A 116,489-nucleotide genomic window follows, 5' to 3' on the forward strand; every position below is an offset into this window, starting at 1 on the left:
TAGTTTGTTTATCCATTCACCTACTGAAAAACATCTTGGTTGATTTCAAGTTTTGGCAATTATGCAAGAAACTGTTATAAACATCCATGTGCAGGTTTTTATGCGGACATAACTTTTCAGTTCCTATGGGTAAATACCAAAGAGCATGATTACTAGATCACTGTATGGTAAAAGTACGTTTAGTTTTGTAAGAAAGTGCCAAGTATCCCGCTAGCTACAAATGAGAATTCCAATTGTTCTGCATCATCACCAACTTCGATATTTCAGTTTTTGGATTTTAGCCATTTGAATAGGTGTGTAGTGGTATCTCATTATTGTTCTAATTTAAAATTCACTGATGACATGGAATGTGTAGCATCTTTTCATACGCTTATTTGCCATGTGTATATTTTCTTTGTTTAATCATAGTTGTTTTGTTGGTTTTTTTTGTTTTTTGTTTTTTTGCGATACTCGGGCCTCTCACTTGTGGCCTCTCCCATTGCGGAGCACAGGCTCCAGACGCGCAGGCTCAGCGGCCATGGCTCACGGGCCTAGCCGCTCCGCGGCATGTGGGATATCTTCCTGGATCGGGGCACGAACTCGTGTCCCCTGCATCGGCAGGCAGACTCTCAACCACTGTGCCACCAGGGAAGCCCTTGTTGTTTTTTTAACCAAGGCCTGCTAACTCTTGTCCTCCTGTGTCTATTTATATTGTCTTTTTTCTTTCTTTTTTTTTTTTTTTGAGCTTTTGATCATTTCGTCTTTTTTCTGGTATGTCAAATTATTTTTTATATTAAAATTGGGTTCAACTTATTTTAGGAAACTATAAAGATACCTCCACATTCTGGATGTTGTTATCTTTCTCTTTAAAAGATTTACTTTTGCCCATGGCAGACAGTTACTATAGGGACTGGTAACCTTAGTCCATTCTCAGTTTGAGCTCTTTCAAAGCTGTTTTTCAGTCTGTGTGAAGGTTGGTCTATTTCTGTCTTGTCCTTCCTCTACGGGTGTTGCCCTTTGGGATTATCATGTGAACGTTTGGATTCTCCCTATTCCCAGCTACCCTTGTATTTGTTAGGCTTTAAATGTAATGGTTCCTGCAGCCCTTTGAGACTAAAGATACACTTAGCTTGTCATTTCATTAGTTGTTGCCTTTAGCTTGAGCTCTTGCCGTTTGGCTTCTGTGGTTAGTCTTTTGATCTCCTTGGCTTTTCAGCTCCTAGGCTGTAAGATTTGAATCAGCAAATGCCCGAAGGAGAAAAGCTGCACCAAATGTCTAGCTTGCGTTTGTGTTTCCCTTCTGTCCAGAACTTGGCCCACATGTCTTGGTGTCTCTCTAACATTCTGATGCCAGTGAACAGGTGTTTTCTTACTTTATCCAGGTTTTCTAAAATTTCTTTAGACTTCAACTGATCTTATGTTATTACTGAACTATCATCTCAATTACCCCTAGGAAGAAAATTTACAATTTTATGTTTTATTCTTTTATTTTCTATATTACCTCAGTTTCTGTAGAGACCTTTTACCTGATTGTTCAGTCTAGTTCTTGTGTTACCAGTAAGATGGAGATAAGGTGGAGGCTAAGAATATTGGCAACAAATCACTGATAAATGGTATGTCTCATCCTTTTTGTTTTTCCTCTCCTTATTTACTTTGGCAGCCTACATTTGCCTTTCTTCATTTGACCCAGTTGCCCAAATAAGGAACCCACTCTGGCAAAGACCTGACTTTACTCTCATAAATGTCTGCATATGAGGATTAGCTAGATGATGAACACCATGCCAAAGTTCTTTGTGTGAGACTTTTGCAAACTTTTGTTAGCCCTTTAGTTTGCCTCTTGCCAACACTGCTCAGATTATTAAGGTTTTCTAAGTTTCTGTAGGTCAAACCTCTCTACCTGCATACCAGATGAGCCCTTCTCTTTTCCTGAGCTCATTTGTGGAAGGTTAGCCCTCGGTTTTTCTTTTTCCCCATCCAATCATAATTGTTCATGAATTCCAAAAAGCCCTCAAAGTACCTGTCGTCCCTTTCTCTCTTCTCTTTTTTATCAACACTGTTAAGTATTAACCATATATTTGCATACCTCTTTCTTACTTACAATGGAATATTGGAAGGCTCGATCATTAAGTGTGAGCCCCACCAAACTAGGACTCATACAACACTCTCCTCCAGGCCTAAACTTATGATATCCACTGTTTTTTTTAATAATATCTTATATGTATCTAAATTTATAATGATTTAGTTAATTCCTGAGTTATGTGACAATAAGGAATCAGTCAAATTAGCATGACAGAAGTGCAGCTTAGCTCTAGGGACCAGAATCAAGGACCACAAAAACCTGTTAACCAATAAGTTTCACTTATACTTTATGTTTAACAAGTGCTGAGGGTGAATGGGAAGTGAGGGAAAAGGAGTTTAACTCCATATCACAGAAACTTGCACTAAAATGAAGAGGAAAATGACTGAGTTCCTGGTTAAAGTCACTATAACGAGCTTAAATAAACAATAACAGCACATAAGAAAAACAAACACTATATGATAGGAACAATGGATAATTAATTACCAGATCAGGGAGGACAGATTACACTTGCTATGGGATTTCATTAAAGAAGGATTCCAAAAAGCACTGGCTTCTTCTGAGAAGACTTCTTAGAACATGTAGCATTTAAATTGAGTCTTGAACAAGTATATAGGAAGGAGAGCAGAGGGTAGGGAACAGGCCTTCCGGGCAGGGAACAGGCACAGTGTCAGGAATGGTGCAGAGGGCTTATGGAATAGGGAACAAAACTGGCTGAACACAAGAGTGCTACGTGTTGGGGAATATGGGGGAAAGGCTGGCTGAGGTGGGTTAAATGAAACATAATTTGACAGAAGAGAAAGTAGGTGGAAAGACACATGGAAGAATGTGGAAAGCCCCTGAAGATGGAGGTCAGCATAATAATATTAAGAAATCAGTGGTTCTTTGACACTATATGAATGTCTAGGTTTAAAAAATCAGGATAAACTACTGATATAATGATAGAATAAAAGAATAAACTACTGATATAATGATATGTGCCCAAATGCCAGATACCAAAGAATACACACTGTGTGTTTCCATGCATGTCATATATGGTGATAGAGGTCAGTTTCGGTGTTGCCCTGGGGGAGTATGGAACAGAAAGAAGTAACAGAGAACATTGTAGGGTGTTAGAAATATTTTATAATATCTTGACCTGGTGTTGGATACATGGGTGCATAGAGATGTAAAAATTCAGTTATTAGCAATGCAATTGGTGTTTATTGTTTGTATGCATACATTAAAAAAACCCTCCAGTACTTTAATTAGGCTGTCAGTTTTATGAAGTAAATTTTGGTCAAGGAATAGCCAAGGTAGTAATGCAGTAATAAGTTATAAATGTGCTCACTGTGCTCTAGAATGTCACGATTGGAATACAAGAAATATGTGTAGGAAAAAAGACAAATATTCAATATTGTTGGTTGAATGAGCTGAATAAATTAGATGACTCGCCTTTCAGTTTAAGAAGTTTGCCAGTGTTTGGATACCTTTGAACAAAGAAAAACTGGAAATAAAAATTTTATTAAGCATATGCTATGTATCAATTCCTGACTTATATTTTGACACATATAAACATGGGAAATATTGCACCTTGTAACTGAGACAATGAAGATGAGCGAGGTACCTGGTTTTGACAATAGAGGCTGAGAAAACAATCAGCTCATAATCGTAAGAAGTTTGAAGTCAGAGGAAAAGAATCAAGAGGAAATAGTGGTAAGTGCCAGGAGCTCCTGGAAACTACATAAGAGATGAAGACCCCAGAATTGTTGAGCTTTCTAAGAGGCCCAATGACTCAAGTAAAAACAGAAGGCTTAAAACTGAAACCTGGGGATATATGTATACATATAGCTGATTCACTTTGTTATACAGCAGAAACTAACACAACACTATAAAGCAATTATACTCCAGTAAAGATGTAAAAAAGAAAAACAAAAACTGAATCCTGCGAAGTAACAATTGTTAGGACAAATGGTAAAGAATTATAAGAAAAATAATCACATGCCTGTCCCAACACAGAAATATCCTAAGCTCCATCTCAGCATTTCTCCGATTGGCCTTTCACAAAATACAGTCCCATCAGCTGAATATAGGTTTGTCAAGTAAGTGTGACTAAGACTGAATTAAAAAAATTAAATCAATTCCTTCCTCCAAAACTTTTCAGAGTATATAATGTAACAAAGTGAAACTTCAATTTCATGTCGGGATATAGAGTACAGCTCTTCCCAAATGCTTTTGTCTTGTAACTACATTAACATCATCTAAAACCAGTGTTCCTCAGGACAGAGATTGTGAAACACTGCTCTCATCATGTGAGATAACAAGTCTTTCTCAAAATCCATTCTTCCTTCTGCCCTTTCTCATGTTGTCCCTGCTACCTGGAAGGTCCTCCTAAGCTCCACCTGCCAAAACCCTACCCATCTTTTAGGATCCAAGAGATAATAAAAGGCTTACATTACTAAAAGGCAGAGAAAGAAATCCCTTCCTAGCGATCTACATTTCCTTCCTAGGGAAAAGAAAAATTGTAAAGTATACCACAGTGACCTTAAATCTATGAATGTAACTGTGCTGTGTTACTTTGAGTTCTGTAAAAGTCAATGTGCTACAATATATATGTATATGAATGTTTGATCTCTTACAAGTAGAACTTGCTGATTACTTTAATCATGAGGGAGGTTAATGATTAAGGGAGCCATCATGTGTGGCTCAGCCCTTATACACAGGGAATATTAAAATTGGAAAGGTCCCTAGATATTAGCAAATCTATCCATCTCATATTCTAAGTAAGGAAACTGAGACCTTCATAGATTGGATATTTATATTAACAAAGAATAAGGAAATAAGATATTGGCAGATCTATCTTTTAGATTAAGAATTTTGAGATTTTTGTAGAATACTAGGACATTATGTCCACTGATATTGAGACAATGTGTTTCTTAGTCATCATTTTCTATTGCAGTGACCAAGCGAGGTGGTAGTAAGTAGTTGTACAAGGGCAAAAAGAAAACTTTAGAAACTCCCAATTTATATACACAAGGAAACCCATCATTCATGTTATTTAAGCTAACTGGATGCAGTTTATCAGCTACATTGAGGAATGGTGAAGTGAAGTGTCTATACAATTAACATGTTAGTTTGTGTCATGAGCTCCCTGTTGTTCAAGTGAGTTAATGGTTAGCACTCAACTAGGCACTTAGAGTCCATTATAAAACTGGACTAAATGTTTATCTGTGGCATCTTTATTCTTCTTTGGTGCCCTTAGGCAGAATTAGCTCTCTTATGTTTTGATAAATTCAAGTATTAAACAGGGCTAAGGTTTCACAAGTTCTTTTGCCTAGACATGGGGGTAAGGAGGACCAATGAGCTGGAGTACTTCTAGATTTAAGAATGGTCAAATTGAGGAAGAAGAGTCTTATGCCAGAGGTGAAAGAAGACTAATTATAATTACCTATTTTTAAAAATTCCAACCCTTTTCAATGTTCTAAAATGATCATGAAGTACATGGGTATGCTAGGAAGTAAGGGAGTCAACCAAGAATATTCTGTAAGAGTTTGTGGATGGCAATAAAGTGGCAAGGAAGATAGAGAACATACTAGAAAAGGTTTCGGTTGGCCATAATAATGAAGTCAGAAGAAGAAGAATGACAGATGCAATGGGAAAGAGAAAGCAAGAATAGAGAAGCAAAAGAGAAAGTAGAAAAATGAGACAAATTTGGAGAAGGAAATGAGGGAGAAAACTGGGTGAAAGAAAGAGGGAAGCACTGATGGTAGACCAGATGACACTCAAAAATTAACATGATGCACATTTAAGATGTGCCAACAATGGCCACGGTCATTACCCTCAAATAATTGACAGTATGTGTTTCAAAGACATTTATAAATAGAAAATGCCATCAAACTAAGTGCCAGTGTAAAAGTATTCATGGAATTGTATGGGAGAATAAAACATCCCCCGTCAAAGAACCAAGGGCAAATCTTGAAGCACCCAGTAAAAGCCAATTCAAACAAAAAAGCTTTTCCACTTAAACTTGAAAAAGTTAAGTTCCCAAGAGACCCCCTACATCAAACACCGAAGCTTATTTGGCAGTAAAAACAATAACATTCACCGAACAACAAGAAATCTAGGGCTTCCCTGGTGGCGCAGTGGTTGAGAGTCCACCTGCCGATGCAGGGGACATGGGTTCGTGCCCCGGTCTGGGAAGATCCCACATGCTGCGGAGCAGCTAGGCCCATGAGCCATGACCACTGAGCCTGCGCGTCCGGAGCCTGTGCTGCACAACGGGAGAGGCCACAACAGTGAGAGGCCTGTGTACCACCAAAAAAAAAAAAAAAAAAAGAAATCTAAAACAACAGTTGTTTTACCAAAAAAAAAAAAAAAAAAGCAGCTAATTAGTGTCTTTTCTGTTTGAAAGAAGGGAGTGGGAAGTGGGCAGAAGACGTGATAGGACAGATAAAACGAAAAGGAAAAGGAAAATAAAAGTTTCCAGTTTGACAATCAAGCTGTCTTCTGCATCCATTTCATCTCAAGACCACCAAGCCAATGTGGAGGCTTTTTCCTCCTTTCCTTTTCTTTTCATGAGACTGATCACAACCAGCATTGCAGTGTCCATAGAATTAAGGAATGCTGTTGCCTACATGTGTGAATGAGCTGTGAGTAAAGTACTGAAGTAGAGGAGACCTAAATGGAAACGTCCTCATGAATGTCCATGTGGCTGAGCAGGAAGGTAACCTGTCATAGATGTGCTAAAGAATAGTTGGGTTTTATTTTATTTACTTTTCTCTGGACTGTGTTGAATGACTATCATCTACAAGTTCAGGCTACTTTCTGCTGAGGATTAATGCACTGGGAGAGCTGTGAGAAAAATGAGTAATAGAGCTGTCTTTTTCTTGCCTAGTTCACCTTACTTTCCCAAACTCAAAGTTTTTCCCTAACTCTTTCTCCTTTTTATTGTAGTAAAATGAACATAACACAAAATTCACAATTTTGATCATTTTACAACTCACTGTACCATTCAGTAAATTTAGTACTGTCACAATGTTGTGCAACTATCACCACTGCCTGGTTGCAAAACATTTTCATCACCCCAAAAGGAAACCTACACCCATTTTAAGCAGTCATTCCCTATTTCCCTCTCTTCCAAACCCCTGGCAACCACTAATATATAATATTTTCTGTTTCTATGGATTTGCCACTGCTGGAGATTTCATACAAATGGAACCATACAATATGAGGCCTTTCGTGTCTGACTTCTTTCACTTACTTGCATCCACGATGTAGCATGTATCAGTAATCCATTCACTTTTATGGCTGAATTCCCTGATCCTGTTTTCTTCATACTGTTTGAATACAAACTTAAAAATATGTTGAGAATGAAGCTCTGTTTTAACGGCACATCTATTAGGCCAATTCTTTAAAGAAGGTGAAAATGGAGATATTGTTGTGAAATGATAGTCGTTGAGAAGCCTCAGCCAATTTGATAATGGAAAGTTTGGGAAATGTTGCAAAAAATTATCTGCTTTATATTAAAAGCCTTTTAAACCAGGATTCAGGAGGTCGTCTTTTTCTTGCAGGTAATGTAAATGAGTCAGAAGAAAATAACTGCCCTTTAAAACAGATTTTGAAAGGATTCTATTTATTCTTAATAGACAAATGGGAGTACAGGTTGTTCATATCCAATATGGACTCCCTGTCCAAACACTGCTTATCATTCTAGCCACCACTATCGAATTATATTTCTTGAGAGTAATGCAGCTTAATTCCTGCATATTACTTTTTAAAATTCATCTATTAAATCCATTAATACAGTATAAACAAGAGAAGTTCATGTTTCAGTGCAGTTCAAATATCAGGTATCAGGAACCCCCCAGTAAGAAAAAGAATCCTATATTTCTTGCCAGAATGTGGTCAGCTCTGGGGTGCTTTGCTAGCTGAAAAACACTTTTATTGTTAAAAGGATAGAGCTTGTTTAAGAGGGATGAGAGCCAAAACATTTTAAGTACTTGTATGTGTGTAGAACAGTGCTAGGCTATCTCACACACTGTATCAGTCAAGGCTCACTATTTTACATATCTGAAAAGCAAAGTTAAAAGTGTTGTAGTAACTTACTAAAAGGCACAGAACCAGTAAATTCGAGCAAGAATTCAATCCCCAAACTGTCACACTGAACTTTGAGCTAATACTTGAGATTAATAAAAATAGCACTAAATTAAAAGTTCAGAGATATTTTTTATTTCATACTCTTTCACTAACGCTCTTTGGAGATCAATCATTTCACAATGATTGATTTCACAATCATTTCACAATTAGTTTTCACAACTATAATAGTTGGAAGCTTGACTAGATGATCTCTACGTAGTCTTCCAGTTCTAAAATGTTCCACTAACTTGGATTCCTAAAATAATTGCCCTTGCAATATATGCATGCTGCCACCAAGTAACGGAAGAGAGTACTAGTTGCCTTTTTATCCCTAATGGGGAGTGCATTTTGACATCAGACATCCGTCAGTCGTACAGCCTGTTATTATAACTATAAAATAACAAAATAATCTGGTATTATTTCCTGTAAAGCAGAAGCTTTACATTGTGTCTGTGAATCGTATCAGAATCACCTGTAGGTTTTTAAACATAGAGGAAATGCAGAACCCATTGAAAGAGAATCTTCAGAGATGGGACTTGGGCATCTGGATTTTTGGGCTCTCATCATTTGTGTATTTTATTTTTTGCCTATGTACAATATTTGTCACATCCTCTTGAATCTTTAACAATTTCTTTTTGTCTTAAAATTTTAGAATATTCCATAATCTTCATGGACGTTTCATAAGGCATTATCTGTTATGTTTATTCAGTCTTGTGCTTCTCCTGGTTAAGACTTCTTATTTTCTTTCTTTCTTTCTTTCTTTCTTTTTGGGTCCTGCCTCATGGCTTGCAGCTTCTTAGTTCCTGACCGGGGATTGAACCCCAGGCCCCAAGCAGTGAAAGCGCCGAGTCCTAACCACTGAACCACCAGGGAATTCCCAAGACTTCTTTTTTAAATGACTTTTTTTCCCATTCTAATTCATTCCTGGGATCACTTTCATGTTTGAGCATTAAGCCAACCTTGCATTACTAGAATACAGCCACTTTGATTGTGATATATTACTCTTTTGCATACCATGGATACAGTTTGTGCTTTTGTTTACACATTTTGCATGCATGTTCAAAGGAGAAACTGGCCTGTGATTCTATTCTTGTAATATTCTTTTTAGTTTTCATCTGAAGCTTATGTTGGGCTTATAAAAATTTGGAGCAATATATCCTTTTCTGTTTCCCGGAAGATTTTTATGTAAGATTACCGCTATTTCTTCCCTAAATATTTGGAAGAACTTAATTGGAGAGCCATTTATCCCTGGAAATCATTTTATGTAAAAGTACTTAAGTATACAAACAATTTTCTGAGTAGATATAGATTTTTTAGATATTTTTTCTTCTTGGGTTAGTCTTGTTAGGTTGCATGTTTTAAGAATGTGTAATTTTGGATAAATTTTCAAATTTATAAATATAAAATTATCATAATTTTAACAGCTTTATTGGGATGTAATTTACATACCATAATTTCAACACTTTAATGTATACAATTCAGTGGTTCTTAGTGTAACCACTAAAAGACGTGTGTAACCATCACAACAATCCAATTGTAGATTTTTGTCCCCCCACAAAAAAATCCACTAAACATTAACAAGGTTTTTTCATTCTCCTCAACCCTCTCAGCCCTAGGCAACCACTCATCTCCTTTCTGTCTCTACAGATTTGCTATTCTGGGCATTTCATATAAATGGGACCATATAATATGTGATCTTTTGTGAGTGGCTGCTTTTACTTTACATAATGCTTTCATGGTTCATCCATGTTGTAACATGGATCAATATTTCATTCCTTTTTATAGCTGAATGCTATTCTATTGTACGGTATTCCACATTTCGTTTATTCATTTGTCAGATTGACATTTGAATTTTTTCCACCTTTTGTTTTTAGAAATATGCTTCTGTGAGCATTCACGTACAAGCCTTTGTGCAGACAGAAGTTTTTATTTCTCTTAGGTATATATTTAGTAGTGAAACTGCTGGGTCATAGGGTAACTATGTGTAACACTTGGAGGGACTGTCAAGCTGTTTTGTAAAATGGCCACACCATTTGATATTCCCACCAGCAATGTATGTGGGTTTCAATCTCTTGTCTTATAGCCTAGCATGTCATCTATGCTGGAAAACGTTTCACATGTAGTTGAGAAGGATGAGTATTTTACTGTTCGGTTGAGTGCTCTGTAGACATTTATTAGGTCTTGATAATTCATAGTGTTGTCCAATTCTTCTAAATCCTTATTGATCTTCTGCCTAATTGTTCTATCCATAATTGACCGTGGAGCACTGAAGCCTCTACCTAATGTGGAATTATCTATTTCTTCCTTCAATTCTTCATGTATTTGGTATTTTCTTCTTCATGTATTTTGGTTTTATCTTATTCAGGGCACATATAATTTTTGTGTCTTCCCTTTTTTATCATAAAATGTCCCTTTTCGTATCTAGTAATTTTTTGTTTGTTTTAAAGTCTATTTTTTCTGGTATTTGTAGAGCCACTTCAGCATTCTTATGGTTGCTATTTGCATGATGTATGTTTTTTCATCCTTTTACTTTGTTCACATTAGACCTTTGAATCCAAGGAGTGTCTCCTGTAGAAAACATTTTTTTAAACCCAGTTTGACAATATATGCCTTTTGATTGTATTGTTTATTACATTTAGTTTTTATTATTGATATGGTAGAATTTATTTATGTCTAACATTTTACCTTTGGTTTTCTACATGTCTCATTTTTTTTTGTTACTCTTGTTGTTCCTCCATTTTCCTTTTATATTAAGTGGATATTTTCTACTGTAACATTTAATTCCTTTAATGATTTTTAACCACATTTTCTGAGTAATGGCTGCTCTAGGGATTATGTAATACATCTTCTCACAATCTCTTCAGCTTTATACTAGCTTTATTCCAGTGAGAAACAGAAACTGTACTTTTATAGAGCTGTATTACTTTCCCTCTTTTTTGTTTTTATTACATTTATATATGTTACATACTTAACAAAATATTATTATAATTATTACTTCACACAAGCTTATCTTTTAAAGGAGCTTAGAGAAGAAAGTAGAGCAAATAACTATTCATAGAGTTTGTTGGGTTAATCTATTTATTTACCATTTATGGCTCTCTTTCTGTCTTTCTGCGGATTCAGGTTATCATGCAGTGTCATTTTTATTCTAATACAGCTTTGTTCTCACTGCCTTCTTTGTGCCATATCATCAAATATATGATATTTCTTTATGTTATATACAGGGCAATCCAAATATAGTCATATTGTTTATGCACTTACTTTTTAAATTAGTTAAGAGGAGAAAGGAGAAGAAATTTGAAATTACATTATCTTTTATAATTCCCTACACAACTGCTCTAGTCAGCATTGTTTTGTTTTTATGGCTTGAGTTACTGCTTGCTATCGTTTGAAGAACTTCCACTAGTATTTCTTGTGATGCCCATCTGCTAACAATGAATTCATTCAGTTTCTGTTTCTGTTTCTGTGTTATGGTACAGTATTGATAATAAGTTGTGGACTGGTAGGAAAAACTAAAATGTGATGTACTGTATGATGTATGTTTTACTGAGGTGGCTTTGTCAAATTCTAATGATTTATCATAGAAATCACCTAAAGCTAGCATCACAATTCTCCAGGAATGTTCTGTAGAATGCTGATGCTAATGATGAATATGTGAATCCTAAATCTTTCATTTGTATTGACCTTATCATCATTAACTCTTCTCCCAACAATGCCATAACTAGAGTTGACTTCTAAAGTGTACCTTCCTCTTTTCCCATAGAAATTGTCCCACAATTTCAAAAAGTGCTCAAAGGTGAAAAAGTGCACACAACGTTTATCACGTTTGCAAATGCCAATGAAAATGCTAAGGTAACACTGTCCAAAATGCAATATTCTTCTGTGAGAGCACCCAACTTTAAACAAATACACATATTCTAAATACAACTTAGATCTGTGACATGTTTTGACCAATGAAGTCTGAGCAGACATGATGGCCTTAAATGAGCAGCAAAGGGCTTAAATGGGCTTGTGCGGTTGGGCTCACCTCTTATGTTTCACTGAATTTTGTGAGAAGACAGGGCCTGGGAGTTGTGGCCTCACAGTTGGGCTCCAGAGGAAGATGTGTGGGACAGACCTCAAACTGACCCAAAACACAGAGCAAAAGCAGCCATCTAGAGGTCTAAAAGAGAGCCACTGCAGCTAACCCATAGGTCTAAGAAAAACAAATTCTTGTTTATGTAACTGAGTTTTGGGGCAATTTGTTCCAAAGCATTATCACAGCAAGAGCTGACTAATACAACATCCTCCAAAGCTTTGTTATGTACATGGCTGCCACCATGCCTACATGTAAGGCAACTGTGTACTCAAATTTTGAGAATTATTGAACTGTTGGTGCCTCTCCAACACAATGTACATGGCTAAAGTTTCCCCAAATAACGTCACTAATATACCACAAAGATCTCTCGAAACTTTTATTAAATGTAATGCAAAGTTCTTTCTATTCATTTTCTGCTTCTACGTAGTTAAAATGCTTTTTATGAATCTAAAGGGTGGAAAATTCGAACGAAACATCTTTGTGGATAGCTGTTATTCACAAAGGAAAATTAAAAACAAAATAGGCATTTCACTGAGTATAGAGCACTGATGCCCCTAGTGCCTCTAAATGTCAAGTGGACAAAGGCACTTAATAAATATTGAATCCTGCTCTCTCCACTTGAGAGGGAGAGCAAGCTATTCTAAAGTGGTGGAAGGATGCTCTTAGCAGCTATTTGCAACACTCTTTGAGCTTGGACACTGTGTAGCTACGAAGAAACCTTTTGTCTAAGGAAACTAACTAAAGAAACTTGAAAGTGGAAAGAGAAAGAATGAGAGAATAAATACCCTTCTCATGGTGACTCATTCACTTATTCATTCATTTACCAAACATTTACTATGTGTATAACACTGTGCTAAGAACTGCACAGAACACAGAGATGTACCCCTGTTCTCAGGGAGGTTAGATACCACAGAGGGAGATAAGATGTAGATGCCTTATGGCAGTTCCACATACATCTTGTTAAACTGTTTACAAGTTAAGGGGAGAGAAGGGATCCATATCTTGCTTGGATTCTCAGTGAAGTTTTCCCAGAGAAAACTGGGAAGATAGATTGACTAGGGAAAAAAAACTAACGTCATAGGTAGATATGAAAGGGAGCAAAGATGCAGAGACAATTAGACCCAGTTATTTCCTAAAAAGTCTAGAAAGTGAAAATAAAGCCAAATTATGGAGGGACTTGAAGGTCAATCTTAAGAGTCTGGCTGTATTGTGATGACAATGGGTGTCATGGACGGTTTGGAAGAGGGCAATGGCATAATCCAAGAACCTTGGGAGGTGTAATAGAGGTTGTAGGGAGGAACATAGGAAGACATGCTATTCTCCGAAGCAATCATCGTAACCCAGGTGTAAAATAATAAATGGTAGAATCGGAGTAATGGCAACACAGATTGAAGGGAGGAGTAAAGAGACACTATAAAGAAAAACTGTCAGGACTTGGTCATTGACTGGATACATTCATTTCTCCATTTAACAAAGGTTATCAGTAACTTTGCTAGCCGCTGGGGATGCAAGAGTAAGCAAAACAGACATGATCTCTTTCTTACGGACCATATGGTAAACACCTATCTAAAACTGAATGTGAAATGTAATGAAGGCTACAAGCGAGAGGTACCTGGTGTTATGTGAGCTATGGTAGGGGGATGTGATGAGTTGAGTAGGTAAGGGGATACTTTTTTGACAAAGTGACACAGGAGAAGAGATGAGAAGGATGAGGAGGCATTAATCAGTTGCAAACTAAACAGAAGGACATTTCACGCAGAGGGCCAGCAGGGGCAATGTGCCGTTGTAAGTATGCAGGCCTGAAAGGAGGCCACTGTGGGCTGGATGATTGAGGAAGGACGTGTAAGACAAGGCTGCAGAGATCATGCTCCATCATGCCGAGGGGATGCCCTGCCCTGCAGACTAGCGCACCCAGAGTGCCAGTGCACAACAAGATAAGAAGCTTGCTCTAGAATGCAAGTCAACACCCTGCTTCGTTCATCAAGAAAGTCTTGCCTGTTAAACCAAACAGTATATCTAGTGGACATATGATTTACATTGTGAAGCAACCACCTTATCTTACAGAATGGCAACAGTTCTCCACCGGCAGCCAGGCTGTGACTCCACATTTTAGACCACTGTAAAGAGGTGTGTCTTTATCCTAAGAGCAATGGACAGTCACAGAAGGATTTGAAGAGGAGGTGGTGGTGCCTGCGTCATGGAACATGGATTGGAAGGCAGCCAGAGTCAGCAGAAAGATGACGAGGAAGTGTGTGTCTGAACCCTTACTTTCCTGGTGAAAGAAGAGGTATCCTCTTCAGGTGAGAGAGCAAGGACACAGAACAGAGTCTAGTGGGACATGAAAAGAGTGGAGAAAGAGTCATTCTTAACAGCCATAAGTAAGGGAGTAGAAAAAAGAAATGGTCACCACATGTCAGTTAAAATAAGACAGGCTATGTTGTTGACATAGCTCTGTGACTGCATCTAACAAAACGCATTGCTCTGAAAGCAGGTCCAGAGAAGACGAATGTTAGAGATGAGCAAAAAACATCTCCACTGAGGTTCCATGGGAAGGTAAAATGGCTTGGCAGTCTAGGTATAATGTTGTCATGATGGACCAGCAGTCAAGTACAGGGAATCAGAGGTAAAATGATAAACTGTATTCTAGTCAAACTTACACTCACCAGAGCCTGGAAGGAGGAGAGCCCGTGTCTTGTACTGCCCAATAGCCATGTCCCTCCCAGGTCAGGTACCTGCAGCAAAGCCCAGGCATTTTTTCTTGGGCCGGGCATGCACCTGGCTTGTCAGAGGGTCCCAGAGGTGCTGTGGGGAGGCAGCTTTTGCTCACCATGTTCAGGGAAGCTAGAACACACCAGATAATGAAAGGAGAACCAAAGCCACTATTAAGACATAATTCAATGTAAGGAGGGAAGAGATAATCAGGCAAGCCTTGAGTGCCAGACAGAAAATAGGGAAGCTCGAGGAAAGCACATTTTAAGTTAATCTGTTACATGATTACTTAATATGATAAAGCTTCCCTGAGCTTCATCTGTGGGCAGTAGCCACAAGGTGCTAGTAATGACTTATATGGAGAATAGACGAGAAAGTTCCAGGAGTCATTAATCAGCACTTCCTCTGTACCAACACTGTGCTAGGCATAGGGAATATAAGGATGAATGAGACACGGTGCCTGCCTTCAAAAGGCTTAGAGTCTATGGAAGGAAAACTATCTAAAAGGATGCTTATCATTGGGGACACTAAGTATTATGATACAGGGATGTCAGGGAGCAGAGTAGTGAGGCACTAAAGAAGCAGCAGAGGGGCTTCCCTGGTGGCGCAGTGGTTGAGAGTCCGCCTGCCAATGCAGGGGACACGGGTTCGTGCCCCGGTCCGGGAAGATCCCACATGCCGCGGAGCGGCTGGGCCCGTGAGCCATGGCCGCTGAGCCTGCGCATCCGGAGCCTGTGCTCCGCAACAGGAGAGGCCACAACAGTGAGAGGCCCGCGTACCGCAGAAAAAAAAAAAAGAAGCAGGGGAGGAGAGATGAGGGTTAGGGAAAGAAGGGCTCCTAGGGAAGCTGGCCCCCAACCTGAGACTGGGAAAGAAGCAGATGTCAGCTTACTGAAGAGCAAGCAGAAGAGGAGGGTCTTAAGTAAAGAAGCAGCATCTGTAAAGGCCCAGGCAGGAATGATGGAACATCAAAAACTACAAGCTGGTCCACATGTCTAGAGAAGACATTCAGGAAGGAATGCAGCCAGAAGGCAGACAAAAGAGGTAGTCCAATCGTGAAGGAGCTCATATGCCAAGCTGAGGAACACAGATCTGACGCTGAGGACAATGAGAAATATGCAGCTTTCCAGGAGGCAGTTTGATGTATGGAGACAGCTATCTTTTTTAGAAGACATCACCCTGGAGGCGGGAAGTTAAGCCTGAACAGGAAATAAGATCACCCAGAGAAACTGTGAAATGTCCGAAGGGGTGGACGCTGAGGATGGGAAACTAAAGAACACCTACATTGAAACTGGGTAAGCAAGAGACACCCAAGAGTGAGACTGAGAAGAAGGAAGTAGAGAGGGATAAAAACAATAACTTACTTGATGGAAAACACAGAAGAGGGAGCTTTAAGAAGACAGGAGACAACTACATTAAGTGATGCTGGAGACTAAAACAAATGGATATAGCAACACAGAAATCATACTCAGAAGGATTACCACTCTCACCACTTACATTCAACATAGTTTTGGAGGTCCTAGCTGCAGCAATCAGAGAAGAAAAAGAAATAAAAGGAATCCAAATTGGAAAGGAAGAAGTAAAACTGTCCCTATTTGCAGATGACATGATACTACACAAAGAAAATCCCAAAGAGCCACCAGAAAACTACTAGAGCTCATCAATGAATTTGGTAAAGTTGCAGAATACAAAATTAATACTTAGAAATCTGTTGAATTTCTATACACTAACAATGAACTATCAGAAAGAGAAATTAAGGAAACAATCCCACTTACCATTGCATCAAAAACAATAAAACACCTAGGAATAAACCTACCTAAGGAGGCAAAAGACCTGAACTCCAAAAACTATAAGACACTAATAAAAGAAATTGAAGGTAACACAAACAGATGGAAAGATATTCCATGTTCTTGGATTGGAAGAATCAATATTGTTAACATGACCGTACTTCCCAAGGCAATCTATAGATTCAATGCAATCCTTATCAAAATGCCAATGGTGGGGCTTCCCTCGTGGCGCAGTGGTTGAGAGTCTGCCTGCCGATTCAGGGGACACGGGTTCGTGTCCTGGTCCGGGAAAATCCCACATGCCGTGGAGCGGCTGGGCCCGTGAGCCATGGCTGCTGGGCCTGCGCGTCCGGAGCCTGTGCTCTGCAATGGGAGAGGCCACAGCGGTGAGAGGCCCGCGTACCGCAAAAAAAAAAAAATGCCAATGGCATTTTTCACAGAACTAGAACAAAAAATTTTTTGAATTTGTATGGAAGCACCAAAGACCCCGAATAGCCAAAACAATCTTGAGAAAGAAGAACAGAGCTGGAGGAACCATGCTCTGATTTCAGACTATACTACAAAGTTACAGTTATCAAAACAGTATGGTCCTGGCACAAAAACAGACATATAGATCAATGGAACAGGATAGAAAACCCAGAAATAACCCACACACTTATGCCAATATACGACAAAGAGGGCAAAATTATGCAATGAAGAAAAGACAGTTTCTTCAATAAGTGGTGCTGGGAAAACTGGACAGCTACACGTACAAGAATGAAATTAGAACATTCTCTAACACCATATACAAAAATAAACTCAAAATGGATTAAAGAGCTAAACGTAGGACTGGGTACGATAAAACTCCTAGAAGATAACATAGGCAGAACACTCTTTGATATAAATCACAGCAATATTTTTTTGGATCCATCTCCTCAAGTAAAGGAAATGAAAGCAAAAATAAACAAATGGGACCTAATTAAAGTTAAAAGCTTTTGCAAGCAAAGGAAATTATAAACAAAATGAAAAGACAACCTACTGAATGGGAGAAAATATTTGCAATGGATAGGATCAATAAGGGATTAATATCCAACATATATAAACAGCTCATAAAACTCAACATCAAAAAAACTAACAACCCGATTAAAAAATGGGCAGAAGAACTGAATCGACATTTTTCCAAAGAGGAAATGCAGATGGCCAATGGGCACATGAAAAGATGCTCAACACTGCTAATCATCAGGGAAATGTAAATCAAAACTACACTGAGGTATCACCTCACTCCTGTCAGAATGGCTATCATCAAGAAGAGCACAAACAACAAATGTGGGCAAGGATGTAGAGAAAAGGGAACCCTGGTACAGTGTTGGTAGGAATGTAAGTTGGTGTAGCCACTGTGGAAAACAGTATGGAGGGTTCTCAAAAAACTAAAAATAGAACTACCACATGACCCCGCAAGTCCACTCCTGGGTATATATCCGAAAAAAACAAAAACACTCATTTGAAAAGATACATGCACCCCAATGTTCGCAGCAGCAGTATTTACAATTGTCAAGATATGGAAGCAACCTAAGTTTCATCAAGAGATGAACAGATAAAGAAAATGTGGTACATATAACCAATGGCATACTACGCAGCCATAAAAAAGAATGAAATTTTGCCACTTGCAGCGACATAGACGGACTTGGAAGGCATTATGCTAAGTGAAATAAGTCAAAGAAAAACAAATACTGTAGGATATCACCTATATATGGAATCTAAAAAATACAACAAACTACTGAATATAATAAAAAAGGAGACTCACAGATATAGACAACAAACTAATGGTTGCCAGTGTGGAGGGGGAGGAGGGGGCAATACAGGGGTGGGGAAGTGAGAGATGTAAACTACTGGGTATATGATAGGCTCAAGGATGTATTGTAGAACACAGGGAATATAGCCAAAATTTTGCAATAAATGTAAAGTAACCTTTAAAAATTATATAAAATTTTTTTCAAACAGAAATCATACTGATAATTGGAAACAATTTAAATGTCCATCAACAGGAAAATACACATATAAATTATTGTATTTCCCTACATGGGAATCCTACATAGCAAGGAAAGTACATGAACTACACAGATCTTTACGTGTCAGCATGGATGAACCGAGCAAAGATAACACTAAATAAAGCAAGTAACAAGAGAAAACGTAGTACAATACTATATGCTGTTTAAGAATACTTAAAAATGTTGCCTAAATATAAAGACATCCATGGCAGTGATGGAGACCAAGTTCAGAAGAGTGGTTACCCAGGGTCAGCTGGGGAGTAGCTGTGTTTGGGAAAGTTGTCACACCAGGCTCTTCAACAGGAATGGTAATGGTTCACTTCACACGCTGACTGGAGGACGGAGGAGTGTCTGCGATATTATAATGTGACCACGCTGCATGTAAAAGCCATTGCTGACCACATCTAGGGGATCTGATGCGGGGGGAGCTGGTAGTGGGTGGAGGCATCCAGAAGGTGGCGGTAGAAGAGGAACGTTGTACACGTAACGCCTAAGGCCTGACCAGAGGACGACCACTGTTCTAGAAACTGGATACAAGTCCAACTTCTACGGCCAATGTTAAAAGACAAACTGAGGCATATTTAAAATTTTAAGTGTTTATTTGAGCAAAAATAGATTCAATTCAGGCACCACCAAAGCGGAAGTGGTGAGGAGCACTCCAGCCACAGGAGCTGCAGAGATTTTTATTTTAAAAGGGCAGAAGCAAAGCAAGGAAATTACTGACTTGCTATAGCTTTAAAGCCTAGTTGGTGGTTTGTGACTGGTTGTCCTCAGCGGTGTTCCTCACCCTGAGGCGTTGACAGGCTTAGATTTTGGTTGGTTTACGTAGGTGGCTGCATCACTGGAGCTACCACAGGCTAACGGCCTCCTTGCAGGGTTAATTTACTAACACCAGTCGTCTGAGTCCTTCCTCTTACTCAGTCACTTCACTTCCTATGCCTCAGTTTCTCTTCTGTAAAGTGGATATTCAGTAGTAAATTCTCTGTGGAGGTGTCAGTACAAAACAAAGTGATTATTAGTAACCACGATCATGTCCTGAATGCATGGAACATGTCACCGTTTGCCAACCACCGTGTCAAGTCAGTAGAAACTACAGAAATTAAGAGCTCTCCGCAGAAATTCACACAGCCGTGCACCAGGTAACGGACCACAGGCAGACGTTCATTCAACTTTTCACGTGTCCCTCACAGAGTGCACGCTCTCTCCTGGGCGGGGCGAGCACAGACACTTATCGGGAGTTTAACTACTTTTAAAATGCGCTGATACAACCATGTCTCACTTTTGTTTGGATGAGTCAGCAAACGCTTTTTGGAAACCCCAAATTCTCCACACCTCCTACCTGTCGCACCGCCCTAGTCTCGGAGCTCCCGCCCCTGCTCCTCAGGCCGCGTCCCCTTGGGAGGCGGGGCTGCGTGGTGACGCACGGCGAGTTCGCTGACGTCCTCGAGCCCCGCCCCCACGGGGCCGCACGCCGGCTTCAATTTCAGCCCGGCGGCGGCGTGGAGGCAGTTGAGGTCGGCGTCAACTGCAGATGTTGCGGGCTGGAGGCGGAGCTGGAGCGCGGCATCAAGGGGCGGGCCTAGCTGGAGCCGGTGGAACTGCGTCTTCTGGCTGCGACGCCGTTCCTGCGCATGCTGCTGGGCTGCAGCCGCCGGGCGGTGGGCGCCCAAGGGGCTGGGAGGCGAGCCGTGACCCCCAGGCAGATGTGGGCATCGTATCCGCAGCCAGGCCGCGTTCGGGCCATGATCACTCGGTGAAGCTGCGCCGCGACAGAGCGGCCAACTTCTTCTGGCGTTGTGAGGACCTGTGCGCGTTGCAGGATTCGGTGCCTCTGCCCGCCGTGCGCGCCTCCCTGCGGGAGAGCCTGCTGCACTTTAACGCAGACAGCCTCCGCGGGGTTGACTGGGCGCCGCTCCTGAGCACCGTCTGCCCCTGATCTGTATCCAGAGCTTCTTCCAGCCACGGCTTGGCGAGACAGGTTTGTAGTTCCCGCTTCCGTGGTCTCTCGTGTGGGCGCTGTGAAGCGGGGTTTTAGATGGTGCAAGGTGGAGGGTGGGCACTAGAACCGGCAACCAGTGCCCGGGTTTGCGTGCACTAGACGGGGCGTGCGGCCTAGGACTCCTACCAGCTCCGTGACCCCGGCCGAGTGCCCTAAAGCTTCTAGGTCTCAGTGTTGTCATCTGTATCATGGGCTTAACAGGACCCGCTCTCTGTGGCGGTTGCATGGACTCACTGTTAATGCTTGTAGACTCTACAATGTAGAACACTTAGCACAGTTTGGAGCATCGTTAATTGTTCCACAGATGTTACCTGGTCTGTTGAATGACTTTGTCTGGTACAGACCAAAGCGATTAGGAAATTGATATATCCCAGCTTCATTTCCTTTCCGTTAAAACAGGGCTCGGGAAAAAAAAATCTTTTTTTCAATAGTCGTATCATATAGTGGAAAGAGCACCGGTGTGAAGGCAGCTTAGGGTTTAAGTTCCAGGGTTTATGCTCTCTGTGGCCTGGGCAGGTTACTTTTGCACTACAATCCCACTTGTAAAATGACATTAAAAACCACTCTTTCTGTGGGTTCTTAGAATTAATTAAGCAGGTTATGTGTGTAAAGTATCCTGGCACTTGAATGAGTTGTCAGAACCAAGGGCTGCTGGAGACGATGCTTCTGCCCTAGGTAATCTCCCCTTCTACTGGGCGGCAGGTAAACACAAGCACAGTAGTCAGTACTCTGGAAGAAGTGAGTTCTGGTGCTACAGAACACAGAATCTTTTTTTTTTTAATTTAATTTTTATTTTATTTTGGAGTATAGTTGATTTACAATATTGTGTTAGTTTCAGGTATACAGAAAAGTGATTCACTTATACATATATCCATTCTTTTTTTTTTTTTTTTTTTTTTGCTGTACACGGGCCTCTCACTGTTGTGGCCTCTCCCGTTGCGGAGCACAGGCTCCGGACGCACAGGCCCAGCGGCCATGGCTCACGGGCCCAGCTGCTCCGCAGCATGTGGGATCCTCCCGGACCGGGGCACGAACCCGCGTCCCTTGCATCAGCAGGCGGACTCTCAACCACTGCGCCACCAGGGAAGCCCCTATATCCATTCTTTTTCAGATTCTTTTCCCATACAGGTTGTTACAGGATACGCAGTAGAGTTCCCTGTGTTATGCAGTAGGTCCTTGTTGATTATCTATTTTATATATAGTCGTGTGTATATGTTAATCCCAAACTCCTAATTTATCCCTCCCCCCCCACCTTTCCCCTTTGCAGAGCACAGAATCTTGGAAGGGAAAGTTCAGGGTAGGCTTCCTGGAGGAGGTGCCATCCTTTCTAAGGATATGTAGAAGCTCCTGGGGTGGCAGGAGGGAGCAGTGTGTGTCAGAGTTTGAGAAATTGTAAGAAAATATGGCAAAACTGAGGTACAGAACTGGAACTCAGGTTTTTGGGAAAGAAATGAGAGTTGATACTGGAAACCTAGTGGGGACAAACAGAAAGGGGCCTTGTTTGTCATGTCAGAACTTTGGATGTTTATCCTGAAGGCTGTGGGAAACACCAAAGAACAGTGAAATGGGATTCTGGTTTAGAGGCTCACTCAGACCTCCATGTGCAAGGCAGTTGATTGGGTGCAGGGTGAATTGTAATCTAAGTGTCACACTTAAGTTATAAAAGGTGGGACTGGATTTTGCACATCTGAGAGAGAATGGGTGAGGCCTGGTGACCAGTTAGAAAAGGGAGGGCAGCAAGCGTGGGTGACAGTTTACAGCTGCATCTTTTTGTGAGATACAGAGCACAGTAGAAAGGGAATGGAGGTGGCGAGAGGATCTTACTTAATCTTCAGTGCTTTAGAGGGGCCTGATAGACAGGTCTGGACCCAAGGTACAGACCTGGGCTTTTGGTGGGGACAGGTGTTTGAAGGCATGGTAGAGACTTAGGTTATCCACAAGAAGGTCCAAAGAATCATAGGTCTGAGAGTTTTTTAAGTGGGTATATTTGAGGATGTTTATAAGGTGAGAGAAAGTAGCCAGCAGAGGAAGGTTGTGAAGATCTAGGAGAGGAAACGATTGTTCATTTGTTTTCAAAAAGCTGAATACTTATCGTGTGCCTGGCCCTTTTCTAGGATCTGGGGTTCACATCATCTGTTATCTCTTCTGCAAGGACAGTTCAACTCATCCCCTGGTGAAGAGAAGTCAGATTATTCTTTGCATCCCATTCAGGTGTAAGAACTGTTCTGTATCTCTGAAGGGACTTTACTTAACCAGAGTAATAAGTTAGAAATCAAAAGAAATTAGAGCTGGAAGGGACCTTAAAGGCCACTGTACTTAATTTTGCCTGATGTTTTACATTGAATGTAAGAAAAATTTATTGCAGAGCCCATTCTCTTCAGAGTTCCTTCACTGAACCTTCTTTATGTCTTGCATCCAGTGGGTCTAGCTTGTGATTTTGACCTCCTCCTAAATTTGCTTCTTCATCCATATTACATTTTGCCTGGCAGAAACTATGGCAGAAGCTCCTGGGTGGTTTCACAGCTCCTGGGCTCAGTTCCTCTAAGTTCATCTGCCTACTCGGGTTGAGTGATCTGCTAACATGAAAAGATACGCCTAAAATAATGCTGCTAATGGCTTGCCCACACAGAGTTAGTGTACACTAGCCGCCCAGCGTGTGCTCTGCACGGAGGCATGAGTCTGAACTGTGCTTGGCCCAGCCTCATGGGGCTCTTTGGCCCTGAGGAAGGGGAGCTTTTTGTGATCACTCCCTTTATCTAATTGGTCCTTCAGCAGCGGGGCGCCTTTTTCTAATCAGCGGAGGCACCCTTACTCAGCCAGTGGTAGCCCCAGGCCTCATCACCTGTGGGATACAAGCCATGCTCTCTCCCAGGTTTGCTTCGGCCAACATCTCTATTTTCATTTATGTCTCTTCTCACACTGGGACCCCTGGCCTTTAGTCATCCCCACCTGCAGTATTTACAGTGTGCAGCAGTTGTTAGGCTTGAGTGTCTTTGCACAGGTGCTCCCTCTGCAGTTAAGGCACTTCCTCCTCCAACTCTGCGTAGTCTCATCTTTCTAGATTGTACTTCAGGGTTATCATGAAGCCGTCACTTAATATAACTTTTTACCTCCATAGGAACCTCTGTGCATAAAGGTTATGGTTCTTTATCTCATGTGATTGAAATTTTTAGTTTATACATGTCCCTCCTTAATGAAGGCGTTAAGGGCAGGAGTCGTTTCTAATCCTTAGCAGAGCAGATGCTTTTTTTTTTTAGATGCTTTTTAATGATGATAAAATGTATGGTTTAAATCACTCATTTTACAATAATTTTGCTTTAGGTTCTGGCAGAAATAAAGTTTACAGAAGTCGTGTTCCTGCGATAAGAAATAAAGATGTGACCTTCCAGTTGTGTAAAGCTCTTAAATGTTGTGTAAGTGTGTCGGGTGCGCTAAGGAACCTGGAGCTAAGTGGGCTAGTTCTGAGAGAGAGAGAGACTTAACTATGTTAACAAAGGTAAGCCTTCACTGTGTCCTGCCAACATTTGATAGTTGCTTTTGGGGCAAACTAAACCAGTAAAATTTTAAACTCTTCCTCCACATTAAAGGGATTGAATAGATTGGCCACTTTGGTGCACCTGTGTCCTGCAAATTGTCCAATTGGAGTTGGAGGTTTAGAAAGTGAGGTTCAATCTTGTTTAAGTCTCTTCCCATCAGGCTGGTTTCATGATTTCCTACACACCATGTTACTTCCTGTCTACCTTTTCTTGGTGGTGTTCATGCCTGGATTGTCTCCTATACCTGCTCAAACCTTGGTCCATTCTCACTTGTACCATGAAAGTTTGTCATGCTGGATACTGTCACAACTAATTTTACTTAAGTTTGTGTTAAGCCACAAACCGCACATTTTGTATATTTTCTGTTTTTTTGTGTTCGTCTATATTTTTATGGTTTCTCTTCAAGAAGTATTATGGGAAGGGAAATAGCAAGATGTAAAGAGCAAAAAAGTCATCATTCTCTTTAAATTGTTAGAACATCTATCTGCAATCATAATTATGATGCACTGTGGTATGTGTTAAAATAGGAAATATATGTAACGTCCCATAGGAGCAGCATACTCAGTGGTGTTAGTAGGGGTGTGTCATGGAAGTAATCACAAAGCAGGTGACTGTTGGTTGGGGTCCTGAAACATTAGTGTGTGTTCCCTGTGTCCAGTAGCAGTCTGGAGGGGTCAGGAAGCCTGCCTTTCAATTTGAGGGAACAGAGGGTTTGAGGTCCTCTCTCTTATATTGCTCTAGTATACTGCATAGCACCTAATAAAATACTGGGTTTATAGTTGACGTTTAAATCGCTGATTGATAATCAAGATTGGGGTGTATCTTTAGAAATGAAAATAGGAAGAATCTTATGCTTTTTCTTTTTTTCTTTTTTTTCCTATATCTGAAAAGGTATGTAGTACTTTGCTGAATGGTTGGGAATAAAGTTTGCAGTATTCAGTGTATTCAGTTTTAGTATCTAAATAGAATTAATCTGTTGCTGTAAACTGGAATAACACTTTGTTACTGACAAGTTTTAGAATGCATCTGTTCGTCAATTACCTGTTTGGGAAGATTGTAATTAATGATTTTAAGAATGTGGCTATAAACCTCCAACTGAAGAAAAGCAAATAAGTTAAGATTGACAGATGTATAGGCTCTTCATCTTATTGTGTGTGTGGTTTTTTTTTTTCCCTTTAGTTATTTGTCAAGGTATAAAGAATTCTATCACACTTAAGTAAACTTCACGGGGTGTAATCTGACATGGCAAGGAGCAGATCACATGGCCTAGATCTTAAAGGTGATTTTATGTTTAAACTTTCATGAAAACATGTGATTGAAGCACATTAATATATTGATATAGATGGCAGTTAATTTTTGTCTTTTGATACATGTGAGTGCAGCTTTCATTTTGCTAAAAGAATATGACCAGTTTTCAGTTTTGGATTCTACCATTTAGTAAAGACAGTCCACTTAATTTTAGAAATAAGAGATTTAATATATAATACATAATAATACTTTTATGTATTTTTAGTTACTGAAAACATTTATTGTAATACTGTGAAGAAACTATGCCATTATAGTCTTCAAGACTTAAATAAATCAAGTGTTTATTAGCTGCTGTAGTTTTTAAACTAATAAAAATCAGTACATCAGCAACTTGTAAATATAGTTTTTAAAATAATACCTTAACAACTTTACAGTGGTTATAATTACTATATTTCAGCCTAACGTTATTTAATAATTTGACATGAAGCCTTTTTAACAGTTCGCAGGTGCAGATCAGAGATAGGTAAACTATGGCTGGTGGGCCAGATCTAGCCCGTCACCTGGTTTTGTAAAGAAAGTTTTTTTGGAACATAGTCACACCCATTGTTTACATGGTAGTTATGGCTACTTTCACCCTACGCCGGTGGGGTAGAGTAGTTGCAACAGAAACTGTAAAGCCCACAAATCTGGAAATGTTTAAATTTAGATTTTAAAAATTGAAAAATTCTTTGAACCTATACAGGGCAAGTCCATTGACCCCTGAGGTAGAAAACAGTCAAGAACTTGGGTGCCGAAGCCAAATGGCCTAGGTTCAAATTCCCTTTCTCCCATTTCATAGCTAGTGACCATGGGCAAATCACTTAACCTCTATGCCTCATTATGAGGTTTAAATGAACTCATTTGTATAAATAGTGCTTGGCACATACTAAGCACTGTGTAAGTGATTGCTGTTGATTCTGCTTGGAGCTTTTATAAGTTATTGTTAATAGAAAAATGACACTAATGATTTTCCTTTTAGAGTGTCAAAGGCACTTTGAGTCTTTTATTTTTTCAAGAATGTAATAAGACTTTTTTCATTTACAGTCAGTGTTCCCTGTTACCAAAATTTACTTTATGAATATAAAGAATTGAATGTCTTTAAGACAGTACTTGTGCTTAGATGTCAAACCATTATCTTCCCAAGGCACATCAAACTGGCTCTGCATAGTCCAGGCCTCTAAAGCTTGTGTGCATACCCTAGGTATCATGTGTATCCATTTTGTAAATATAGTTTTTAAAATAATGCTTGGGACTTCCCTGGCCGTCCAGCAGTTAAGACTATGCACTCCCAATGCAGGGGGCTTGGGTTCGATCCCTGCTCAAGGAACTAGATGCCACATGCATGCCATAACTAAGAGCCCACATGCCACAACTAAAAGGTCTGGCATGCAGCAACTAAAGACCCGGCACAGCCAAACAAACAAACAAACAAATAAATAAATAAATAATTTTTTAAAAAAATAAGTAAAATAAAATAATGCCTTAGGAGTTAGGAAAAGAAAATATTAGAACGTTTTTACCTTTGTATTATTTTTTAAAAATCTGTGTAGTTTATAATGTACATAAATTATATGTATGGAACTTTGTGTATATGATTTGTTAATAAATAAGATGCATATTAAAAAGTTTTCTTATGGTTTGCGCAGTCAGGTGTTTGGAGGCCATTGGAGGACAGAATGGTGAAATCAGCAAAGATAGAATTTAGAACCAATTCCCTGACTTAGAACATAATGAAAATAATTCATAGACTGTAATTGAGTTGTCCAACTTCACATAAGTGTTCAAAAACAGGACATCCAGTGGCTAGAATCTAATCACTGACCGACTAGAATCTGGGTCACTGGACTCGAAAAACCAGAACTGACTGTTTAATTTCTCAGGTTGATGCTCCTGGCATATATGCTTGATATGTGTGTGTGTAAATCTCTGACATAATAAGCCATACTCAGTAGGCACACCCTGTTTCCTTATTCAAGCATCTTAATTTCATCCCATTAAATCTTTGAAATATCAGACTATCAGAAGGCACGAAGAAACCTGGGCTGAGAGTCTTCTTTCCAGGAGACCTGATCTTGACTCTATGGCTGGTTTGAGGCGCATCACTCTGAACTGCAACACACTCATTGGTGACCTGGGTGCCAGTGCTTTGGCAGAATCTCTTAGTGAGGATTTATGGCTTAGAGGTAAATTCTAAAATTGAAAATATTGAATTTTTAATATGATATATGCTTAGCTTGGCATGATACTGTTGTGATAGGAATTTTTTTAAGCCTCATTTTTCTGATAGCTTTTATGTTGCTTTTAAACTTTCTCTAAGAGTTGCATATATTCTTTACAGAAAATACAGAGTAACAAGAGAACAATTACCTATAATCTTAATACCCAGACATAATCACTGTTCATTTTGGTGTATATACTTTCAGTCTTTTTTTTTCTATAAATATATTTGTACACTTAGGGATTACAAAAATAGAATTGTAGTATACTTGCTATTTCATATTCTTGCTTTTTTCACTTAATGATGTATCATGTAGTATTCCATCGTATTGATGTCCCATAGTTTAATCAATTCTTTGCAATTAGATTTAGACAGTTTATTTTTCCCTGTCAGAAACAATGTGAATACATTGTATATACATCTCTGTGTCCATCGGGATTACTTCTGTAGAATAAGGTACTAGAAGTGGAATGACTAAGTGTGACATATTTTTAAGACTTTTCATACACATTGCCAAATTACCACCCAGAAATGCTATGCCAATTTGTAGTCCACCCCAACAGTGGATGTGAAGCCTGCCTCTCACAAACACTGGCTTGTAGCACTTTTAAAAACTGTAAAACTACAAAAATGAGTACCTCTCCCTTTTTTATGCAAGTAGGATTACTCCAAATTTTGTAACTTTTTTCAGTTAATTTAGTATGAGCATCTTAGCAAGTCAGTAAATTTGCATCTACTGCATCATTTTTTGTGACTGTTCAGTGTTCCATTATATGAATATGCCACAGTACACATAGCTTATCCATTCTTGTATATAAGCTATGTCCAGTTTTTCAGTTACAAATAGTACTCTGATATATATCCTTACCTATATCTCTATTTCTTTTGGTTAAATTCTTAGAAAGAGAGTTGTTGGATCAAAAGGGTATAGACTTTTTTTTTTTTTTGGTATGTGGGCCTCTCACCGCTGTGGCCTCTCCCGTTGCGAAGCACAGGCTCCGGACGCGCAGGCTCAGCGGCCATGGCCCACGGGCCCAGCCGCTCCACGGTATGTGGGATCTTCCCGGACCGGGGCACGAACCCGCGTCCCCTGCATCGGCAGGCGGATTCTCAACCACTGCGCCACCAGGGAAGCCCGGGTATAGACTTTTTAAAGGCTTTTATTACAGAGTCTTGGCTTAATCTGATAGGAGAATAACCACATGTTGTTTTATTTTGTATTCCTTTGATTTACTGGTGAGGTTTACTGGCTGTTTGTATTAATTTGGCTAGTTGGTTAATTATACCCTGTGTCCATTCTTCTGTAGTGAGAGTTTGTAAGGGTTGTATCATATCCTGTCAGATCCATATGTCTGACTTTCTATTTCCGTGTGTCGTGGGGTGTTGAAAGACTCCAGTTATTTTAATGTGATGGTCCACACAACACTTAAAAAAAAAAACTCATGGTAGTTTCCTTTCATGTAATATTTTTTAACATTTTTTAACATTTGTGATGATCCCTTTTGTTTAAATGAGTGTTGCTCAGCCCCAGAACGACTAGAATTCATGATCATTTGTTCTGATTTTTGTCTGACCTTTTACGGAGAGAGTTCTTGACCATCATACTTTCATGATAGGTTTTTAGTATGTATTCTCTATTCATACATTCTTCGAATTTATTATTATTTGTATCCTCTTAGACTTGTCTTTTTTGTTCTAAAACTAACAGTTATTACATTTCTTCTATTTTTGTTTTCCCCTTTTAACTAGTTTCATGTGTGATTTGGAGCTCAAGATCACGATCAAAAGAATGCAGTGCATTTCTGAGCTCCACCAGTTTTTGCTTGTAAGGTTTACACTGCCACTGCCGCCGTTGCTAATTATGAACTGAGATTCATTTTGTGATGTTTTTTGCTCATAGGTTATATACAGTAATTCTTCAGTTCTGTAATTGTAAAATATGTTGGATGATTTATTGGTACTAAAGGCAGGGTTATCATTGCACATCCAAGAAGAGGTTTTTAAATTGGATTATGCATTATGTGTGTGCATATATGTTTCTGTTTTTTTCCATACCCAAAATTACAAACCTGCCATGACTTGTCTTGTGCAGGACTCTTCCACACGTGAGAAAATGAGAGTTGTCTCTATGTTAAATCTGTATAGAGTTAGCAAGTGACCTTTTGTCTTTTATCAACAGCACTTGATCTGCAGCAGTGTGGCCTCACCAATGAAGGAGCGAAGGCTTTACTAAAGACCCTTGAAACCAAATAGAGCTCTGCTCATTCTGGATATAAGAAAAAATCCACTTGTTGGTATGCGGTCACTTTTTTTAATTGATAAACACATAGCAGAACAAAAAGAATTTGTTCACATATTGACAATTTTTAAAACTTAATGTGTTTAACTTTCCTCATCGTATACAATTGTCCCAATTGTCCCTTGAACAACTTGGGGGTTAGGGGTGCAGACCCCTACGCAGTTGAAAATCTGGGTATAAGTTTATCGTCAGTGGTTCCACATCTGTGGATTCAACCAACCTTGGATCGTGTAGGACTATAGTACATATTTACTGAAAAATATCCATGTGTCAGTGGACCCGCGAGGGTCAAACCCATGTTGTCAAGCATCAACTGTACTTTTCTAATGTTGCACTCCCTTATGTTTTTAGCAGATAATGTACTAATTAAAGTGAGTTATACTTGTAAATTGTTCTTATCTCTACTCTGAATAGAGGTGAACCTAGATACTAAGCCTGCTTCCACCAAGAGCATTATTTCCTTCTTGTGCAACCTCTGAATTTTTGCAAGGAATACTTTATTCATTTGTCAGTTTCACAAGTAATTTTTTTAATACCTTCTGTGTGCCAGATACGGGTTTAGGCACTAGGGATAAAGCAGTGAACCAGACAGACAAAAGTCTTGCCCTCATGGAGCTTACATTCTAATGAAGTAGTTCAGATAGAAATGAGTAAAGAGATAAGTAATATAATTTTAGACACTAGGAAGTGGAAAAATACCTTAATGTAAGGAGAGTCGGGGGGGCAGGTAGGACTCCATTGGATAAGTTTGTTAGGGGACAGCTTCACTGGAGAAGTGGCATTTGAATGGAGACCTGAATGAAGAGAGGAGCAAGCCATGGAATAACTGGAGTAAGCACATTCCAGGACAAGGCGGCAATGCATATGCAGTCATGTAGGTGGGTGGAGTATTTAAGGGAAAGCAAGGAGGCCAACATGGCCAGAGTACTGAGCGAAGAAGAGTGTGGTATGACATGAGGTCAAGGAGCTAGCCAGGGGTCTGCTTTTGTAAAGTCTTGAAGGCTGGAGTAAAGATGTGGATTATTCTAAACGAGTAGAAGGTTTTGAAGTGGAAAAAGGCATGATCCAAATAGTACCTCAATAAGGTGACCTGGTATAGAGAATAGACTTGGGGGGATAAAGAAGAGAAACAGGGAGACCAGTTAGGAGACTCTCACAGTGGTCCAAATAAAGAGATGTTTATGGACTAGCTTAGGTTGGAAGTTTGGACCAAGTGAAAAGCAGTTTAATTCAGGTTGTGTTTTGAGGGTGTAGCTAACAAGACTTGCAGATAGATTAGATGTGGGGTATGAAGGAAATAGTAACAAGGAGACAAGTCGTTGATGATTATGTGTGCAACTGGGTGGTATCACTTAGAAGAAGGGGGCTGATGGGGAGCAGCTTTTGAGGGAATATCAGGACTTTGGTTTGTTATCTTGGATGCCCTTTAGGTATCTAAGTGTCTGGACAGTGCTCAGACTATACTTTCTATCCAAAGGTGTCCAAAGCCTCTTTAGATGCAAAATGTTTAAAGTTGACCTTTGCTGCTGCCAAAATAGTAGCCACTGGGGCAGTCTGCAAGGTGGCATCTTAGGTTTCTGAGGAAGAAATTAGAATACACAAAGGGGGAAATAAGTGTATAATTACATAATATAGATTTCATATTTAATTTTATGGGAAAAGCAGTAATTAGTTGGCTTTTGGTTTTAAATGGAAATAGCCACTCATTGGGAAATAATTACTCTAACTTCAATTTATTTTATCTAGATCATTCTGTGATAAAAGCAGTTATCAAAAAAGTCCTCCAGATGGAAGGAGTGCCAAGTCAGAGGTATATAACATGTTTTAGTTCTTTCGGAAGAATTTCTCTTTAATGGCTTGTTTTTTTTCTTTCTTAAAAGAATATTATCAAGGTACTTTCTGCCATCTTAAAACTAAGTTTTTAGTCACATGAAATGTGACTGTTTTTGAAAATGTTGTGTGATGCTTTAATTTAGGTTCCCAGAAATGCAGATTGAAAACCTTTATTAACTTAAAGTATCTTAATTTCCAATGAAGATCAAACCCTCATAGATTACCTGTGACTTAAATGGCATATTTATTATTTCTCTCTCAGTACCGGTGGATAACTTCTCCATCGGTGAAGGAACCATCTAAAGCTGCTAGACAGAAAAAGAGAACTATAATTTTGGGAAGTGGTCGAAAAAAAGCTACTATTAGAATTGGTAACTTTTTCTTTTTTTTAATGCTACTAGAACTTATACCCCTTACGTTTTCCGATGTGCTAAAATTAAAATAGCCTTAACAGTTAATTATTTCCTTAATGGTAGCTGTTAATATTATTTGTGGTTCTTATGGAACACATCTAGGATGTTCCTGACACATAGTGTTTAATATGTATTAGATATTAATGATATTAATTTTAATATGATAAAGCTGTTGAAGTGATCAAATCCATATCTGAGGTCACCTTTTCTCACTTTCATGGGGATCCAGGCCTTAGGAAAGAGAGGGAAGCATGTGATGTGTCTAGTGACAACCCCAAAATAAAATAAAATATGCAGAGCCCTTGGCGCTTTACAGATATTAATACATTTTATTATCTTCACAACCCTGTGAACAGACAGTGTTTTACAGCAGCGCAGACAGGTTAGGGTCATGTGCAGCAGGGAAGTGGGATCAGGCAGGATAAGAACATGGGGAGAGTCGGGGGACTGGTTCCAGAGCCTTTAGTAAGGAGACAATAAAAATCACAGATGATAATGACTGTTTTTTCAAAATGCAGGAATCAGTGGAAAAACTAGAAATGATCATGTTCAGAATTGTGATCGGTTATGTCTAAATATGTAAAAGTCAGTTACTTTCCCATTCTCCAGAAATAACAATAAAAAACAAGGAAAGATCCCATACGCAGTAGTCACAAAAATTAGTAAATATCTAGAAGTCAGTTCAGTGTTCGCCTGAAAAAGTTAGTGCAGAAGGATAGATGAAACATTTTAAACATATATGTTAACATTAATAAAATGTAATGTTAACATATGAACTATCAACATATAAAGCCACTGGCAGGGGGAAAGACAGATTGGTGGAAAAGTCCAGCAACTGGTCCATGTTTACTTGAGAATTGCATTTTAAATTAGACAATTTTAAAGTCTGACCTGACTTTTTGTCTAATTGACTGATTGAAGCATTGATAATTCATTTAAACAGAAATTAGATATTTGCATCACAGCATACACAGACCCTCCGCAGTCTGCAGTCCTGCCCCCAGCCAGGCACCCAGCACCCCAGATGCTGCAGAGAACTTGCTGGGGTCCCCCATGCCTTGGCAGAGACAGTTCTCTGCCAGATGCCCTTCCTTCGTCTCCCCTGTCCTGACCCCTCCCACCTCCCTTCCTCTGAAACCTTCAACCTTCTCTCCGTCAGAGTTACTTGCTCAGCTCTGTGCTTCCACAGCGCTTGTCCTGTGGAATTTGAATTCCCTCCACAGCCGTCTTGCTAGGTTGGGAGCAGCCAATTCCCCTTCATCTTTTTCTTCCTTCCCTCAGCCCCACACCAGGGACACTCTCGGGCACCGTGCAAATTTAATCTTCAGTTTCTACTTGTTACGACATTGTTGCTGTCATGGTACCACCTACGTTCACAGTAGTATGGATAAATGTGGGGGGGGACGATTGTAAATACAGATTCTTTGTAAATCCAGGTTTCTAATTCTTCCCCTTTTTAATATTTTTCCCCTTAAATCACGTGTCCGTTTTGCTGCTCCAGCTCTATAATTGGACTGCCGCCTGGGGAACCTGAGGCAGCAGAATATCAAAGAGGGTAGACACTAAATTTTTAATGTAAATGTCAACCAGGATACCTACTACCTGTGCAAAGGGGGTCCCAGAATTCAGGCTCAAAGCCTATTACCAGATACTTGGTTTCCCTGCTTGTGTCTCTTCTGTCTGTCAATGTGCACTTGACTCCTATCAACTTTAACAGGAATTATGTGTGTGCCCTGAGGGACGAGCATAGCTTTTAATGGGGACTTCCTCACACTGCTTTTCTTTGTTGTTTACTTTTAATGAATCCCACCCTGTAGAAGTGGAAGAATAAAACAAGATGTGCTTGAGAAAATGGAGAGAGTTATTACATATTTTCCTTGTAATCCAGAATAGCATGTCAGCTCTTCTTCTGTTTGTCTCCTTTGGTTGTCAGTGGAAGATAATTTTGGCTTACTTTCCAAATCAGAAACTGAAGTCCAATACTAACGTATCCTAGATGAAACTTGACCCATTCATTTTTGAGAGTCTGTATGAGCCCTGTGCAAGGTGCTGAGAATAAAAAGACAAATTTATTGACTTCAGTAGATATTTACATAGCATTGAATGTGTTCCAGATGCTGTTCTGAATTTTATCAGTTATCTACTTTTGCATCATAGAACACTTCAAGACAGTGACTTAAAACCACAGCCATTTCTTTTGCTCAGGATTCTTTTCAGTCAGCAGGTCAGGCTGGGCTCAGTGGGGTGGTTTTTTCTGCTGGTCTCATCTGAGATCACTTATTCAACCAAAGTCATCTGGTGATCCACCTAGAGTCTAAATGGCCCCCCTCATCTGTCTGGCAGCTGGTGCTGGCTGTGGGCTGGGCCTGTTATTTCCAGCAGGCTAGCTCGGGCTTGCTTACATGGCAGTGATGTTTTAAGAGGGCAGGTATAGAAGCTGCATACCCCTTGAGGCCTCAGCTTGGAAGTTGCACAGCGTCACTCTTGTTGCAGTCTCTTGGTCAAAGCAAGTCCACAAGGCCAGCCCAGATTCAAAAGGTGTGGAGCACTACAACCCACCTCTTGCTGGGAGGGCTGCAGAGAATTTGTGGCCATTTAGTCCTCATATCAGAGAGGCACAACAGAGAGATTTAGTAACCTGTTCAAGGTCACACAGCTTGGGACAGTACAGTGTTTTAAGTGCTTTGAAAGCTGCTGCTCATTATTTTTAAATCTTACAGCCACTATTTGGACCAACTTATTTTTTTTCTCTGCAGCCTTGTAGAGAAAAGGCCTCATTCACATTGCTGTGTGGCTGCCATGGGTTGGAAGTTTCATATATGTTGTACCACTGAACTGTCATGACTAGTATGAAATGGAGATATTATTATTATTCCCAATGTTCAGATGAGGAAACTGAGACTTTTGGAAATTAAGTATGAGTCATATAAGAGAATGTTAACTCACTGTTCCATATGCAAGAGTAGTCTCCCTAAGTAAATTATAAATGTCCTGGCACCGATCTTTTTTTTAATCTCTTGTTTGCATCTAGAAAATGGTTTTTAAAACTTTTCTGTTGCTTTGTTAATGGCAGTTGCACATTGCAGAAAAATAGCTGGAACAAAAGACATGTTTTTCAGATGTCCAGTGGAGCCCCCAATAGAAGCAGGATGAATATTCCATTCTGCATTGGCAACACCAAAGGAGATAATGCTTTAGAAAAAAGATTTCTCGACAAAGCTCTTGAACTCAATATCATCTCCCAGAAAGGGCATAGGTGGTGAGTACTTGTCCCATCCAGAAGCTTGTCAGAGAATTGGTTTAGTTTTCAGACACTGAAGGAAACACATCTAGGAGCCTGCCCATCCTGGAGTAGCAGTTATTGTAACTAGTTGGGAAAGACCATTTGTTACGGGAGTTCTCCTGCTGCTGCTTACAGACCCCTTAGTACGATTCCACGGCCGAGAGCATGGTGGGGCCACACCTTCTAGGAGCTTTGGTCAAAATTTCCTTTGAAAATCTGCTCTGACAGCACAAAGGGTGCCATCCCAGCTCTGGTGCAGCTGGCACAGCCTGTTCAGTGTAAGAACAGACACTGTTGCTCCCCCGAACGTCAGAGAGAGTAGTTAATTCTGTCAGCTCCATGAAAGATGTACGTTCTCACGCATGAGAATAGCTGCCTGCTCCCTGCCCCCTGCACAGCAGGCTCATCGAAGAGTTGAGCTAACCTAGGTTCCATGTGAGCGTGACGGTCCTTCACTGCGTTGGAAAGGAATTTTCTAATGACTGAGATGTGTGACGCTCCTGGCCACCTGCGGGGGCTTTCAGGTGGGAGGGTGGACACGATGGCCTCAGGTGCCGTGACTCTCGCAGGAACTGGTGACGGGAAGGAGGGTCGCCTTGATGCTCAACCAGATGCTTCTGTTCTTAACGGCTGCATTGGTGGTTCTTCTGGGTCCGTGGGAGTCATTTGGGCCTCTCTGTATAATGCTGTCACCATCGAAGATGTCCAGAAGCTGGCAGCCTTCATGAAGCATTTTTTGGAGATGCACCAGCTATTAGCACAGCCTAACCAATATACACTCTGCCCTTGAACAATGTACAAAATTGAAAGTCACTTGGGCATGGCTAAAAAAACTAAAGAAACACAGTATTTTTCTCGAATGAACATGCTTATGATAGATTTTCTTCTTTTTTCAGAGAACAGCAAAACATCCACAGCTATCCCAAGCTGTTGAAACTTAACCTTAATTCTGACTTGAACTGGAAGCTTTTAAAAAGTCTTCTCTTGCTTTTCTACCAAATTCCAGCTACTGTAGTCTTTGCTGCTACTTTTTCTGCCTAGATCTCATATTCAAAGCTGCCTATGGGTTTAATTATATGCAAATTGCAGGTTATTATTTCTAGAGACACACAGACACACAGCATGGAGGGTGGGTGGGGTCCTCTAGGTGCTGAATTTTGATCCTTTGCAAGATGACAGCAGTGGGGTCTTCTGAATTCTTTCTTTATACGGTTATTCTCATAAAGCGATAAAAGTGACATATGTTTATCTAGCAAGGTCTGTTTTTAACCCCAAATACTTTATATCTGTATGCATTTATATCTCTGTGCCTTTATATTTCTAATAATACGGTTCTTGTTGGTATATGTTGAGACTTTGAGAATTTGTTAGGATCCCTGACCTTGTGCATTAGAGTGTTACGTTCTCAACTATTGTGTGCCTCCCCTTCCCCCTCCCCTTTCCCTTTTTAAGCTGCTTCACAAGATTTGGAAGCTCCCTGATTCACCACTACTTTCCTTTCAGTGGGTAGAAGAACAGTTGATTGATTGGTTGGTTGGTTTTGTTTTTCAGTTATGCTGTTAAACTAAAAATCTGTGTTAACTTCCCTTACCGTTTGTTCACGTGACTGTTCTCTTTATGGTGTTTGACCAGTGATGCTGTGAGTTCGGGAAGATCTTTGCTGAAGAGTCTTTTCCCCTATTGCTCATCCACTGTCAGTGTTTTATGTTGACCGTGTGAAGGACATTAAAGTCCTAAAACATCTAAACCTTTGTCAGTGAATTTCTTTTCATGCTTTTTAGACAGATTGTTCTTTTAAAAACTTTATTTTGGGAAAACTTGAGTCTAAAAATAGCATCTGTGAAGGGTATTTTGTTCAAAAAGGTGTAAGACTTGAGTCCTGTACATCCATGTTTTTAATGATTCAGCATACTGGTAGCTTTCTGTTGGCTTTTGGAATGGCCGTTATCAACAAACCACCTTACAACACAGCTCACGATATAAAGTTGTATGAACTTTGTCCCACTTAGGCTGGAAACATGCCGCTAGGACAGTTTTGAGCTATCTTCGTGTTTCGTTGGATTGTGTAATGAGGACTATACTGATCTTTCGTCCCAGCTCTGCACCAATTAGTTGAGTTAGTTGGGTTTCCTGCTTAGGGCTAAGCCTTGCCAGTCTTGGTTCTCTCATCTGTAAAAAGGAGGATTGAAATAACTCCCCCACTTATCTCAGGGATGTTTGAAGAGCTTAAAACGAGGGCTCAATGCAGGATGTGACTGTTTAAACACAGTAAATTTTTTTTTGTTTTTTGGGTTTGTTTTTTTTTGCGGTACGCGGGCCTCTCACTGTTGTGGCCTCTCCCGTTGCGGAGCACAGGCTCCGGACGCGCAGGCTTAGCGGCCATGGCTCACGGGCCCAGCCGCTCTGCAGCATGTGGGATCTTCCCGGACCGGGGCACGAACCCGTGTCCCCTGCATCGGCAGGCGGACTCTCAACCACTGCGCCACCAGGGAAGCCCTCACGGTAAATGTTTAAACAGCAAAAGCCGGCCAGTCCATAGACGCCATCCAAGTGTTCACATATAATAGTGCTCAGAGTCTATTTTGCCTCCTTCCTCATCCATTCATAGGATGGTTACAAGTCCCTGTGGTTTGTACCGGCCCCAAATCTCTTGAATCTCCACTTATTTCCATTCCCATTGCCACAGCCAGCTCTGTCAGCCCTCAGTGGATCATTTCAGCAGCCTCATCTGCCCCCACCTTCCCCTACCAGCACAGCCAGCTGGACGATCACTTCCCCTTCATGCTCCTCCTTGGTTCATAAAAAAGCCCAGGCTTCTTAGCCCAATGGTCACAGCTTTGTGGTGTCTGGTCTGGCTTCTTCTTTCTTGTGTTTCTGGTTCTTGGAATGTGGCATGCATATATTCCCATGCTATGTCTGGTAAGCCTGGAGTTCCTGCCCCCGCTCAGCAAGACTGACGTTTCTTCAAGACACCTGCCAACCTCCTGACCTTGTTTGTGTCTCCTTCATTGGAAGGATGCGCTTTTCCTTTGTTCTTACAAGCGTGACCCTTTTATCCCATCACAGCACCTCCATTCTGTGTTTTCCTGTGCTGAGGGTGTCTGCTTACGTGCCTTCCCCATCAGAGCAAGGAACAAGCCCTGTTTCTCCACCTCCATCACCTTGCATCCTGCCTTGCCCTTAGGAGGAGCTCAACGACTATCTGTTTAATGAATGGAAAGGCAGGGCTTCCTGAATTTCGCAAACAGCCTGCAGTAAAGGCAGAGGTACAATCTCACATATGTGGATGTTTTAACTTTTCAAAAGCTTACTATGTAATTTCATTTTTTACTAAACTTTAAAATCTTGGAGGGCTCCCAGACTCTTCTTTGCTTATGTGTGAAAGTGTTTGGAAAACGGTGAGCAACTGTGTTCATACCAGGACAAAGGGTAGTCACTGTTGTCTGGAGCACAGATTGCTGGAAGATACTCATTGAGCGAAAACCTTGACCTTTGAACGTCTCAAGTGAGTGAACGGACGCCAGTCTGCTGACCACGTGGAGAGAGGGGAAGGGGAGATAAGGATGCAGGCCCCGGGTCAACAGGCTGCGGCAGCCACGACTGGCCAGTCTTTAAGGTTAAAAGCAAGGTGGACAGACAGTTGTCTTTCAGCCCTTGGGAAATCTGTGTAAAGCTTGGTGACCTCATGTTCCTTTATATCCTCCAGAGTGTCCTTCTCTCAAGCTGATTTTGACTATTTTTCTCTTTCAAAATTTGACAACACATAATCATGTTAATACCACCTAAGTGAGAAAAAACAGATTTGTTCCCACGTTGCTTATGTTTACCTCCACACACTGCTTCATCCCCAACACTGCAGCTCTGTTCTTTGCCTGCACAAGAAACAAAATTGTTCTGTTCCGCGGTAGTCTATGTTTATCTAAATATCTAATGCTGTCTTGTCACAACTTAGCAGATGCTGGAAGGTTTGGCAAGCCCTTAGGTGAACTATGTGATGTAACAAATAATTAGTCCCTTTTTTCCCTTTAGAGCTTAAGGAGCCACTAAGACCCCATAAAATGGACAAGACCCACTGATAGATGTCCAGCCCTGCCGAAGGCCCTTGCAGGTCTGGCCTTGTATCACTCTGGGATTAACGTTTGTTGTATCGTGTTCTTTGGAAGGAAAATAAAATGAGGAAGAATTTTCTCACATTTGATCAGACTGAACATAATTAAAAAGTGAAATGCTACTGAGTCTGCAAAGAAGTCAGTCACTTTAATTGCAAAGAAGATTCCCTGCCTCTGTTAGTAATTGGGCTCTTGGTAATTTAGAATCAGAATCCATGATAGGTTGTGATAAATTGGCTCCTTTTGGGCTAAAGAAGGTAAGTTCTAATTACCCCTGGATTATTCCAGAGTGGGTGGAAAAGCTTGATCAAGGAGATATTGGGAGAGAGCTGGGAAAGCTAGCAGTGAGCAAAGATTTCTTGAATTTCTTTTTAAGAAGCTTAAGAATAAAATAGTTCATTTGTTGTGACAAAAACAAGAAACTGTGGTATTTGAAATCCCAGAGCAAATTGGATTTTCTAAGAAAATAGGGAACTGGGCATATTAGAAAAAAGTCCTATAGTTACATTACAGAAATTGGCCTTGCTTACTTGTTAGCATATGAGAATATTGACCGCCTTGGGCCTCACTTGGGGAAAAATGGAATTCATACTTTGAGTGTTTAAATGTATAAGTAATTGGCACTAAGTTTAAGGCAGTCCAAAATGTTTATTCAAATGAAAGCATAATTTAAGTTAGTAGAAATGTACTCAGGGTCCTAATGAATGAATATACTGACCCAATCCCTGTTGGTATCCTAGCCTTTGTCTCTCTTCAGATTGCCTAACAATACCTGAAGAATAGGCTGGATTTTAGGCTAATGCACTTATTTTGAATGGTGTGTGTTGATTTTATATATCTATATAGATGTAGATATATAGTTATAGATATAATTTCAAACTTAAAAGCTGTAAGATTAGTACAAAGAACTCTTGTATATGCTTTACCTAGATTCACCAATTATTAATATTTAGCTTTATTTGCTTTGGCATTCACTGTCTCTCCATATACACATGTTTTTTTCTCCTGAACCCCTTAAGGGTAAGGAGACCTTGTGCCCTTTTCCCTGTAAATAGTGATTACTTCCTAAGTGAAACAACATTTTCTTACCAAACCACAGCACAGTGGTCTAAGACAAATTTAACAATGATACTGTTGACTGATCTACTGTCCATATTCAAATTTTGCCACTTATTCCAGTAACATCCTTAATGGCTAATTTTTTCAGCCCAGGAACCTGTCTACAATCATGCGTTGCACTTAGTTCTCGTGTCACTTTGGTCTAAATATGAAATAACTCTTCAGCCTCTTTGTTCTTCATATTATTGAGAGTTTGTGAAGAGTATAGGCTGGTTGTTGTGTAGAATGATCCTCGGTCTGGGTTTGTCCTCTGTTTCCTCATGGTTGTTTCATGTTATGTGCTTTTGATGGGGTTCCACAGAGGTGACGGTGTGTCTTTCTGTGCATCCTTACAGGAGCCACCTAATGGTCATCTGTCTCATTAGTATCTTGGTTAAGGTGGTGCCCACGAAGTTTCTACACTGTCAAGTTATTTGTCCCTTTGTAGTTAATAAGTAATTTATGGAGAGATATTTTGAGACTCAAAGTATTCTGTTCTTCATCAAACATTTGAATTACATATCTGGTTCATAGAACCGGTAATTCAGGTGGATTTATTTGATGCAGAAGGTGAAGTGATTCTTAATGCTTATTTTCCACTAGTATTTTTACAAGCCATTCTTCTCTCTCCCAAAGGAAAAAAAAAATCCTAAAATATAAGCAGCAGAGGTGTGCAGAACAGTTCATTAAGAAGTTAAAAGGCAACCGTTGGAGGATATATATTCCAGGAGCCCTGAGAGTAACAAACATATTTTGAGAATGTGAACAGTATGGGCAAGCATGCTTTATGGTGAACCAGGGAAGGAGGATGAGAATCCCCTGATCCGTATATAGCGACCAACTTGTAGACTTTTCCTTCCCTGTCTAGTCAACTTTGTTTATTTCTCAATAGTTTTAGAAGTACAGCCCTTTGGCCACACAGACCTTTAATCTAATAACCAGATCATGAACTACAGAGCCTGATTATGCTTTGAAAGATGTGATATATATATAACAACCTAAAGTTAAAGTTGCTTCTAATGATTCTAGCCTAGCAGAATAGCCCCCAAGAGAAAAGTAAAATCTTGGCTTCCATCTAGCCAGGTGAAAAGCCATAGGCATCCCGAGAAATGAAACTTGAAGTTGAAACGTAAGAAATGTAGGAAGTTACAGGTCATTCTGGGGGAAAAAAATAATGATCTTATCCAGCACAGTAAAAAGCAGCCAGAGGCTGAATCATTCTTTCCTGTTCCCTTCCCCCAGTTTAAAACCATAGTTTCTTTAGGTTGAAAGTCCAGGGGTTGAAGCAGAAATCTTTAGGAGTTCTTAGGAAATGACAGGTGAGCAGGTGTATAACCTCAGGTAGCACCTATTCTGCTGTAAAACACACCAGGGAAAATGCTCCTGAATTTCTGATGCATTTAAATCTAGGTCAGTCTAACATTTTTTAAAGAACTATATTCAAATTAAGGCTCCAGCTGATGTTACCCAGTCGCCTCCCCCATTAAGCCATCCCCAGTTCTCCCAATGGCATATTGTTCAAGATATGGTGTCTTCCATGAGCATGTTTCTTGTGGATACAGGGGCAAGACATATCAGTTAGGATCTTGTTGGTCACAATAGATAGAAAACTTGGTCCAAACTGGCTAAAGCAAATATATATATATATATATATATATATATATATATATAGGTTGATGTAACTGAAAAGTGCAAAGACAAGGGCCAGCCCAGGTCTGGTTTACTCCAGAGGCCCATGGTGTGTATTCTTTGGAGCCACCTTCCTAGGACTCTGTGCCTTTGTCCTCCTTCATGTCATGCTTCATGATAACCACATTGGTGACATTGCGTCTTCAGAACAGGTCCGTAGCTCTGCTTTCCCCACCAGAGTGTCCAGCCTCACTCTGCTTGGGCTGCCTTAGGTCAGGTTCTCATTCCTGTGCCAATGAGTAGTACCCAGAGGAAGGGACCTGCTACCTGGCTGGAATGCAGCTCAAACCTGCTACCTGCTACCTGTATTGCTGGAATACAATACATGCTTGGAGCTGGGTAGGTGGCCAATCCCACCTAAACCCTATGGAAGCCTGTGCAGTTTGCCAGATAAGTTCTGCTTTCTGTTGCCCTTATGGAGCTTACAGCTTAATCAGGGAGGCAGACAAACAAATAAGCAAATGGATACAAGATATGAAGTAAAGAACAGAGCTGTGAGACTGTCAAGGGGACACAGTCCAGACAGAGAAGTGGGAAGTGACATTTGAGTTGAGATCCGAATGGTCGAGCAGGAGTTAATCAAGAAAAGAGGTTAGGGAAAGACAAAAGGCAAGTGAGCATTTGGGGGGACATTTATCCCTTTACTTTCTCTTAGGAGAGTTGGTGTGTGATGCTCAAAATATTGAACAACTAGTATGGTACCCTAGAGAGGGCAAAATTACAAGTGGCCAAAGGAGGATGACTACAGGAAAGCACCAGCTCACCGTAGGTGGCCACAGATGAGTGGCCCACTGCTGGGGTCTGAGGCCCACAGGGCTAGGGCTGGGGCAAAGACTGTTAACCAACTAGGATGGAAGTAGTAGATAAGTATATAAATAACTGGTATGGCTTGTACCTGCTGGTGCTGGATTTCAAGCCTGAGTGTACCCCGTTCTTCTGGGCCTTCTTTCCACTATTTACTGACCACCAAACCTTCCCTATGCGATATTCAATAAACGTTGACTAAACATATAGATGACTATATTGATAGCATTGGAAAATTATCTACATTCATGCCTGATTGATAATTGATAGAAGATTTCGCCGCAGAGCAAATTAGCAAATACTTCCCTAGATTCCGCAGAGCATCTCAGACATTGATTTTCAACTAGAGGCTTCTGGGATTTGAATCAGCATCTGCCTAAGGTTTGCAAGTTGAGGGGAATCTCAGCCTGGAGACACATGTTGATTCCACAGTGGAGTGTTGGAAGCCCGCACAGAGTAATAAACTTACAGTTGTGTTTTGTTTGAACCACTTAATACTTATTAACTTAATGGGCACGTTAAAAAAAAATCATGAGATGAAGCACTAACATCTTGATTCCTGTCTTTCCTTGAAGGGGGAGAAAATTTGGGCCTGCATATCAGCATGGAGGTTTGTCTGCAGCCAGTAGAGGCTGCCTCTTTAGATGGTATGCTCTAATTTGCCTTTCTTCCACCTTTCTCACTTTTTTCATATTTGTTACATACTTGCCTTTGGGTACTGGGTCTGAAAATAGCAAGATTTAAGCTTTCTGTTAGGAAACCATCGCAAGGTAAAAAGAGTACGATGATCCTTGGCATCACCCTTCTGGCCTTTTCCACTGTTTTAACCCCAGCAGCAGGAGCATAAACTTTCCAGCTGTGTGAAGGACTCAGAACTGAGTCAGAGCAGTCCCCAAACCAACTGAAGTTAGTCTGTTAGCTTTGTGCAGGCTCAAAGCTTTAAATAATCATTTCCAGCTGTACCTTCTTGTCATTTCCCTTTAGTGTACAGTTCCCACTTCCAAATTCTTCTCTTACACCCTGAGAGCCTGGCCCAGACCTAACCTAGGAGGCTCCACTTGGGTGAGTAATTGTCATTAGCCTCCTTTTAGCTTCTTAAGCATCTCTCCTGTTTAGGGCTGAAGTCTAGTTCTATATGATTTCAAGTAAAAACTCCCATCCGCAAGTCACTGATCCATTCATCCAACCTTACCTATTTATTTAGCAAAATGGGGAATCATATTGACAAAATCATTATCCTTAAGCAATTTGGAGCCTAGTAGGGAAATTAAAATGTCAGCATGCAATTGTCATACTCTGGGACAAGGGCCTATCAGGTAGAGTTGCAGATAAAATACAGGACACCTGGTTAAACTTGGCATGGTTTATTTGTTAAATCTGATAACCCTACCACCGGGGAAAGTGTTGGGTGCAAGGGAACACACGTGAGGAGGACCAGGGAAGTCTTCCTAGAAGCACTGCCTTTGAGGCCAACACGAGAGGGGTTAAGTCAGAAGAGGTGGAGGATAGGGGAGGGCTCTGTGAAGACAGAGAATAGCATGTGTGAAGGCCTTGACTTGAGAGCCGCCCCAGGAAATTCAGAGGCCTGAGGTTCAGGATGTGGGAATGTGGAGGGTGGAGGAGTATGTCAGGGGAGCGGAGACTGGAGACGCGATGAAGTCCTGCCATGGAATGTGGACTGGATCCTAAGTACAACAGGCCAGCCATTGTAGGACTTGAAGCGGCAGAGTGACGTAAGATACGCATTTGAGAAAAATCCTTCTGGCTGGAGTGTAGTGACTGGTTAGAAGAGGAAGTCTGGAGACAGGAGAAGGCAGAGCGGTGCTTGCTGCAGTAACGATAGTGGGTGATGGCGGTGGCTGTGAGGAAGAGAGAGGAATGGATGAGCTACTTAGAGGATGGATGGGTAGATGTGGGAGATGAGGGAAGAGAAAGGTCGTGTATGAAGATGGTTCCACTCAGTGGGACAGGAGAGGTAGGGAGAAGTGGGTACTGCAGTGCCATTTGCCTGTTTGCCTCAGACTGGCTCCCTGCCTTTCCACTGCTCTGCTCCGTGTCACAGGGCTGATCCTGCAAACCCCATCGCCCAGACTTCCTCGCCAACTCTTTTCCAGGTAGGTTCAGCCAATGGAAAGCATTGGCCGGAGGTTGGAGGGCAGGGGGATGGGAGAAGCCAACGTATTTTTCCCTCGCCCTCTGCTCTCTGTTCGGGCAGCTGCAGCAGGACTGGTGGCCGCTTTGCTCTGAGTCTCTGCCCCACCAGGAAGCCACTCCCTCTGTGCTTCCAGCTCCTGCCTGGCAGCTGTGGCAACACCACTTCCTTCTTTGCCCCCCAGCCCAGCAGTGGGGTGGGTGTGGTTTCCTCTGCTGTGACTCTCTGGGATGTCTCACCATCCCATTTGGCCTTTTAGCTTTTTCATCACCATATGAAATTTGTCGTATTGAACTGCCTGTCACGGGCTGTTTTTCTGAGTGGACATTCAGTAATACGGACGTGTTGGATTTGAGGTGCCTTATGAGACATTTAAATAGAGACGTTTAACAGGAAGTCGTATATAGATTGAAAGGTGCAGAGAGTGGTCTTAGATGGAGACAGACTTAGCTGGTAATGGAAACTAGGGGAGAGGATGAGGTCCTTCAGGGAGATGGCATAGAGGATGAAGAGCAGAGAGCCTAATACAGAGCCCTGAGAAATACCCCAAGGAAGATCAGCTCAGCAAGAGACTGGGAGGGTGCTGAGAGACAGAAAACTGTCAGGAGGGTTGGGTGGCGCAGAAACCAAGGGAGGAGATTTTCAAGACAGAGACATTTGTTTATAAGATGTAACTTACAAGATATAAGATATAACATATCTTATATAAGTTATATCTTATAACAAGTTATAAGATATAACTCGGCTTGGCGGTCACATAGATAAGGATTGAGAAGTAGTCCCCTGGACTTGTCAATGGAGAAATCATCGGGGGCTTCAAGGAGATCAGTTTCATGAGAGTAGTGGGGCAGAAACCAGATCGCAGTGTAGATGGGAGGGGAGCAATGGGGGGGCAAGTCAAGAAATTGATGGCAAAGGGAAAGAAGGGAGGGGTGGATAGAAGGACAGGAGAATAGAATGGAGGAGGGCATTTCCTTGTGGCTCTTTAACTCTGGCTGGGAGGAGCCAACAGAGAAGGAGAGTGTGAAGATGTAGGAAGAGAGGATGGCATCCCGAGCCCAAGGAGGACTGGCCGCTGTCTTCAGCTCCCACCAGCTGGACATTCCCTTTCTCTAGCTTTACACGTAGGCTGTGGAAGTTGCCCCTTGCCTCCTTGGATCAGCTGCCCTTGATTCGTTCATCATTTTCTTATTTCTCAGCACATCTGGGTCATACATTATGTGAAGACAAACAAATCACTACTGATGGTTAAATTTCTTGAAAAATCCCCCAGGCAGGTACCATTTTGGAGAACTACATATTGTTTCTCAAAAAGCCGAAGTAGGGGCTTCCCTGGTGGCGCAGTGGTTGAGAGTCCGCCTGCCGATGCAGGGGACACGGGTTCGTGCCCCGGTCCGGGAAGATCCCACATGCCGCGGAGCGGCTGGGCCTGTGAGCCATGGCCGCTAAGCCTGCGCGTCCGGAGCCTGTGCCCCGTAGCAGGAGGGGCCACAACAGTGAGAGGCCCGCGTACCACAAAAAAAAAAAAAAGCCGAATTAGCCCATTTTTCCTCTCTCATTGGGAGAGATTGCTGTTTCTTGGAGAATCCGATGAAGAGGATGACTCGCACTTAGGAATAATGTTGCTTGAAAAGTGCAAAAGGTGAGGTGGTTTGGCTGTGAGGGGCCTCTGAGGCCTGAGAGATGACAGACTCACAGCTCCCATTTCCCTCTGACCCTGGGCTATGAGCTCATCAAATGAGATGGTAAATAAAGTCACTGACATGGTTTAAATGATAATTTTGTTCTCTTTTTCATTCAGAGCAAATTTAATGGAATTTGTATACAACATATGGATGAAATATCCATACGATGGGGCTTGACTATATCCTCATAATTCCCCTTTCCTTTTCTATATCTAGCCCCTTTAGCTCTGCAGACTTAACCCCACACCATCAATCCACCCAGTCGGTCCGCTGAGCATCTCTTCCTCCTTCGCATCTGGTCGTTGTCGTCACCTTGCTCTCCACTACCGCCTCCTGCAGTAGTTGTTAGGTCCAGGGAGGTTGGTTCACGGTGAGCAAGTAACTGTCAACTCCAGGGACAGGTGGAAGTGACTTGGCAGCCGGAATGAGCCCACCCTGAGTTAATTATACCAGTGAGGATCAAGGAGAATGGGGATGCAGCTGGTCTGCAGAGCCCCGGCAGTTCTGAGACACATGCTCCTGGATCCACACGTTGCTCCATATCCAGCCTTGCCTTTCTTTGTTCTCTCTTGATTCCATCCAGGTTTCTGCTCTCCTTGTCCCTTTGGGGAGGGAGGTCAGTACCAGCCCAGGTGTAGTCCCCAAATGCTTCCTGCTTCCAGTCCCTGCGTAGGCTTGTATATCCACTTGCTTGGGTTGCTCTGGCATTCATGATAACAAGTTGAGTGGTTTCTGCCCTAGGCTATCTTTTCTGGCATCCTTCCTTGCTGAAATGTCAGAGGAGGCCATTGAGAGGGCGTGACCACCAGTTGACCTGAGAGCTGGACCCGGGCAATCAGACTCCTCACCCCCTCCCCTGACCTTGGAATGTGCATTCTGCCCACCATTCCCACAGTGGAAACCATTTTCAAGAACGCAGCCTTGAGAGAGTAATGTGTTATTGAGACCATGTGGACAGTATATGTGACTGAACCCTGTTAAGGTCTCTGTGTAAACTCAAGATTCTGGGGGGTGGGTGCTGAGATCTATTCGTCTTTCAGCTGACCAAGGCAAACCTTGTAAGCAGGTTCCCTTGCTTGTTAAAACTGCCACTAACTAGTCTAGAGTGGGCTGCCTCTTTCTTCAGTCTCTCGTTGCCCTCTGTGTATAGGGGCCAGTTTTCACACCAGCAGATAATCTTAATCATTTGTTTTCTTCCAAGTATGTACAAATCAAATAATGCTTTTGTGATGAAAATTATACAACATTATACAGAAAACCAAACATATACTTTCTATTACATCTTTGATGTACTAGTTAGTGTTAAATTGACATGTTTTTTCACCCGTGTTCTTTGGACTGTTTTTTTCGTTCATGTCTGTTTTTCTTCAGATGACTTTCTAGTAATTTATACAAATATGTGAATCTGGATAAACTAATATATTTTACTCTCAATTTCAGGTTGCATCCTTTGCTCTCCAACAATCACTGGAGTGCTGTTTTCAATATGTCCACCCAGGGATTCAAAATAACAAAAATGCTTTTGAAAAATAATGTCACAGGTTGACAGAGTGGTTTATAAATTATAGCATACGCTTATGCTCTTAATTCTTCCTCAAAACCCTGCTTATCATGGCTGGAATTGCTGCTACACCTGTGGGGTCAGCTGGGGGCTGGCTGTAGCCAGGCCAGGGGCCTGACTGGGCCACTTGCCTCTTATGCCCCAGCTAGTAACTGGGGCTTGTGCTCATGGGGGTAGCAGGGCTCCAAGAGGGAGAGTAGAAGCATCGTGGGACCTAGCTCTGAACTGGCACACCATCGTTTCTGCTGCCATCTATTGGCCATGGCAAGTCACCTAACTTCAAGGGTGGGGAAATCAACTCTCCCTCTTGATAGGATAAGTTGGAATGTCACATTGCAAAGAGTGAGGACACAAGGAGTCAACCTGGAGCCAATTTTTGCAATTTGGGATGACGCTTGGTGCCTTCCTCAAGGAGGTCGTCCAAAACCATTTTTCAAACATCCCAGGTTCCTATAAATCTCCACCTCTGGTTTGGCGGCCCCTAAAAATTCCCTGTCAGTTTTGGTGAGGGGACACTTGGTGACAGTGTTGTCTTTTGAAATGAGTAGTTCTGTTATCGACATTACATTGCTCCCCATACATTATTTGTAAGGTTTCCCTGTTTGTATGTGCAAAATATTTCTGTGTATATTTTGAGAAATAAATTGTACAGGCCTCTTTTATTCTTTCACACACCCTAGAGATGTTATAGAGGCAGTAAAAGTGTCCAAATTTTTGAGAAATTAGAACAATCAAGAGTTACCTGTATGGAATGCTGTTAGCGATGGCAATTCCTGCTACACTACCTTTCATCTGAGACACTTAGGGTGTATTAACAGATTAAAAGAGTAAAAGACGCTGATGGAGAGAATTTTCATTATCTTGTGCTCTGAAAACGTGGATTTTCATTGGTTTGAATGGGCCTGAAAATGCATTTTTATTATTAGGGGCATAGAAGCCTCTAGCAGTATTCTTAATAAAGCAAGGTGAGTAAACAATCATCTGATGAGGGTAAATGTACCACACTCCATTTTAAGAAAAATACAATATAAAAGTCTTACCATGGAAGAAAATCTTTATATGATCTTTTTTGTTACATCTTTATTAGAGTATAATTGCTTTACAATGGTGTGTTAGTTTCTGCTTTATAACAAAGTGAATCAGTTATACATATACATATGTTCCCATATCTCTTCCCTCTTGCGTCTCCCTCCCACCCTCCCTATCACACCCCTCTAGGTGGTCACAAAGCACGGAGCTGATCTCCCTGTGCTATGCAGCTGCTTCCTACTAGCTATCTACCTTACATTTAGTAGTGTATATATGTCCATGCCTCTCTCTCGCTTTGTCACAGCTTACCCTTCCCCTTCCCCATATCCTCAAGTCCATTCTCTATTAGGTCTGTGTCTTTATTCCTGTCTTGCCCATAGGTTCTTCATGACACTTTTTTTTCTTAAATTCCATATATACATGTTAGCATACGGTATTTGTCTTTCTCTTTCTGACTTACTTCACTCTGTATGACAGATTCTAGGTGCATTCACCTCACTACAAATATCTCAATTTCGTTTCTTTTTATGGCTGAGTAATATTCCATTGTATATATGTGCCACATCTTTTTTATCCATTCATCCGATGATGGACACTTAGGTTGCTTCCATGTCCTGGCTATTGTAAATAGAGCTGCAATGAACATTTTGGTACATGATTCTTTTTGAATTATGGTTTTCTCAGGATATATGCCAAGTAGTGGGATTGCTGGGTCTGGGAAAACTGGACAGTTACATGTAAAAGTATGAAATTAGAACACTCCCTAACACCATACACAAAAATAAACTCAAAATGGATTAAAGACCTAAATGTAAGGCCAGACACTATCAAACTCTTAGAGGAAAACATAGGCAGAACACTCTATGATATAAATCACAGCAAGATCCTTTTTGACCCACCTCCTAGAGAAATGGAAATAAGAATAAACAAATGGGACCTAATGAAACTTCAAAGCTTTTGCACAGCAAAGGAAACCATAAACAAGGCCAAAAGACAATCCTCAGAATGGGAGAAAATATTTGCAAATGAAGCATCTGTGGCCTTTTTAGAACCTAAGCTTCTAGGGCACAGAGAACTTCATCTTGACGTAGGACTGAGCAAATGCATGGAGAGGTTCTCAAAAATAGGCATTAAATTCTAAGTCCAGAAGGGGCCTTGAGATGCCCTCTCTCTACTCCTTGGTAGAACTGTTTTAGCCAGCCCAAGAAAAGATTTTTTTCTTTAAATCTCAAAACTCAGAGATTCCACACTAAGAACTTACTTCTCATATTGCCTTGTGGTCTGCTGTGGGCATCTGTCAAATGGTGTAAACTCTGCGTGGGAACCCTCCAGGCCCACGGTTTGGGCTGCTGTGGTGCCATGCTGTGCTCAGGGGCCTTCTTTGGAGGTCTGGGCTCCAGTGAGCCTTGGTCATGTTCTTTTATGGAACCTTGGGTGCTTGACCACTCTGACCCTCAGTCTCATTTGCAGGTTCTGGCGAGGATTAAATGAGCTCATATGATGTCCAAGTGACTGAGACAGGGTAGGCTCGGGATGAATCTTTGCTTCATTTTAATTAGCTACGGAGAAGAGGGTGACCCTAGGGATGAGCTACTTGGACTCCAGGTTGGTGCCTCTCCAACTTTAATATGGGTATGCCTCTCCTGTGGATCTTGTTAAATGCAGGCTGGTATTCAGTAGTTCTGGGTGCGGCCTGGATTCTGTGCTTGTAACAAGCTCCTAGGTGACGGTGACGCTGAGAGCAAGGGTCCAGCTCCTGCCTTTCCCCCTTCTTTCTGGAAGAGTAGGACGTTGGCTCTCCAGTGGGAGAAAACATCCGCAACATGACTACTAGTAACCAGCTTCCCTCACAGGCAAGGGACCTGTACCACTGCTCCCAACCATTTTGTCTGAGGCGCAGCAAGCCGAAACCTCCAAAGAGGAGGTTTATTCACAAGGCAGCCAAGCGAGGAAGTGACGTGAGAATAGGTCTCAAATCCGCCTCCCCAAAGGGGGTTGGGGTACCTATGGGATAAAGAATAAAGAAGCAGCGCAGTATGAGGCATGGGGAGCATGAGGAAAGGTGATTGGAAAAAGGTGTGCTCATCATTATTCTGAGCTGGCGTAACTAGGCTACAGGGCTCAGCACATTCTCAGGCTGGAGTTTTCGGCCCTCTGATGGCAGAAGGTGGTTCTCTCCAGTCTTAACCAGCTCAGCCTAACTAGACACAGATGATTCCAAGTTCCTGGACAATACCGGGGCAAACATCTTATTGCTTATGCTACATGTTACTTGGAGGACGTGCAAGTGTTCAAGCTACCTTGATGAGTGAAGACGGGATTTGACTAATCATTACACATGGTTTCACCTCCAGGCCAACAGAAGAGACCTGTAGGCTGAGTCTGGCTCCTGGCACCTGGAATTGGAGGCAGATGGTTTAAAAACGGGCTCTTCCACCCTCTGTGTGATCTTGGATAGATAGACTATTGAATCTTCCTGTGTCTATTTCTCCACCAGCAGCATGGGGACACTCAGAGTCCCTCTCTTTGGGGCTGTTATGGGGGTTCAGTGAGATATAGATGCATGCACAGGCACATGGGAGACACCCAGTGTATGTTACCTTCGTGCTTATCTTTATTAGGAGACCAGTATTGTTAGAAGATTTCTGGTTTGGACAACAAATTAGATAGGTGGTCATTACCCCTGTGTGTCACTGAAAGGGGGACATCTGTAGTGTTAAGTTTAAGTGGATTTTTCGCTTGCTCAACATTGGTAGGTTAAAAATCAACCATAGTTTAGTTTGCTTCATGTTTATGTCAGTATAGCCTTTTGTCCTCTGGAGTTCAATTTCCTTCTCTTCCTCTCCCTCCTCCCTTCCAACAGTGCCTAATACATAGTAAGTACAATATGCCTCAAGGTGTTTCTAAGCTCTCAGTCACACAATCAATAGAAGCCTCTCCAATATAGACTAGCTGCTCTCTGCACTGAATCCCCTGTTACCTTCCTTCTTGGTTTATTGCCTCATTTTGCTCGATTATTTCTATAAATAGCTTAAGATGTAGCACAGGAGGTAAATTTTTCAAATTTCTTTCTGTACAAAATATCTTATTCAGCCTCCGCTTATGACTGATAGTTTCGCTGGATACAAAACCCTAGGGTGAAAATTATGTGCTGGAAAAACGTTGGAGGTATCTTTCTAATGCCTTCCAGCATCCATGGTGCTGATGACAACTATGATAAAGTCAGATTTTAACTTTCTTTTTTTTTTAGGTGAACAGTATTTTTCTCTCTGGAATGGATGTATCCTCTCAGTATTTTATTCTATTTTATTTTATTTTTTCAGTATTTTAAAACTTCACAATGAAGGATGCCTAGGTATGAGTCTGTTTTTGTTCATCTTGCTCAAAACTTGAGTATTTTAAATCTGAGGCCTGATGTCTACTTTCAGCTGTGGGGAATTTTCTTGCCCTTTGACAGCTTCCCTCCATTTTTTGTCTGCGTCTGGAGTTTCTAATAGTAACATGTTGGATCTCCCAGATGCAGCCTCTCTAACATATTTCTATCACATTTTCCATTGTGTCTTTCTTTTTTATATACTGAGAAATTTTTAAATTCCTACTGAATTTATTTCAGCAACCATATTTTCATTTCCAGGAGACCTCTCTTGCTTTCTGACCATTCTCTTTTTAATTAACACCCTAGTCTTATTTTATAGTTGCTAGCTCTTTTTAAACCTCTCTCAGGATACTAATTAGGGTTTTTTTCTTAAATTATTTTGTACCCTAAATTGTCTCTAGTCCTACTAGGATATGTTTTCACTCTTTTTCCCCCTCTCTCATGTTGTAAGCTTTTACTCAAGTATCAGGCAAATGACAGTTATTTTCTATTTAAGAATGAGCGCAGAAAGCTCCCTGAAGTCAACGATTGATTGGTTTCTTATGCAGGAAGAAGCGGGGAGTAACTGTAATAGGATCCCCCCGCCAACACTCTTTTCTAGGGTGTAAAAACTCACATTAACTGCCCTAGTTCTCCCCAGTTTCATTGTTTTCAAAATGAAATCATCTCATTTCAGGAGCGTGAGGGCGCGGCTGGGAGTCCACTCCTCTAAACACAACCCTTCAATGAGCTCCCCTATTTCAGTCACACTTTTAACTAACTCCACCCTCTCTCCTACATGCACATCTGAGCATGGGAATATTTCTGCAGGTGGAGCCAGAATCCTCCTCAGTTGCAGGTGGTCCCTGTGCATATTCTAGGTGATGCTTTTCCTCTGTTCTACTGCTTCAGTTTCACTCTCTTCCACTTGTCTCCGTCTTTCAAAACTATGTTGAAATCTCTTGATTGTTGTGGGCTTATATACTTAAACACTTTGATACCATCATTGTAGTGTATTGTCAAAACAGAGAAGAGCTGCAAGGGTTCTCAGTGCATTCTGAATCTGCTATTCTGTGGTCCCAGTGTTTAAACTTCTTGGTCTTCCCCAGTGTCTATCACTGGTTTTAGAAATACAATCTCCTGGTCTCCTTGTGAAGGAAATGAATACAACACATCTAAAGTGACAAGGAATGGGGGTTAGATGCTCTGGGGTCTTGTCGTACTCTGCTACTTACCAATAAACCACTTACGTACTACAAATTGGAGATGCTCATTTACAAAACGAAAGGGGGTAACTCGAACTATAGATTTCTCCTACTCTAACATTTCATAATTTTCTAAGTTCTTTTCTTAAAATTTCTCTATATTATCATTAATTTTAATTAAAAAAATAAAAATTTCTCTTTTGAAAATCAAATAGTAATTTCCATAATCCTACAATAATGGGGTAATTAGTTCTGAAACCTGTCACGTTTCATGCTTCATACGAAAAGAAAATCATATTGAATAATTTTAAAATATTAAACATGGACTTTGTAGCACAAAGACAAGGTCCCCCCAAATGGTGTTCCCTTATTTACTAGAAATGTTCAGCTCTGCTTTAAAGTTGAAATAAAATAAATATATTATTTTTGAGGTGCAAAAATTTCTTATGAAAATCAATTTTTCTTTTCTGTCCATACAAACAAAAGTATGGAATGACATTAGAGGTCAGGTTTATTTGGTAATGTAATGTAGCTTCTTGATATTTTTTATTTTCGGAAAGGAGAATATCAATATCAAAACTTTTTTCAACTTTTATTTAAAATGAGGCCCTATTTTCCTCTTATAAAAAGAGAGTTCAACTAGAACTGTCAATTTTCTCATCTGTAAAACAAGAGCACTGAATCAGCTGACTATATTCATTCAGAACTCAATTTCTTTACCTTATGATCACTAAGGTTCTCCCTAAATCTAATATACTAAGGTTCTAAGGAAAGGAAAATATATTATTACCGACATGTTTTGATTTTTATTTCTTAGAGTTCAAATGTCCACCATTCACCTTGGTCTAAGCTTAAGGAACCATTCAACGGGATACAATGCAGATGGAAGGAGAAAACAGAACCCTCACACAAGCTGTGCAGGTTTTCAATCAGGCTTCCATTTGAAAAATAATCTTCTCTATAGCTTTAAAGTGATACCTTTGTGCCGGCAATGCTTCTTGTTTCAAACTGATTTTCTCTGGCTCTTCCTGAACACTTTCTGAGGAATCATCGACCTCTTTGATTTCTGAGGAGGAAGGACTCTCTACTGTCACAGTCACAGGAAATTCAGGTGGACCTGAGTGTCTCAAGAAGAAGATAGGAAACCACAGAGTTGTTACACTAAAGTGCAAAGAAAGAAGACAAGATTGTACAAAAGATAACACAAGCCAGATACCAAATATCCAAATATTAGAGGACGTTTAACAAAAGTGATCTGAGGTATCATTATTTATAAATGTCTCTCACTGCTCCTTAGTCTAAAACAGGCAATGACTAAGTAAAATTACAGCAACTTATTTATGCTATGGTCTACTGTACAGACCTCTGTTGTACATGGTTAGGATTAGTAATGGGAATTGCCCATATTATTTTATGAAGTTTCTTTCACAGAAGCCAAGTGAAGATCCAAGGTAAACATTTTTTCTCAGATCAACTTTATACTGCAAATGAAAAATTTACTTTTCACCATCAGACAAAAACAGTCTGGAAGAAAATGTAGTTTTTCGGAGGAAAATACATCAGTAAAGGGACTGATGAATAAGCAGAAAGTCAACATATCTAAGCTGTGAATAATAGACGTTAGAATTTTTAAAAATAAATAACATACACATACACAACTAAAACTGACCCATCAAAAATTTCATCTTCTCATCACCCTTAAGCCAAAACTAGGGTAACAGTAATACAATTCTCCCGTCAAGCTTCACTGCCACTGCAATGTTGTTCCATAGGACATTTCCAGACATTTAAAACCTGGCCTGGCCACAACCCCATAAAAGTCTACAGATCATAAAGAAGTGCGCTGGGATTATATAACCACGCAGAAGACAAGTCACTAGGACATCATTTTGACAACAAACAGCAAACCCTGCAGCAAGGGAAATTCTAGCCGGAGAACGAGGCGCACACCCCTCCCTCTGGGCATGCAAGGGCAGGACTGACACCCAAGATGCTCTTCTCTGAATCTCAGCAGTGGTGCCTTTCACAGAGCAACTATGCAGTCTCCCAAAACCATTGCGGGGCTTCCCTGGTGGCGCAGTGGTTGGGAATCCGCCTGCTAGTGCAGGGGACACGGATTCGTGCCCTGGTCCGGGGGGATCCCACATGCCGCGGAGTTGCTGGGCCCGTGCGCCACAGCTGCTGAGCCTGAGCTCTAGGGCTTTCGGGCCACAGCTACTGAAGCCCGCGTGCCTGGAGCCCGTGTTCCGCGGCAGGAGGCCACGGCAGTGAGAAGCCTGCACACAGCAACGAAGACCCAACGCAGCCATAAATAAATTAATTAATTTTTTAAAAAGTCAAATTAATATGGGATTTGTTACTCTTCTAAATAATAAAGAACACTGACAAGAAATATCACAGTGCTGATTGCTATTATCATCTTTTCACTTTCCATTATAGTTGTTTATATTATTTTCATGGGATTTCACTGAAGTTATCAAGGTTTTTTAATAGTCAAATTAAAAAACAAAATCCCTTGAAATGCCAATACAAAGAAAAATGAGTCAGAACATGAAAAATGTTTTAGACAAGTTGACAACATACATTCTTTGCTCATTTCTCTTTTTGAGACAAGTTCCATCTTATTCACAGCCACATGTACAAACACTGAATAAAATACAACTCCATCACTCTATGGTGATCAAAAAGAAAAGACAAGCTGGTTCCAGAAAATTCCTCTATTTATTCCTAGTATCTTGTTGCATCTGGCAAAAAAAGCATTTTGAAATATTCTCTAAATTTTGTATTTTATTTTATAATAATTTGCTTGTTTATCTCAATCTAAATATTAAAAATGCATGAGTAACATTTGGCTTTTGACTATCCCTATCTATTTCCTTTGCCTCCTATGCTGATCTTTTAGGATATACTGCACATACCACTCTCATACTCCCCAGAATCTACAGCCTCATACACATGCAAAATAGCTTGTGGGAATGTGTTAACATACACTTGGTTGAGGCAGGAAGGCTGTAGAATACATAGTTTTTACACCTCAACATTTTAAGTGTTTTTGGAAAGTAACCCTAGTTTGAGTGCAAGTTCCATCGATTTATCAAATGCATTTCAGGTATACCTAGGTATGTCCAGTAAAATGGTAAGGCTATATTACTGGGACTACTTACAAGAGCAAGTGAAAAGAAATCAGTGAAAGAATGTATTAAAACCAAGAGTCACATATAATAGGTCAATCAAATAGAATGGGGATCCCAGAAACATATCGACACATATAAGGACAACTGACTTTTCAACAGAGGTGCAAAGCCAATTTAGAGGAGAAAGGATAGTCTTCTTGACAAATGGTGCTGGAAGCATGTAGTACACGGATATTGTGCCTAGATAGCCATATGCAAAAGTATGAACTTTGATCCCTACTTCACACCATATAAAGAATTAACTAAATATAGATCAAAACATAAATCTCTAAAACTTGGACAAAATTTTGTGACCTTGGCTTAAGCAAAGATTTCCTAGAGATGACATCAAAAACAAGATCCATAAAAGAAAAAAAGTGATAAATTGGGTTTCATCATTGGAAGCCATTATTAATAAAAGAAAAGCCACAGGTTGGAAGAAAATATTTACAAGTTATATACCTGAAAAGACTTGTGTCTATAACACATATAGAACTCTCAAAACTCAGTAATTAGAAAATTTAAAAAAATTAACAACATGGGTAAAAATATTTAAAAAGAGATCCTGCCAAGGAGGTGTATGGATGCAAATAAGCACATGAAGTTCCTCAATGTAATCCATTATTAGGTAAATGATCATTAAAGCCGCAGGAGATACCACTACACAACTATTGAATGGCTAAAATTAGAAAAGTCCAACCACACCAAGTATTGGTGAGGCAGTGTAGGAACTGGAAGTCTTTTACACTGCTAGTGGGAAGGAAAATGGTACAGTCACTTCAGAAAACAGTTTGGCTGTTTCTTTATAAGTTGAACATACACCAACCGTATGATCCAGCCTTTCTGCACCTAGATATTTATGCAAGAAGAATGAAAGCATATGTTCATACAAAGACTTGTACATGGATCATCATAGCATGTTTATTTTTAATAGACAGAATTGTAACAACCTCGAGCACCCATCAACAGGCGAATGAATAAACATACTGTGGTATACTCATACAGTGAAACACTACTAAGCAAAACGAAGTAATAAACTATTGATACCCACAGAAATATGAATTACTCTCAAAATAATTACGTTGAGTGAAAGAAGCCAGACAAAAGAGTCCTCACTGTGTGAATCCATTTATATAAATTTCTAGAAAGATGCAAACACATCTATAACTATAGAAAGCATATCAGTGGTCACCTGGGTATGTGGAGGGGTTGAATGTGAGGGGAAAAGAAGGGGCTTTATGAATGAGGCATAAAAACACTTGCAAGTGATGGATATGTTCCTTTTCTTGATTGTGTTGGCAGTTCTATGGGTATATGCATATTTCAGAACTTAAGTTGTGTTCTTTAAGTATGTGCAGTTTACTGTGTGTCAGTTATATTTTAAGAGAGACGTTATTAAAAGGCTAAGAACAGACGTTTGTCTCAACAAATAAATGTAGCAAAGAACAGAAAAGTCAAGTACAGTATGATATCTGTCCGTTGAATTTTATTTCCCTCAAAAAATATATCCCAGTTCTTAAAAGAGATGGGATTCAATAAAAGGTAAAAAAACCCAGCAAAGCCATCAGCAGGGTGAGCTCCAGCCAATTTTCAATTGTGAGACACTAGGTAGACGGTGCAGACATGCTAGGATGTTTGTTCTTCCTGCCCAATATTTTAGAGAGGATATTAAACACCCCCATTAAATGCCTGCAAGTGATGGCCAGAGAGGAGTTTGGAGAATGATGGCTGTGATCTTTAATATGGTTGTGCCTTTGTAAAGAGTCTCACTCAGAATTTCCAGGGTAATTTTGGAGTCAACTTTTTTTTGTTTTTTGGATGATATATATGTCTAACTCACCTCAAGAATATATCCACGTACACTTAAAGTTAGGCACCAACTGGTGCAAATTTCTGTGGTAATTTCCTGACCTAACCTTTTAGTTTCTTTTTGTTCCTTGATTGTAGTTAAGCTTCATCTTGCCTCAGGGCCGTTGTATTTGCTGTCCCCATGTTTTGGAAATATTATTTCCAGAAAATTTTTCCATAAGTGATTCCTTTCTATTCTTTGGCATTCATCTCTTAAAGATATTTTTTCCTTGATTGTCCTGCTAGCCTAACTTAGTCCCAATTTATCAGATTACCTTACTTCTTTCACAGAAAAATAATAAAAACAAATATTATCTTTGGTGTCTCTTTGTATTTAGATGAACTTCTTCCAGAAGAACTGAAGCCCCACAGTGACAGAGGTTGTTACCTTTCTTATCCCTTATTCTGTGTCTTAGAACTGTGTCTGGCATGTAGTAATCACTCAAGGTCTGTTGATTGTGTAAAGAATATATGAGTAGATGAACAGATTTGGAGTTATTTGAGGTCGCTCTTAATGATGGCTGGTGTTGGTGATTAAATTAAAATTGTAGGTTTTAGAGTTGGAAGTGATGTTGCTGAGCCTCACAGCTACGGCAAAACTCTGCTTACTGTAGCATCCCTGACAGAAGATCAAGTCTGAGCTTGAATAACTGTATATGAAAGACCCTAACCAAGGCACCCTCCTAGCTTTCTTCCAGCAGATCACAACCTTCCATGGGAGTTTGCTCCCTATTATTCAGCTGTAATTAGGAGAAAATGGTTTGATTTACCCAGAATCATCTTCTCTCAGTCTCCTTGTTTTAGTTCCTAGAGAATAGACAGGACAAAGTTTCCTCTAAATTACATCCTTTGGGTTTGCATTCCTTCTTGTAACAAAATAAGCACCATGCTATGGCAAAATTCCCCTTGACTGTCTGCCACTTGTTGCTACATTCCTTGTTAGTGTTTAGAAATAATTTGTCTTAATGTTCCACATTATAATTGATGGAATACAGAAATAAAAGAGATCTCGGGGTTATGTCAGAAGCAATCAGACAGATATTTTAACTTACCCTTTTAATGTATTTCATGCTAACACTGTGAGGAATTGAGCAGTATAGTCACCACGTTATTGCCATTGCTGAAAAAATGTATTCATGGTGAAATTTATGTTAACTTTGAAAGCTTTAGCTCATGGAGGAATTGTAAGCTACATCTTAGAGCTCTGAGCATTTCTCAAAAAGTTGTGATACCAAACACCTCTGCCTTTTCTTGTATTTCTGTTATGTTCAACTACTTCACAAAAAGCATTCGTCATATTCCTGAAATAATGATGGGCTTAGTTGAGATTCTTTTGGGTCCTAAGTGACCAACATGTGTGCATAATAGTGTCGAGTTACACAGAGCCTGGATGTTTGGCTACAGACTGAAAGCCTCATGGAGTCGTTTTTTCACATCTGTTCACAAGTGTGTATGAATGGGAGAAAACCAAAGTTCTCGTTTGCTCGAACAAGGGGAGCCACACTCCTTTTACTTTTGCTGTGACAAACAAGTAAAGACGTGTAAAATATCTGAAAAGAGCCTCTTAGGGTTTGGTAGAACAAGCCTCTTAGGGGTTGGTAGAACGCTTAAGTGGGATGTAGAGAATATACAAGAAAAAGAAAAGCAAGTGAGTACTGCTGGCAAACATTTTCAAGGACAGCTAACAAAATAATAATAGTAGTAACAACAAGAGTAAGATTGATTTTAAAAGACTGAAGAGTGGCATGGATTCCTAACCACTCTACATGTATTAACTCCAGGCCACAGCTCTGTAAAATGGGTGAGGTTATTAACCCCTTGTTTTTCAAAGAGGAAGTGAAACACAAAGAAGTAACACTCCTGAAGTCCCACCACTAATAAGTGGTGGAGCTGGGGAAAAAAGATACAGGCAAATTAATTTTAGAGTTAGTGCTCTTAACCAGTAGGTTATGTACCACAGGTAATATTTGCACATTTTGAAATCACTTTACAAATACTATTTTTACCCCTAAAGTACACAGGGAATACCCAGGGAAATTGGCATTATAATTATTTTTATATCTTTGCAATAATCTGTTAACTTTTGGCAGTTCAGTATCCTTCCCCAACTTCTTAAAAATTCAGCCGACAATCCAAAAAATAAGGGCTAGTGAAAATAAATGTCTTGTAAATCCAGTTCAAGAGAGCCACTAAAAACTAAGGCCCCCAAGGATGTAAAAGAGAAAGCAAGGGCTTCCCTGGTGTCGCGGTCATTGGGGGTCCACCTGCCAATGCAGGGGACGCGGGTTCGTGCCCCGGTCCGGGAGGATCCCACGTGCCGCGGAGCGGCTGGGCCGTGAGCCATGGCACGTCTGGAGCCTGTGCTCCGCAATGGGAGAGGCCGCAGCGGTGGGAGGCCCGCGTACCGCCAAAAAAAAAAAAAGAGAGAGAAAGCAAAAGAAGAGACAAGAAGCCCAAACCCTATGATTAAGCTCCACGTTGTTAGGTAAAGGGACATTTAATTAATGCTTCTTTAATACCTTGTGCACAGAGGCATGGCTCTACAGAAGCCAAGGAGTCTCCCTTTCATCACTGATTCATGGTATGCTTCTGGCAGGGTCACTTCCTTCTTTGAGCCTCAAAGCTTTTCATCAGTACAGTGAGGGAATTGGAACAAGGTTAGCTCTCACTACCCAGCTCTCATGTTCTCTGTGAGTCTAGGTTAATGCCGAATGTCTTTAACATGACAGATTATTTTTTTCTTAACCATTTCTCTTCTCCTGATTTTTACGAAATTTCTAATTCATAGTAGAATAGTAGAAAAGAAAAAATACCACACTGAAAAGTAACTGATACACTAACTTTCCATTCTCATTTCACTGCCAATTCAGCCAAAAGCCTTCTGTAGAATTCTGATGCAGACCATGAACACACACTGTAAGTGTTCCAAAGTCTTTTCCATATTTCGTAGTCCTGTGATTTCCATTGGCAGAACTATCTTGGACTGTCATCTGAAAAATCTATCAAAAAGAAATTAGTAATAGGAACTCATATCAAAGGTATTGGAGAAAGAAATCCTTGAACTTATCTTACTGTGTGAACCTTCACCCATGTACAAAATCAACAAGAAAGGTTAAACTTTAAAGGCAACATATTCCCATGAATAGAAGGGAGAACATAACACAAATAATATACAATGCTAATATTATGTACATACACATATATACAAGTGGTCTTGAAATATATTCCCAGATATTAATTGGATTAAAGTTTGGGGCAATAAAGCATTTTTTCTCATAGAGAACATTATTCTTTAAGGCACATATAGAGACACATATCTGCCCTGCTGGCCTCTCACAGTTTTAGTTGATTCCAGTCATGTCCCCAGTTCATTTCCCCATATATTTATTCTTGGATTAATGATTTTTTTTTTTTTTTTGCAGTACGCGGGCCTCTCACTGTTGCGGCCTCTCCCGTTGCGGAGCACAGGCTCCGGACGCACAGGCCCAGCGGCCATGGCTCACGGGCCCACCCACTCCGCGGCATGTGGGATCTTCCCGGACCGGGGCACGAACCCGTGTCCCCTGCATCGGCAGGCGGACTCTCAACCACTGAGCCACCAGGGAAGCCCGGATTAATGATTTTTGAACAGGTGTTCATCTCTTTAGAAATACCTGTGCCATGACCGCAGAGCACTCAGATTTCATTTTGGCATTTGGTGCCATATCATGGGGAAAGTGACGAGTTGCATGACAGGAGAGGTATAAGGTGAACCTTAGAGTAAGTAAGACTTTATGCATAGTTCTTAATCCCAAAAGGAAAAGTGAAGGATAGCAGCGAAAGTCATTGGAATAAAGGACCTCTCAGATGAATCAGCATTAGGATAATTCATTGGTTACTGACTGTCCAGTCGGTTTAGGTTATAAAGTATTCCTGAGTGACTGCATCACTTTATGAAAGTATCTACCTAACTATAGCTTTCTTTTGCTGAAATTAGTTTATATGGCAATAATATGCATAGAGAATGGCAATTGTGAAATCCTGTCTTCCGCAAATTGAAGACACTCGTTAAGGTACAAGTTTCCCCAAGACTGCAAATGATTTATCCATAATATACTAACTAAGACTGTGTCTTACCGTTCTTGTTTGTTAAAGGAGATAACAAGGCTAACTTTGAGTAGAGTAATAGCAGGATACTTAGAAAATACTTTCAGGTTAAGTTTTGTAAACAAAGTTCAGTGTTTACCCACCAAAAGCAAATCAGCTCATTTAGTGTTGCAGGAAATGCCTTCATACTTTTTCATTGCCACTAAAGGAATTTAAAACACCTGTTGGATACATTCCCTCCTAGAATGCCATTTGTACACTTATTCCTAATAGGACCTGTTATTTTAAATGCAAACTCATAAGGCTCAGAATTGATACTCAGTATTTTTAGTGATCACATGGTTTAGGGTTCTCAGATTTGGGCTCAGACTTGCATTTCAAGCATTGCAATCTGGCCTTGTTAAATGATTTCCTTGCAACCAGGAAAAATTGTTTATCTGAATCTAAAGTCCAATTAAAGAAATGTGATAGTGGTGATAGTGGTTGATGAAGCAGACTAGCATAGCAGCTAGGGCAATTATAGACAAGTTACATTTAACCTCTCTGTGCCTCAGTGTCTTCGTCTGAAACTGAGTTTCTTCATCAATGGTGATAAATACTGGTACCAATCTGACAGAGTTATTTTAAGAAATGAAGGAGTTCACAAATTTCCTAAAGGCTAATGTTTGACTTGTTGTTACTAAATGCTGGTAATTATTAGTAAAACAATATCCCTCTATTATTTATTATATCAAAATAATGATAAGGGCCTGTTATTTTAGTAGTTCTATTGTTTGGTCACATAGTTTAGACTAACTCATATTGTTTAAATGTGAAACCAAGAAGAAAAACAGTTTTGTTTTGTTTTTTTAACCTGGTCAAGGAACCCAAATCACCTAATTCAGAAATGTTTCTAACTTGGCATCTGCTTTTAATCTGTCACAGCCAGAGAAAGTTTATTATCTCAGAAAGTGACAGCCTTGTATTTGTGTAGCATAAAAAGAAGATACATGCTAGATAAGATATATACCCCTTATCATAGTCATGCCACATATAGTGCAAAACTATTCCTGCTGGGTTCAAACATTGTGATCCAGAGCCTGCCATTGCCTATTATCAGGAGCAGGAAAGCATTAAGAATCGTATGTGTTTGCCCTTAAGTTGGTCTGCAACACAGATACTGTCAATCAGCGTCTGATAGTACCCTCCCCGTGGACAACCTTCTGTGCTCTTCTAAGCATGCTCAGATGGAGTCGACCATCAGTGCGGTGGGAGTTCACTTCGCTTCAAGTGTGTCCAAGTTGAAGGGTGAAATTAACAAATACTAACCAAATTTGTGGCTGTCCAAACTAGGAAAATAGTTAAAGAATCAGGACATGAAGAATCAGGCAGGGCTTCCCTGGTGGCACAGTGGTTGAGAGTCTGCCTGCCGATGCAGGGGACACGGGTTCGTGCCCTGGTCCGGGAGGATCCCACGTGCCGCGGAGCGGCTGGGCCCGTGAGCCATGGCCCGTGAGCCATGGCCGCTGGGCCTGCGCATCCGGAGCCTGTGCTCCGCAACGGGAAAGGTCACAACAGTGAGAGGCCCGCGTACCACAGAAAAAAAAAAAAAAGAATCAGGCAAATACTCATTTGGCGTCAACCCAATAAAAAAGCTTCTTGGTGAGAAAAAAGTTGCCAAAGATGAAAGCCCAGAATAGTGCTACTTCAGCCTAACCACAGTGTCAAAGCAAATAACACACATACACACAAACGCAAAAGGAAGCTCTCTTCACACTAATGTCCCAAAGTCCTTTATGGGTCTTCAAATTGAGCAGATTAGGTAGGTTGATGGTTGTCATTTATGGACTGGGTCCACCTAACAAGACTCATTACTAACAGAATATCTCTGTTTTGTCATTTAATAGACATCCCAAACTTAACATACCTTGCAATCAAATACACACATAGTCACTCATGCTTTTCCTGTAGACTTTCCAAAACAGAAAAGGGCAGCTCCATTCTTCCTGGTGCTCAGTTACAAAATGTGATTCATCTTTGACTTTTTTCTTTCTCTCTCTTTTCACATCCAATACAGAAGCAAAATGTGTCAGCCCTATCTTTGAGATAGAACCAGAATTTGACAGTTTCTCGATTTTTCCACTATTACCACTCAGGATTAAGATTTCGTTGTCTATCATCTTAATTATTATCCCTCTGAACTGTATCCTTAACACAGTGGTCGGAGAACCCTTTGAGAATCTAAGTCAGAAGAATTATGTGACTTCAGTGTCTTCCCCTTCATCATAGTTGAAGCTGAAGTTCTTAAAATGCTGGAAAGTTGCTACATGATTACCCTCCACATTATATATTTGATCTCATCTCTTCCACCTCTACTCCTTGCTCACTCTTTTCCAAACACCTTATACTCTTTAGTCCTTGATGTTCAACAAGTATAGTAGGCAGACATTTTCACTGGCTGTTCCCTTTACCTGAATTGCTGTTCTCTTTACTATCTACAGTACTCATCCACTCACTTTTTTAGGTCTTTTCTCAAATATCACCGTCTCCATTATGAGGCCTTGCTTGGATTCCCTGTAATAACCTGCAGCCCCACTAATACACCCTACCTCCTTAGAAGCCTCCCTTCTGCTGTAGAATCTGTTGAATGAATGAATGGAGTGAGCTATGTCTAGTTTCCAAAAAAATAAACATCAACCATAAACACTTGTTGAGAGACGGGTTCAGGGTATAAAGAATAAAAGAAGTGTAAATTCAGGCCTTACCATTCACCATCCATTCCCTCAGGGTTCTGCTGTGGTGTATCTTTGAATAAAAAGCACAATTTGATAAGACTAATTAATAGCTTAAATTCTTTAGAATCCCAAACCTTTTATAGTAGAAATGTGATAAAAATTGTGCCAGAGATTCTCCACAAAATGTTAGCAAATTGAAGCCAAAAAAGTATAAAAACAATTATATATCATGACCAAACGGGATTTGTGTCAGGTATGTAAGGCTGGTTCAACATTTGAAAATTAATTAATATAATCCATCCAAGACAAAAAAGGAAAAAAAAACATATAAATTCATGTGGAAGAAGCATTTGACAAAATCCAGCGTGCACTCATGAGAAAAACTCTCAGTAAACTAGGAATAGAGAGAGACTTTCTTAACTTGATAAATACAATCTACAAAAAAAACAATAGCTAACATCAAACTTACTGGAGAGAAACTCAATGCTTTCCCATTAAGATTAAGCACAAGGCAAGGATGTCCTCCTTTATTATAACTTTTCAATATTGTGCTGCAAGTCCTTGCTAAAGCATTAAGGCAAGAAAAGGAAATAAAAGGTGTACAGATTGAGAAGGAAGACATAAAGCTGTCTTTGTTCACAGGTGACATGATCATCTATGTAGAAAATCTTAAGGAGTTGACCCAAAACTCCTGTAACTAATAAGTGATTATAGCAAGGTTGAAGGATCCAAGGTTAATATACAAAAGGCAATTGCTTTCCTATATACCAATAATGAACAAGTGTAATAGGTTAAAAAAAACCCAGACTATTTACAAAAGCACTGTCAAAAAGGTAATACTTCAGTGTAAATCTAATAAAATAAGTACAACCTCTATAGGAGGAAAACTACAAAACCATGATGAATGAAGTCAAAGAATAACTAAATAAATGGAGAGATATTGCATGTTCATGAATAGGAAGACTCGGTATTATCAAAATGTCAGTTCTTTCTGACTTAATCTGTAGAAATTCAGTGCAATCTCAATCAAAATCCCAGCAAGTTATTTTATGGATATTGGCAAACTGATTCTAAAGTCCATATGAAGAGACAAGAGACCCAGAATAGCTGTCATCTCATTGAAGAAGGACAAAGTTGAAGGAATGACACTACCCAGCTTGAAGACTTATTATGAAGGTGCAGTAATCAAGACAGGGTGGTATTGGTGAAAGAACAAATAGATCAATGGAACAGAATAAAGAGCCCCAAAATAGGCCCACATAAATATAGTCAACTGATCTTTGGCAAAAGAACAAAGGCAATACATGGAGCAAATATAGTCTTTTCATCAAATAGTGCTGAAACAACTGGATGTCCATCATAAAACAAACAAACAAACACAGACTTTATATCCTTCATAAAAATTAACTCAGAATGAACCACAGACCTAAATGTAAAACACAAAACTGTAAAACTCCCAGAAGATAACATAGGAGAAAACCTAGATGACCTTGGGTATGGCAATAACTTTTAAAATATAACACCAAAGACACAATCCATGAAAGAAAGAATTCATTAAAATAGAAAATTTCTGCTCTGTGAAAATCACTGTCAAGATAATGAAAAGACAAGCCACAGAGTGGAAGAAAATATTTGTAAAAGATGCATCTTGTTAGGATAAAGTGGCAACTTTCAAGCTTCTTACATGTGCAACTGGTGTAATTTATTTTGGTATGTAGTGTGAGGTACAGACTTTAGTTTTAAATGGGTGTGCGGTTTTCTAGACATCAATTTTAAAGATGATAACTTAACTTTATCACAAACTTCCCAGACATACTTAGAACTATTTGTGGATATTCTTTTCTGTTTAATTTGTGTATGTGTTCATTCATGTAGTAATGCTACAATGTTTGAATTGTAGTGGCTTTATAGTAAGTTATATAGCTGCCTGATAATTAACAGATACTTAACTTCTAATAAAATTTATTACTTGTACTTGAATGCCTCCAGATTATGATCTTCATTCAGACTCTTTACTATTCACTCAATATAAATTCAGAGCTGATACACATTTAAAACTGAACTAAAGCGGCTAACATTTTTTAGTTTTCATCTATATTCCTAGATTTAAAATATGAGAAAGTAATAGAATGCAACATTTTTTTTTTTTTTTTGCAGTACGCAGGCCTCTCACTATTGTGGCTCCTCTCGCTGCGGAGCACAGGTCCGGACGCGCAAACTCAGCGTCCATGGCTCACAGGCCCAGCCGCTCCACGGCACGTGGGATTCTCCCGGACCGGGGCACGAACCAGTGTCCCCTGCATCGGCAGGCGGACTTGCAACCACTGCGCCACCAGGGAAACTCAGAATGTAACATTTTTTAAAACCTCTAATGACTCACATTTTCTATCTGTAATTAAAACAGAATACCCTGTGGAATATCTTTGCATGATTTACCCGGTTTCATTAATTCTGGTTACTGAAGTTAATTTAAATTCACTCTTGTAAAATGAGAGCTCAGTATAAGCTTTTAGCATACTCAGTGAGACTTACAAATAGTCATCTGCTAGGTGGTAAACAGTAAACAGTCTGGTTTATTGCAAATAATCTTAGCCAATAAAGGTTATTTATGCTCCATTTAAGAATAAAAATGTTAATCTGAGATCACAGAACGATCTTTTTGTGAAAGCTAAAAGCAATTCTGCTTTGATTAGTTGCAAATGCAAATATTACCCAACTTCTTTCTCCTTTGATAGTTGTATAGAAATAAAACTAAATATAAGAATGTAAGCCAAACCCACTACAAATGAAACTGCACTACAGGCCCTGTATCTTCAGTGATTTCTACATGATTTCTATGCTCAAACCTTCATTCTATCCTCTCTTCCTAAACAGAATTGTTTTGTTGTTTTTTTTGGGTTTTGAATAACTTTTATTACACAAGGGATTCATATTCTTTATAGACAAATCATGTAATCAAATAAACCAAAAATAGATTAAAAAACAGCCATAATTCCACCTCTCAGATTTATTATCACTGTATCTATTTTATAGTAGAGTTTTCATATATATTTTTTTAACATCTTTATTGGAGTATAATTGCTTTACAATGTTGTGTTAGTTTCTTCTGTATAACAAAGTGAATCAGCTCTATGTATATATATATATATATATATCCTCATATCCCCTCCCTCTTGCGTCTCCTTCCCACCCTCCCTATCCCACCCCTCTAGGTGGTCACAAATCTCCCTGCACTATGTGGCTGCTTCCCACTAGCTATCTATTTTACATTTGGTAGTGTATATATGTCCATGCCACTCTCTCACTTCGTCCCAGCTTATCCTTCCCCCTCCCCGTGTTCCTAAACAGAATTTTAAGAAGTTAGCCAAGATAAATGAGCAACTGATTTAGACCTAGGTCCCAAATTTACAGTTTCAATGATTTAGGAAAATTCCTTGACAGCTATACCTAGCCTCAGTTTTCACATTTGTAAAAGGGTGAGGATTAAAAAAACTGATACTTCTGGACATGCCTATTATTCTGATTGGATATTTTTTAAATGTTGACTGAAATTTAAATGGATAAATTATAAAAAGAAGATGACAAAAAAGCCTATTATCATTTTATTACCCAGATAAACCCTGGTGGTCCACTGATAGGAGAAGGGACTTCTCTAAGTAGTTTTCTTCATCCTGATTTCTGGACACTCCCTTCTTTAATCTGCTTTTGGAGGCAGGGGGTGACATTTTGGCAAGTTTTATTCAATTTCTTTATGCCTTGATTTTAGGAAAGAAGAATAGTAGCTGTGCTGAGCTCTGCCAGGTCAGATAGAATTTTGGAGTATTCTCTTTCTCTCTCTTGTAGACAGCCACTGTCATTTGGTAAGCCATAAGCCTTCCTTTGCTTTGACTGTGGTTAGTGTGTTTGCTGGATTTCTAAAGTATAATTTTAGTGTTTACTTGTTTAGATTGAAAAGATTGGGCTATATTTTTAAAAGTTTATCCCTGGGCTTCCCTGGTGGCACAGTGGTTGGGAGTCCGCCTGCCGATGCAGGGGACGAGGGTTCGGGCCCCGGTCCGGGAGGATCCCACGTGCCGCGGAGCGGCTGGGCCCGTGGGCCGTGGCCGCTGGGCCTGTGCGTCCGGAGCCTGTGCTCCGCGGCGGGGGAGGCCGCAGCGGTGAGGGGCCCGCATACCGCAAAAAAAAAAAAAAGAAAAAAATTTATCCCTTCATTTTGGAAGGCCTTTTAAGTTGTGATATTGCATGCAAGAGAGCTAACGGAATTCTGGACTCCATATTTTCGTTTTTACCTTTTTTTTCTCAGACTTTGAACCAACAATGGCTAACAATGAAAGGAACTCAGACCCAAATATTTTTTCCCTTGTCAAGCACAGAGAATATGGGAAAAAATGAAATTGGGAAATTGTTTTGCTCCTCTTCCTCCTCCTTTCTGGTCAGTTACCTCAGTCATCCAGCTCACTCTGTATTTCTAGCCTGGCTTCAGAAAGACCTGAATTTGATGAACTACACACTGTTGGAGTAGTAGATTGCTAGAAGGAACCAAGATCCAGACAACCTTAAATGGCGGCTTCGTGGAATTATGTTCAATAAGGATGGTCCAGCCAATTTCCTCACTTCCATTATGAAAGGAGCTCCCTATTCCTAAGAAAATGGACCTATGTCCGAAGGACACAGAAGATGGAGATTTATCCCAGTGCATTTATATATGTATATATATTAAAATTATATATATAATGCCTAATGGAAATATCTCAGATGGTCTATTTTGTGTTTTTTCTTTAATTTTACTTATAAAATTGTGACCATTTTTTAACTCAAAAGAGGAGAACCTTAAAAATTAATTAAAAAGACATTCTCAGTAGTCTAAGGTTCAGTGACTTGGCAGAGAAAATTGCTGAATTGTTAGATAACAGTGCTGGTATGCTTGGCTGTTGTAACACTTTACATTTGAGTTTCTCTTCCTTGAAATTACAAGAACTATATGACTCAAGAGAAAGATTGATAATTAGGAATATTCTGCTTGCTTTTTATATAGCCTATTGAAGAACATTTTGATTAATTATTTGGAGGTCATAGGAAGGAACCTTCATGATCTAACTTTTGAACAAGTAATCTTGCAACACAAAGCTATGACTTAAAATTAAAAAGGAAATTTGAAATGACCTATTTCTTTTGGCATCTCAATCCAGATATCTGTCAGTAAAATGAGTCACTTTTCAGTCAAATGGGTGGTCAGCAATATAATTTTTTATTGGGAATCTGAAAGACACCATTGCCAAACAGAGCATCTGCAGTGTTGACATCTATATTTGAGCATCTTTCGTTTTCCCAAGGGGTGCAGATGAGAAGAAGGAAGGCAGAGAAATGCACTTGAATAAATCTTTTCAGGATGGATAGAACAGAGAGCATTCCCAGAGGCAGGTCAAATTCAACCCAAGAACAACTCTCTCAGTGCTTTCACAACTAGTTAAAATACAAGACCAGTAGTAACTCAGCTCTCAAATCAGTGCTGAAATCAAGCAGAAGGTTGTTAATATTGATATGGTTAACATACATCAAATAGGATTACTGAATTTTCTGAATCCAAAAGTTCTCCACAGTGTTGACATTTCCTTACTGAACTCCCAGGATTGTTTGGTTTCAAAGATTGTTGGGCTCAAGACGCATTTTGTTTTAAATAATCCTTCATAAAAAGTTCAGCTTTCAGTCTAATATGATTAAAACCCAGCTTGAGTGTGTTTTATAATGCACTGAACTGGAAACACTATGGGCATTCAATTATTCAAAACATGGTAGGCGAAGGAGTGATATGTGGGGAGGAGGTGATCAAATAAATCAGTGACACTTGATATGTCTTTTTATCTCATTTTATTTACCTTTTAGAACTCTTCCAAATATTAGAGGAAAGAAATCAATATCAATTGTCACCTGTCACGTTCCACACTTCAATTATTAATGAATGTCAAATCTGACCACAGTTTTCTGTACCACCTGCTCTGCAATAATATTTCTGAGCCTTTATTAAAAATGTACAATTGTCATTGAATTTACAAATATGATTCTGCAGTGGCTAATTCAGCTTGTTTTATTAATAAGCAAGTTCTGATGAGTAATACTAATTTAATACGCCTGCATGTAAGGTTAAAGTGTAAATTATTCTTGCCGAAGGTGATGAGATATGACTGCGAGGTGGTGGTAGGGCACTCACCTTCCTGAACGAACCCTGCGAGCACACAGTTCTCGGGAGAAACCAGTACTTCATATAGTAGCAAATCTGATATTATTTTGCATGTCTCCTGTAGCAGTGGAATGCACACACACACACACACACACACACAAACATGATCATGGGTGAAAAAACACACATGTGCACCTTAGATGCTTACATTAATTTCTGAATATAGTTCTCCAGAAAGAAAAAGCTTTACTGATGATTTGTATTTTTATAGTTTATTATTTTATCCATACTAAAACACTTCATGAAATCACTTACTGTTTTGTTGTCCATGAAATCCTTTCAATTTTGAGATGCTAAATATAAATCGAAATAATGATTATAGTCCTTGGCCATGAAAGACTAAGTTACAGAAAACCAGGTGACTGGAGGTCAGAGCTGCCATGGAATTATTCTCTGCTCCAGAGACCATTAGAATATCACTGTGTACCCACTTAAGGATAGAATGCTGCTATTGAGAAACTAGCTCTCTTTTATTTATACTAAAATGAGAGAACAGTAGGGGACCTTGGCTGCGTGAGTGTATGAGACTTTCTCTGTTTTGTACAATAAGCCAAAAACAATACATGAAATAGCCCTGGGCCTTTTGTCTTTTGTACCCAGCTCTTTCCTGTATTGCTCCTGATCAATTACACTTAAATCAACAGAGTTGCTTGAACATTTTGATAGTTATGTTCCCCATACCCTGAAGCATTTTTAAAGGGTTACTGAGATAAAGCTATTTCAAAAAATACTCCCTCCAAATTTTTCAGGGTGGCATCAATGAAAGTAACTTAGAGGAAAATAACTCCACCTTGAGTTCCTGACCTACCACTCTAAGGCCAGGCAAGCATAATCCTTCATAGCAAACCTAAGTTTGCTCCCAGTTGAGAATTTGGTTTCCATGGTCTTATATAAAAAGTATATGGAGACTTTAATTCCCCATAAGCCCTTTCCAAAGAGTAAATACAGTTCATCATTCGTAAGAGATGATGAAATTACAATTTTGTTGAATAGGTGGAATATATATTATATATAATATATATATTTATTTTTTATATATATATAAAATATATAAAGTTACTATTCAGAGTCCTAAAACATGGATTTTTCTTACTTACCAAGAATGAACAGTAACTTGATCTCTAAACACAATAAAGCACCTGGTCATAGCAGAATCATAACAAATATTTTATATCAGAATGAATTCACTGTTCAGGTGGAAAGAGGGAATACCTTCAGTTTTCCTCTTTCTTGCACCCAATTATTGCATCCTGGAGAGAGGGAATTTTCTTGATTTTAGTCTAAAGGAGAAATGTTCACTTTTGTTAAGATGGAAATTGACAACCTCAGTAGGCAGAGGCACTGTTTTTATTTGGCTGAATTCATGTTTCTAGTGATAATTCAAGGTTTAATAGGGTTTTCTCTGCCACTCCAAAAATCTGAAAATGATAAGCATCTCACCAGAGTTTCAGGACGGTCCATTACCTATTCTGTGGAAAGGATATTCAAAATACCATGCTTCATCAATGTCTTCTTTGACTTATTAATCAATGAACAACTACTGAGTTAAGACAGTGTCTTATCCTTGCTTCAGAAAAAAAAAAAAAGAAAAGAAAACCACAAAAAAGCTGTTAACAATGAAAACTTATTATTCCAGGCCTTAGTATGGCCTGACTTGGAAATTTAGTTTCAGGGGCTTTTGTGAATATACCAAGGAAAGAAGACCTAGTTGTATTTTATTCCCACAGGCTGCCAATAAATATTTGCTTAACAGAGAAAAAATTAATATATAGTATAGGAGAGAACCTGACAGATGCTTAACATTATTGAGTGATAGCAATGCCCAAACTCATCTGTGATCAAACACTATGAAGTATCCTCCTAAGGATAAACTTATTACAAATAAGAAGTGAAAATTCAATTACGGAGATACTTTCAGTTTCAGCTCTGACATGCAAAAAGCTTGGAAGTTGTCACTGTATCTTGTCCTTACAAGATAATGCTGTACAAAATGAAAATCAATGACTTTTCTCAGACGTGATTAATAAAACATGTAACTACGAAAGAATTTTAAAACTGCAATTATGTATGTGTATATATGTGTCTCTGAAAAATCTGTGTCAAAGAAAACTGAGGCTATCAGTATAAACTCATTTAATTTCTATCTGTTCTTACCTTTATTTCCTCTCAACTCGAAGGATACATGTGATTTTTATATACTGTGCAAGGTTTTTTTTTTCTTATTCATATGTCCATGTTTCCCCAATTCTCTAAATTATTATCTACATCTTCAGGATCTCCTTTATCAGTTCCTTCATTTCAACATATAAAATATAAGTCCTTCTCATTCTAAAAAATTCTTTTTTGCTAATTATTTTCTCTTTTCATCCAAACTCCTTCAGAGCGGCCTGTTCCCACTGTCTTCACTAGCCCCGCCTGGCCCCGACAGGCAGCCCTACGCCCTCAATTTATTGCAATCTGGCTTTCTTGTCCACCACTTCACTGAACTGCTCTAAGGTCACTGGGGACCTAACTGCCCAAATCCAATGGACACTTACATTCTCTGAAGGATGACACTGTCATCTACTTCCTCCTTCTTGAAACTCTATCACCTCTCTCCTTCCCAGAATTCTTTCTCTGCTTATTACTTAAACGTTGTCAGTATTCACAATTCTCTGAAATCTCATCCATTTTCATGATTTTAATGACTGCTAATATGTGCTGATGGCATTCAAATTTTTATCTTTCCATGTCTTCACATGCATGTCCAGTTATCTACCAGTCTGTCTCCTGAATTCTACAGGTGCTTTAAAATTCTACATGTGCAGAACTAAAGTCTTTTTTCCCAATTCAGTTCTTTATCCCCTATTTCCAAACTCAATGATACCACCACCCAACCTTAGTCACACAGATGGGGGTTCAGCCTCCGCCTCCTACTTCTTCCTTATTTCCCAAGATCAAGTCTTGCTTGTAATTTCCTAAATAAAATTAGAACTTATTTCCTCCCTTCATCTATACCTTATTTCAGACCCCTTTCTATTACCTGGCCTAGAAGTTACCAAATTGCTGTTTGGTGGAACCAGTTGTTAGACACTTCTACTAAAAAAGGACTCTAGAGTCAAATAGATTTGAGGATGGCTGTGTACCATATGCCTGCTGTGACGATCCAGAATGGACATTAGCCTACAGCAGCCCCGAGAAGCTGTACAGTAAAGAAACCTGATTAACTTTACTTAAGCCAGGTTCTCCCTTCTGCCAGCCTATAAACCTTTCAGTAGGGACAGGAGAGGAGATGGCAGCATGAAAGTCCCACTCGAAAATAGAAAACACTGCTCCTCAGAAGAGTGGGGCATAATTATCCCCAGGCTTCTTCAGCTTCCTCATCCATACTGACGTCAGTGGTCTAAAATGCCACCTGAACTTGTCCTTTCCATTCTTAGCTATTTTCTGGGGAAACCAGCTCCACACACATGGATGGTTAAGGCCCGCTCTCCTCCTCCTCGCTGCCTCCTTTAGGGGCATTTGCCACTGCCTGGGGACACTTCACTGATCCTCCAGAGCCTGTGCCTGTGGCTCCGTAACACACCCCTCGCACACTCACGACTCTGGACTTCTGCTGTCCTCTCTGCCTTGAGTGTCCTTGCCCTTCACCGGCTGACTCACCAGTTTCTCACGAGTCCTTTAAGACTTAGCTTAGGGACTACCTCTTTCGATGACTTTTTTTTCCCTCACAGCTCCCCCTCTTCTTCCACAAACACTGACTAAACGCCCTGAATATGCCCATCACAGCATGTCACGTGCAGGATGAGACATCTGCTGTGTGTCTTCCCCTCTCACTCGACTGCTAAAGGGCCAATGCTACATCTTCCTCATCGTTTCACTCCTCTAACACCCAATCCATGACTAATGAACTAACTAGTACTGTAGTAGTCCTCTTAGTAACAATCAGGCAGGACCTTTTAGAAGAAATCTGACACTCCAGCTTTTCTCTGATCTCACCTTTCAGTCTGATTGAACTAAAGACTTAGCTGTGCATGTTTTACTAGGGAGACATAATTTAATCCAGAGATGTGTCATCACATACTCTGCCGTTTAAAAATTCTGCTTAGATGGGGGAAGGAGACAGATGAGTTTTCTGACAGCCCCACTGTCTTGCACTTCTAGTGCTCACTGCTCACTGGCTTCTCTCTCGGTGCCTTCCTTAAACCCTTCTTCTCTTAACAAGGAAACAGGATAACAAAGTAATTAAGAGCCTGGGTTCTGCCTATCTGTGAAAGAGAAACATAACCAAGGACATAGAGAATAGACTGGTGGTTGCCAAGGGGGAGGGGGTGGGAGAGGGTTGGATTGGGAGTTTAGGATTAGCAGATGCAAACTGGTGTATATACGGGATGGGTAAACAAAAAGGTCCTACGTGGGACTTCCCTGGTGGTGCAGTGGTTAAGAATATGCCTGCCAATGCAGGGGACATGGGTTCGAGCCCTGGTCCAGGAAGATCCCACATGCCGCGGAGCAGCTAAGCCCGTGCGCCACAACTACTGAGCCTGCGCTCTAGACCCTGCAAGTCACAACTACTGAAGCCCGTGTACCACAACTACTGAAGTCCATGCACCTAGAGCCCGTGCTCCGCAACAAGAGAAGCCACCACAATGAGAAGCCCGCGCACCACAAAGAAGAGCAGCTCCCGCTCACCGCAGCTAGAGAAAGCCCGCGTGTAGCAACGAAGACCCAACACAGCCAAAAATAAAAAAATAAATAAATACATTTATTTTTTAAAAAGTGGATGTATTTTAAAAAAACCAAAAAGGTCCTACTGTATAGCACAGGGAAATATATTCAATATCCTGTGATAAACTGTAATGGAAAAGAATATGAAAAAGAATGTATATAAATGTATAACTGAGTCACTTTCCTGTAGAGCAGTAATTAACACAACACTGTAATTCTACTATATGTCAATAAAAAATAAAAATTTTAAAAACTGCCATAAAAATAATCACATAAGGGAGACTTCCCTGGTGGTCCAGTGGTTAAGACTTCACTTTCCAATGGAGGGGGTGAGGGTTCGATCCCTGGTCAGGGAGCTAAGATCCCACATGCTTGTGGCCAAAAAACCAAAACATAAAACAGAAGCAATACTGTAACAAATTCAATAAAACTTTAAAAATAGTGGACATCAAAAAAAATCTTTAAAAAAATCACATAAATCAGAAACAAATGAAACATAATAAAGTCCACACATTAAAAAAAAAAAAAAAAGCATGGGTTCTGGTCACATCCCAGCTTCCCACTTACTTACAGCTGTGTAATTCTGGGCAACTCACATACTGTCTCCTCAGACTCCTCATCTATAAATGGGGATGGTAATAGTTCCCTACCTCATAGTGTTGCTATAATCCATAAACAAAGCTAAGTGCCTTGGTAAATGTTTGATGCTCTCTGGTTATTGTGAATTAAAATATGTCAATGGCTTCTGGCAATATGATTTATAATAGTTTGACATTTAACCAAATGGTAAAACTATTCCATTTATTATTTCCATCTCTTTTTACCCCTTACCCTGTTTTGTTGTTTATGTTTTCTCTCACCACAGAGTGTTAGTTCCAGGAGAGTAAAGGCTTTACATTGTTCACTGCTGAAAGCAATAGCACCCAGAAAAGTACAGTACATATGAAACCCTCAGTAAACACTAGCTGAATGAATGGTGCAAAGTGCCACAAGGAAAAATACACCAAAACTTTCATTATAATAAAAAAGTATAGATAAATCTTTCTCTAATGGCTTCCAGTCAAGTATTTTAAAACACCATATGCTATAATAAAAACATAAGTAATTTATTAAAATTTGAAGGCAAAAGCATAATTTTAAAAGATTTTAAAAGATTTAGACCTATGTTAGGCATGATGGAGTATGGATGCTTTCTTGAAATTCACAGTCAGATCCAAGAGTATCACTTTCAGAATGTTCTAGTAGACTGAGTTTACTTTTAGTTGTCTTTGATGAAACAGTCACTATTCTACTCTCTTTCTTAACAGAAATGTGTTTTTTCTAAGACTCACTTCTAATTGGTTCATTAAGCAAAGACTTATTTTGCCCAATTCCTTTGCTTTTCTGCTTTACAGGTGAGTCAGAGCAGGAATGCAGGTCCTTCCCAGGTTGTTTCTTAGCAGAGTATGTTTTGGTATATTCACCTGCTTTGGTCATTTTCTCTGAAGAAGACCTGCTATTTCTAGATAATTCCTCTTCTTTTCTTTGACTTCCAGTTCCAGAAATGACGTCTGCTGAAGGAGAACATGTTCTAGCAATGAAATCTTCAAAAGACTCCTGCCGCTGCTCTGTGACTGGGACCCCCAGGTTGTCTTTGGAAGTTTCTAAGGCCTCCTGAGTAGAGACTGGGACATGGAAGGAGTCAAGAGGCAAAGGAATCCCAGCATCACCTGTAATTTTCTGAAACTGGAGGGAAAAACAAAAGACAAGGCAAAAATTCAGTGATGAACAAAGACAACCATTAAAAAGTAGAGTTCAAAACTTCAATGTTACTCTGTGATCTTATTATTAACACAGTCAACTGATTATTCAGAAGACTTCAGAGACATTTTTTTTCTAATTATATCTTGCCAAGTGATTCTCAACTTAACCTAGCTATATCCAAGGCTATGTCAGCTACATTTTCAGACTTTGGTGATTGGGGTAGTTATTACCCATTTCCTTTCCCTCACTAAGAATGAAACCCTACTCTGTAAGAAAAATTAATTTCTTTTCTATCCTCCAGGCACATGTAAACAATATATAGTTTGTGACCAGACTGTGTTCTCAAGCTGTCAGTTCCCAAGACCAGTCTGAGATTGGCTGAGGTGGGCAAAGGGGGCTCCAAGTAAGGTGGAGGAAAAGCTGACAGGTTTCCCCTCCCATTCCCATGACCCGGTGAGTCACTATAATATCTTACATATTAGCTATGTCAAGATTACTTTTTAAAAAAATTATATCAGTATGTGTACCTTCATTAGTGTTCCTTCATTGTATGCTGACTGCATACAAATAGAAACCTAGATAAAATATGAATAGAATAGACATTTATACAATTTAAAATTTGGAATATTTTCTGTAATGTTTTCTTTCTTCATTAAGGAGAGTTTGCTTTAACTCATAAATTTTCTAAAGAACTTCCAGTTTTCTTATGTACAACAATACAGTATCATGAAATGGGCCCACATTTACTGATCTCAGATTTGGAGAGGATTCCAGAGTCTTCTAGCTCCCGAGCATGTGAACTATTAGAGACTGACCATTATTATTTTCTCTCTGACTTGGTCATTTCCTTTTTGCTAATCACTCTTAGAATTATTAAGTGCTGTCCTGTCCACTTACTTGGAGATTTTGCGTTTGTACTGGGGCACTCTGTTTGATTCTGATTTTTCTTCCTCAAGTGCCTTCTTTTCTTCTTTAGGTGGACTACTAACAGTAGAATTCATCTGGGGACGACCTAGTAAATGAAAATCTGACTGATCTATACCAGCCATTGTGGCCAGCTGCCCAAGCCTGGACCAAAGGAGGAAAGGAGAAAAGACAAAGGTTATTATAATCACATAAGAGCAGTTTAGATTTCCCCAGACCTACCATCATGAAATACTTCTAAAATCTTAAAAGCCAACATCCTACTCCAGACTACAAGCCTCTCTCTCCCCCAAATTCTCAGCCCTTTCCAGATTCATCCTCTAGGAGACATCCCACTGCCTCACTAGCAGCTTCAACATGTACCATGCACCCCGTCCACTGCCTGTCACACCTCCATTCCCACACTTCTTTACCACCTTTCCTCCAGTTTCCAAGAATGTGTTTGTTCCTTCCTTACCAACACAAATTCATTCACTGACAAAACACCACTCCATCAACTATCAATCTCCACTTCCCTCTTTCAGCAAAAGTGCTCCTGGTTGAGAACCACTGACCTATATCTTCCCTGCAGATTAATAATAATTTTTATGTTTAAGACAAAAATAACTTTAATTCAAACTTATCAAACAAGCAAAATAAATGAAAGATAGGAAAATTCTTATCCATTACCGAATATTTTCAATGAAAACTGCCTTCAATTTAGTCTTTACAAAAAACTATACCCACTAATTACTCTGTCTACAGGTTACTCTTTTATAATGGGCTCCCCACTCTACCAAAGCAGGCTCCCCTATTTGCATTTCTTAAAAAATTTAATTCCTCATTTTAAAATGTCAACTATATTACCTATAATTACACTAAATTTGGCTAAATATGGCTACATAAGTGATGAAAATTGCTCCAGTTCCTCAGCAAACTACCATTATAGTCACAAAGAGAAGAATGCCATGAAGAGAAATGAACTAACCCAGCATCTTTAAGGATATCTAAGAAAGCATGCAACTTCTGAAAAGAATTCTCAATGCTGCCCAAAACACCTTCATCATCCAGGATCATGCTTGTCGATGAGTGGGCATGAAGGGCTTCAGGCAAAGAGAAATTTATATTTCTTAACTGGGCATTTTCATGTTCCAGCTATAAAAGAAGACTGAAAATGTCTGACATGATTTTTTCTCATTGTCATCAAAAGTAGTCTTGTCTAGTTTCAAGGAACAAAACTAAAACACTCAAAATGTAATTAATCTGTAATTAACCTAACTCTCCACCAGGAAAGACAGAGACCATATCACATAATAACCAAAACCCCCAGGCACCCAACAAAGTTTCCTATATAACACTTAGGTGGTATATAAATAAAAGTTATCGTTTTATTAATGATCTTTCACAAAAGATCACATTTCTAACTGGTTAAATTCATAATGGAGCCTCATTCCACATCAGAAAATTACCTGCTTTAAGTTTCCCTTAAATTAGAAAGTGAATTATAGAATCTGATTTGAACAAAACATATTACAACTCTGCTGAATGTTAAGAATTAACTTTAGTGAGCAAAATATCTAATGCTTACGTTTAAAAGTCCTAAATCATACCCAACCCAATTTATTAAATGTACGATCACCAATATTTTTTTAGGATTCTTGAAAATATTCACTCGCGTGCACTCTTCCCCTTCCACTCATCACCTATGCACTTAAAACCCCCTATAAGCTCAACTCTAGTATTTCTCAGAAAAGCTGTTATGTTCATGATGCCCCTTTTGCCTTATATAAGCAGGTGCTCAACATTTATTGAATGAGTGTCCGCCAATCCAATGGATGCACTTTGGAAAATTCCTCCCTACGCTCAACCTATGATAAAGTATATTTATATAGAACTTTTTAGATTATGCCCTGCTTTCATGCACATTACCTAATGTAATTCTTATAGTATATAGTTTTATCTTTCATTGCATTTTTACAAGTTTTCCAATATCTTAAATTTATTTAAATGATTCACTTTCCTAATTCATTGCCAGGAGAGTCTCATCATGCCTTTTATGCTACTGTATATACAGTATATGCACAAAAAGTGCTTTCTTTAATCAAAGAATCATGAACAGAAAATAAGCTAATGTCATATGAAAGCACACACACACACACACACACACACACAAAACGAGATTTTCACATTTTTAAAAACATGCTTTCTGGAATATAGATCATATGATCACTAAATACCAGTAAATGCAAAAGTCCATATGACACAACCAATTTGCAACATATTACAGTTTTAAAGTTTACAAACTATGTGTATATGGCTTAAAATCAAATCAAAATAAAACCAAAACACTCTCAAAAGTATAAGAAATTGTTTGCCTCATTGACTCATTTATCAGCCTTAAGTCTTATTACTCTTTCCTCCTTTAACTGCTTTAGGCACTCCTCCAGTTTTTCCTAAACAGAGTAAATATTATAACTAATTCATAGTATAATATCTAAAAGCCTTTCCAGCTATAGGTCTTATCAGGATTTAGGGGCAGAGCCAGAAGTGAACTCAGATTTTAGTCTGCTACTGGTAATATCATACCATGCTAGTGAAATGAATTATCAAAATCTATCCAATTAGCATAGTAAAGATTTATTTAAATTCCACTTTTTCCAACATAAATTTGTGGCAACCTACCATAAAAGGCATATGCGTATAACATAGCAAGTCAGAAATAAATAGTTAAGGCCAAGAAAGAAAAATTCTATTTTTATTTGTGGGTCTCTTTATAGTAGGAAGTCCTATTAATGAACATGCTTAACATACCTGAATTGCATAATTGCAGATTCAAAAGCATTTTTTTTTAAAGTAATCACTTTTAAAGCAATTTACAGTCGAGCTCTGTTCTTGGAGTTCCCTGGGCATTAAATAGTCTAATCATCAAAACCCTAAGAGGGGGCTTCCCTGGTGTCGCAGTGGTTAAGAATCTGCCTGCCAGTGCAGGGAACACGGGTTCGAGCCCTGGTCCGGGAAGATCCCACGTGCCCGGAGCAACTAAGCCCGTGTGCCACGACTACTGAACCTACGCTCTAGAGCCCCTGTGTCACAACCACTGAGCCCACGTGCCACAACTACTGAGCCCACGTGCCACAACTACTGAAGCCTGCGCGCCTAGAGCCTGTGCTCTGCAACAAGAGAAACCACTTCAATAAGAAGCCCGCACACCACTACGAAGAGTAGCCCCCGCTCGACGCAACTAGAGAAAGCCCGTGAGCAGCATCAAACACCCAGCGCAGCCAAAAATAAATAAATAGGGCTTCCCTGGTGGCGCAGTGGTTGAGAGTCCGCCTGCCGATGCAGGGGACACGGGTTCGTGCCCCGGTCCGGGAAGATCCCACATGCTGCGGAGTGGCTGGGCCCGTGAGCCATGGCCGCTAAGCCTGCATGTCCGGAGCCTGTGCTCTGCAACGGGAGAGGCCACAACAGTGAGAGGCCCGTTTACTGAAAATAAATAAATAAATAAATAAATAAATAAATAAAATAAATTTATTTAAAAAACAAAAAACCTTACGAGGAAAGAACAATCACTAACTCCATGTTATTTTACAGATGAGGGAAACAGAGGCAGAGAAGTAGAGTAAGTAGAGCAGCACAGCCAAGGTCACACCACTAAGTAGCAGAGCCACACTGTGGACTCAGGAAGCTGGGTGCCATTCCTGTTCACAGAGGTGGTAGTCTTCCCATTCACCAAGATCAATAAAATAAAATGAACACTGATAAACTCTCTCAGGAGTTTTAGGAACTAAGACACTTCAGTCCTTGAAGTGGGGACACTGCTTGCAATGGGCAGAATTCTAACAGAGCCCCTAAGACTCCTACTTACTGAAGTACACAAACCTTCCACTTATCCAATCAAACCCTAAATCTGGGTGCTGCAGTGAAGGGATTTTGCAGATGGAATTAAGATTCAAAATCAGTTGATTTTTTAAGATAGGGAGATTATTCTAGGTGGATGTGACCTACTCAGGCACCCCATGAAAAGGACCTGAACTCTTCCTGAATTGAAGTACAAAAGGGAGGGAGACTCTCCATTGCTGGCTCTGAAGAAGTCCAATGCTGTGGCAGGGAAGGCAAGCGAGAGGCCTCTAGGACCTGAGACTGCCCCCCGACTGACAGCCAGCAAGGAAATGGGGACCTCTCTCCTGCAACTGCAGAATCTGAATTATGCCAACAAGCCAAAGAAGCTTGGAGGCATTCTTTCCCAGAGCCTCTGGATGCTAACACAGCCAGACTGACATCTTGATTTCAGCTCTGTGACCCACACAAACTATGGTGAACATCCAACATTTGGGGCTCAATGTTTACACTTAAATTTCACGTGCTTTAACACTCTCAGGAGGGAACCACGTGTTTCAGTGTGTATCTGAGCAGGAAACCCAGTCACGCTGTGCCTGGACTTCTGACCTGCAGAACTGTGAGCTAGTCAAGTAGGTATTGTTTTCAGTCAGTAAGAGTGTAGTAAAAGAATTAATATTCTACTCAACCTCCAGGTTCATGAACAAAATAAATGATTGTCATTGTTTTAGGCCGCTGTTTCGGGGTGGTTTCTTATGCAGCAATAAACAATCAGAATACCTATACTTATGAAAACAGTACGGTATATTTATACATTTTAACTGCTTTGAACAATCACTTAAAGAATGAGGAACTCTGTTATATGCCATCATTGGGATAGGAGCTGGTATCACTTTCTGGAGAGTAGCTTTTGGTACCTAACAACAATCCTACATCAGGGGTTTACCCTAAGGAAATCAAAGATGTGGGCAAGGATTTATCTACCAACATGATGTCATAAGATTGTTTATAACCAAACCCTAGAAGAAAGCTAAGAGCCTCCAAATTGGGATTGTTTAAACAAAAATAGCTCACCGTATGAAGGAATGCGCTATGAAGCCACTAAGAAAAGAATGACAACAGGTCTCAACCAGAGTTAATGAATGGGCTTCAGGAGTTCTACATTCAAAATATATCTGTGCATTTTTCCTGGGAGATGATGCATAAGCTTAATCAAATTCTTTGATGTAGAAGAGTATTTAGTGACATGGCAAAATATTTTTGATACTTTTTTAAGACAAAAGAGCAGATTAGGTGTGTGTACATGCAGAGGTGGCTTTTATTTCCTTCAAGAAGTTGTTCATTGTTTTCAAAAATTTGCTCAATGAACATATATTTTTATATTCAGAACATGTTTAAAAAATTGAGAGTCTAAGAACTTCAAATTCTTTAATGTTTCATTACTAAAGCCAGTCAAGTTTTCAATGGGGAAAAGGGGAAAAAAATTGCAAAATTCCTCTACTTTTAATATAATGATTTAATCAATCTTCTAAAACAGATTTCAAAGAAATTCTAAACAAATAAGCAAACAAACAAAAAGCCCTCACCACAGTCAGAGGAAAGTAGACTAAAATTCCTGACTGGTTCTAAATAGCACATCAAAGTGCAGTTACATGAAATAGTTTCTCCCTCTAATGGAGGGAATTAGAACACAGTGTTAAATTTTTGTGAGAAAGTGTACCCTCTTCCTACAAAGTATTAATAATTCATGTCCCTTACATGGAAATATGGCACCAAAAAAGTTAGAAAGTAAAATTGCTTGATATTCTATTACTTAAGTAAGACTAATGATAAGGCTTTGGAATAATTTTCCTTCCTGTCATCTGCTCTCCTTCCTCCCTCTGTACACTGGCTAGGGTGATTTTTCTGGGACAAAGCTCCCATTATATTGGATATCAAATTTTATGTTCACCTTTTCTCCATTTAACATTGAAATCAATTATTTGTCATAATCAAGGGATTCATAACCTTGATTTTTTTTGTGTGTGTGGGCTACAAAATATTCCACTGAGTGGGTTTACTGGTTAACCATGTTACGCATTTAAATTCTTTCCAACTTTTCAATATTATGAGACAAAATAACCATTTTTATGCATGAAGGTTTTTTTCCATATTGAGAATAACGTTCTTACAATAAATCTATAAAAATGAGTTTGAGGTCAAAGCAAATGAACATTTTTAAGGCTCTGAGGTACCTATCTCCAAACTTCTTTCCAAAAGATTTCTGAGATTTTATACTGCCATCAGCGATGTATCACTTGATATATAACCTCTACTATAACAGTTGGCTTACTTCCTCATTTAGAGTGCAAGTTATTTGAAGATAGGCGGTGTATTTTATTAAGTGTTTATCCCCAGCACCTGTGCCTAGCACAACGTAGACGGTCAATAAATAATTGCTTAATAAGGAAAATCCCTGCCAATACAAGAAGTACGTGTGTGAAAGACAGACTGTGTGTTTTTCTCTAACTGGATAGATGAAAACTTGTCATCTTCTTTAATGTGCAATTTTTTGCTTATAATTAGTAATTAAATTTCTCTTTTAGATTATATTGTAAAAATTCAGATTCTCTGAGGTAAATGAGTCTGGCACTACCCATTAGCTATATAACCTTGGACAAGTTCTATAACTCTAGGCCTCAACTTCCTCATCTATAAAATGGAGATAAGCTTCCATATCACAGAGCTCTTGTGAGGATTACGTGAGTTAAAACACATATAAAATTAGAAGAGTGCTTGGTGCACAGCATATGTTCAATTAATGCTGAATGAATGAACATGTGAACGCAAGCAGTAGTGAAGGGCTTAAAATGAAATAGTCCCATCCCACTCCCACATCCAGCACTCAAGAAGCAACCGATTCTTTACTTAGTTTTTTTTTGTTTTTTTTTTTTTGCGGTATGCGGGGCCTCTCACTGTTGCGGCCTCTCCCGTTGCGAAGCACGGGCTCCGGACGCAGGCTCAGCGGCCATGGCCCACGGGCCCAGCCGCTCCGCGGCATGTGGGATCCTCCCGGACCGGGGCACGAACCCGTGTCCCCTGCATTGGCAGGCGGACTCTCAACCACTGCACCACCAGGTAAGCCCTACTCAGGTTTTTAATTGTAAAATACAATATGCGTACTGAGAAGTGCATAGAACAAAACTGTCAATGTAACAACTAAAAAGAGAATACTTACTTAACCAATACTCGAATCTGAAAGTATTGATACTTGTCAGCATCTCAAAAACCCCCCATATCCTTTTCTCATCACAATCTCCTTCCCTCTTCCCGGTTAAACACCATCCTCATTTCTCCACAATCATTTCCTTTAACCTGCATGCATCCCTAACAAAAGAGTTCAGTTTTGTCAACATCTAACTTTATGTAGAGAATCATAGTTTATGAAGTCTTTTCTATCTTATTTCTTTCACTCAACATTTGTTTAAAAAATTCATCCACATTGCTGCCTGTTGCTCTAGTTCATTCAATTTTATTGCTTGATAGTTTTCCCACTGTACGAATACACATAATTTATTTAATTTTTGACTTGATGGACATCTGGTTTGTTTTCGGTTTGTGCTAATGCAAATCATGGACAGGAATCCTGCTGTACACAGGGCGGGGGTGAGGGCTGCTGGGTCACAGGCTATTTATGTACCTTCAGTTGATGGAGAGTGCTAAATGCTTTCCAAAGTAGTTGTGTCGATTTATACTCCAGTATAAGCAGGGTAGAAGATTCCCATAGTACTCCAGGTCTACAATACCTGATACTACCAGACTTTAGGTATTTGTCAATCTGATTGGCATGTAGTTTCGTTGGTTTGGACTCACTTTTCTCTTATTACATAATGAAGTTGTACACTTTTCTGTGTTTACTGGCTGTTTGGATTTCCTTTTTTATGAGGTTTACGTCAACTATTGGTATTTTTTATTCTTATTTATTTTTGGCCGTTTTGGGTCTTCATTGCTGTGTGCAGGCTTTCTCTAGTTGCAGCGAGTGGGGGTTACTCTTCATTGCAGTGGCTTCTCATGTCGTGGAGCACAGGATCTAGGCACACGGGCTTCAGTAGTTGTGGCACGTGGGCTCAGTAGTTGTGGCTCGCAGGCTCTAGAGCACAGGCTCCGTAGTTGTGGCGCATGGGCTTCGTTGCTCCACGGCATGTGGGATCATCCCGGACCAGGGCTCGAACCCGTGTCCCCTGCCTTGGCAGGCAGATTCTTAACCACTGCACCACCAGGGAGGTCCAACTATTGTTAGTTTGAATTCTTCTCCATTTCCAGGTGATACTCTTATAGGACTATTTTCTGACTAAATTTGAGGCATTATCTGTTCACTTTCTAATTTACTAAGTAAGGGTTTAGTTCCTTTACACTCTTTCCTATGTCCACACTACTCAGTAAAGTTATGTCATCATTAGTTATTCCACTGCTCATGATCTCTTTGACTTGTAGTGATATACTTAAAAACTTAAATTGTTGATCAACTATAAACTCTCTCAATGTCATGCTTTGTAAAATGAGGACATTCATACCATTTTGCCTTTTTTCTACCTCTTGTCTACCTTCCAAACATAGCTTTTACGTTGTCAAAGCTGAAATTTATATTCTGTTCTATGTGCAGTTAAGTCTTCTGTTATTTGAGAGTCAGTAGGGAGTAAGGTTTAAGAGAACAGGCAGAGAGCCTAAACTCAAAGCCTCAATCCAACCCTAAATTACGTACAGCCTGGGCAAGTTCCTTCTCTGTCTTAGCTTCCTTTTCTCAAAAGTGGGAATGATATTAGCACCAACCTCAGAAGGCTATTCAGAGGGTTAAATGAGTTAATATATGCAAAAACACTTAGAGCCTAATATATACTTAGTACATACTGGTACACAATGCATTTCAGTACATACCAAGTTAATGCAAATACATACTAAGTATAGTTTATGTTAGTTATTTGCTATTACATGCAAGTTGACAATAAAAGCTGCAAACCAAGACAGTATTGCCATTATTACAATTAAATTAATATTGCCCACTGCAGATGTACTGTGTCTCTGTGTATAAACTACACCTCATTCCATACTGTGTCAGTGTCACTGCCCTTGTGCAGGGTGACCACATACCCTAAGCCTCCTTGGGCTGTTCCAGTTTATACATGTTGTCCTGATGTTACAGCATTAGAGCGCCTCCTTATACTATTGAAGTGTAAGGAGTTTGGACAAGTTCTGGTTTGGACAACAAATTAGATAGGTGGTCATTACCCCTGTGTGTCACTGAAAAGGGGGACATCTATAGAGTCAAGTTCAAGTGGATTCTCCTCTTCCTCATCAATAGTAGGTTAAAAATCAACCATAGTTTAGTTTGCTTCATGTTTATGTCAGTATAGCCTTTTCTCCTCTGGAGTTCAAGTTCCTTCTCCTCTTCCTCTCCCTCCTCCCTTCCAACTGTGCCTAGTACCTAGTAAGTACAATATGCCTCAAGGTGTTTTTAAGCTCTCAATCACACAGTCAATAGAAGCCTCTCCAATATAGACTAGCTGCTCTCTGCACTGAGTCCCCTATTACCTTCCTTCTTGGTTTATTGCCTCATTTTGCTCGATTATTTCTATAAATAGCTTAAGATGTAGCACAGGAGGTAAATTTTTCAAATTTCTTTCTGTACAAAATATCTTATTCAGCCTCCGCTTATGACTGATAGTTTCGCTGGATACAAAACCCTAGGGTGAAAATTATGTGCTGGAAAAACGTTGGAGGTATCTTTCTAACGCCTTCCAGGATTCATGGTGCTGATGACAACTATGATAAAGTCAGATTTTAACTCTTTTTTTAGGTGACCAGTATTTTTCTCTCTGGAATGGATGTATCCTCTCAGTATTTTATTCGATTTTAATTTATTTTTTCAGTATTTTAAAGTTTCACAATGAAGGGTGCCTAGGTATGTCTATTCTTGTTCACCTTGCTCAAAACTTGAGTAACTATTTTAAATCTGAGGCCTGATGTCCACTTTCAGCTGTGGGGAATTTTCTTGCCCTTTTGACAGCTTCCCTCCATTTTTTTTTTTCTGGGTCTGGAGTTTCTAATAGTAACATGTTGGATCTCCCAGATGCAGCCTCTCTAACATATTTCTATCATATTTTCCATTGTGTCTTTCTTTTTTATATACTGAGAAATTTTTAATATTCCTACTGAATTTATTTCAGCAACCATATTTTCATTTCCAAGAGACCTCTCTTGTTTCTGACGATTCTGTTTTTAATTAACACCCTAGTCTTACTTTATAGTTGCTAGCTCTTTTAAACCTCTCTCAGGATACTAATTAAGGTATTTTCTTAAATTATTTTGTTCCCAAAATTGTCCCCGGTCCTACCAGGATATGTTTTCACTCTTTTTCCCCTCTCTCATGTTGTAAGCTTTACTCAACTATCAGGCAAATGACAGTTATTTCCTATTTAAGAATGAGCACAGAAAGCTCCCTGAAGTCAACGATTGATTGGCTTCTTATGCAGGAAGAAGCAGGGAGTAACTGTAATAGGATCCCCCCAAACACAATTTTCTAGGGTGTAAAAACTCATACTAGCTGCCCTAGTTCTCGCCAGTTTCACTGTTTTCAAAATGAAATCATCTCGGGCTTCCCTGGTGGGACAGTGGTTGAGAGTCCGCCTGCCGATGCAGGGGACACGGGTTTGTGCCCCGGTCCGGGAAGATCCCACATGCCGCGGAGCGGCTGGGCCCGTGAGCCATGGCCGCTGAGCCTGCGCGTCCGGAGCCTGTGCTCCGCAATGGGAGAGGCCACAACAGTGAGAGGCCCGCGTACCGGGAAAAAAAAAAAAAAAAAAAAAGAAATCATCTCATTTCATCAGAGTGAGGGCGGGGCTGGGAGTCCACTCCTCTAAACACAACCCTTCAATGAGCTCTCCTATTTCAGTCACACTTTTAACTAACTCCACCCTCTCTCCTACATGCACATCTGAGCATGGGGATACTTCTGCAGGTGGGATCAGAATCCTCCTCAGTTGCAGGTGGTCCCTGTGCATAATTCTAGGTGATGCTTTTCCTCTGTTCTACTGCTTCAGTTTCACTCTCTTCCACTTGTCTCCATCTTTCAAAACTATGTTGAAATCTCTTGATTGTTGTGGGCTTATATACTTAAACACTTTGATACCATCATTGTAGTGTATTGTCAAAACAGAGAAGAGCTGCAAGGGTTCTCAGTGCATTCTGAATCTGCTATTCTGTGGTCCCAGTGTTTAAACTTCTTAGTCTTCCCCAGTGTATATCATTGTTTTTAGAAATACAATCTCCTGGTCTACTCGTGAAGGAAATGAATACAACGCATCTAAAATGACAAGGAATGCAGGTTAGATGGTCTAGGGTCTTGTCGTACTCTGCCATTTACTAATAAACCACTTATGTGCTACAAATTGTAGGTGCTCATTTATAAAATGAAAGGGGGTAACTCTACATGAACTATAGATTTCTCCTACTCTAACATTTCATAATTTTCTAAGTTTTTTCTTAAAATTTCTCTATATTATCATTAATTTTAATTAAAAAAATAAAAATCTAACTTTCTCTTTTGAACATCAAAGAGTAATTCCCATAGTCCTACAATAATGGGATAATTAGTTCTGAAACCTGTCACGTTTCATGTTTCATACGAAAATAAAATCATGTTAAATAATTTTTAAAAATTAAACATGGACTTTGTAGCACAAAGACAAGGTCCCTCCCAAATGGTGTTCCTTTATTTACTAGAAATATTCAGCTCTGCTTTAAAGTTGAAATAAAATAAATATATTATTTTTGAGGTGCAAAAATTTCTTATGAAAATCAATTTTTCTTTTCTGTCCATACAAACAAAAGTATGGAATGACATTAGAGGTCAGGTTTATTTGGTAATGTAATGTAGCTTCTTGATATTTTTTATTTTAGGAAAGGAGAATATCAACATCGAAACTTTTTTCTTTACTTTTTTTTTAAATGAGGCTCTTTTTTCCTCTTATAAAAAGAGAGTTCAACTAGAACTGTCAATTTTCTCATCTGTAAAACAAGAGCACTGAATCAGCTGACTATTCATTCAGAACTCAATATTCATTCAGAACTCAATTTCTTTACCTTATGATCACTAAGGTTCTCCCTAAATCTAATATACTAAGGTTCTAAGGAAAGGAAAATATATTATTACCGACATGTTTTGATTTTTATTTCTTAGAGTTCAAATGTCCACCATTCACCTTGGTCTAAGCTTTAGGGAACCATTCAAGGGGATACAATGCAGATGGGAGGAGAAAACAGAACCCTCACACAAGCTGTGCTGTGTGGCAATCAGGCTTCCGTTTGAAAAATAATCTTCTCTATAGCTTTAAAGTGATACCTTTGTGCCGGCAATGCTTCTTGTTTCAAACTGATTTTCTCTGGCTCTTCCTGAACACTTTCTGAGGAATCATTGACCGCTTTGATTTCTGAGGAGGAAGGACTCTCTACTGTCACAATCACAGGAAATTCTGACGGACCTGAGTGTCTGAAGAAGAAGATAGGAAATCACAAAGTTGTTACACTAAAGTGCAAAGAAAGAAGACAAGATTGTACAAAAGATAACACAAGCTAGATACCAAATATCCAAATATTAGAGGACGTTTAATAAAAGTGATCTGAGGTATCATTATTCATAAATGTCTCTCACTGCTCCTTAGTCTAAAACAGGCAATGAGTAAGTAAAAGTACAGTAACTTATTTTTGCTATGTTACTGTACAGACCTCTGTTGTACATGGTTAGGATTAGTAATGGGAATTGCCCATATTATTTTACGAAGTTTCTTTCACAGAAGCCAAGTGAAGATCCAAGGTAAACATTTTTTCTCAGTATACTGCAAATGAAAATTTTATTTTTCACTATCAGACAAAAACTGGAAGAAAATGTAGTTTTTTGGAAGAAAATACATCAGTAAAGGAATAAAGAATAAGATAAAGAATAAGAAGAATAATCAGAAAGTCAATATATCTAAGCTGTGTATAACAGATGTTAGAATTTAAAAAAATAAATCACATAACCATGACAAATAACATACAAGGGAACTCCCATAAGCTTAACAGCTGATTTTTCAGCAGAAATTCTACAAGCCAGAAGGGAGTGGCATGATATACTTAAAGTGATGAAAGGGAAGAACCTACAACCAAGATTACCCTACCTGGCAAGGATCTCATTCAGATTTGATGGAGAAATCAAAAGCTTTACAGACAAGCAAAAGCTAAGAGAATTCAGCACCACCAAAGCAGCTCTGCAACAAATGCTAAAGGAACTTCTCTAAGTGGGAAACACAAGAGAAGAAAAGGACCTACAAAAACAAACCCAAAACAATTAAGAAAATGGTCATAGGAACATACATATCGATAATTACCTTAAACATGAATGGATTAAATGCTCCAACCAAAAGTTGCAGGCTTGCTGAATGGATACAAAAACAAGACCCATATATGTGTTGTCTACAAGAGACCCACTTCAGACCTAGGGACACATACAGACTGAAAGTGAGGGGATGGAAAAAGATATTCCATGCAAATGGAAATCATAAGAAAACTGGAGTAGCAATACTCATATCAGATAAAATAGACTTTAAAATAAAGAATGTTGGGCTTCCCTGGTAGTGAAGTGGTTGAGAGTCCACCTGCTGATGCAGGGGACATTGGTTCGTGCCCCGGTCTGGGAAGATCCCACATGCCATGGAGTGGCTAGGCCCGTGAGCCATGGCCGCTGATCCTGTGCGTCCGGAGCCTGTGCTCCGCAATGGGAGAGGCCACAACAGTGAGAGGCCCACGAACTGCAAAAAAAAAAAAAAAATAGAATGTTACAAGAGACAAGGAAGGACACTACATAATGATCAAGGGATCAATCCAAGAAGAAGACATAACAATTATAAATATATATTCACCCAACATAGGAGCACCTCAATACATAAGACAACTGCTAACAGCTATAAAGGAGGAAACCGACAGTAACACAGTAATAGCGGGGGACTTTAACACCTCACTTACACCAATGGACAGATCATCCAAAATGAAAATAAATAAGGAAACAGAAGCTTTAAATGACACAATGGACCAGATAGATTTAATTGATATTTATAGGACATTCCATCCAAAAACAGCAGATTACACTTTCTTCTCAAGTGCACAGGGAACATTATCCAGGATAGATCACATCTTGGGTCACAAATCAAGCCTCAGTAAATTTAAGAAAATTGAAATCATATCAAGCATCTTTTCTAACCACAACGCTATGAGATTAGAAATGAATTGCAGGGAAAAAAACGTAAAAAATACAAACACATGGAGGCTAAACAATACGTTACTAAATAAACAAGAGATCACTGAAGAAATCAAAGGGGAAATCAAAAAATAACTAGAGACAAATGACAATGAAAACACAGTGATCCAAAACCTATGGGATGCAGCAAAAGAAGTTCTAAGAGGGCACTTTATAGCTATACAAGCCTACCTCAAGAAACAAGAAAAATCTCAAATAAACAATTTAACCTTACACCTAAAGGAACTAGAGAAAGAAGAACAAACAAAACCCAAAGTTAGAAGAAGGAAAGAAATCATAAAGATCAGAGCAGAAATAAGTGAAATAGAAACAAAGAAAACAATACCAAAGATCAATAAAACTAAAAGCTGATACTTTGAGAAGATAAACAAAATTGATAAACCATTAGCCAGACTCATCAAGAAAAAGAGGGAGAGGGCTCAAATCGATAAAATTAGAAATGAAAAAGGAGAAGTTACAACTGACACCACAGAAATACAAAGCATCTTAAGAGACTACTACAAGCAACTCTATGCCAAAAAAATGGACAACCTGGAAGAAATGGACAAATTCTTAGAAAGGTATAACCTTCCAAGACTGAACCAAGAAGAAATAGAAAATATGAACAGACCAATCACAAGTAATGAAATTGAAACGGTGATTAAAAATCTTCCAACAAACAAAAGTCCAGGACCAGATGGCTTCAAGGTGAATTCTATCAAACATTTAGAGAAGAGTTAACACCCATCCTTCTCAGACTCTTCCAGAAAATTTCAGAGGAAGGAACACTCCTAAACTCATTCTATGAGGCCACCATCACCCTGACACCAAAACCAGACAAAGATATTACAAAAAAAGAAAATTACAACAGATTGCCAACAAACACACAAAAGAATGCTCAACATCATTAATCATTAGAGAAATGCAACTCAAAACTACAATGTGATATCATCTCACACCGGTCAGAATGGCCATCATAAAAAAATCTAGAAACAATAAATGCTGGAGAGGGTGTGGAGAAATGGGAACCCTCATACACTGTTGGTGGGAACATAAATTGATAAAACCACTATGGAGAACAGTATGGAGGTTCCTTAAAAAACTAAAAATAGAACTACCATACAACTCAGCAATCCCACTACAGGGCATATACCCTGAGAAAACCATAATTCAAAAAGAGTCACGTACCACAATGTTCATTGCAGCTCTATCTACAATAGCCAGGACAAGAAAGCAACCTAAGTGTCCATCGACAGATGAATGGATAAAAAAGATGCGGCACATATATATACAATGGAATATTACTCAGCCATAAAAAGAAACGAAATTGAGTTATTTTTTGTGAGGTGGATGGACCTAGAGTGTGTCAAACAGAGCGAAGTAAGTCAGAAAGAGAAAAACAAATACCACACCCTAACACATATATATGGAATCTAAAAAAAAAAAAAAAAAGGTCATGAAGAACCTAGGGACAAGATGGGAATAAAGACGCAGACCTACTAGAGAATGAACTTGAGGACACATGGAGGGAGAAGGGTAAGCTGGGACAAAGTGTGGGAGTGGTACTGTAAATATGGACATATATACACTGCCAAATGTAAAATAGATAGCTAGTGGGAAGCAGTCGCATAACACATGGAGATCAGCTCGGTGCTTTGTGACCAGCTAGAAGGGTGGGATAGGGAGGGTGGGAGGGAGGGAGATGCAAGAAAGAAGAGATACTGGGATATATGTATATGTATAACTGATTCACTTTGTTATAAAGCAGAAACTAACACACCATTGTAAAGCAATTATACTCCAATAAAAAAGTTTAAAAAAAAAAGAAAAGAAAAATACAGACCAATATCACTGATGAATATAGATGCAAAAATCCTCAACAAAATACTAGCAAACAGAATCCAACAACACATTAAAAGGATCATACACCATGATCAAGTGGGATTTATCCCAGGGATGCAAGGATTCTTCAATATACGCAAATCAATCAATGTGATACTCCATATTAACATATTGAAGAATAAAAACCATATGATCATCTCAGTAGATGCAGAAAAAGCTTTTGACAAAATTCAACACAAACTTATCATAAAAGCTCTCCAGAAAGTGGACATAGAGGGAACCTAGCTCAACGTAATAAACGCCATATATGACAAACCCACAGCAAACATCATTCTCAATGGTGAAAAACTGAAACCATTTCCTCTAAGATCAGGAACAAGACAAGGACGTCGGGCTTCCCTGGTGGTGCAGTCATTGAGAGTCCGCCTGCTGATGCAGGGGATGTGGGTTCGTGCCCCAGTCCGGGAAGATCTCACATGCTGCAGAGCGGCTGGGCCCGTGAGCCATGGTTGCTAAGCCTGTGCGTCCGGAGCCTGTGCTCCGCAATGGGAGAGGCCACAACAGTAAGAGGCCCGCGCAAAAAAAAAAAAAAAAAAAGACAAGGACATCCACTCTCACCACTATTATTCAACATAGTTTTGGAAGTCCTAGCCACGGCATCAGAGAAGAAAAAGAAATAAAAGGAATAAAAATTGGAAAAGAAGAAGTAAAACTGTCACTGTTTGCAGATGACATGATACTATACATAGAGAATCCTAAAGATGCAACCAGAAAACTACTAGAGCTAATCAATGAATTTGGTAAAGTTGCAGGATACAAAATTAATGCACAGAAATCTCTGGCATTCCTATACACTAATGATGAAAAATCTGAAAGAGAAATTAAGGAAACACTCCCATTTACCACTGCAACAAAAAGAATAAAATACCTAGGAAGAAACCTACCTAGGGAGATAAAAGACCTGTATGCAGAAAACTATAAGACACTGTTGAAAGAAATTAAAGATGATACCAACAGAAGGAGAGATATACCATGTTCTTGGATTGGAAGAATCAGTATTGTGAAAGTGACTATACTACCCAAAGCCATCTACAGATTCAGTGCAATCCCTATCAAATTACCAATGGCATTTTTTACAGAACTAGAACAAAAAATCTTAAAATTTGTATGGAAACACAAAAGACCCCAAATAGCCAAAGCAGTCTTGAGGGAAAAAAAACGGAACTGGAGGAATCAGACTCCCTGACTTCAGACTATACTACAAAGCTACAGTAATCAAGACAATATGGTATTGGCACAAAAACAGAAACATAGATCAATGGAACAAGATAGAAAGCCCAGAGATAAACCCACGCACCTATGGTCAGCTAATCTATGACAAAGGAGGCGAGGATATACAATGGAGAAAAGACAGTCTCTTCAATAAGTGGTGCTGGGAAAACTGGACAGCTACATGTAAAAGAATGAAATTAGAGCACTCCCTAACACCATACACAAAAATAAACTCAAAATGGATTTGAAACCTAAATGTAAGACGGGACACTATAAAACTCTTAGAGGAAAACATAGGAAGAACACTCTTTGACATAAATCACAGCAAGATCTTTTTGATCCACCTCCTAGAGTAATGGAAATAGAAACAAAAATAAACAAATGGGACCTAATGAAACTTAAGAGCTTTTGCACAGCAAAGGAAACCATAAACAAGAAGAAAAGACAACCCTCAGAATGGGAGAAAATATTTGCAAATGAATCAACGGACAAAGGATTAATCTTCAAACTATATAAACAGCTCATGCAGCTCAGTATTAAAGAAACAAACAACCTAATCCAAAAATGGGCAGAAGACCTAAATAGACATTTCTCCAAAGAAGACATACAGATGGCCAAGAAGCATATGAAAAGCTGCACAACATCACTAATTATTAGAGAAATGCAAATCAAAACTACAGTGAGGTATCACCTCACACCAGTTAGAATGGGCATCATCCAAAAATCTACAAACAGCAAATGCTGGAGAGGGTGTGGAGAAAAGGGAACCCTCTTGCACTGTTGGTGGGAATGTAATTTGATACAGCCACTATGGAGAACAGTATGAAGGTTCCTTAAAAAACTAAAAATAGAATTACCATATGGTCCAGCAATCCCACTACTGGGCATATACCCAGAGAAAACCATAATTCAAAAAGACACATGCACCCCATTGTTCATTGCAGCACTATTTACAATGGCCAGGTCATGGAAGCCACTTAAATGCTCATTGACAGATGAATGGATAAAGAAGATGTGGTACATATATACAATGGAATATTACTCAGCCATAAAAAGGAATGAAATTGGGTCATTTGTGGAGACGTGGTTTGATCTAGAGACTGTCATACAGAGTGAAGTAAGTCAGAAAGAGAAAAACAAATATCGTATATTAACTCATGTATGTGGATCCTAGAAAAATGGTCCAGATGAACCAGTTTGCAGGGCAGGAGTTGAGACACAGATGTAGAGGAGAAACATATGGACACCAAGAGGGGAAAGCCATGGGGAGTGGGGATGGTGGTGTGCTGAATTGGGCGATTGGGTTTGACATGTATACACTGATATGTATAAAATTGATGACTAATAAGAACCTGCTGTATAAAAAAATTAATTTAATTAAATTAAAAATTTAAAAAAAAAAGGAATTCTTCAGTCTGGCAATCCTCCAAGTGCTGTAAGATCCACACATCCTGCCTAACTCTTTTCAGGCCTACACACATATATTGTACGTGTGATTTCAGGATTTACAGCCTGAACATTGTTAAAAAAAAAAAAAAAGATGAAACATGAGGGGAGGGGGCAGGGCACAACATTTAAAAGAATGACATACCCTGAGGACAAGACATAAACTAATTAGAATCAAATAGGTCCAAGATGGTGGACAAGTCGACTTCCACTAGACCTTAAGCCTCAGTATACCTCATCGTAACACATCAGCAAGCTAAATGACATTTCCAAAGCCAACCAAAAAGTGGGCAGTGACCCAATTTCTGGAAATCCCCACCTGTTCCCCACAACAGTTAGCATACTCCTCCCTCTCATTAGCCTATGAAATTACCCACTCCTATAAAAACTGACAACCCCATACCCTGGTGCCTTTCTCACCTTCTGAGATGGTCCACACTCTGTCTGTGGAGTGTTTCTCTCTAAATAAATCCGTTTCTTACCTATCACCTTGTCTCTCACTGACTTTTTTCTGAAATGAGACATCAGCAACCTGGGCTTCATTAAGTCCCAAAACCATGCGTGTGATCTCAGTTAAAAGACCATGGGCTTTGGACGGGTTTGAGGCCTGGCCGCATGGGTTGCAATCCCAACCTGGTTTAGGCTGGGTTTGAGTTCCGGCACGTGAGTTTGGGTCCCAATCTGAGGTTCATGGCTTCAAGTTACTAACGAAAAGTACAGCAGGACCCATTTATTGTACTGTAATTACTAGGTTGCTTTGGCACAGCAGGAATCCTATGACAATTCTCTTCATATATAATTCAATCAAAGAATTGAGTTTCAGGTAGAAGGTACCTTTTAAATTTGATTACTAAAATATTACTTTCATAGTCCATCCTTATCTTGTAAATTGTCTAAACTGAGAATTTAAAAACAAGGATTTTAGGGCTTCCCTGGTGGTGCAGTGGTTGAGAGTCCGCCTGCCGATGCAGGGGACACAGGTTCGTGCCCTGGTCCGGGAAGATCCCACATGCCGTGGAGCGGCTGGGACCGTGAGCCATGGCCGCTGAGCCTGTGCGTCCGGAGCCTGTGCTCCGCAATGGGAGAGGCCACAACAGTGAGAGGCCCGCGTACTGCAAATAAATAATAATAATAATAAAATAAAAACAAGGATTTTAAAAGATAGTTCCTTAAATTAAAAGTATTATATAATTTAAAAATAAAATTGTAATTAGACAAGTCAGAGTCAAGATGGCAGAGTAGGAGGACGTGGAGTTTGTGTCTCCTCTCAACTAGGGCACCAACCGGGTGCTGGTGAGGGACCTCAGGCACCAAAGGAGACGGGAGGAATCCCTGCACAACGAGGTAGGATGTAGGGGGAAAGGGGAGGGAGGAAAAGTGGAGGTGGGATGGGACAAGCACCCCCGAGGGGTTGCTGGGAGAGGGGAGGGATTCTCATGATTGGAGGTGCTAATGCACTGCGAGGGGATCAGCGGGGATGGGGAAAGACCTTTGGGGTATTTGGGGATCAGAGGGGAATGTGGTAAGTGTCTCCCCTGGCCGCTCAAGCCCTGGTGAGGCTGCTGGGGCACTGGGTCTGATCCTCAGCCCTCCAGGACCCCCTCCAGCCATGCGGGTCCTGAACCTAAGCTTCCCTCACCCCCATGCCCCAAGCCCAACTGCCACCCACCCCACCCACACCCTACCTCCCCTGAGCCTAAGCCCCAGCCCCCCAGGGCCTTTTCCATCCTGAACCTAAGCCCTGCCCCTCCCTAGCAGGGCCTTTTTCAGCTCACACAGATCCTGGGCCTAAGCCACTCCCCAGATCCTCTTCCAGCCTCGAGGGTCCCAAGGGTCTCAGGCCTGAGACCCGCCCCCCCACCCCCGCCAAGGCCTTTTCCAGCTTTTTTTTTCTTTCTTTATTTTTTTTTCTGCTGTTGTGGTTCTGCTTTGCTTTGTTGTTGTTCTTACATCTTTATCTTTTCTAATATATTTTTTATTTTTCTAATTTTATTTTATTTTTTATTCTTTGTTATTGTTCTGCTCCTTTTTGTTTGTTGCCTTGTTTTTTTTTTTTTGGCCATGCTGCATGGCTTGATGAGTCTTGGTCCCCAGGCTGGGGTCAGGCCTGAGCTCCTGTTGTGGGAGTGCCAACTCCAAACCAGGGAACCTCAGACCCCAGGGAATATTAATAAGTGTTAGCTCTCCTGGAGGGCTTCATCTCAGCACCAAGACCAGGTTCCACCCAACAGTCTGCAAACTCCAGTGCTGGACACCTCAGGCCAAACAACCAGCAAAACAGGAACACAGCCCCAATGATCAAAAAAAATGAGATGACAAAAAAATATGGTACAGACGAAGGAGCAAAGTAAAAACCTACAAGACCAAATAAATGAAGAGGAAATAAGCAACCTACCTGAAAGAGAATACAGAGTACTGGTAGTAAAGATGATCCAAAATCTTGGAAATAGAATGGAGGCACGGATCAAAAAAATACAAGAAATGGTTAACAAGGACCTAGAAGAATTAAGGAACTAACAGAGATGAACAACACAATAACTGAAATGAAGAATACACTAAAAGGAATCAATAGCAGAATAACTGAAGCAGAAGAACAAATAAGTAAGCTGGAAGATAGAATGGTGGAAATGATAGCTGAGGAGCAGAATAAAGAAAAAAGAATAAAAAGAAATGAGGACAGCCTCAGAGACCTCTGGGACAACATTAAACGCACCAACATTTGAATTGTAGGGGTCTCAGAAAAAGAAGAGAAAGAGAGGACTTCCCTGGTGGTCCAGTGGCTAAGACTATGTGCTCCCAATGCAGGGGTCCTGGGTTTGATTCTTGGTCAGGGAACTAGATTCCACATGCCACAACTAAGAGTTCACATGCCACAACTAAAGAACCTGCATGCCACAATGAAGATCCTGCACATGGCAACGAAGATCCCACGTGCTGCAACTAAGACCTGGCAGAGCCAAATAAGTAAATAAATAAATGTTTTTTTTAAAAAACCGACAGGGCTTCCCTGGTGGTGCAGTGGTTGAGAGTCCGCCTGCCGATGCAGGGGACATCGGCTCGTGCCCCGGTCCGGGATGATTCCACATGCCGCGGAGCAGCTGGGCCTGTGAGCCATGGCTGCTGAGCCTGCGTGTCCGGAGCCTGTGCTCGGCAACGGGAGAGGCCACAACAGTGATATGCCCGAGTACCGCAAAAAAAAAAAAAAAAAAAAAAAAAGGAAGACAAAGGTTCTGAGAAAATATTTAAAGAGATTATAGTGGAAAACTTCCCTAAACTGGGAAAGGAAATAGCCACCCAGGTCCAGGAAGTGCAGAGAGTCCATACAGGATAAACCCAAGAAGAAACATGCCGAGACACATATTAATCAAACTAACAAAAATTAAATACAAAGAAAAAAATATTAAAAGCAGCAAGGGAAAAGCAATAACATACAAGGGAATCCCCATAAGGTTATCAGCTGATTTTCAGCAGAAATTCTGCAGGCCAGAAGGGAGTGGCAGGATATATTTAAAGTGATGAAAAGGAAAAACCTACAACCAAGATTACTCTACCCAGCAAGGATCTCATTCGGATTTGATGGAGAAATCAAAAGCTTTACAGACAAGCAAAAGTTAAGAGAATTCAGCACCACAAAACCAGCTTTACAACAAATGCTAAAGGAACTTTTCTAAGCAGGAAATACAAGAAAAGAAAAAGACCCACAAAAACTGTGTACGGCCCCGGGCGTCCCCGGGAGTCCCGACCAGCAGGACAAATCCTTGTGAGTCTGAGGAGGAACCTGTGGGGGTTGAAAAAAGGGGGAAGGGCAGGAGACGCGAAAGAATGGAGGCAAGACAGAATCCTGATCAAGCCTCAAACTTTTATTGCTGCGGTAGCTGTATTTATACACTGCAGAGAAAGGGGGGCGGGATTCAGAATGAGGGAAGTACTTGGCTAATCATCATTGGTGCTGCGTGCGCGGGCTTTCATTTTAGGCGCGAACTTCTATCTCATAAATCAGGAAGAGAAGCAGGGTGTCGGCCATCTTCTAATGGCGAAAACTTCTTGGCTCCCAACATTTCCTCCCTTTTTATTTCTTTTAAGGAGGTGGGCATTAACCGAGTGAGGGAGTAGTGACCTGAATCCTCCCGTGGACAAGGTATGTGTGTCCACACTCATCGGCTCTTGGTATCTTTTGGGGAGGAGAGGCAGAGCCAAAGATAATCTTAGCTACTAAAAGCCAAAAACAATGTTTAGATACCCTCTATCATAATTCAGGTATACTCACAGGGAATAACAGAGATTACCTTGTATATACATATATACACGTTTTCCCTTGTGCATGCTTTGCTGCCACACTCAACTCGGTACCCATACCCTCCATCAAAGAGGGGGGTAGGCATGTCTCTGTTTCATGCCGCTCCAGTGGAGGGGCAGCCAGAATCATCCTTTGGTTCTGCTTCTGTAATGGCGAGGCGATGGTAATGTATCAGGTTAAATTTTGAGGCAAGTGGGGAGTGCTTTCAGCCTGTCCAACAACCAGCAAAGATGACAGGATCAGGGTCACAACGGATAACTCATGTCGTCTCTGCCGCTCTTTCAATATTAGGAGGGTCTCCATCTTTTTCTGAAAAAGAAAAAGAAATACAATCTCAGGGAAAAGGGCCCTGGATAAAATTTATTACTTTATAGAACTTATAGATTTAATAAGGCGCTCAGGCAACCAGCGTGCTCCACCTTCTTTGGTATTATATACACATGCGGATCCCCTCCCCCAGATGAGGAGTGGATCGGGTCCATGCCATTTAAAGGTCAAAGGGTCTTTCCACATAACTTGTGCATATTGATTTTTAGTTTCTTGATGCCAAAGGCGATCGGCGGCAGATCTACCATTATTATCTAATTGTAAAAAATTAATTACAAACAGGGCATGACTAAGAATATTTTTTGGGGAATTTTTTGTAGCAGTTAAATCATTATTTTTAAACTTGGAAATGGTATTTTTAAGGGTTTGATGGGCTCTTTCTACTATGCCTTGACCCTGGGGGTTATATGGAATTCCCGTAAGATGTTTTATTTGAAGCCGGGTGCAAAAATCTTGGAAAGCCTGGGAGGTATACCCAGGCCCATTATCTGTTTTAATTATTTGAGGCTTGCCTAAAACTGTAAAACATTGGAGCACATGTGAAATAATGTTTTTTGTGGCTTCTGCTCCCTGAAGGGAGGCATATATAAAGCCGCTAAAGGTATCAATGGACACATGAATAAATTTTAATTTTCCAAATTCAGCAAGATGGGTAACATCCATCTGCCAGATTTCATTAGGTAATAGACCTCTTGGGTTTACCCCAAGATGTGGAAGAGGTAAAAATGTAACGCACCCTGGACAATTTTTTACAATTTGTCTTGATTGTTCTCGAGTAAGCTTAAACATTAAGCGAAGAGTATGTGCATTAACATGATGTAGCTGATGAAATTGAGTAGCTTGAGAAACAGAATCAGAGGTTACGGTGCACATCAGGCGGGCATTTTTATCAGCTAAATCATTGCCCTGAGAGAGGGGTCCAGGAAGATCTGTATGAGCCCTAAGATGATCAATTAAAAAAGGCGCTTGTCTTCGAAGTATAAGACTTTGAAGTTGTTGAAAAAGGGGAACAGCATTGGAAGAGGGTTTAATATATGGAACAGTTTCTAAAAGGGGGACGGACAAAGCTATATATGAGCTGTCCGTATATAAATTAAAGGGGATATTCTGTAACATCTCAAAAACCTGAAGAATGGCAAAAAGCTCAACAAGTTGTGCTGATAAAAAGGGGGACTGTACCCTATAGGGCTGATTATTTATAACAAATACAGCAACACCGGATGATGATCCATCAGTGAATACTAGGGCAGCATCTCCCAGAGGAACAGCAGAAGTGATTTTGGGAAATATAAACAGATGTTTTCTAGCAAACTGAAGGAGCTTATCAGGTGGATAATGATTATCAATATTACCCTGAAAGGAGGATAAGGAAACAAGCCATTTATCATCAGTTTGTAATAACCAACTAAGCTCTTCTTTGGTATAGGGGAGAATCAAATGATCAGGATCTCTGCCAAAAAATTGACGGCTTTTTTCTCTGCCCAAAGTAAGAACCTGTGCTACTAAGGAAGGGTAGGTCTTAAGCACTTTATTAGGAGATACGGACAAATGTATCCACAAGAGGGGATGATCTTGCCATAGGACTCCAGTGGGTGTATGTGCAGTGGCACAAATAATCAAACTAAAGGGACGACCATAATCTAAAAAGGTAATCTGTTGACATCTAATGGCCTTTTCTACTAATTGAAGAGAATTTTTAGCCTCCTTAGTCAGCCTACGGGGTGACAAGGGATCTGATGGCCCTTGTAAAATTTCGAATAAGGGTTTTAACTCTCCCGTAGTAAGTTTAAGATACGGTCGTAGCCAATTAATATCTCCCAAAAATTTTTGAAAATCATTGAGGGTTTGCAAATGTGATACTTGCATGTGTATCTTTTGAGTGGTAATTATTTTTTTTGTTTAATTCGAAACCAAGATAATAGTATGGATCTTTTAATTGTACCTTATTTGAAGCAATTTGAAGGCCAGAGGAAGCAAGATTATCTTTTAAATCTTGATAACACTTAAGGAGTTCATCAGTTGATTTTCCAGCCAAAAGAATATCATCCATATAATGAATGATATAGATACCAGGCCAACGAGCCCTAAGAGGGTCTACAGCTTGTGCAACAAATTTTTGACATAAGGTGGGGCTATTGGCCATACCCTGCGGGAGGACCTTCCATTGAAAACGTGGCATTGGGCCTTTAAAATTAATTACTGGGAGACTAAATGCAAAACGCTCTCTATCCTGAGGATGGAGAGGGATAGTAAAAAAGCAATCTTTAAGATCAATAATGATTTTAAAATAGCCAGCTGGAATGGCAATAGGAGAAGGCAAGCCAGGCTGTAAAGCTCCCATAGTAAACATTGTTTTATTAATTTCCCTAAGATCTTGGAGAAGTCGCCATGAGCCAGATCTCTTTTTTATCACAAATATAGGGGTATTCCATGGCGAAGTAGTGGCTTCTAAATGTCCAGCGGCCAATTGTTCCTGCACTAACTTTGTGGCAGCTGTAAGTTTTTCTTCTGTTAGAGGCCATTGGTCCACCCAAATGGGATCATTAGTTTTCCATCGTATTTTGTCCGCATGGGGCACAGGAAGGTCAATGGCCGCTAAGAAAAAGGCGAACTGCCTAGGCCCTGGTGATTTATGTTAGATGCCAGGGAAATAGGTCGTGTAATACCCTGATTATTTTTTCCTAAGCCTAAGCCTGGTAGAAACCCTTGGTTTAGCATTTGTTGGGTCACCACCTCATTGGGGCTGGCCATGATTAACTTTAATTGTGACAGGATGTCACGTCCCCAAAGATTCAACGGGATATGTGGCAAAATATAAGGTTGTACCTGTCCAGTATTACCTTCAGTATCTATCCATGTAAGAACTTTAGAGCTCCGTTTAGGATTGGTAGAATGTCCTATGCCTTGTAAATGAGTTATAGACACTGTACAAGGCCAAGAGGAGGGCCAATATTTTTCCGAAATAACTGTTGCATCGGCTCCTGTATCGACTAAACCCTCAAATTTCTTTCCATCTAACCACAGGGTTAGGAGTGGCCTTTCAGGAGTAATTTGTTGGACCCAATAAACATCTGAGGAGCCAAAAGCAGCATCTGCTCTAGGACAATTAGTATGGCTCTTATTTAAAGAATTTAGGGGCAACAATACTAACTGTGCTATCCTTTGACCTTTAGGGATTGATATAGGGCCTTGTAAAGCAGATGCCAAAAGGGTAATTTGACCTGAATAATCATTATCAATAACACCAGGTATAATTTGGAGGCCAGCCAAAGCGGAACTACCTCTTCCTAAAATTAAACCAAAAGTATTTGGGGGCAGGGGGCCATAAACTTCTGTGGGAATTGGTTGTACTCCTTGTTCTGGGACTAATATTGAGTCGGTGGAGGCACAGAGGTCCAATCCTGCGCTTCCGGGTGTGGCTCGACAGAGGGAGCCAACATCTGGGTGCAGGGAACTTGTCCAGATTTTTGAGGAACAAACCGAATTGCCCCTTGGTTTGGTTCCAAGGAAGGGGCCAGGGGCTGGCCCCGTGAAAAGTTTCCCTGTTTTTTGGGGAGCAATTGGCCATTTATATCCGTTTTTGAAAAACATTCTGAAGACCAATGTTTGCCTCTTTTACAACGAGGGCAAACGGTGGTGGGAGGAGCCCGGGATTGATATCGGGGTTGTTGTGGGTTAGCCTTTAATGACTGTCCTTGTCTATGTAATGAACAATCCCGGGCAAAATGTCCAGGTTGTTTGCAATTATAGCAAGTTTTTTGTTGTTTATCTAGGACGGATGTATCTTTAATAAAATCTTTTAGAGCAGCTCCAATCGCAAGACCAACAGAATGGGAGGGACCAATTCCGGAGCACAACTTAATGTAATCAGCCAGGCTACCACCACGATGAGCCCGAAGGGCAGCTTGGCAGGCCGGATTGGCATTTTCATAAGCTAAATGTTTAACAAAGGCATTATCAGTTTCACTATCATCCACTACACGCTCGGCGGCGTCCGTGAGGCGGCTAATAAACTCACAATAAGGCTCTTCTGGTCCCTGGCGAATTTTTACCAAGGAAGTTGTGGGCGAACCCTTAGGCGGAAGACGGCGCCAGGCCTTAAGGCCAGCATTTTGTATTTGAGCCAACAAACCAGGGGGAAAAGCAGCCTGAGACTCATTGGATTCATAGGGGGGACGGCCAAGTAATTTATCTCGGGTCCATGATCGGGAAGTTCTGTTTTCAGCATTTCTTTGGGCAGTTTCTCTACAATTTTCTGCAAATTCAGTGCGCCATAAAACAAAATCTCCCCCAGAAAGGGTGGCCCGAGCCAGGGTAAGCCAATCATTTGGGGTCAGCCAGCAATCGCTTAATCCCTCCAAGATTGCCAATGTATAAGGGGCTGTGGGCCCATAATTATTGACAGCAGATTTTAAATCTTTTATATGTTTTAAATTGAGGCGGCGATATTTATGTTCAAAAGGGCCGCCCCCAGAAGAATTATGAATATCTGGTCCCTCATCAGGTTCAGGAGATTCTTCTCCCTCTTCCTCTTCCCCTTCCTCACTATCTTCAGCTTGAATTTCACCTTGAGTGGGTAAATTTTGACTGCGAGTAACAGGGAAGGCTAACTTAATGGATCCTGGTTTTTGTCGAAGCGGGGGTTTATTGGGACCGTTCGAGACATTAAAAGAAGTAAGCTCCACCTCAAGGGCCTTAAGCTCCTTTAGGAGATCCAAGCGTTCCCGTTTTTGTTGTAAAACATCTCTCAAAGAGGAAATTTCCTGGGTTAAGGCCATCTTAGCCTGTCGAAGGGGATCAATCAGGGGGGCAATGGGAGCAGGGGCGCTAAAGGCAGGCATCTGATGGGGAGTATTATAAGATGGTGGAGGCTTCAAAAGGGGGAATCCCCAGGGATCATCATTGCGATGATAACGAGCAGCCTGCTCATCGAGAGTTTCCTGATCTTGGGGGGAAAGCTGGTCATCATTGGGATCACCCTTAATAGCAGTAAGGGAAGGATAAATCTTTGGGATAACTTTATCATCTGTGGGATAATGATGACCGGTTTCTGGAATTTTTGGGAACTCTTCATTTGAACCCATATCAATGGTAACGGATGGACAAGCTGAATGGAGACGAGAGGCTGCTTTAAGAATTGTTTCCCCGGTCTCTACAACCTTTTGGACATCGGGGTCAAAAAAATGACCCATGAGAATCTCCCTAATTAAATTCCAATACGAAAATGCAGTCACAGGCACTTTAGAAGGCCCAAAGGTTTGATAATAATCATTTAAACAATTTCCTACACGATTCCAGCATTTTTTATCTATTGTCCCTTCCTGTGGGAACCATGGGCAAACATCAGACAAGAACATAAAAAATTCACGCAAATCTTTTTTTCTAGCCTTAATCTTCCGCATCTTGAGGGAATCCTCGATCCCCTGAAGAAAGAGTTCATGGGAACTCAATTCCTGTCCCATATTTATAGCTCCGCTTACCTTATCCTCAGGTCACGACTGCCGAAGGGCGGCCAGTCCTCCGGGGACCTAATCAAGCTGCACTTTCGAGTAAGTCTCGCGGCGGCTCAGTGGGTGCCTGGCCAGGCGTTCGTAAGCGTGCTACCTCCGTCAGGATCCGTTCCTCAGGCCCCACGTTGGGCGCCAATTGTGTACGGCCCCGGGCGTCCCCGGGAGTCCCGACCAGCAGGACAAATCCTTGTGAGTCTGAGGAGGAACCTGTGGGGGTTGAAAAAAGGGGGAAGGGCAGGAGACGCGAAAGAATGGAGGCAAGACAGAATCCTGATCAAGCCTCTAACTTTTATTGCTGCGGTAGCTGTATTTATACACTGCAGAGAAAGGGGGGCGGGATTCAGAATGAGGGAAGTACTTGGCTAATCATCATTGGTGCTGCGTGCGCGGGCTTTCATTTTAGGCGCGAACTTCTATCTCATAAATCAGGAAGAGAAGCAGGGTGTCGGCCATCTTCTAATGGCGAAAACTTCTTGGCTCCCAACAAAAAACAAACCCAAAACAATCAAGAAAATGGTCATATGAACATACATATCGATAATTACCTTGAATGTAAATGGATTAAATTCTCCAACCAAAAGACACACTGGCTGAATGGATACAAAAACAAGACTCATATATATGCTGTCTACAAGAGACCCACTTTAGACCTAGGGACACATACAGAATGAAAGTGAGGTGATCGAAGAAAGCTGGAGTAGCAATACTCATATCAGATTTAAAAAAGTCTAAAGTCTTAAAAATAAAGACTGTTACAAGAGACAAGGAAGGTCACTACATAATGATCAAGGGATCAATCCAAGAAAAAGATTATAAATAATTATGCACCCAACATAGGAGCACCACAGTACATAAGGCAAATGCTAAAAGGGGAAATCAACAGTAACACCATAATAGTGGGGGACTTTGACGCCCCACTTACACCAATGGACAGATCATCCAGACAGAAAGTAAATAAGGAGGGACTTCCCTGGTGGCACAGTGGTTAAGAATTTGCCTGCCAATGCAGAGGACATGGGTTCAATCCCTGGTTTGGGAAGATCCCACATACCATGGAGCAACTAAGCCCATGTACAACAACTACTGACCCTGCGCCACTCTACAGCCTGTAAGCCACAACTACTGAGGCCGTGTGCTGCAACTACTGAAGCCCACACACCTAGAGCCCATGCTCCACAACAAGAGAAACCACTGCAATGAGAAAGAAGCCCGCACACCAAAACGAAGAGTAGCCCCCACTTGCCTCAACTAGAGAAAGCCTGTGTGAGCAGCAACAAAGACCCAATGCAGCCAAAAAAAAAAAGTAAATAAGGAAACACAAGCTTTAAATGACACAATACACCATATAGACTTAACTGATATTTATAGGACATTCCACATGAAAGTGACAGAATACAAGTTCTTCTCAAGTGCACGTGGAACATTCTCCAGGATAGATCACATCTTGGGCCAAAAATCAAGTCTCAGGAAATTTAAGAAAATATAAATTTTATCAAGCATCTTTTCCTACCACAATGCTATGAGATTAGAAATCAATCACAGGAAAAAGCTATAAAAAACACAAACATGGGCTTCCCTGGTGGCGTAGTGGTTGAGAATCTGCCTGCTAATGCAGGGGACACGGGTTCGAGCCCTGGTCTGGGAAGATGCCACATGCCATGGAGCAACTAGGCCCGTGAGCCACAACTACTGAGCCTGCGCGTCTGGAGCCTGTGCTCTGCAAGAAGAGAGGCCGCGATAGTGAGAGGCCCGCGCACCGTGATGAAAAGTGGCCCCCGCTTGCCACAACTAGAGAAAAGCCCTTGCACAGAAACAAAGACCCAACACAGCCAAAAATAAATAAATAAATTAATTAATTAAAATGTGAAAAAAAAAAACCCACAAACACATGGAGGCTAAACAATACACTACTAAATAACTAAGAGATCACTGAAGAAATCAAAGAGGAAATCAAAAAATACCTAGAAACAAATGACAATGAAAACACAATGACCCAAAACCTATGCGATGCAGCAAAAGCAGTTCTAAGAGGGAAGTTTATAGCAATTAAATCTCACCTCAAGAAACAGGAAAAATCTCAAATAAACAATCTAACCCTGCACCTAAAGCAACTAGAGAAAGAAGAACAAAGAAAACCCAAAGTCAGCAGAAGGAAAGAAATCATAAAGATCAGACCAGAAATAAATGAAATAGAAACAAAGAAAACAATAGCAGACATCAATAAAACTAAAAGTTGGTTCTTTGAGAAGATAAATAAAATTGATAAACCTTTAGCCAGACTCATTAAGAAAACAGGGAGAGGATTCAAATCAATAAAATTAGAAATGACAAAGGAGAAATTACAACTGACACTGCAGAAATACAAAGGATCATAAGAGATTATTACAGGCAACTATATGCCAATTACATGGACAACCTGGAAGAAATGGACAAATTCTTAGAAAGGTACAACCTTCCAAGACTGAACCAGGAAGAAATAGAAAATATGAACAGACCAATCACAGGTAATGAAACTGAAACTGTAATTAAAAATCTTCCAACAAACAAAAGTCCAGGACCAGATGGCTTCATGGGCAAAGTCTATCAAACATTTAGAGAAGAGTTAATACCTATCCTTCTCAAACTCTTCCAAAAAATTGCAGAGGGAGGAACACTCCCAAGTTTGTTCTACAAGGCCACCATCACCCTGATACCAAAACCAGACAAAGATATCCCCAAAAAAGAAAATTACAGACCAGTATCACCTTAACACCACACACAAAAAACCTCAACAAAATATTAGCAAACAGAATAAAACAACACATTAAAAGGACCATACATCATGATTACGTGGGATTTATCCCAGGGATGCAAGGATTCTTCAATATGTGCAAATCAATCAATGTGATACTCCATATTAACAAATTGAAGAATAAAAACCATATGATCATCTCAGTAGATGCAGAAAAAGCTTTTGACAAAATTCAACACCCATTTATGATAAAAACTCTCCAGAAAGTGGGCATAGAGGGAACCTACCTCAACATAATAAAGGCCATACACTACAAACCCACAGCAAAAATCATTCTCAATGGTGAAAAACTGAATCCGTTTCCTCTAGGTCAGGTAAAAGACTAGGATGTCCACTCTCACCACTATCATTGAAAATAGTTTTGGAAGTCCTAGCCACAGCAATCAGAGAAGAAAAAGAAATAGAAGGAATACAAATTGGATAAGAAGAAATAAAATTGTCATCATACTATACATAGAAAATCCTAAAGATGCCACCAAAAAACTACTAGAGCTAATCAATGAATTTAGTAAGTTGCAGGATACAAAATTAATACACAGAAATCTCTTGCATTCTTATACACTAACAATGAAAAATCAGAAAGAGAAATTAAGGTAACGCTCCCATTTACCATTGCAACAAAAAGAATAAAATACCTAGAAATAAACCTACCTAAGGAGGCAAAAGATCTGTACTCAGAAAACTATAAAACACTGATGAAAGAAATCAAAGATTACACAAACAGATGGAGAGATACACAATGTTCTCGGATTGGAAGGCTCAATATTGTGAAAATGACTATACTAACCAAAGCAGTCTAGATTCAATACAATCCCTATCAAATTACCAATGGCATTTTTCACAGAACTAGAACAAAAACTTTTACAATTTGTATGGAAACACAAAAGACCCCAAATAGCCAAAGCAATCTTGAGAAAGAAAAATGGAGTTGGGGGAATTAGGCTCCTCAACTTCAGGAGATACTACAAAGCTACACTAATCAAGACAGTATGGTACTGGCACAAAAACAGAAATATAGATCAATGGTATGGGATAGAAAGCCCAGAGATAAACCCACACACCTATGGCAACCTAATCTATGACAAAGAGGGGAAGAATATACAATGGAGAAAAAACAGCCTCTTCAATAAGTGGTGCGGGGAAAACTGGACAGCTACATTTAAAAGAATGAAATTAGAACACCCCTTAACACCACACACAAAAATAAACTCAAAATGGATTAAAGACCTAAATGTAACACCAGACACTCTAAAAGTCTTAGAGGAAAACATAGGAAAATCACTCTTTGACATAAATCACATCAAGATCTTTTTTGACCCACCTCCTAGAGTAATGAAAATAAAGACAAAAATAAACAAATGGGACCTAATTAAACGTAAAAGCTTCTGCACCGCAAAGGAAACCATAAACAAGACAAAAAAACAACCCTCAGAATGAGAGAAAATATTTGCAAATGAAGCAACTGACAGAGAATTAATCTCCAAAATATATAAGCAGCTCATGCAGCTCAATATCAAAACAACAAACAACCCAATCAAAAAAATGGGCGGGGCTTCCCTTGGTGGTGCAGTGGTTGAGAGTCCGCCTGCCGATGCAGGGGACGTGGGTTTGTGCCCTGGTCTGGGATATCCCACATGCCGTGGAGCGGCTGGGCCTGTGAGCCATGGCCACTGGGCCTGCACATCCGGAGCCTGTGGGCTGCAACGGGAGAGGCCACAACAGTGAGAGGCCCACGTACCGCAAAGAAAAAAAAGAAAAAAAAAATGGGTGGAAGACTTAAATAGACATTTCTCCAGAGAAGATATACAGATTGCCAACAGACATATGAAAGGATGCTCAACATCACTAATCATTAGAGAAATGCAAATCAAAACTATAGTGAGGTATCACCTCACACCAGTCAGAATGTCCATCATCAAAAGATCTACAAACAATAAATGCTAGAGGTGTTGTTGAGAAAAGGGAACCCTCTTGCACTGCTGTTGGGAATGTAAGTTGATACAGCCACTATGGAGAACAGTATGGAGGTTCCTTAAAAAACTAAAACTAGAACTACCATATGACCCAGCAATCCTGCTACTGGGCATATACCCTGAGAAAACCATAACTCAAAAAGTTACATGTACCCCAATGTTCATTGCAGCACTATTTACAATAGCCAGGTCATGGAAGCAACCTAAATGTCCATCAACAGAGTAATGTATAAATAAGATGTGGTACATATATACAATGGAATATTATTCAGCCATAAAAAAGTAACAAAATTGGGTTATTTGTAGAGATGTGGATGGCCCTAGAGTCTGTCATACAGGGTGAAGTAAGTCAGAAAGAGAAAAACAATATCGTATATTAACACATGTATATGGAATCTAAAAAAATGGTACAGATGGGCCTATTTGTAGGGCAGAAATAGAGACACAGATGTAGAGAACAGACATGCGGACACAGGGTGGGGAAGGGGAGAGTGGGATGAATTGGGAGATTAGCATTGACATATATACACTACCAGGAGTAAAATAGGTAACTAGTGGGAAGCTGCTGTACAGTACAAGGAGCTCAGCTCGGTGCTCTGTAATGACCTAGATGGGTGGGATTGGGGGAGGGAAGTGGGAGGGATGTCCAAGAGGTAGGGGATATATGTGTACATATAGCTGATTCATTTTGGTGTACAGCAGAAACTAACAGAACATTGTAAAGCAATTATACTCCAATAAAAAAAATTCTAATTAGATGAAGTCTCCAAGTGATAGCATGAATAAAGTGTTATACCTGGCCAAAAACTGCTAATTTTTGTTCTACTTAGCACTTGATTAGGCAAGGTGAAGTTTTTTCCTGGTATTGGGAAAGTGAATAATTGTGTAATGATAGATAATGAAACAAGTATTAGAAGTGATTACGTGCCTGTACATGTTTCTTTCAGGGTCTTTTACATCCCCCTTAAGCCAAAAAGTCAATGTGACCTCAGATGGTAGCTCCTGCCACTGTAGCTAACTGACATGCCACATGGGGGGAGCTAGTGAGATGTTGTTTTGAACACTTTCCATCACAGCTGCCGCAAGACCAACGGTGGTCGCTGGAGGGCTCCAGAATGCAAGGTTAAGGATCCTGGAGTTAAAACCTCTGACTTCTCTTCTCTCTTCATGAAGAAGTGTTTCCAACTGCTGGCGAATCTACTTACTGGGAGAATAAGAGAGAAAGGATGAGCTTGATTTGGGCACTGGAGCAAAGAGGTCCAGAGGATATGCAAACGGGTCTAGCAAAAAAGTCCAAAAATCTGCAGTCATCTCTGGTTTAATCCCTCCTCTCCTATGTGAAGAGAGTTGGGGTACATTATGAGAGTAACGCAGGGGAGATTCACTGCTGTGGACAGGGGGCAAGAGGAGCTAGAGTTTGAGTTTTCAGTGAGGCAGCCTCAGAGGAGATAAGAATCAGGTCCAGGAGTGTAAGTTCAGCCTCACAGAACAAGCAAAACGTGCCTTGAGTATTTGTCTGTTTTGTTTTTTTCTGAAACCATCCTTAAGACAAGAAAAACATTAAATCACAAATCTGAAGACTTGAATCTAGTCCCAGTTCTGTCAATCAACAAAACTAGCTGATATTGTGGAATATAATTTGACCCACAGGATAGAAGTTGGTCAACCCCACACGTTGGTTAAAATATCTATTTGTTCCAGAAATCACGTACCTAATCACTGGTTTTTCAAGAATTGATAATCGTGGGGACTTACAGTATTGTTTTGCAATATTTTTGTTTTTTGTTTGTTTGTTTGTTTTGTTTTTTTTGCGGTACGCTGGGCCTCTCACTGTTTTGGCCTCTCCCGTTGCGGAGCACAGGCTCCGGACGCGCAGGCTCAGCGGCCATGGCTCACGGGCCGAGCCGCTCCGCGGCATGTGGGATCTTCCTGGACCGGGGCACGAACCCGTGTCCCCTGCATCGGCAGGTGGACTCTCAGCCACTGCGCCACCAGGGAAGCCCTGCAATATTTTTAACCTTTGGACACTTCTGCTATTTTTTGGCTTTTGGGGGATTTTCTGTAATACAAATAGAATATCATAAGCCCATATTATTTAATTCATCCTTGTCTAGAAAATATAATTGAGGCATAAGCTTCAGGCATTAGTTAACAATTGTTAATGAAAGATCTTAAAAGGACAGGTGACTATTCACCAGTTGCTTTGAGAAGACTAGCCACAAACTAGTTATTAAAATTTGTTCTCCAGGGAATTCCCTGGCAGTCCAATGGTTAAGACATCGCACTTCCAAAGCAGGGCGGGGCATGGGTTTGATCCCTGGTCAGGGAACTAAGATCCCACAAGCCTTGTGGCATGACCAAAAAAATTTTTTTTTGTTCTCCAGAATTCTCAGTACCTCAGCTAAGCCCATGTCTCTCCCCGGTTCCCTGCCCCCTCTAGTAAAGGTCAAGAGAATTCCCAAGAACCCTGTGGATTTGAGTGAAGTAGAAGCGGCCCTTCCCAGCTTCTGTACTTTCAACTGCAGCAGAGAAGGGGACCCTAGAGCTCTGTGTGTTTCTGGCAAGGTCCCTACCCTTCCCTACTGCCTGACACACCCCTATTATCTGCCCTTCCACCATTAAAACCAATCTCATTATGCCTTTAGCTTTGTTATGTCAGTCTCCACAAGGAGCCCCAACATCTAGGGTTACCCCTTATCCAGATACACCTCGGCACTTACCCTTCTGATTCCATCTCCCCTTTGCCCAACCTGCAAGCCTCTTGACAGGCAGTAAAATCCTCCGTAGCCTCAAACTTTTCTCTTAATAGTCTTTTACTTTCTTATTCTAAGTGAAACTTGATTCTCCTCTGAAGTCAGTGCTTCTCCTGCATCTCTCTCAAGTTATGGCTGACCTACCACTGAGTCTGAGCTCGTGTGCTGGTCTTCTTTTCTCCCCATTGCCACTTCCAAATCATCCTCCTCCCCTCCTCCCTAAAAGCACTCAGCTTCGAGTCTGGTGTCAATGGACTATCCATCCATTAACCCTCTTTGTCACAATCATGTGCTGAACCCCGCCCCCAGGTCATACTCCCTCATTCCTTAATTTAGGTCCTGACTCACTATCATTCTCTCCAACATGACTCCTGTCATAATTTTTAGTGACTTC

General features: G+C 40.2%; 1 protein-coding gene and 1 pseudogene across 1 annotated transcript; one reads left to right on the forward strand and one right to left on the reverse strand.

The window, feature by feature from the left end:
• The first annotated feature begins 20,265 nt into the window (after positions 1 to 20,265).
• On the forward strand, positions 20,266 to 84,304 carry LOC115844679 (centrosomal protein of 78 kDa-like; annotated as a pseudogene).
• Positions 84,305 to 106,433: 22,129 nt separating this feature from the next.
• LOC115854904 (endogenous retrovirus group K member 6 Gag polyprotein-like) lies at positions 106,434 to 108,470 on the reverse strand. The gene has a single exon (XM_060304353.1). It carries the CDS (start codon positions 108,468 to 108,470, stop codon positions 106,434 to 106,436), a length of 2,037 nt encoding a protein of 678 aa, XP_060160336.1.
• Positions 108,471 to 116,489: the final 8,019 nt, after the last annotated feature.

The sequence above is a fragment of the Globicephala melas genome, chromosome 8, assembly GCF_963455315.2.
Source record: "Globicephala melas chromosome 8, mGloMel1.2, whole genome shotgun sequence".
Classification (NCBI taxonomy): domain Eukaryota; kingdom Metazoa; phylum Chordata; class Mammalia; order Artiodactyla; family Delphinidae; genus Globicephala; species Globicephala melas.

Excerpts from the sequence above, each read along its gene's own strand:
- LOC115854904 (XM_060304353.1), bottom strand. The coding sequence starts at position 108,470 with ATGCGGAAGATTAAGGCTAGAAAAAAAGATTTGCGTGAATTTTTTATG.